We start from the raw sequence: 121,896 nt of genomic DNA, 5'->3' as shown, positions 1-121,896 counted from the left end.
AGATCAGAAATGCACTAAAAATCTTTTGTTACCCCTTTAGATCCATTAACATATTGGTATTTCTGGGTCTTGAATGTTTCTCTCCAAGATATGCAGCTGTCCTCTGTTGTTTGTTTCAATAGTGGTGTTTCTGCTTAGCATTTTATTCTTGCTGTATTTACTAGGAGAAAGGTAAATAAAGTACCAAATGCAACAAATTAAATATGTTTTTATGTTTAGGTGATGGTGTCCTGTTCTATTTTTACCCAACTAACAATGCTTATCTTCTCTTTCCACTACCTGTTTATATTGCTCCCATTTACCTGTGTAGATTCTTCATGCTCCTTAATGCCATCCTGTTTTTCTTAAAGAAAAGTAAGAACACATTACCTCAATTTTAAGTTGAAGTAAGAACATCCAGATCAGTGGTTCTTGTATGCATCTTGCTCACTACGATGTAGCCACTGTTGGTAGAGATAGCAGAAGTTGCAGGAGCAACAGATTTCAGTATTGGCCAGGACAATGTGTTTGACTACTCAGGAATTATTTAGGCAGCACTTTGCTATGGCACACATGTATTAGAATTTGGGAATCTCAGTCTAGGTCATCTTCAGTCCAGCATGGCTTCCAAGAGCATCTCTCCTTTTCTGAGCACTTCGGAAACCTGAATCCTGATCACAGCATTTCTTTCTTAGATTTAGTATTCCTGGCTGTCGCCTGTAAGGAAAGAAAACAATCTTTTGAATTAATTTTAATATATGTGCTTTAATACTTAGTGAATTCATTTTAATGTACCAGAAGAAAGTTTTTCATCTACATGGTGTGTTGAAGTAACTTGGTTTGATATACGTATACCTGTGGGGTTTTTTAACCTAAAGAATACAGAAGCAGTAGTCCTCATTATTTTATACATTTCTTTTTGAAATCTACTGTGAATTTAACTTTAGTATAGTAAAGAAAACTGTTCTTAGTTGATGCAGTTCTTTTAGAATATTCATGCATTTCTTGCAAACTATGAAGCAAAGAATCTTAAAAAATGATACTGAATTTTACCTTACTGACAGACCCAAGTATGAAAAAAGCCAGCATATCTATTTTTGCAACAAGTCCATTAACTATTATGCAATAATCATCCCCCACATTCTTTTAAAACTAACTTTGCAAAGAACAACTTAGTGATACACAGTGTTCCTATATAACAGCTAGAGAGAATACATTTTCTGGTACTGTGTCTCATAGTAAGCTCATGCTGAAGTTGTTACCATTCTGCAATAGAATTGTTGTAATAACAACTCACCTTCTTTTTTAGTTAGTCAATTTTTACTGAGCTTTTTTTTATTCCACATATGCTCTTCTGCTGGAAGCTTTTATACCAGAAAGCCTTTGAAGAGTGGGAGTTGCTCTTTAAATTTATCTGGAAGTAGTGTGGTTTCTTTTACCTTGGCTGTTACTGCTGCTCATATTCTTTTATTTCCAGGTCGTAAGTGCAATGAATTTGTCAGGTTTTCATGAAAAGGCAATACACATTATCCAGAAACTTGCAACATAGTATCAGTTTCTGTCCCATTCAAAATTTTCCTCCTTCTGTCTCTTCAAAAGTTAGAAAATGCAATTTATGTATCAATATCTTTTCTAGTATTTTTGGAAACTTTATTTGACCTAAGTATCAGAATCCCATTCACCTTGTAACAAGTTCTAAAGTTAGCTCTTTACCCAAAGACAGGTTCTTGTGTGTTCTCTTACCTTTTGAGACATATTGTTCACTCTACTGAAACATGACATTTTTCTGCTGAGTTCATTTCTCTCACAACTCATGACAGGAAAGCACGGAAGCTCCTTTTTTACTTTACATCTTACCCTTAGTTTATTGAAAAGGCACCCATTAGTTCCAAAGGCATGCATCTGAATTCCTCAGGTTTGGTAATCTGGGGTTTTTTTTTTCAGTTGCTCATTATTTTCTAGCATTTCTCTCGAAATATTCTGGACTCAGTTCTCTGGGACATGACCAATGATGATGAAAGAGTACACTAGCATAAAGACTGAAAACACAAAGAAATTACTTGAAGACACAGAACAGTTGAAGTTTAAGAGATCAATTACAAATGTATCGCTCTTTGTGACATTTAATTCTCAAAATAAAATGTAAAATTTTCCTCAGCATTCTAATCAGAACATCCACTCTCCCAAATAATGAAAGCTACTAATTCTGAGTTGCTGTGCAGAACTGAAGCGCACTCAGAGCAAACAATCCTTTCTTTTCTGATAGTTTTTGTAAAGTACAGCAAAGCAGGAACCATGCCACCTCTCGGGTTACCATAAAGACAGGGCACAGTTACAGGCTATATAGGCAGGCACATTAACCAACCCATGGGAACGCAGCACAAGCTACAGCGATCAAACATAACCCAAGGCACATTCTCCAGCTTTAAGCTGCTTCACCAAACCAGCATGACTGCTTTTAGCCATAAAGCCTAACAGCTCCATAGTGCGGCACAGCGTGCAGTGCTCCCAAGCTGCTGCCCAGTACAACAGGCGTGTTCCCACAGAGCGCGCACACAGAACGCGGCACTCCCACGCCTCCCTCCAGCTTCCTTTTAATGTTTAAATCTTCCCTGCTAATTTATGATCAGTTATCAAGTACTGCATTTCATGAGCAGAATGAGGATTGCAGTGCCTGTCATCCCACCCTTGATCTATGCTACTCCCATGCTGTTCATGATGGGATATCCCATGATCCCTAAGGTTGGCGCTCCCTGCAGGGTTGGTAACTACACCAGGGACATGGCTTGCTTAGCAGGTTCTGTAACAGAGTAGCACGAAGATGCAAATACTATAACAGGTGAAACTACTTTTTAAATTCCCTCTAAATGAATTAGCATGTTAATGGGTCGGATGTTGTGCTTTGCATTTTTACTCCCACGGGTCTTTGCAGATTTTAAAAAGCAATAGTTAATCCTTCAAAAAGGCATGAAATAAAAATATTAACTCAGTATTTTTTCGGTCATCCTCTGGAGTTAAATTGAAAGTTTAACAGCATTCATATCCTTACAACAGATATCTGTAGCATAGCATGCAAACTTGATGTGTAATCCTTCATTCAGTTCTTCGAGTTTCCAGTGCAATTTCTTCGGTTATTCTTCTGTAATGTTTCTACAAGGTGTGAGGAACAATTTTGCCAAGAAGTAAAATCTGCTGATTTAATTTGGTCAGGAGCCTCATTGCCCTTTTTAACTATATGCATAAACATACAAAACCATTAGGTTCTAATGCTGGTCCGGATGTCCTTCCCTTAGAACACCTGCTGCTTCACCTTCCCCTGCTTTGTGGGCCCCTCACACCACCTCCCTCACCTCTCAGGCTCCCGGATGACAGCGAGTCTCAAGATGTGAGGGAAGGCCTACGTTACCAGGCCTGCAGCAGGCTGCTGTTGATGGCCAGTAGACCTGCCGGAAACAGGAATGATGCTGGGAACATAGGAGAGTACCAGTGAGGGATGATTACGATACTGGAATGATATGGGCTGAGGATTCAGTTGTCCTGTAAATGAAATATACCATGGGGGGGAGGCAAAAAAAAAAGCAGGTAGGAACCAAAATGGTACGAGGTGGTGAACAAAATCTCCCAATAATGAAAGCTGTGGCAGATTCAGAGGACCACATTCAAGGAACTCACTCAGCAGAGGCCGTGCTACTGTCATCCTCACGGCTTGCTTTTTCCCACTGCCCACCAGGGCAGAAGGAATAGCAGCCACTGTGAGCTGGGGAATGCATGGAGGCTGTATGGGGTTGGGGTATCAGCCTGCGATACACAGAGGAAGCAAGAAAAAGAGAATCCAGGTAGGGTGTGGAAGCCTCCAGATCTTACCTGTGACTCACGTGAAAGTTGCCTTGATCTCCACTACAGAGACTGCTTCAAAGGATGAAAACCACTAGTTTAGAAGAAGGGAAATCTGGAAGGTCTTTTCACAGTGAAGACACCAGGGAGGGTTACCCCAGGAGGTAACTGATATCATGTGTTAATCAAAGCAATCTTCCAAAACATGGCCAAAGCATCTGATTATGCTGCACTGTAGAATAAATCCATCTTCTTACTAATACAACTAATCATATGTTACAGTGCTGGTTTTCTCTTTCTAATATGTATTAAATACAAAATCCACTGATAAGTACTGCTAGTGGTGACTCCTGCTCGACTCACAAGTAACCCTACATGACTGGAGTGCCTCCTCCATACAACTTTTTCAATAAAATATTCCCCAGTTATGGATTTAATGTTCAGTTCTTGGAGTATAATAGCTACTAGTTGATTTCCACTGAATTTGTTATCACATGACAGTAAATCTTCTGTTCTTTAAAAATTAATTATATTATTTCCTTTCCTCTTTTTTCACACACCCAGTCTTTCAGCAACTCTTTCACTAGGATACATGTTGCCTCCACACTCTGTTCACAGATGGGCTTTGTATTTTTCACTGGATATTTGCAAAGGGCTGAATTTCCTCACATGACTGGTAATCAGTCCTGTATGTGAAGTAAATGCAATAAAAAGTTTAAAAAAGGTAAATGTACTCTGGCAAGTGCTTGTTTCTCTTTAATGTCTGTTTTCTATCATGGGTTTTGTTTCTGAGGGCCAAAAATGCATCTAAAACTTACCATGTCTTCAGAAAAAGTTATTTATACATTGGGACTGGATGAATGCCCATTTCTTCATATCTTTCTGTCATCAATTCTTTTTCAGCAATAAACTAGTGTACAAATATGAATTACTGGTAAGCCTTAAAAATCTGAAACAAAACTATAATATAAGGCTGCAGAATATAGCTACTCACATTGCATAGTCAAGAAAAATTGCAATGTCCATTGCACTGAATGTGAACCCTGGGGTTTCTCCCTTGTTAAAAAAAAAAATCAAATGGATTAATATTAAAAAAAAATTAATCATTATCAAAGACTGACTCTGAAGTAGAGAAATAACTGATACCACTAACAATATTGTCAGGGGCTGAGATGAGTTCTTACAAAGGCAGTTCATACACAGTTCTGACACTAGAGCAAGAACTTGCTTATGGCACTGTTTGCCTTTGTAAAGCTCCACGATGGTAATACTTCCTTTCAAAAATATTTGGTTTATAAAAAAAATGAAACTATTAGCTTGGTTTGCTAAACAAACCCCCAAATGATGCAAATTTGACATTCATTTATCAGCATTAACCTGACTACTTTTTTCTGTCCTCGAGTGTGAAAATTAAAACACAGCCTCTAACACTACCTGTTCGTGCTGCTACCTCCATTGTGGAGTTTTGGGGGTTTTAATTCCGATAACAAATAATTTGTTATTTTAAACTTTTTTTAGCCTATTTTCTTTGAAACTATCATTGATAACATCATGGAAATCAGTAAGTATACTTAGGCAGAAACTTCTACCCAAACAACCTAACAAAAGAAAACACCCAAATCAAAACCAGTTTGGGGCATGCTTAATGCAGCCCACAAATAGGCACTTCCCTTTTGGCCAATAAAGTTTTACATCTTTTTGCCAGTGGTGAACTTTGTTTTCAATATACCATGTATTTCCCTGATGCTTTGCCTGAAAGCAAAACCTGCTGCAGTTTAACTACGTTATTTTGACTTTTGAAATAATGCAAGCATGGACACACATATATTACATTACCTTCTATCCTTCTTATCACAGTGGTAATGCAGAGGGAAGGAGGGAGTCTCTGTCTTTCCATTCTGCTCTTTGCTGCTGTTTCCATCTGCTCTAAGAGGCTGTGATCAACTGTTCCAGCTACTTTACTAAGAGTTTGCTTTAAACATTGGCTTGGATGTCTTCATTTTCTTACGTCAGCTGGTTTCCTTATGACTGTTTCACAAGAGAGTCTGTATATTGTTATCCGAAGTGCTTATTTTAAATAAGTCCAGCATTTCCTCCTGATTGTGAGAGTGGTAAGCTGCTAGTTGATGATTTTCTGGGGAGAAAATTTTGTTCCTCTGGGACTTCAAGCATATGGGAGACAGACGTTATATTACTGAAGTTCCAAGGATATGAAATAACACATAGCATGATGTAATAAAAGGATCAAATTAACAGAACATACACTGAAACATTACAATCAAAATGCATAGCAAAATCATCTTTTCCGCCCACTTATAAGATCTCTAGGAGAAGGTCATAGCTAGCCAGTACTTAAGACTCAGTCCTTCAAGTCTCTGTGGGTGCTCAATGCCACACTGAAATCTCGTAATCATTACAGACAGCGTGCTCTTAAAACTCTTGGTTATAATATGCCACTAAACACACTTTTTTCCAAAACCAAAGACCCAGATTATTCACTGGAACAAAGAAAGGAATGAAACTATATCAAGCAGTAGGAGCTTGTTAATTTTAAAATTATTTCTATAGCTTAGACTAGTAAAAATAAAAGATGTCTAAAAATGGATATTCCTTAAATCTTTGACTGCTTTTCCAAAAAGCTGTTCACTATTCTAAGCATTTTTTGTCTACTGAAATTTTTCAGTGACCTAAATATAAAAGAGCACATAGAAAAACATCTCAAAAACAGACTCAGTCATGGAAGTTACTTTTGCCAGCACTCACTTATGTAGTCCATTACATTTTCTTTCCCCATTAAATTTTATTAAGTCCTGGTATTTTTGTTGGTTTCTGGGTGTCATCAGTTTTAATTACTATTGCGCTTTTTTTTTTTTGCTGAGTTTGAATATTTTTAATCTATCCCTTTTATCTCCTCTTACCAAATAAAATGCAAAGAAAATAACTTAATTTTTGTCATAGTATATTTACCATACAATTCCAATCCTCTGTATAAATTAAAAGCAAATTAAAATGTATTTTAAATTGGATAGAAACATGTAGAAAAAGATAAAGCTGCAGACATTGAAGCAGGCTAATCATAAACAAAGCTAATAGCCTAATTACAAAGCTTACCATAAAAAAACCAAAACCCAAGAATAAACATAAAAATCTAAATGAAGGAAAAAAACCTATTCTCTTATTCAGACAGGCAGACAGTCACATTTAGACCCTTACACATTTCACCTTATCTGTACATGCAAATACAGATACTTGAGGCTGTTTGACCTTGGCTTGTTACTTGACCATTCCTAAGTGTCATATTTTAGGATGGGAGGCCTCAAAATTCTGCTCCTGAAATTAGTAACTTCATCGAAGAAGAAACTGTATCAACTAACTAAAGACCTTTTCTTTCCGGTGTGTGTGGGTGGGTGTGTGTGTGTGTGATGTGTGTGGGGGGGTACGGATGGACGCGGACTCTTTACAGTCCTTCTGCTTGGGTCAAATATTCAAGATCAGTATAAAGCACGTAATCTCACTCCAGATATTAGTGCTATTACTCTTTCATTCTATCCACATTGACAACATTATGTGACCAATGATCAGTAAACATAGTATCACTGATGATTGTTTAGAGAGGCCATAAGCTGCAAGGCATAAAGCATTGCTGGCAATGATAGTACTCCATAAAAGAACCTTAAGAGCTAGCACAAAGCAAGGTAAACTACTGCCAATAATGTTGAATAGCTTTTTAAAAATACTCAAAATATAGATAGGACCTAGGTCTATTCCACCAACTGTGTTTAAGGAAGTCATCTGTCTGTAATTTGCTTCTTGACCCTCCACATCGTATGAAGCAACGATACAGAAATTCTTTCAACAGCGACACATCTTTTAAGTTGTTGAATTGCTTACAGAACACTGGCAAAATCTTAAATTTTGTCCAAAATCAGAGGTTTGAACCTATGGTGGAAATTAGAGATTTATTTTAAATAATGTCTGTATTTAACAAATGCTAAGTTTTGACAAATACTGATAAGGTACATCAAATTCTTAACTGGTAGTATACTCCCAGTTCTAGCTTAAGCAACCAAAGGTAAGGAAATGGGGAACGTGAGCATGGAGAAGAGGACAGATATCCTGGTATCTCCCTGGAACACACTCTTCCCCCTTGGAGTTCCTTTGTTTTGGCTTGTTTTGTTTTGAGCTGCAAGAACTCTGCAAATGGGTGTTCCCAGTTTCTGGCAGCCATATGTGCTGCCTACCATCTGTTTTCATTCCACTGTGCTATGGAAACAAACATATTTTATTTTTAGTGTTTTACATCTCCTGATGTTGCACATAATAGGGATTATATCTCATGTGTAAGCCACTATATGTGAAAAATCTTCCATGGATAACTGATGAGTAAAAGCGACATTATCACACAGATCAGATGAGATAATTTTTATTACCTACTTCTCAGTGCAAGTATATAATTCACACACAAGTTTGCTTGATTCACGTATACCTGTGCTTTCTCTCTACACTGCCTGCAAGGGGTTTCCTTCATATGTTTTAAATATACATTCTCTCAGCAACTTCCTGGGGTGTAGGAAATTACTACTTCAATTTTGTGGGTTGCCACTAGTGGTTGGTATTCTGTATTCAGCATTCAGAGTCAAAACAGGGTATGAAGAAACGGACAGCTGTATGATCAACTGTAAAGAGATAACAGTGCAGTAAAACAAGTATTTGTCTGAAAGGAGGAATTCTGTGCACAGGCTCCCACATAGTTCTGTTGGAAACCATGCACTCCAGAATTAATTTGCAAGCATTAATTGGATAGTATAGTATTTATATAAAATTTGATTGAAAAGATTTCACTGTTTCATCTCAGTGCAACTTTGGCAAGCACCCACGGCACACTGGACAGCTGGTAATTCTGTAAAATGCAGCAGACAAAACTGAATTCTAGAAAACATTGCTGGTTTTACCTATATTGACATTAAGCCGTACATTTCTAGGCAACAGTATTTTTTTCTACCCCCATTTAACCTCCCCCTCCTCAAACTTCTAAGAAGCTGAGTAAGCACTGACTTTCAGATACTTATGCCCTGATCAACATCTCCTACAACTCAACCAGTATCACATCATTGCCAGCATAACTTAATATCCATACTTTTAGAACACACTGCAGCACAGATCTTTCCACTATATAATATTGCAAATTCAGGATACTCTAAGTTATTATTAAGCATCTGTTGATGAGGAATTACCTCTGGTTTCAAAAAATAATTAAAAATTTATTAAGAGTTGCACTGAAATAGAGACCAACAGAGAAAATTAGTGCCTTTAAAACAGCTTATGCAGGAAGAGATTAAAAATGTTCACTGTTTATAGGGTACTCTAAAAGACACCTAGAGGAGTTCCATTTAACTTTTTCAGATTAGTTCTATTCAGTTCAAGGTTTTTACTCATTAATTCTTTCCTAAAATAAGCACTTTTATTCACTGCATATGATCTTACAAATACAGAAGCACTTCTTGATAGATTAGATGGGCGAGGCATTTTTCAATCTTTTTAACTCATTCAAACATTTTAATAATGGTCTTTGACTACTCTACCATTTGAGTGGATGATTTTATTATGTTATCTGCAGCTATTACTCTTCCCCCACAGATTCTGACCAAAATTGTGAGAAAATTACTTTTATCTTACTACTTTTAAATTTATTCTGCCTTCTGCTTTCAAATTATCAAATGCAGTTAAGCTGTTCTGCAATTCCTCCTAGTCCTCTATTTTAAGAAATACAAGGCAAGAAATAATTTCTGTCTTAAAGCAGTATCTTTTTCAGCTATCAAAATTATGAAGCAGAAACATTTTTGTTCATTGGTGTCACTAAGTTGTCTTTTTTTGCCTTTTTTCTTCCAATGTAGTATACAGATTAGTCTAAAATACTTTTCTATTGGGTTCCCACTCAAAATCTCAGAACTAGCATTTAGCTGAAACTAAATACAGGATGAGTTTTGAATGGAAACTAGCAAATTCCCTTTGCATCAGTCAAGTGTCAATGAACACCCTTCCATACAGTTCCCTGTCACTGTGTTATTCTGTATTAAGGGAGTGAGACTATCTCTTTCTAATCCCCCTCATAAACTGTCGATTTACATTCTGAAGCAAAGTATATAATCCATCATACATCATTCTGTCACTCCCGAGCTGCCATCACATCAACTGCTACTTCTTAGGATGTCTGTGGCATAATTTTAATGCCTATGCTCAATGTGCATATGCAGTTTCCTAATAAAATCTGAATAGTCTTATATTTGCTTAGATTTGTTGAAAGGTCAGCAAACATTTCTTCCAATGTAAATTATTTTTGACAACCTTTTCAAATCAATACAGTGGTTGAAAGGGTCAGAAAAAGGAACAAAAGGCCTTAAAAACACCGATCTTAAGAATATAATCCCTAATTTTCACTTATTTTAAAATAAACTACAGTTTGAACTTTGCATTATAGTCCTATAATAGAAAACTTCTTGTACAATCCAGCCACAGCTTTCCTCAAATTCTCTAATAAAGACTATTTAATCTGAATATTCACTCCATACTTTATTCACAGCACTGCTACATCTGACACCTTCTGGGTAGCAGTTTTTATTATATTCAATGAAAATAAATTTAAACATTGCATTAATGAACAGAAAAATTGTATATACTTTTACATCAAATTTGGGAATAGTATTCAAGGCAACTCAAGACAATAGCTTAAAAAGTTATTTCAACCTACATGCTTAATAATTATCTTTTAAAAAAGTGGGCAAATCTAATTTATATAATTAAAAAGTATTTATAATGAATAATCTGGTTTTTCACAGAAAAAGTTCTGATGTTCTTACTCAATTTTAAGTCTAAATTTCATATCATATCATTCATAAATTTTCGGTACATAATGAACACTTCTTTCAAAATCAGTTTATTTTCCTAGCACACCATCATATTTCCAAACATTTCTAGGTATTAAACACAAGTTTAATACTTAGATATATAACAAGATAATTTCAAGATTGCTTCAAAATTTATCTTAATTTCAGCTCTTCTGGTTATTACACAAAATCATAATTTTCTTTTAAAATGTCTAAGTCTTCTATTATTATTTAAAATATTTTAAAATCATCACAAGCATCTGTTGTAATAGCAAAATGGAATTAAAACTGTTTTTCCAAGGAGTAGATTATTAAAAAAAAAACCAAACAGCAAGCCAACCCCAAAACTCCAAATCAAAATCAATTACAATTGCTCTGTGCTCTTATGATCATGTTTTGCTTCCTAAAAACTGTTCCCTTTTCATCATAAAGTTTAAGAAAAGGGTATTTAATGGTTCAATCACTTAATTTTGGTGTTTGTTTTTAAAGCAAAGAGGTTTTCATTGTGATGTTTACCTATTCATTACACGTGCAGTTTCAAGTTGGTTAAATGGAAGCAGTGAAACAGGAAATAAGCTCCCAGCAGTATGAACAGGAACTGCCAACGAAATCTTCATGTTGTATCCATGGTATAATGTCTTCAAGGAATCCAAAGAACATCTCTTCAGTTCAGGTTCTCAGAGGTCACTGAGTTTTATAATTATCTCCAAGGAAGTACCTTCACATCCTGTTAAGCTCTCTCTAAAAAGCTGTGTGTGTTGCCATGCAGCTTCACCATCCCCTCCATTTAGAATTGCTTCCAACATAACTTCAGTTGCACCAGAAAAATCTGAGTAGGAGCAAAGATTTTTATCTATTGGAGGAAAAGATAAACACAATTCAGTAAGCCACTGCTCCAGACTGCATTTAATGCTAGAATGCATGTTAAAAAGGGTAAGTTGTAATGAATGCTTAAGGATTTCAGCTGCAACTACTCAAAATTCATCTGTCAATCAGTGGCAGAAAAAAACAGCTGCAAATTTATGTGTTTTGTGCTCGTGCTCAGAGGACCTAGTCAAGTTTGAAGCCACCGCACACGTCTACCCTTCCTAGTAAAACACAAAAGTACCTTGTGTCCACTCTGTGTTCTTGCTAACCCTGCTCTGCTGCAGACAGGGCTGTGTATACTAATAGAACTGGGTTTTGAACCAGTTTTGTTTAAATGCACAGCATTTTCTTGACCTTGCTAAGAAAGATGGAGTTGGAAAAGTCAAAATGCCTTTGCATTTCATTTTAGTATTTGCATAGTGCTCTCTTTATATAAACTATTTATTTCCAGTTACACCTTTGCTGCATGATATAATCCATTATTTGAATTCCACACTTACCTCCTATCAGAGCAACTTCTGCTGTTGGAGAGCAAAGTATCCACTTTATTCTTCCACTCTGAAATGTCTGACTGCTTGTCCTAACTGAAATGGTATCTATTTTTAGACCGACTGACTTGCATTCAAACTTCCAGCTGATGGAAGCAGAGGATGACCCCTCTTTTCGGGCTAAATAAACCTAAATGGAAAGAGGACATAATCAGCATGTCAAAAACTGAGATGACCAACACACATTTAATTAAGCGTTGTAACAAGGACATAAAATCTTAAGATAATACACTTCCATTCTTTATCAAGCCTCTGAACCTTTAAAACTGCACATAGTACAATTTTGTATATAATCTCATTCTGAATCCTTAAGTCTATTCCACAGTTAGGTAATTGTACATGTTCATAGTCCTTCACCAGGGAACATTAATCTATTTCAACATACTTGGTGAAGTTTAAGCCACAAAAATACCTAAGTTTATTATTTTTTTTTTAAAAAGCAGACTTCTGTTTTTTATATAAATGCACAGGCCCAAATGCTTTGGTCGTTCATTTTGGTTTTTCAGTATTGCTGATGAAGAAAACCATATAACAAGTATTTTAGATTCTTCAGATGTGGCTGCTGGCTGCACACCACTTCTCCTAAGACGTGACATGTCTTCGTTAAAGCAAATCATACACACTAGCCGTATATAAATCCTGTAGTAACATTACTTGAACTGTTAGAGATTTGCATAATTAAATGCAGTCCCAATGCTGTTCTAAACTTCACCTGGCTGAACAGTGAAGCTCATCTGTTATCACTCATTAAAGTTACTATGATCCCTCATAAGAATTTTGTAATAAGCGTCTGATGGTCTTTTCAAGTCTAGCATCTATTATCAGCAAACCAAGTTAATGGACATTACAGATCAAAGAGTCAAAACTGCCATGATCCTTTCAGAATCCTTAGTTAAGAAAACTTATCAAAATTCTGTCATGTCCAGGCTCTAATTAATGTCATACTGAATGGACTTAGACAGCTCTTTAGTTTTTAATCTGGAAAGAACAACCCTGAATAAAATAATAATAAAACACATAAAGGTCCCACTCTAATACAGAAATGTCATTGACAGACTATAAAACAGAATTTTAGTGTTATGCACCAGGCATAAAAATGTTAATTCTCATGTTTAAGAAAGCTGAAAAACCCCAAATGTGTGAGGTGTTAAAATGAAGATCACCTATGAAAATGTAACAATTTAATCTGCTTTCATGTGAATATAATCTTACTGCTCATGAAAGTGCTGATCTCCACACAATCTTTTTAAGTACCTCACCTAGCTCTAGCAAGAGACTTCCCTTGATCAGATCCTACTGAATTGCCTTATTTGAGTAAGGAAGCCAAAACACTCCATTAATTACTACTTGGTTGAGTTGCACTAAACATAGGCTTTTAGGGATAAAAGCTAAAATATTAGCCTGTCTCATCTTCCATTATAATATCCAAGCATTTAATCAGAAAAACAGAAGTTGAAGTCTCCTTATATGTCTTTTTGACTGTCCTCTAACTTTCACACCTGGCTCCTCTTTTTCCAGTATTATTTTTAAAAAGACTGAATTTAGAGGGGAAAAAACCCCTCATTCAAATTCTTTTCCACTGGAGCAATTCTTCTGGAAAACAAGCTTATAGAAACCCATGGACCTCAGATCTACAAATTCTTACATTCTTATTCTTACCTACTGTGGTCTGCTTGTTTGAGCCCTGGATGCCAAGTTATCTCTGGGTAATCTAATTAAATTTGTGTTTTTTACCTGTTTGAGTTGTGTACCATGAAGGCAAGTGACACTGAATAGCAAGAGAATACACAAATATGATGAATGTGGCTACTATTGGACTGGCCAAGATGATCACCTATCTGAATCATTTTGATCAACAGCATTGCAAAGACAGAATACGTAACTGATGGTTCTTTTCTGTTACTCCTGGGCTAATACCTATTATAGTGGCCTTTACGGGGGCTTATTGTATTTAAATTTCTTTCCATTCATCACATACTAAATGATAAACAAAATATTTCTGTGAAGGCTTCTTTGGCTTGCTGAATTTCTTGGACATCTGCTGAATCAAACTCCAATCAGTACCTTGCAGATCTACCATAATCATTACAAAAAGAACATGCAAACCCCAACCAACCTTTCCCTCTGCTGTCTCCCATAATACAAACAACCCTCAATGGAAAGTCATTTTAGATTCATACACAGACTTTCTGCAGGATGGTGTTCCCACAGAACTAACATGCCTTACCCACAAGCCTAAGATATACCTGGATCTGTAGCTCTTAATTTTTCAAGGCCATCCTCTCATCCTTTATCTAGAAAAATTTAGGTGCTGTTGAATACAAGGGTAAAATCTTTCTGTCTGGTTCTATAGATTGGTCCTTCCCTGTTTTATCTGATTAGCAGACTTGTAATTGGTTTCAGTGCAAAGACAGTACGTTTCTTGCAAAAGTGAGGATAACTGATCATTGGAGACTTGAAGATATAATGTGCTATCAGATTTTTAGCAGATCCTAGGGAAGCAGAGAACAGTTGTCCCTCATTCTGAGTTTTTGTTACTTCTCTTTTCCTATTAGCCCACACTGTTGTAACATCTTTTGTATTGTCCTCCAGTTTCTTCCCTTATTCCTTCTCTTTTATGTAGAACAACCTCTCCAAGCTATTCCCCCATTGCATTTTGCAAGGCAGTTATGCATACACCCAGCATAGAAAACCTCAGAAGACTGTCATATATACTTAGCTCCATTTTTCATCAATGGATGCAAACCATTGCCTAAGCTAGAACACTTGGCCAGAGATCTTTCAGACTAGTAAACTGACAGGGGAACAAAGCAATAACATGCTATAGTCCCTGACAGGAATGCTCAGTTCCACAGTTGGTAGCTGTTGCAGGAAAAGACTTTTGCTAGTAAATGACCCCTTCCCATCTTACAGGCATCAGTTATCTTCTCAGATTTAGAGCATATGACTCTTCTGCTGCTCTGCGTCCTGACAGATGGGAAGGATTCTGGGCAGGGTATACAATAATCTGCATAACTGACAGGTTTTTGCCTTCTTGCAGATGGAACTGTAATACTTGGGATGACAACTTCTTCCTTTGGCTGTGTATCAAAGAGATATGGCACACCATAAAGCTATTCTCCAAAACAAAACAACATATATTTTTTTTGGAGAGATGTACTGCTTTTCAATAAAACATTATTGTACATTAGCCCAAAAGCATAAGGAGGAAGCCATTTTTTAAAAATTTGGTGCTTTAGCAAGGATTTTACCTACCTGCAGAGAATTTGGTCATCCTTTCTAAAAGAAAAGCTGAATTTATTTCTAATTTCTTAAATCATATGGCAATCTTACTTGAACCTTAACAGTAACATTTACTAACATCAGCTGAAGTCTATGTGCACCAAGAGAGGTTTTGACGCCAAACATTGGCAAGGGTTTTCTATTTTATTTGTGTTATCACACTTTTACAATAGATTCTATGCTTTTAATCATTGTTATCCTTACCATTTTCCAATCTGTTTCAACCTTTCTCCAAATAGACTCTGCCTTCCAAACACCTGCTTCCCAGCCACTTATTTTTTCATTATTATTGGAAATCCGTGTATAACTATCTTCTACTATATTGTAAATGAGGTGGAAAAGTTTAGATGTCTTCTCTTTTTCAGAGGGAATAAAAAGTACTTCTTTTCTTTTCTGAAAAAGACAAAAAATACAAGCACCTTCATTCCCCAATACATTTCAGTAAGACTATGTTACTTTTAAACAGCACGCCATGGTTTCCCAATTCAGTTTTGCTGTCAACTGAAAAAAAATGTAATTTTTAAGAGAGGTCATGGACAAAAGCATTTCTGCAAAACAGAAGTTTTAAACCAGTTACCTACAACAGACTTGTACATTTTCCAGAGAGGAGCAGTAAATTTAGTTTTTACATTTTCTTATGATTACTTTTAGAAGTAAATTGTTAACAAAATAACAAAAATTTGCAAATTTAAGTAAGAGATTAACATGTTAGGAATAAAAAATTTGTATGTTCAGTATATTTCTTGTACAATCAAAAGTAAATGGTTGTTCCAAATAGCAAACTTAATTCTGTGACTACCATACACAGGTGTTTGTATATGACAGTTTACAAATCAACTTCAAAAAACTTAAGATACAAACTTCATAACTTCACTTTTTTTTTTTTTAAAGATTCGTCATTGTTCTTACAAGTTTCAGCAAAGCATAAATTAAATCTTCTAAAATATGGAGAACTGAAATAAACTCTTAGTTTCTCAAATTTAGACAATCCTATGAAACTCATTAATTTCACCTAACTTGTTCTATTCAGGATTGTCAGGCATTCCACATGACAGGATCACTACAAGATTGATGTAATGAGTGATGGCGTAAGTCATACTTTTGCATGCTGGCTCAAGCTAAATATGGCTATAGTTCTGGGAAACTGTACTTTAGCATAAATAATTAAAAATAAAATCTTGCTTTCAGAAATAGTCAAAAACATTGATATGAAAATCGATTGAGATTATTATTTAAGAGATTGTTCCATTTACGCAATCCTAATTGCTCCCACATTGTTTTATCAACAAAAATAGTTGGTCAAAACTTACTTCCAGGCTTTAACCAAGAGTAACTAATAACACAAATAAACTTTTTTTTAAAGTTTTCCCAACTGTTTTCAACTACTTTAAACTTCCTAGTTCTGTCACACTGTAACTAACTAAAAGGAAAAGAACTATTTTTTATTAACTTGTAAGAGCAAACCACACTTTAGATCAAGGATTCCCAAACATTTTTAGAATCAACAGACCACCATCAATCCTCAAAAATTACTTGTGGACCTCTGCTGAATTCACATCACACTTGCACCTAATGTTTTTGCAAGTTTCACTGTTTGAACTAATCTGTAGGCTACCTACCATGAAGTGCTTTTCCTCTGCAGACCATAATCATAGAACCTCTATTTAGCTACCTCTAATGGTCACCAGTGCAAAAGTTAAATACCTCTGGACCAATTTCACCTCTGGCTACTCGCCAAGCCATTGAACCTGATGTCCTTCCACCATATTCTCTGGGGTTAGGTGTTTTGGGAGAAATAAATTCAACAAGCTCCACAATTGTTCTTTCCAAGAGCTCTCTTCTTCTGTTTTCTGACAAAGATCGTTGTCTCTGAAAATACATTTAAGAAGCAAAGTAAAAATTTTTTAAAAAATGGTATTTATAATTCTGCTCTACAGTGACACCAATAGGGAAAAAAGAATTGAAAAAATAGACTAACATTTAAAGTCTAGACTGACTGTTAGAAACATTAATCTTATACCACAGGTGCAAATATAAATCAGTCATAACTGATTTCCTTTAAAATAAGGTTTGTGCTATGTTTGCAATAGATTTGCTTTGATGGTAAAACACTTCCATAGCATATTTCATAGCTATTCATATGTATTCCATACCATAGCTGTTCTTGATACTATTTGGGGGAAAGAAAAAGCAAGCATAATTTTGGGGTCAAACTTTTCTTCTCTGAGGTGGAGTGATTTGGTTGGCAACTGCTTGGGTTTGTGATTAAGGCCAAAAAAAGATTCAGTTAGTCTCTGAAAGAGTTATTTCACAGTGACTGACTATCATAAACAATGACATTCATATTTTTGCAGATATCAGAAAACTGACAAAAGCATATCACCTACACTTCCAGGTAAGTTAGTGGAAAAGAGAAAGAATTACATAACACGATTTCTTTACATACATGAATAAAACTATGAGCATTTTTTGGGTACACAAAAAAAGTTCATTGTGAGAGGATGGGGTTCTGTCTCCATGATTTTCATGTCAAATACACATAGCTGATGTGTGAAGCCTTTTTCCTTAATTGTGGGTACACCCCCACAGGGTTGGAAAATTAAGTTCAACATTGAGTATGCAAATAATTACACATCATCTTTTTTTCCTACTTTGGCGATCGCCCAAGGCATGCACACTCAGCCCACTAGGACCTGAAACTTCAGGCTAATAAGTATGCCAATTACCTCAAAAGCAGTCCTGATCCCAGAAAGTTTTGCTATTAGGGATCAGAAAAAAGGCATTTGAAGGGTTTTTGTTCCAGACAACAATCTGGAACTGGATAAAGGAAAGTAGATACAGAGAAATGATGAGAAACAGCTCCAGCTGAACAAATTCCAGCTGCCAAATACCAGTTCTAACACAGCAAGGGGGCAATACACCTCTGCTTGTGTTGATGGATGTCAAGCAGGGACTCCAGCAGTTCCTCATGAAACACAAGGCCTTTCTGAATCTAACACTTGCCTGGGCACTTTGGATATCCATATACAGTACTACAGATCTCACTCCAGCTCAGAGGAAGTTTGATATGGCTTACCCCAAGTTAACAATACCAATCTACAATCTTCTTTGAGCCACTTTGATGTAGGGAAACCCACTGTCAGGGATCATCACCACTGAAATTAGTGATGCCACACTGAGAACTGGTTGCCCTTGTTCTGCAGCTATTGTAAGAGTATCTAAAAAAAAAAACTGTTAGAGAACAGTGCTTCAACACAAAAAGGGTGCTTCAGAAGACAGGCTCTTTTATGTATGCTACAAGAAATAAGTAAATTCCTCAAATGTTAAGGGTACAAGTATGTCAATTCTTGTAATCTCCACCCCACCCAGTAGACTCTTGCATATAAGTGCTAGCAGCACGCAAGATATGCATAATGCTAAGACTCCGCAGAGATCAACACTGCCTGTAACTACATTTCCTACAAATGACATTGTCATGAACAGCATCCATGTACTGAAATGGATTCCAAGAACTCCTATCAACTGCCATGGCTCAAACTTACTGCTTTTGTTTTTCCTTAAGGTATTGCCCTCTACATAAATGCTCAGGCCCCACCTTTCCTTGGCAGACAAAGGGAATAGGAAGGAGGAGGGATTGTGAACTGCAGTTCTAAAATCAGTTCTGCATCCTGTGCAAGTTATGCTGTTCATGCCTCCTGAAGGACTGTGATTTCAGGAGATCGATAACCTGTGTTAAGTGGACCCATTGCTGGCTAAGCAACAAGTAATTTGAGGATAGAAATTGAATTTTAAACCTTTAAACAAGGAATATTGGTTCATCTCATCTGGAGCACCTCTCCTATGAGGACAGGCTGAGAGAGCTGGGGTTGTTTAGCCTGGATAAGAGAAGGCTTCAGGAAGACCTTATAGCAGCCTTCCAGCACCTAAAGGGGGCCTACAAGAAAGCTGGAGAGGGACCTTTTACAGGGGCTGTTGTGACAGGACAAGGGGTAATGGCATTACACGGAAAGAAGGTAGATTTAGATTAGATGTAGGGAAGAAGTTCTTCACTATGAGAGTGGTGAAGCACTGGAACAAGTTGCCCAGAGAGGTTGTGGATGCCCCATCCCTAGAAGTGTTCAAGGCCAGGTTGGATGGGGCTTTGAGCAACCTGGTCTAGTGGAAGGTGTCCCTGCCCAATCCCTGCCCAAGGAAGGGTGGTTGGAACTAGATGATCTTTAAGGTCCCTTCTGACCCAAAACATTCTATAATTTTATGATCTCACGTCAATCACCATGAAATGGTTGCAATTCAGCCTAAATTATTAGTTCTCCTTTTAAGAGCTAACCTGGCTGTAGCTATAACCATTCACAATTGCTACCAAAAGATGAGGCCTGAAGCAAAAAAATAATTTGTTTCCCTGCCCCACCATCCAATTTCCAATGAAAGCAGTGGAAATTTCAGGGTCCTCTCCCCCCTTTCTATAGAGGTAACATACGATGGACTGGAATACAGCAGTGCCCATACAAAATAGGTGAAGAAAATTTGTAGGCAGGGTGTGATATGGTACTATAGAATGACAACAGATTGTTGGTAATCCGGAGGCTACACACCCATTTAGGAATGCCTAACCCAAATAAAATACACACCGTATTTCTGAGGAGTAAAATAGTGTACTGAATAGATTTAATTATCCTTGCCTCTTTTCCATTTAACCGCGAGTTGTTGAACTGTTGTGTCGTCTCTGCTTGGCCACTGAACAGACAGACAAGCAGAGAAATAATGGCCACAACCATGGCTCTTTATGGAGGAAATAACAATAACAATCTCTCAGATTCCACTTTCACTAACATTGCAGCATAGGTGATAATGTGTACTGTGCTTCTCTTTAGTTGTAAAGTAGAAGAATTGAGCTTGAAAGATGCAGTGCTGGAACTCTGCATCAAAAGATACCAAGATCATAATCCCTTTTAGTGTGGAACCAGCCTGTAGGAGATGATGGGAAAAGGGAAAGTTAGTGGAAGCCTCTGACTACATCAGTTATCTGCTGAACAGGTTGCAGTGAAGGAAACAGCGTACTAGCAGAAACAGAGACTTGTGACTGAGCAGAGTAATGACAACATGCTATAAGATGTCTTGATAGTTCCAGGAGTAAGCGGCCTTACGCCTCTACTGACACAGAAGCTGCTGAATACGACATGGAGATCCTCAGACAGCAACTTTTTAATGGCCCCTTGAGTCTCCCTGTATTGTCACATTAGTATGAACTTTGACTAGGACAAATGTAGGAAAAAAACCCTGTTCTTGTAGCAATCTGATGGCAAACTGCCTCTAAGCGCCTGAAATCCAATTCCAGCTATAACAGACAAGAGAAAAAAAAGGAGTAAGAGCAGTTACTTACAGGGATTAAATTTATTATTAATTTAATAAATCAATCAAACATTCTGAACAGCTACTGGGCAAAAGGAAGTGTGTGTGGGAGCAGGGGAGTGTGAGTATCATTCAGCTTCTAGAAAGGGAGAGTAAATTGTTCCTCAGAATAAGACACCATTAAAAAGACTGACAAAGGTGTTCTAATAAAATCACATGACAGCTTTAATAATACTGGAAAGCAGTAGGGAAAGTGTGCAGCATAGAGAAAAAAGGGCTGGGATTTTCCACCCGTAGAGAAACAAAATAGGAGAAATACAAGAGTGTCTTGGAAGCACGTGTATAGCTTTCTTTCCTGTACTCAGTTTTTAATGAAGTCTTCACTTAAGTCATGACCAGAATGCCTGTTCTTTCTATTTGAAAAGTGCTCATGTCAGCTCATGAGCTGCACAGTCTTATGAAGCAGGTGGAAATGAGTAAGAAACAGGCCAAGAGACAACATGCAGCACCATCTGTTGGAGATGGCAATGCATTTTTTTACTGGAGTTCTCTAAACTTCTGTAAGTGAAAGAGCATGATCCTACAATGACACCATTGAGATGAGAAGGAACTCAGGCAAGCCAGCCCATGAGTCAGTTGCATATACTTTCCTGATTCCATCAATATTGTCAAGAGTAATTTTTCAACTTACTAGTGCCCCATTTCCACTGTTCTTTCTCTACAGACAGCTGGTGGAGGAGTCTGGTGACTTGTTTCTATTGCCAGTAGATCAGAAGAAAGGCCCCTCAGATCAGTTTGTAGCCAGCAAGGGTTCAATGCTCGGAGAGGATGCCATTAAATTCCTGCAACCCTGCACAAAGGGCATGCATTCCTCAGCTTGAATTTCTGATCCTTTACCTCCTTTTATTTTGCTACTCTGGTCAGGTCAGCCTTCTCAATGCTCCACTCCACTACGTGACTCTAATTTTTCATTACTGATAAAACGATTTCAAGCCCTGGCCTCAAACACAAGTTCAGCTCAGTTCTTCACACTCAAGTCAGCAGGCCTCTGCAAAGGCACAATCTGTTTATTAAGCCATCAGCTATATAGTATCACTAGAACTAAAGTTCCTATGCACAGGAATTAGCCCTGGAAGGAAGTGGAGACGAAAATGGAACCTCATAGGTGGTTGAAGGTTTTGTTGTATTCTAGTATATTGAGTCAAGAAAAGTTCATCCTGTCCCAAGTAGAGAGATGCTGAGTGCACTCGGGTTCTGTGACTGTGACATGCAGGTGCTAGTGGCTCCATGTGTTCTGGGGACATTAGGCATGAATGGTGTATCAGGAGAGCTTTGGCTCAGAGCCACATGGTATCAATGCTTCTTGAAAGTCTTGGAAACAGCCTGTGAATTATTCCTCCCACTTCCCAGCACTTGTAAAAAAGTCATGGAAAACAAATTAGGCCTACATTTCTTATAACTATAAATACTATTGTTTTCAAGTTATAGCATTATTAATGTGGAAAATGCTCAGCTGCCCTCAAGGAGTCCACATAGTCACAAAGCAGTTGTAGTTTACCCCCAACATCTGTTGATGCACAAGTCTATTCCAAAGCCATCAAGAAAAAAATACATACACACAGTATCTATTTTATATACACACACACACATTTGACTATGTAAGAGATAATGATAATCCTCTTACATACCACTCTTCATCTTATTTCACATAAGTTCAGCACTGTGACTGACTCTTATGTATTCAGTGTAAAATGAGGTCTGTATAGTTAGCAGCATTTTATATTCCATAGCGCATGAACACTCCTATCAGGTTACTAAATGCATTCCTTTGTTCAAGGACTTCACACTCTGGAAAGACACTTAGGTTTCACTTAAAAAAATCAATTTAAGAAAAGCTACATACCGTTCTATTTAGTGTGTTAATTGTCTCACGTAGTGTAGCTTCACTGAGGGCTGTCCTTCTAGAGAGTACTTCTTCATGTTTACAGCTGTACCTCCAGGTGACATCAACAACCTCAAGCACAAGTTGAAGAAGAAAATAAAGCAACCAGAAATTCCCATATATCTTGCTTCATTTAAAGAGGCTAGCTAATCAAAGTATGGTTTTCTATAATTCTGGAAATCACACCAAGATGGAATATATCACTCACTTGCCTCAGGGCAAACTTGTTTATTATTAACATCATTACTCCTACCTCATCTTTGGAGAATGCAATTATGTAGGAGAGCTTCTTTCCCCACCCAGACTCATAAAGAAGAGGTTTATCACAGACATTTTCGCAGGGATCACAGTGAAGCCATCTTTTCTGAGATGAAGAATATACTTCAGTCCACACATGATCTATAAAACAAAGGTCAAGAATAAATAATGAATTATAAGGATAGATCCTCTCTTCTAATATTGTAGAATATTGTAACTTTTCCTGATTTATTAAATGAAGGAAAAGGTGAAAGAACACATTTTCTGTTCATCTACATTCAGGAAAGTTACCAGAGCTTTCTCTGTCTTAGGATCATAGTCCCTTAGATTCAACTAAAGGTTGTACCATTCTGAAGTCAATCATCTAACCTTACTTGCAGAACTATATTTCATCTCATTAGGCAAGACAGGAAATTGAATTTATATTGTCTTTGTTAGCTGAACTGCATAACTCTATATGCTGTCTGATGACTAATATAATCTAAGAACCATAAAACATGTAATCTCATTTTGCGTAGGTTTGTATTAACATTACAATATTCTAGAATACTGATACCTGTGCAGTCCCAGACGTATCTAGCCTCAAAACCTACAGCTCTGCAACACAGTGTAAAACAGTTAGCCCACTCGCCACAGCGTCCACGTCTGGTTTCCAGCAGTTTTTCGGGGTTGTTATACCTACAGTAGAAAAACAAAACAAAACCAGAATAATTGAAAATGCATTTCACCTTTCAAAATCTTTAGATCATGACTGTCTTGTCATGATTTGAACAGATTTCAGTGACATTCAGTCCACAGAAGATAATGGAAATGACTGCTGTACTGCACAAAACAAGGGCGAGTAGAACGCCACTTTTACTTTGACTCACGTGACTCCATCACATGTTTATAGCAGGACTAAAATGAACCTGGTTTTTATCAGTTTTCAAAATTAACTTAGACTTCTGCATTGGGTTTGCGTGGCAAGGTTTTGGTAGCTTCCCCTATGTCTGACAGAGCCAATGCCAGCCGGCTCTAAGACGGACCAGCCGCTGGCCAAGACCAAGCCCATCAGTGACAGTGGTACCACCTCTGGGAGAACATATTTAAGAAGGGGAAAAAAAAGTTGCTGTGGGCACAGAAAATGCAGCCAGAGACAGGAGTGAGAACATGCAAGAGAAACAACCCTGCAGACACCCAAGTTCAGTGAAGAAGGAAGGGGAGGAGATGCTCCAGGCGCCAGAGCAGAGATTCCCCTGCAGCCCCTGGTGGGGAAGACCCTGGTGAGGCAGGCTGTCCCCCTGCAGCCCATGGAGGTCCACAGTGGAGCAGATATCCACCTGCAGCCCATGGAGGGCCCCACGCCGGAGCAGGTGGGTGCCTGAAGGAGACTGTGACCCCGTGGGAAGCCCACACTGGAGAAGGTTCCTGGCAGGACCTGTGGACCCATGGAGAGAGGAGCCTACCCTGGAGCAGGTTTTCTGGCAGGACTTGCAACCCCGTGGGGGACCCACACTGGAGCAGTCTGTTCCTGAAGGACTGCACACCATGGAAGGGACACATGCTGGAGCAGTTCGTGAAGGACTGCAGCTCAGGGGAAGGACCCACGTTGGAGAAGTTCATGGAGGACTGTCTCCTGTGGGAGGGACCCCACACTGGAGCAGGGGAAGAGCCTGAGGAGTCCTCCCCCTGAGGAAGAAGGAGCGGCAGAGACAACGTGTAATGAAGTGACCACAACCCCCATTCCCCATCCCCCTGTGCTGCCAGAGGGGAGGAGGTAGACAATTCAGGAGTGAAGCTCTGCCCGGGAAGAAAGGAAGGGTGGGTGGAAGGTGTTTTAAGATTTGGTTTTATTTCTCATTACCCTACTCCAGTTTGACTGTCAATAGATTAAGTTAATTTTCCCCAAGTCAGGTCTGTTTTGCTGATGAGTCTCATGGATGATGGTAATTGGTTGAGTGATCTCTTCCTGTCCTTATCTCGACCCATGAGCCCTTTGGTGTATTTCCTCTCCCCAGTCCAGTTGAGGAGGGGAGTGATAGAACAGCTGTGTGGTGCTTAGTTGCTGGCTGGGGTTAAACCATGACAACTTCAACTTAAAATATGGGGTTTGTACATTGGTGCTTTTGATAGTTAGCAAAAATATCAAAAACCTCGATATTTTCTCTTTTGCTATAGACTTAGCAAAAGATGTAGATTACCCTTTGTGATTTCCCATAGAAGCTAACGTTTTCCCTGAAATAACAAAAACCTACCTACATACTATGCCAATATTAATGTATTTTATTTAGAAGTTGTACTTTACCAAATTAACAGTAAAAAAAAAAATTTAAGAAGAAAATCAGACAAGTATTCAGAACAAGGCCACATAAAAGAAAGCAATATATTGGTTTTAAAAATCTCTAATCTTATAGAGCAATTGCTGGTTCATCAACCATCCTATCATGTTACTTAAAATGGCTTCTCTAATCTTTCAACCAACAACTTATCACTTTTTCACAAAACGTACAAATGCAAAGCTGTTTCTTGAAAGACAAGAAAAGAAACAAGCAAATCTTTGTGTGCTCACCTTGGGAATCTATTACAGAACTGACACTGGTTGCAGTAATGGTTTTCCACTCGTCTGACATTCCACCTTAGATCATCATCAGTAGGCAATAAGTAGCCACTTTTAGGCTCTGTCTGCCCACCACACTTGCTGCAAGGAAGATTATTTACCCAATGAAAAAAGTCATTCTTAAACCAGTCCAACAGCTCCAACAATAAGAAATCCTCTTCAGTCACACTTGCACCTGTAAAATTTACACAACACACAATTAGGTCAAATGGAAAAATAATTTAGTTGAACTTTCCAGTATCTACATAAACCACCATCCCCAGGCCTTTATTGTATTTTAGAAGTCTCATTATAAAAAAGCTTCATATATTACTTAAGCACACACAAGAAAGAAAATCTAAATTCTCAAAACTGAATAACATCAAACTGTATATGCAAAGAACAAAAAACTGCACCCCTAAACACTACATCTAGAGCCAGAATAAGAAATTGGTCAGAAAAACAAGTTAGATATACAGTGAAGCCCCGTGAAGTTCCTCATGCCCCTCATATTCTTCCAGGGCTTCAGAAGAGAGTGTTAATTCTTTTTCTGCTCTTGTTTCCAACAGAGAAGAAACAGTCCAGGAGGTTCCCGGAGCATGTGGAAGATAACTTCCTGACACAGCTGCCTAGTGAGCCAACTAGGGAAGGTGCTCTGCTGGACCTGTTGTTTGCAAACAGAGAAGGGCTTGTGGGTGATGTGATGGTTGGGGACCGTCTTGGGCACAGTGATCACAAAATGATAGAGTTTTTGATTCTTGGAGAAGGAAGGAGTGGGAGTCAGCAGAACTGCTACCTCGGACTTCCAGAGGGCAGACTTTGGCCTGTTTAGGAGACTGGTTGACAGAGTCCCTGGGGAGGCAGTCCTGAAGCGCAAAGGAGTCCAGAAAGGCTGGACATTCTTCAAGAAGGAAATCTTAAAGGTGCAGGAGCAGGCCATCCCCGTGTGCCGAAAGATCAGCCAGCAGGGAGGAAGACCAGCTTGGCTGAACAGAGAGCTTCGGCTGGAACTCAGGAAAAAAAAGAAAAAAAAAAGGAGAGTTTATGACCTTTGGAAGAAGGGGCAGGCAACTCAGGAGGACTACAAGGATGTTATGAGGTTATGTAGGGAGAAAATTAGAAGGGCCAAAGCCCAACTAGAAGTTAATCTGCCTATTGCTGTAAAAGACAATAAAAAAAACTTTTCTATAAATACATTAGTAACAAAAGGAGGGCTAAGGAGAATCTCCATCCTTTATTGGATGCAGGGGGAAACACAGTGACAAAGGATGAGGAAAAGGCTGAGGTACTTAATGCCTTCTTTGCCTCAGTCTTTAATAGTAAGACCAGGTGTTCTCCAGGTACCCAGCCTCCGGAGCTCGAAGACAGGGACCGGGAGCAGAATGAAGCCCTTATAATCCAAGGGGAAATTTTTAGCAACCTACTATACCACTTAGACACACACAAGACTATGGAGCCAGATAGGATCCACCCAAGGGTACTGAAGGAGCAGGTGGAAGTGCTCACCAAGCTACTTACAATCATTCAGCAGCAATCCTGGCTAACTGGGGAGGTCCCAGTTGACTGAAGTTAGCAAATGTGATGCCCATCTACAAGAAGGGCTGGAAGGAGGATCCAGAAAACTACAGGCCTGTCAGTCTGACCTTGGTGCCAGGGAAGGTTATGGAGCAGATCATCTTGAGTGCCATCACGCAACACATCCAGGACAAGAAGGGGATTGGGCCCAGTCAGCAGGGTTTATGAAAGGCAGGTCCCGCTTGACTAACCTGATCTCCTTCTATGACAAGGTGACCTGCTTAGTGGATGAGGGAAAGGCTGTGGATGTTGTTTACATGGACTTCAGTAAAGCCTTTGACACCATTTCCCACAGCATGCTCCTGGAGAAACTGGCTACTCATGGCTTGGACAGGTGTGCTGTTCACTGGGTAAAACACTGGCTGGGTAGCCAGGCCCCAAGACTTGTGGTGAATGGAGTTAAATCCAGTTGGCGGCCGTCCACAAGTGGTGTTCCCCAGGGCTCAGTACTGGGGCCAGTTCTGGTTAATATCTTTATTAATGATCTGGACAAGGGGATCAGGGGCAGCCTCAGTAACTTTGCAGACACCACTAAGTTGGGTGGGAGTGTTGATCTTCTTGAGGGCAGAAAGCCTCTACAGAGGGATCTGGACAGGTTGGATTGATGGGCCAAGGCCAATTGTATGAGTTTCAACAACGCCAAGTGCCGGGTCCCACAGTTGGGTCACAACAGCCCCATGCAGAGCTACAGGCTTAGGGAGGAGTGGCTGGAAAACTGCCTTGCGGAAAAGGACCTGGGGGTATTGGTTGACAGATTCCTGAATGTGAGCCAGCAGTGTGCCCAGTGGCCAAGAAGGCCAATCGCATCCTAGCCTGTATCAGAAATAGCATAGCCAGCAGGACTAGGGAAGCGATTGTTGCCCTGTACTCGACACTGGTAAGGCTGCACTTCAAATACTGTGTTCAGTTTTGGGCCCCTCACTACAGGAAAGACATTGAGGTGCTGGAGCGGGTCCAAAGAAGGGCAATGAAGCTGGTGAGCAGCCTGGAGTGCAAGTCTTATGAAGAGCGGCTGAGGGAACTGGTGTTGTTTAGCCTGGAGAAGAGGAGGCTCAGGGGAGACCTTATCGCTCTCTACAGCGACCTGAAAGGAGGTTGTAGCGAGGTGGGTGCAGTTTCTTCTCCCAAGTAAGAAGCGATAGGACATGAGGAAATGGCCTCAAGTTGCAGCAGAGGAGGTTTAGATTGGATATTAGGAAAAATTTCTTCACCAAAAGGGTTGTCAAGCATTGGAAAAGGCTGCCCAGGGAAGTAGTTGAGTCATCATCCTTGGAGATATTTAAAAAGACATGTAGATGTGGCACTTCGGGACATACTTTACTGGTGGACTTGGCAGTCAGGTTTACATTTGGACTCAATGATCTTAAAGATCTTTTCCAACCTAAACAATTCGACGATTCTATAAATACTCTTTTCTTATTCTTAGCTATTAAACTAGGGATAATAATTGCTTTGATTTCATAATTGCAAAGAACCAGACACTGGTAGCAGTCTAGACAACCAGGTGTAATACGAACATACTTTCTACAAACACAGCTTAATTATGGTAGAACATACACATATTCCATGTGAACAAGTTGAGTTTGTTTATAAATTCAGCAAATGAACACCTTTGTCAGCTTACCCAAGATAGACATAGGATGTCTTTATTTTTCTACTCTAGCAGATTTCATCACTCTAGACCACCAGATTCTTCTGGCCCATATTTCTGTGTTCACAACAGGTGTCAGAATCTACTCGCACACTGTCACTGTTCCACCAACTGGAAATAACCCCACTTTACCTAAACAAAAAATTTCAAACCCCAGCCTTCCAAAAGACATCCACCCCTCCTAACTGCTTACAGTCTTTAAATATATAGTCTGCTCCAATGCCCAGAGACATACTCTTCCTTCTCAGATTCACAAACATTCAAATAAGTCCTCCTATTAACTCCATCACCTAGGCCACACTTCAATCATAGATATACCTGGTTATTTTATGTACTACAGTTTGCTTGTAGTCACAGTGCAGACAGGTCTAATGACTAGGAAGATACAAAAATAATTTATAAAAATGCAGTTTAAAGGAAATTGCACCAAATTTGTGCACCAGCTCCTTTTTCAGGATGGTGAAGAAAAGCTAGGTAAGATGTGTGTGTTACTTATTTAAGCTCAATTCACATCTTCCTCTGAAGCTGTAGTTGCCTTTGGTACAAAAGACTCTGTGGGGGCCCTAACTCTATTAAACAGATTGCTAAGACTATGAAGCATATGAGAAAAGATGATCTGTTAATCACTGCAAGAAAAACTGACTTTTAATTGCAGTAAAATTTCCATTTTTACTTATATGTGAAAAAACATTTGTACTGAAACAGTCAGACAAGGTGTTATTGCTTACAAAATGGATATGCTTGTATATTCAAACTTTCTGCTAAATACTGAACAAGATTTCAAGCACAAGCCATATTCTCTTTTCCTGGATGACAACATACAAACCAGAACCCATGCATGAAAATATGACTGCTATCATATAAATATTCTTGTCTTGGTTTGTAAAATGAATCCTTCATGAAAACACTGCATGGAAAGAATGGCAAAGATGATTTATTTGAACAGAAAACAGTTGGCTGTGACATGCAGCTATTTTTGACTGCACAATCCATCTTTCTAACAGAAAGTGGTAAAGGGCAACAGTAAAAAAAAAAGTCTACACTTCTGACCAAATTACTGTAATCTTCCCAGCCTTTATGAGCCAAAAATACCTATTATGCATTGTAAGGGAAGTCCTAAAAACAAGTGTCCCTCAGCACTAAGCAGTTACTTCCACAGGTGACAGTCTTAATACAGCAATACAGATAAACCAAATAAGCTGAAAGGGCCAATTACCTGTACATCTCATACACAGTCTATTCCCAAAGGAATGTTTCTATAAAGCTCTTTAAAAATGCTTTCAAACTATCACAATCCAAAACAGTGCAAATCCATCCCTTCCCCTTTATTGTATCTAAACTAAAGTCTGGAAGCCATTTTGAGTAGATCAGCTTGATGGCTTGGGAAGCACCACCTGGAAACACCACCACCCTCCTTCCTTCTCCTTTTTAATAATGTGCACAGCAGAATTAGAGCAGTCTCAGAGGTATATTGTCTTTATTTTCCTTTTTAAAGGAATTTAAATAGTTTTCATTTATTACTGCTAAGTCTCTTTTACCCATTGCACTGTCCTACGCTGCTGAATGAGAATGCTTTTGTACTTGTTTTCCTACTTCGCAGTATAGCTTTATAGAGAGAAAAACTACTAAGAAAATCCAGGGTCAAAAAGTTCCCTAATCCCAAAGGCACAATTTCATATTAGTGTATGGTTGTATAAGACATCACAAAGTCATTTATGAAAATTATGAGAAAAGCTTATTTTTGGTTTGCAAATTAAGAGCACTCCCATCAAGTTAGCAGAATTGCTTCAAACAGAGTCTTCTATCAAAAGATTCACAGTAAAAATGATTTTTTGTTTAAATACGGTCTTGGAAACATTTTTTTAATATTTATCTCATACAAGTAAGATTTCACTATATTGCTGAAACAAATCTAGAAATCTCACTTGAAAATAGAAATAGCCATTTTTAACTAACAAAGACTTTGTACATTCAAAACAAATTTGCATTTACAAAGAAAATATAAATTTTAGCCACTGATGCCACAAATATTTATGCCTGTATTTCACTTCTAGCTCCAAGAGGATGGCATGTGAACAACCCCATTTATTTAAGCATTAGCAAGAAAGGCGATTCTTTGTATCAAGTTGTGTCTTGCAAAGGTCTGGTGCAAAATCTCGCCAATAATATCACTTTAAAAAGAGAATGAGCATTTGAAATTTTAGTCTGAATTTTGCATTGTAGTACATATGGGAAAACTGCACTCTGACAATTTTAAAACAATGACTACTCAAACAAGAAGCTTGCCTCCTCTTGTTGTAGCTACTTCACTCTGGATGCAAGTAATATAACAGTATGTACTCAGCCCATTTGTTTCCCTAGCATTGTTTAGTACTAATTCAGAAATTAAGAGTTCAAAATTTCTATGTGAAAGCAGTAAAGGATGGATGACAAAACGAAATTAAAAAAAACAAAACAGAAATGAGGAGAGGAGTAGAAAATTTGAAAATTAGGAAGAAGGTAATTGTAATTTACAGACAGCATTTGGAACCCGCAGATATATGACCAAATCCACACACCCAGAGCATAGTAGATATATGAATCAACCCGATGTTTGAAAGAATAATTCTAGTTTCATACACATTATAACTTGGTAGCATTACCTTTGTCCAGTCTTGTAGCTTGTGCTAGCTTTTTCTGAGCCTTCCCTTTCAATTGCTGGAGGGGAATTGAAGCTAGCGCTTTCTGCTGAATAGAAGGATTCTCATACATCAACACAAGATGCTCAAATTTTGTCTGAATTGTTTTCAAGATATTTGCAGCCTGCAAAAGGATTTTCAGTCAAAAGATGATTTATGACACCTTAAACCAGAAGAACCAAGCTCTCCTATTTTAGCTTGTCAATCACAATTCTATACTTATTACATTATACATTTCTTTGTAGGTGAAATGTTTATTTCTAAAGATATCAATAAAAATTGCAGACACCACCACCCAAATTGTAAAGCCAGCCTTGTAATCTTGGAGCATTCTGAATGGTGACCTGAATGAAAAGCATACTGATTCAGGGAGAAGAGAAAACACGTCTCTGATGGCAAAGTTTTTGACTTACTTCTGCCCCCACTTCTTTTGAACACCTTTTACCTTAAATCCACAAAAGAACCTGTAATTCATTCCATTTCCTGGACACTGCTGCACCAATTCGCAGAACTCTATTATTGATGAACACTGCTTTCCTATTTCTTATTCATAAATGCTGCTTGTCTATTTCTACTTCCTTCTCTCACAGATCAGCTCTGATACAGATTTGAATACATAACCCTGTGACCATATACTGAGTAGTGTTATTTCACTAGAAATCAAACATAAGAACTAGGCTTCTTCAGTCAGTTATCCTAAGTGTCACTTAGTGGCAACTACATATTGCACCCAATGAAATACACCCGTATCTTCTAAAATAAATAGCTAAAGTTAATAGTAGTGGAGCTAGTAGCTCAGCAAACTACTCACTCCCATTTAAAGGGGGACATCATAGAAAGTGAAATGGGATAAGAGTCTGCCATATTTTGGGGGGAGGCCTGCAGTACTGCTGAACTACCTTTTCTCTACTGCTAGATCATGCTTCAGTCTTTAGCCTTGTTAACTACCATGTTTGTTTCATCAAAAATCCATACTTTCCTGAGATGCTAGCAGCAAACGCAACATAATACACAGATGCGAGAACTCTTTAGAAGATAACTTCTTTCAAAGGAGCATTTAAATTAGGAGCAATCATTTTGATGCTGGACAGTACTATAGGACCAGTCCTTACTTTTCATAATTGCTGAAACGGGACAGAACTGGTTTCACTCTTCCTGGAGCTCATCAGCTGTAGGTAACTGGTTTAACATCATAAATCCAGTTGTGTTCAGATTCACTTTAATGCAAGTTGAAAGAACTGAAATAAGGGAAGTTAGGGACTGCCAATGGCTTACAGATATTCATGTTCTGTCAGCTTCCAGAAAGAGTGTTCAGAGATATTGCTCAGCACAGCAGAAACTCTCCCAGATTCTTTGACAACTCAGTTTTCCCACTGCCAAACACCATCAGTGTTACAGAAGTGCTTAACTGGTTTCATGGAAGCCACTGTATACCAATGAAGTCTTATGCAAACATCTAGATGTGTGGTGAACCTCAGTGCAAATCTAACTTTGGATACCTCTTTCCTTCTATAATCACTATGTCATCCAGGAAGGGATCAGAATGCATGCACCAGAATAATGACTAGCCAGATCTTTCCTTTTTCTGAGTCTCAAGAACGCCTTACGATAAGAAACACACAAGAACCACAGATGAGGCAAAATAATGATGAGTTATGTCCCTAGAACAGTGCCATTTAGGAATATTCCTGTGTTGTCTCAAATAATCCACTTTTCCTTGTGCTTACTTGGACTCCCATGAACCACAGGTTAAACACATAGGCAAGAAATAAAAACACTAGCACTACAAAACCCACTCTAAATCTCTCTGACATCTGAGAGCTGCACATACAACAATAATACAACTATACCTCTGCAGTATACTCACTGAAAAACAAAACACCTACTGCTGTGCAAGCAAAATGGCCAAGTCATAGCCAGAAGGTATTTTATGGACTTCCTTCCAGACTATACAGACAAAATTCAATGGCTCAGAGAGCTATCAGTCTAATTCCCTGAAGAGATCAGCTGAAATAAAGCATTCTAATAGAGTGCCAACACTGCATTAGCAATGCTTCTAAATTGTAGTAAGTTTGGTCCCACCACCTATGTTGAATCTCATGAAGCATGGAAAAATAATAGTTGCAGAGAAATGGATCCACAACTCTGATGGCTAGCAGAAGACAGGGCCGAATAACTACAAATGAGAAAGATTAACCTCAGAATACATCAAGTGTCAATTTGAAATCTGCAACATTTTTCTCATTCAAGATCAACACAACTTTTAAAGCATCCAGTACTGACCAGTACTGCAGCAAGTCACTCTAGAGGTTTCCTAATTCACTTCCAACCACTATTGGCTGAAACCATAAAACCCAAGAAGCAGACCAAAAAAAATTATTTTTTTTTCCAAATAAACCCAGCCAGTACATTTTAAAGGCAACTACTGGCATACTAACATAATTAGATTAAATGGCTCAATATTCAAACAACTACAACAGTTCCTTTTCCAAGGGACAATTATGGGTGATGATGGGTCACCGTGTGCTCCCTTTCGCCAAAAGCTATCACTTCAATCTATGCTTTGCCATTTATCTTCCACTGATCTTGGGCAGGTATTGGGAAGAAATCTTATGTCATAGTTTGGCATCCAACAATATACTGATAATATAATTTAAAAGAGACAAACTCTATTTAGGGATGTATGAGAAGAAAGCTTTTAGAAGGCTTCATCTTACACCAGCTTTTAAGACTGAAGTGACACTGGTTCTAGGAGGAAAAACTCTTTAGAAAAAAGTTAAACCAAAGCATCCTTCAAACCTTATATCAAAAGGCATAACTTCCTTTTTCAAAGTTGTATGAGGTGTTAAGAGTCTTCTCCCATCAGGCCAGGTAATGTCACATGAAAGGACTCTGCCTCTCTGTCTTGATAGGGAATTTCACCTCAACTTCTTGGACAAAGGAAACACAGCCTATGTAACTACAGATTTGTCCTTGCCTGGCTAAATTCCTGTCTCTCACAAGTCACATGTGAAAAAAAGAAAGCCCTCACAGGCTACAGAGAGGTCATAATGCATGAACTGAGACACCAACGATTATAAACATTACAGTTATGCTCCTGTTCTTTTGATGGCTCTCAAATACCAAATACAGTATACAGTCCTAGTCTTAGCTTCCCCCACAATTTTGTTCCTCCACCTTGTTGTTCCCTTCCAATACAAATCAGCTTTTTTTTCCACAACACCCTGATCAATAAAACATTTATGGACATCTTCACAAAATCTCTTGCTAATATTCTATTTGTGGCATGTTTCATGTTGAAGTTGCATGGAGACACTCAAAAACTTCAGAAACAACTGGGGAAAAAAAAATTCCTCTAGTCCAACCTCCTGCTCAAAGCAGGGTTAGCTATGAGGTCAGACCAAGTTGCTCTGGGCTTTATCCAGTCAGGACTTGAAAACACCCACATTTGAAGACTACACAGACTCTCTGAGCAACCTGTCCCAACAGTTAACTCTTCTTCTATCTTTATATTCAAGATTAGTGTGCCTATGAAGTTTTCAGGTTATAATTACCATTTCAGGAGATTGCACAAGTGATGTTTCTGGTTGCTGATGGGAAGGGGCAAGAACAGAGTCAGCAGGTCTTGAAGGCTGATGTGCAACTGTCTCAGTGCTGGTCACGGTTTCAGAGGATCCTGATCTGTGGATTTCATTTGACTCATTCAGTTTGCTATTCCTCTCTCCAGCAATTAAGTCTCTGATTTTACATAGCTGCTCAATCGAAGCTTCCTTAGGGAAAACCAGATGAGTTTCTCCCTGAAATTTAGACAAATTAATTCAGCAGTTAATGCAGGTCTAAGCTAGTCAGCGGTTTGTATCTATTGCTAACAGCTATCTCATTTACTCGAAGTTAACACACTAAGGCTTGGCACGATTCAGCCTTCAGATTAGGTCCCTCACAGCAGAAGCTATTAGATCAAGAACCTACAGTCAGTCTAGAGAAAAAGGGCTCATAATAACATGTTTTTATTAGTAACTTATTTTGCAGAGACACACACGGACAATGCAATTATGGCTGGGCACAGAAAGCAACAACAGAAACCAACAACAAATGTTCAGTTCTCACAGCACAGAAGTGAAACGCTAGGCAACACAGGAGGATACCCAATGTTGGAGGAAGAAGCCCCTAGAATGGCATCTGCTGGTAATTCTCTTCTATACTGATATCCTTTAGGTTTTGTGAGTTTTCAGATGGGAAATATTCTTATTTAGACCTCTACCCACCTTGATTTCCGGGTTCCTATTTTTGATTGCAACATGATTGCTAGTAGCATAACAGAAGATCAGTAATGACGACAGAAGCAAAGTATCAGTGCACTTAACAGGAAGAAATAGGTTACCAAAAACATGAATATCCTGAGAAATTCATAGTTTAAGAGTTTCAGTTTCTACTGCTGCAGCACTTCTATTTATTAAACTGAGTAATTTGTTTATCCACAGTAACCTTAGGTCACCCTATCATTGCAGACGCAGTGCTTCTTTTTAACACTTACAATCACCACAAAACTAAATGGAACGTATCAACCCAGCAGTGTCCTCATTTTTTAATTGAAAAAGTTGGCTTACCAAGCAGAGACAAAAGGAACAATTTTAGTTATCGCAGTTGAAGAGAAGTTTGTGAGCTCCAGCCTCAGTTGACACAATAACCATAAGAGCATGTTGGCTCAGTCTTAAAGATCTGACAGAACTGGGAGTAGCTCTTTATAACATGTTTAAAATTACTATGTTATTACTGCTTGAGTGCTTCACTAGCTACCTTGACTACCTCTTGGCCAAAACACATCATTAGAAGTCATCTCCTGAGCACCACCATGAGAATAAATCTGTAGACCATTTCTTCCTCTGCAGTCACCATTTATTTCAGCATATTTTATTTTTTTTTAAATTAGGACAACTACACTAAATAACTTCACCAGAAGAGAAGGCAGAGGTCTCATGACAGCTGGACCTAAATAACATAATGTACGTACCCATACAGAAGTGTGGTATAACATAGCCAAATTAAAGCAAAGCTAGAGCAAGAGCTTTGCACCATTAAACAAGAATTGTTTCTTCACTCCAGCTCTCCTGTAATTACAAAGGCTGCTTCTAGCTTAACAAGCTTTGGCAGTTTAAGTTCCACCAAGACAGGGACCATTTCAGGACACAAATCTTCAAAATACATCTTTTTGACTGCAACAGAATCAAGATTCACTCAAAACTATTTTAGGATACAGTTTCATAACTGTTTTAAATGGGTAAAAGTCCCACCCTCCCACTACTTCAACAGTCTGTTGCCCTCCACTGCTGTCATGACAACACTAGTACTTGTGCAGCTGCACTGTGAATTGGCTGAAAATTATTTCTTTGGGTGGGTTAATTTTTAATCAGATCAGCTTACCTTATCTAACTGACTATGGGGCCACGTAAGCCCTAGTGACGGTAGGAATAAGCAGCAGAAGAGCAGGACTTTATTTCCCCCCCCCCCCCCTTCCAAATGACGGTTTCAACACACAGATTTACAGTATGGAAACTACTGTCTGATGGTGCAGTCTGGCATCCACCTAATAGTGGGCTGCTACTCAGAGAAGGGGTTTTCACCCCATTTCCCACCATTTCCTTTGTGCCAGCATAGATATGTATCTGACCATTAAGCAAACTAGTAGTGCACCTGAACAGCAGAAAGCCAGTCTTATCACAGATCAGGTTAGCTCTAGCTCCACCAGATTTCTGAATTAGCTTAATCTAAATTTTCCTGTTGGTTAACTGCAGGTATCTGCAAACCAGGACTGAAAGACAAGAGCAATTGGCTTAAAACCTAGTGCCTCCCAACTGGGAAAGCAGAAAAAAAATTCCAATTTTAAATTTTAGCATGTAAACTGATGAAGACACAAGAAATTACTAAATTATACTCACCTCTTGAAACCCCATCTCAAATAAACATTCAACGGCTCCTCTGACAGGCACCAGCCTCGTGGAAAATGCTGGATTTCCAATCCGAATTAATCTATATTTTTCTTCATAAGGATTCCTGAAGAAATTGGAAGTTTTAATTATGGTTGCAAATTAAGTGAACACTTAAAGTCTGGGTAACTGCACTAAGCAGCATTAGTCAGTCATGAGAGATTTTTTAAAAGTTTAGTTTCATTCACACCATGTAGGCAGAATGTGAAGCCTACCTAAAACTTTGACTTAATTCATGTCCTTCTGCATTTAACTTTGAGAATTACAAACTGGTTCTAAACTTTAGTTTGCAACCTAAGTCCATAAATACATGTTCTGTAGTCCTAGCCAGCAGGGCTTAGTCTGCAGTGACACTTATAGACAGCTTCACGTGCCCCTCCACCTGGCAGCATTCTAATTGAACTCCTCAGCTGGATGCCGGATGGTTTTACGCCCACTACAGAAGCTACCCTAAACTTCCTGGTACACGGGTGAAACTACTGTGGTGTCTTTATCTCTTGAAGGGCCACCCCTCAGTTCCCCTCTCGCCTCTTTCTTTAAAACGAGTCAGCCCAGGACCCACTGTTCTCTGTCGCACATCGCAGTTTCTGCAAGTGGTCGACAAACCAGACGTAGACAGGGAGGGGCTGCTCACACATCTTGAGTTGCCTGAAGACATCAAGGTCAATCGTGCATACTGGCGTGTATGTATACCCTACAGAGACACCTCGCAAAAATTCAACTATAATTAACTCTTGATACTGATCTTACCGAGTCAGAAGAGAAAGGCAATAGAAAAATCAAGTTACTATTTTAGCGTTACTTGTTATGCATCCGCTAATTTTCAGCTGCTTAAACGCTTGCAGAATCAGGGCCAATGCAGGCTTCTACGTTTAACACAAAAAACAAGCCCTCAAAACAAACCAACCAGCAATAAAGAAAGAAATAAAAACCCAAGCCACCACACGCCTACATGAAAAGTAATCTTATTTTTAAATAACGACAAAAAGGAGCGAGATGGTCTTCAACTTCACTGTTACGCAACAAAATTGAATCATACGGCTCGTCTCGGAGACGGTCCGTCCGCAAGCCCAGAAATAAACGGCCGCCTGCGAGAGTTTTGTGATAAATTGCTTCTGAAGCGGCATCAGTGACCCGACAGGAATGACCACGCTCACAAGCGCACTCTGTTTTCTTAAGGACGCGCCCGTCAACGCGCCGGGCGCGCCACGCCGCTGCCGCCCGGCCTTTGCCCGCCGTGCCCGCTGACCCCTTCGGCACCCACGCACGCTCGAGACCAGCGAGTCACGGCCGGGAACCGGGCGCTGACCGTACGGGGGCGGGGGGGGGGGGGGGCCGGCCGAGCCCCTCGAACCCCCTCCCCACCGCCCGCGGCGGGGGAGAGGCACCCGCCGCCGCCGCCGCTGCCGCCCTCAGGGCCGTTTTCGGGACACGGCGGCGAAAAGCCCCGCCGGCTGCTCCCCACGAGAGGGGCAGGCGAAGCGCGGACGCCACGGCGGCTGAAGCGGCAGGCCCCTCGCAGCCGCCGCGCGGAGGCGGGCGGGCGGGCGGGCGAGCGGCCGGGACGGCCAGTCGCCCTGCGGCAACGCCCGCCGCCCGGCCGGCCGCCGAGCCCGACCCGGCCGCGAAAGGGCGGCCACCCAGGGCGCCTCCCGCCGCGCCCCTCTCACCGGAGGATGTTGTCGGCGTAGGTGAGGAGCAGCCGCGAAGCCTCCAAGAAGACCTCCCGCCCGTTCTGGCAAAGCTCGTTCACGGCGGGGGAGCCCGCGGAGGAGGAGGAGGGGCCCACGGCGGACGCCATCGCGCCGCCCGGGCACGCGCCCTATGCCCCAGCCGGGGAGCGCCGCCCGCAGCCTGCGCTGCGCCGGCAGCGCGCAGCAGCACGCATGCGCAGTGGGAGTGGTGAGGTCATTGCCCTCAGCCCCCGCTCCCCCATCCGCCGGGCGGGGCGGCGGGGGTCGGGCGGCGGAGGCCCGCGGGGGGCCCGCCCCGCGCCGGCGGCCTGCCCCGCGGCGGCTGAAGTCGGCGATGTTACAGGAGCTGCTAAACTACTTTGTCCTGACGATTTGAAGGGCGTTGCACTCGATATCCTGGCCCGCTTGGGCAGGGCAGTGGGGCCTCCCGGTCACCCGGGTGCCTCGGGAGCCCCCGTGGTAGGCGGTGACGTTACCGAGGGGTATAAATCCCCTCTCGTACCATCCGAGCGTGCTTGCGGTCTCCGCTGGCGCCCCGCGTTCGGCCTCACCCGGGCTGCCGGGGTGGGAAGGCTGCTGCAGCTGCTCGCCCCCGGCCTTGGCACCTCGTCCAGCCCTACCCAAAGCCTGTCCACATGGAAGAAAAAAAACACCCTACTTTCTGTCTCTGCTTTGCCTAGTCGTCTGGTTTGTGCTACTAGTGGAAGAACTGTGATGAAGCATCTCAGACAAAAAGGTCTGTGGGACTTTGCTTTCTAAAGAACGTAAGATTTTAAAAGTTCTAAGTACAAGAGGTCTTCAAAATTCAGGCTGGCTTGTGGTTATTAGTTGACATTGCGCTCTAGCTCTGCTGTCTGCTTCTGACAGGTCACTCTGCTTAGCTTCCGTGATTTTTTAAGAAGGTGGTACTTAACCCTTGCAAAAGCTGAGATTTAACCCAAGGGAATTCACTTTTGCTGAGATCACAGTTGTTATTCCTGCTCACATAGTTTAAAAGTCACTAATTCAGCCCTCAAAATCATGGAATTGGTAGCAAAGTGATAAAATTTTAATTTAAGATGATGCCATGTTCCTTGGCTGCTGCTTCAGCTTTTAACTTCCTTCCCATGCTTTTCATAAAGGCATGTGACTGTTAATGTTGGCTGCCTTCTCAAATTTAAAGATTAACTATATTGCTGCACGTGTAACATAAGTACATGATGCATGTAAGTATAGCATTTGTAAATAATGCTTTGGAAGTGGTCACAGGAAAGGGGTGTGAAAAAATGAGAAAACCAAGTGTGAACTTCCAACAAATGACTAACACCTTAAATGTCCAAGGAATGTTATTTCTAAAGGGAAATTAAATACAGACTTTTCACTTTAAAACCAAAACAAACCAAAAAACAAACACCAAACTTAGACAAATGTTTATTTTTTTCTTTATTAAATATTGCATTTCCCTCCTTTTTGGCATCTGGGTTTTTTTTTCTTTTTTCTGCAGTAAGTGCTTCGAGTCTTTGTTGATGAGACTTTGGCACGTATTTTATGCTCTGCCATGATAGCTCTTGGACTTGATGTATTTTAGCTATGGTGCCACTGTCTTTCTTAAGTAAAAACTTAATTGTTTCTACATGTCATCTCAGGCATAGCTAGCAGCTTGGTCTCACTTCAGATCATGCACTACATCTGCAAGCAGCAGCCGCAACAAATGGTTTATTTTTGTGTATTGGTGCTGTTGGCATATTTATACATGTACTTTCAAGACACTCATGTAAAGTCAGTGATGAGCACACTTTCATAGAGTCACAGAATCATTTGGGCTGGAAAAGACCTTTAAGATCATCAAGTCTAACCGTTAATCTAGCACTGCCAAGGCCACCACTAAACCATGTCCCTAAGCACCACATCTTTTATATGTCTTTTAAACACCTCCAGGAACGGTGACTCAACCACTTCCCTGGGCAGCCTATTCCAATGCTTGACAACGCTTATTGGTGAAGAAATTTTTCCTAATATCCAACCTAAACCTCCCCTGCCACAACTAGAGGCCATTTCCTCTCACAATCACTTGTTACTTGGGAGAAAAGACCAACAACCACCTCGCTACAACCTCCTTTCAGGTCGCTGTAGAGAGAGCGATAAGGTCTACCCTGAGCCTCCTCTTCTCCAGGCTAAACAACCCCAGTTCCCTCAGCCGCTCTTCATAAGACCTGCACTCCAGGCTGCTCACCAGCTTCATTGCCCTTCTTTGGACCCGCTCCAGCACCTCAATGTCTTTCCTGTAGTGAGGGGCCCAAAACTGAACACAGTACTCGAGGTGCGGCCTCACCAGTGCTGAGTACAGGGAGACGATCACTTCCCTAGTCCTCCTGGCCACGCTATTTCTGATACAAGCCAGGATGCTTTTGACCTTCTTGGCCACCTGGACACACTGCTGGCTCCCATTCAGGCATCTGTTGACCAACATCCCCCAGGTCCTTTTCTTCCAGGAATGTGACAGCAAAGTTGGCAGCTGGTTAAGGATGGGGGATCTGACGGATGCAGACAGCAGAAGAGGGATCAGCTGAGGATTGGGACTAGAGCAAGGGAACAAAGTGTAGGCTGGAAAACTGCTAAGGAATTAGTTGTGGTGGAGTATAAAATGGTCCTGGAAGAGACTGCAAGGTCCTGAAGAGCTCCTCATGCTCGTCTGTGTGAGACCCTTGAATTACATGGTTATGCACCGTTTACCGCCGGAGTTTTCACAGTTCCTACCAGCTCGGTGCTGAAATGTGCTGCAGTATGCATGCAGCGTTCAGGAAACCGATGGGAAACAACAAGGTTGCCCTCACGACCTTAGCGTCACCCTCTTGCCTGTTACTCCACTAAGACCGTGGGTTCGCTTGGGGGTTTTTAGTCTTTTTTACTCTTCCTTTGCATGTTTTAAATGCGTGATTTGGGGGCTGCGGGGGTGTGTGTGTGATTTCCTTGACTTTTCCAGGTCTCAGGGATATTTACGCGGGGGCGCTCTGCGCTGGGCCGGGCCAGGCCGCGCCGCGCCGCGCCGCCGCCGCCCTCCTCCGCCCGCCGGGAGCAGGAAGCTCCGCCGGGCCGCGCAGTCCACCGCCGCGTTACCGATTCGCTCGCGCGGCTCCTCACCAATCGTGACATCGGGGATCGGCTACCAAGCCGTCGCGTGCCCGCCCGTCCGTCCCCCCCCGCGCCGACTCCCGAGTGGTGCGGCCCCGCGCCGTCGGAACGGGAGAGGCAGGCAGAGCCAACCATCCCGGAGCCGGGGGGTGGGGGGATCGCGGCCGGCGGAGGTACCGCTGAGGGCTAGGACGGAGGGGAGGCGGGGGCTTCGCCGGCCCCTGCCGGGAGCGGGAGGGCTCCCCCTCGCCGGCGGGGCGGCGGGAGAGGCTGCCCCTAGCGGAGCCGGGCGGGGTGGCAATGGCGGCGCCGGGCGGGGCCGAAAGCTGGGGTGGTGCAGGCGGGTCCCCTTTAGACACCCGGCGACGTCCGATAGCTCTTGTTCCCGGGGAGGAATTACCACCCCCCACCCCCCGCTTGTTCTTCTCTTCGGCACTCACAGTAGGTATGGTGGCAGTGCTTGGGTCGGACAAGGCCTCCTAATTATTTTACACCGGTTGACGGCATTTTATTAAAAGCTGTATGTGGCCGTTGGGCACGTGCTGCTTTAAAGACCTCTGCATTTGTTTTATATATATAGCCCTTTTCTATAAAATCCGAGCTAACTGGCTTAAGAAATTAAAATGACAAATCTGGGTCAGGATTTGAAGCAGTCTCCTTTAAAAAACCCGTCTGCATTAGTAAGCGCTATTTTTAGCTTTTTATTTTTTAATATCGCTGCTGTTGTGCTGCCACGGGAAGGAGCGGGTCCGTGTGTTTTAGCAGGAGTGCGTGAGCCTGGAGGCCCTGTGCGGTCCCCGTTCTGCTCCGTGAGCCTTACCAAAGGCTTGGCCATGCCACGGTGCCCTCCTTGTGAGGAAAAAAGCAGGTGACCGGTTGAAGCCTGGGTCGCAGGTGTTGACGGAGCTGTGCTGCAGCCTGCGCCGGCGTGCCGGGTGCGTGCTGTCAAACCAGCTCCCGACCCGGCAGTGGCCGAGGCGAGGCGAGGTAGAGGGGCACCGGCGCAGTTACTGCTTGGCATGGTCCTCTTGTCCTGCCTGAAGTACTTGTGCTCAGCAGCGGCCTTCCGCCATCACTTGACACGCCTCACGATACGTGGTGTCTGGCGGCGTTACCTTCAAGGGAGGTGGTGTTGCGGTATGTCTTGCTCAGATGCGCTTGAGGTACTGTCCTCTGACAGTCGAAACACCCCAAGGCTGATAAAGGGTAGGTGGAGGTAGAAGGATGAGGAGCCTTGTCCAAGATACGCAATTGCCTTGCTGGCAGAACCAGGAAGAGTTTCTTGACTCCTTCTGTTCTGAGTTTTGTACACCATTCTGCCTGACATAAAGGTCGAGATGATGACATCCTTAACATGATATTGGTAGGATGTACGCTTTCAGGTGAACACACGTTTTCTCCCTTACAAGAATGAAGCTCTTAATGCTTGTTGTTGATATCTCCAGCCAGCTGGTGGTTAAAGCCCTGAGGGGCTTTTTGCAGCAAAACCAGAGTCCCTCAAAACCTGAGAGTCCCTCGCAGTCCACAGTGGTACAAACTCATATTCATTAGCAGCTTAAGCTAGAAGAGCCCACTAGAGGCATTCACAAAGTGAATGTGTTTCTTATGCCCTGTCTGCCATAACACATGCTATTCCTGATTACAGACGCAGAAAATTGCAGGGTTGAAAATAGGCTTTCATGTAAAAAGCAGGTTATTAATTTAGGGTACTTGGAATGTTTTTCACGTTGGCAGCTTTACTGTTGTGTTTGTGTCTTCCCCCCCCCCCCCCCCCCCCTCTAGTTACAGGAATGTGCTTGAAGTGATTGATTTCCACCATGTTCTCCCAGTGCTCGCAGGATCTATTAACAATGGCAAATCTTCATCTCCGGAGTCTCAATTTAAATCTGCATTTACGAAACCACAGAAGAGCTTTCAGCAAGTCACTGCCTGCATGTCGAAGGAAAGTAGTTGTTACAGGTATTGGCTTAGTGTCCCCTCTTGGTGTGGGGACTCAGTTTGTGTGGAAGCGCCTTCTCCAAGGAGACAGTGGCATTGCATCGCTAGATGGGGAAGAATATGCAGGCGTCCCATGTAAAGTGGCTGCTTGTGTGCCAAGGGGAAACAAGGAAGGTCAGTTCAGTGAAGAAAGCTTTGTGTCAAAGTCAGAGATCAAATCCATGAGTTCTGCCACTGTGATGGCCATCGGTGCAGCAGAGCTAGCAATGAAGGACTCTGGCTGGTCTCCCCAGTCTGAACAGGATCGCTTAAGTGCTGGTGTGGCAATTGGGATGGGAATGGTTCCACTGGAAGAGATTTCTGATACAGCTGCTTTATTTAAAACAAAGGGTTATAACAAGGTCAGCCCGTTCTTTGTCCCAAAGATTTTAGTCAATATGGCAGCAGGCCAGATCAGCATTAAATACCAACTGAAAGGGCCGAATCATGCTGTGTCAACTGCTTGTACCACAGGCGCGCATGCTGTTGGAGACTCCTTTAGATTTATCGCCGCTGGTGATGCTGATGTCATGTTGGCTGGAGGGACTGAGGCTTGCATTAGTCCTTTGTCCTTGGCTGGATTTGCAAGAGCGCGAGCCCTCAGCACGAGTTTTAACTCAAGCCCTAAAATGGCATGTCGACCGTTTGATTCGCAGAGAGAAGGGTTTGTAATGGGAGAGGGTGCTGCTGTGCTGATCTTGGAAGAGTATGAACACGCTGTACAAAGAGGTGCTAGGATCTATGCAGAAGTTTTAGGTTATGGACTGTCTGGTGATGCTTGCCACATAACGGCACCTAATCCAGAGGGAGATGGTGCATTCAGGTAAGAACTCTATGTTGATTATGATGGCTACTTCATATGTTAATTATAGTGGGGGTATGTGTTTCTCTTACTGTATGCTTTTCCTAGAGAAATTCAGTTCAATCTTGAATTAATATTCCAAAAGCCTGAAAACTTAATCTGAAAAATGAAGGCAATTCTGGTAAGGTTTGCCCCAATTTTTTTTTTTAGTACCAAGGTGAAGGCCAGTTCTTGCTAGAATCAGCCTTTTTGCATAGTTATGAAAACTTTCTGTAGGTGAAAATATTTTTGCATTTGGTGCCTACAGCTGTTCACACAAATAAGTCTCCATGGAAACCTCTTTTTTAAGATTTTTGTGGTATGATAGAACCGTTTCACATTCTCCATCACCCTTTGTCCATAATGAAGAGAGACCCCACTGCAAAAGCAGCTCATGTCGTTTGTTGTGGTCTGAAAGGGGAATAGCATTCCTAAAGAAATCCCAAGTGATGAAAGCTGTAGAGCACTTGGAGGATCTGGTTTGTTAGAATAATTACTGTACATGTAATTAGCATTAATTGTGGCTATTCTTATTTAGAAAAGACTTCAGCTTTTCATAGGGAAAGTATTTAGATCAAATGCCGGTCCTACAATCATGTTTAAATACTTCATTCTGATGCAGCTAAGCGAGTTGGTGGAGGGGTGTAGCAGAAATCCACTTTAGTAATGTTTAGTGAGATGGTAAAGCTTCATCCTTGTTAATCTCATCAAAACCAGTTCACAAGTAGATGATATTCATCTAGTCTTTATGATTGACCTAATTAAATTGTCAGCTAAATTACATGTGTAAGTATATGTACTGTTTGTAAGCTTTTTGTAGGCTGAATACTATTGCTGACATTGGGATCTTTAGTAAAGATTTAGTTTGCATTATTCTGAATGTATGTGAATATTTAATAACAAAATTCAATATATCACTGCACAAATAGATCAAACTTCTGCATCGTATTGTAAAGCTGTGTTTGCATCTTTATTGGATTATCAGATTTTTCAAGAAGTATAATATATCAGATTTCCCTTCTATGCTATTGGACTCGTGTTTAATTGTTCTGCAGGCTTAGGTGTGAGTTATCAGGAGTGTCTTATCTCAGATTTTCAGACTTGTTTACTCTTGAGATGATATGGCAATATATTGTAACAGAATTTTTGTATATTTTATGATTGCAGTAGAATATAAATTGAATTTACAGTGGGAAGTAGTTGAACGTTAATCTTTGTATCTCAAAAATGTTGAGCCTTTCCACCCCTGAGATGAGATAATACATTTTAATACAGTCTTCAAACCAATATTTTGTTACTGCAGTGGTGTATGGATTAAATCTGACATGTATACGCTTCTCTTACTTTTCTGTAGGGATTTTATTTGCCATGTCAAAAAAATTCAGGGCAATATATTTTTTGTCATCTTCCAATAACTACTTTAGTTGGAGACTAAGACATAGGTTGGAATAAACCTGCAGGAAAGGAGAGGCAAGGCCAGGCTCAGAAGCATGGATATAAAGTGTGTTCTACACAATTAATCTGTTATCTCCTTAAGTAAATATGTTCCTTGCAGCTAACGTATTTAACTAAATTAATGTATCTGTTTACCTCACAGTTGATCAGTAATCTTTCTTGCCTCAGTGTTGGCTTACTACGTAGTGATAGTGAGCATCAGTGGCCTCCAACCTAAGCTGAGCTGGATGCTTCTGAGGGTAGAAGGCTGTACTGGAGATAGTTAAATTTGTCCAGCAGCCTGTGCTATCTTTTTTTTTGAGCTTCTTTTTTATTTACTTAGTTTTCATAAATTTCAGAAGAGTCAATGGTCCTTTGCTCTGAGATACTTCCTTAAGCTGTATGTATAAGGAGAGATGTCTAATTCATCCCCTTCTTTCTGTGGGAAATCTGTGAGAAAATCACAGTATGGAGTTGTATGGATCTTTCTGTGGTTTTCATAAAAGAGCATGTTTTATAGAGGCAGTCACAGTCCACAGGTAGTCAGGAGTCAGAATGGAACATACAGTGTCAGCGTAGAAGAGTGTGACTTTCAGTAAATTTCACTTTATATATAAGAATTTGTGCTATCTCCTTGCTGTTGCAGGGGCAAGGACAACTTCTAGCCTCTAAAAAGCATGCAAAAGAAGCTCATGAAGAGGTTGACTGCAGAATTTTTCTTTCATTTCCCAATATTTTTATTTGATAGAGCAATTTTTATTCCTAATTCCCTAATACTGTAAATATGAGGGGAAATAAAATTTAAAAACTAGGGAGTCTTCTTTTAATTTACAGTGGGAAGGGGATTTCTTCAACCTTTGTAGTGAATGTTACGTTAATGTGTCGCTACACTAGAGAAACGGAGGAAATCTAAATTTTTGTAATAATTTCAGGTAGTTATTTCTTTCTCAAATGTTTTCAAATTTTGCACTGAAAAGGGTCCTTGATATATTAATGTAGTCTGTAGAGGTTGTTTGTTATATCTTCTTTCTTTCTCTTTGTATTTTTCGCAGCTGTGGAATTTTTAGCAGCGAGTCTGATTTTATAGTGCGTCTCAGCACTACTGTCTTTCTTGAGTGGCTAAATGTAGATGCTATTGTGTCTAGTTAGATAAATCCATCTCTTGTCATTTCCATCTCTGGTAAAGTATGTCACGCAGATTTTCACATTTGATAAACACTTTAAAACACCCTGTACTTTTGCTTTTGGTTTGTACATGTGTGTTAGTGACAAAAATACAATGGGAAATTCAGCATTCTGCCTTTTTTTCCCCCCCCCTTAGGTGTATGTCTGCAGCGATAAAAGATTCTGGGATCAAACCTGAAGACATAACATATGTCAATGCACATGCAACTTCTACCCCTCTAGGAGATGCTGCTGAGAATCAAGCAATCAAGAGACTTTTTAAAGATCACTCATGTAATATTGCAGTTTCCTCAACAAAAGGAGCAACAGGACATCTCTTAGGGGCTGCAGGAGCTATTGAAGCAGCTTTCACAGCACTGTCCTGTTACCATGGGATTTTGCCACCTACTCTAAACTTAGAGAAAACAGAGGCAGAGTTTGATCTCAACTACGTTCCGTTAACAGCTCAGGAGTGGAAAACTGAAAAACGGCGTATAGCACTCACAAATTCATTTGGCTTTGGTGGTACTAATGCAACTTTGTGCTTTGCAAGTGTTTAACTTACACTGTGCATGTTATGAAAAAAGGCACTGACAATGATTTTCTGTACTGCCACCCTTGGTGTGTACTGTGATCTTTTCTCAGCTTTGAGAATTGCTCTCTTGATCTTCAAGAACTTTATTCACCCTAACATTTACATCAGTAATTCTTTTAGAAAGAGGGAACATCTTTTACTCATTTTAGTAAAAATAAATAAAAGACCTATCCTTTGTGTGGTAAAGATGTTTTTGTTCTTGACTAGAAGAGAAGACATTGATCATTCTGTGGTTTTACTTCATTAGAATAGATTTTTCACACCCATGCAGCACAGAAATTGCTTGGAAACATTTATGCAAAAGGAAGGCTGGCTAACAAGTTATGGCTCCATAGTCGTGACTTGATGACTTACTGTGTGATGATACAAGGTTTATGACTGAGCTTCCCTTTGTCACGCGTTCTGTTTATAATTCTGCCTTTTTCCTCATCATAAATTGTTTCAAATATCATAGACTTACGCACATTCTTCTACACGGATGACATTCAGGAGAAAATAGTATAGGAGTTCATAAGATTTCTGACAGTGGTTCATTTTCTTTTCAGCTTTATTAATTTCCATATATTGCATTACCTCATTAGCCATGGCATGGAGTGGTAACAGTGAAGTATATGTACAGCATGGCCTATACATCTTCCATGTGGCACAGGGATAGAATTAGTAGGTGATAACCTGTTTTGTTCTGAAATTTTGAATTTTGAAGAATAGCAAGATAGATATTCAAGTAAGGTATTGAGGATTTAAAAAATAGTTACACAGAAAGGAAAAAGACCCTTGAAACCCCTTGTTGTTCTGCCAAAATGGAAAAATAGAACTAGCCAAACTTGGAAAAACAAGGAATCTTTTGGGGGGGGCAGGGGGAAGCATATACAAGAAATAAATCTGGGTCTTATGTTGAGGATGAGAAAGGGGAAGAAAGAGAACAGGGAAATTATACCTAAAGCTGATGTATTGATAGTGGTTTAGGTTGTTTCTTGAAAAAGAATAAGTAAAGGGCTTTGGCTGTTTCTTCTGGCACCAGTCAGCATCTTAGCCAAGTAGTGCCTCAATCAATAGTGCAGATGTGAATGAAGTTGGACATCCCTGTTGGTGGGTTAGTTTATTAAAAGGCTTTTCACTGGTTTTCTTTTTGAAAATGTCAGTCTTAGCCTTTGACCTGTGTAAGTGGAGACAAAGTAACTCACTGGATTTAAAATAAAGGGCATAGAAAGTAGCTGTACTGTAAGTAAATTTCATTCTGGAAAGAGATTACTAATGGCCTATCACAAGGCTTAGCAGTACCCTAAAACTTCATTATTTATACAAATGGTCTGAATGCTGATATGGAACAGCATAATTTTTGCCTTTGCTGTCTTTACTGAATAGGAAGTTAAGAGAATGATGGGGAAAAATACAGTCGGAGAATGATTAAGACTCTTTCCAGAAGCTGAGCTCATACAGAACAATGCAGTCCTAAACAGATTGATGAATAATAAGCCTGGAAATAAAATAATATATTACCAAAGGGAAAATGTGAAAGTGTACAGACTAGAGAGAGTATAGGAATTTGCTGTTGGGAAGAATACTGACAAACCTCTTAGCTTGTGATAATTAATAGTAGCAGTACAATGAATGAGTAGCTGGGTTGCCTGCAACATAAAATGCAGAATAAAAAATTCAACATTACTCTGCAAATTATATGCAAAAAGGAATTGATTTAAGGAATTCGGCCTCCAGGAAAGAGCTAGCAGTAGGGTTGTGAATTTGGAGGAAATAATCCAGTGAGTTTCTTCTGGAGATAATATTGTTTCAGGTAGTTGCAATCCAAGGTGGAATATGGGAAGACTAGATAGTGCTGCATTATTGTGGAATGGAAGTACAGTCTAACTAAACTTACCCAATCTTGTTACGTAGCTGCAGACCTGTAATTAATACTGTGACAGAGAGATACACTTCCCTTTCCCTCTGATAGCAGAGTTTGTGGCCCCAGGGGTGTTGGATGGAGACTCTTGTGTACCAACCCTGAAAAGACAAATTATACTGTCACACAAAAATAAAACAGAAACTGAAATGATTAAAACATCTTTCTCCTTACTTCAGCTCACTGCAATTTAATCATCTGCTGCAGGTAACCTTTAAACCATGCAAGTTTTGTGACGATAGTTATTTTAGGTGTTTTGATTATGGATAATTTTAACAGGCCTAGATGCAGTAGTAAATAGTGTGCCCTGTAGGGAATTAAGATTTTTTAAAAAATGAGCAGAGCCAAAGTTCAACCCCTGTCTATTTGAATTTTGTTTGTATAGGTTTCATTTTTATGTACTTGTTTGGAGTCAGCTCTTTTTATCACATACCCCACTGAGCTGATCAGGGACTACTTACTGCTAATTACTGCTTTATTATGGTAGCTGCAAACATAAGAATAAAATAGATTTCTCTATGTTGCTAAACTATTAAGTGGGCAAATTGACCAACATTTTAAATCAAAGTGCTTTCCCTTAAAATGGTCCCTTCATCTTAATAATCGAGAGATGTAATGGTCCAGAGTTTGGATTAAAAAAGCTTAATGTTTAGACTCATAAGCTCTGATAAGCAAAGCCTGGAAATGCTGATAGTTTATTTTGAATCCTACTTCTGAAGTGGTGCAACACACTTGTGAGAGCCATATGCTCCAGGCAGGATCACAGAGTGGCCAAGGCTGGAAGGCACATCTGGAGGTCGCCTAGTCCAGCCCCCCTGCTCAAAGCAGGGCCAGCTAGAGCAGGTTACTCAGGGAGTGTCTCCAAGGATGGAGACTCCACAGCCTCTCTGGGCAATCTGTGCCAGTGCTTCCTCACCCTCACTATAAGAAGTTTCTTTCATTTAAATGGAATTTCCTGTACTTAAATTTGTGCCCACCACCTCTTAACTTGTCACTGGACACTACTGAGAAGAGTCTAGCTCCTTCATTCCCCTCATCAAGTATTTATACACATTGATAAGACCTGCCGGAGCCTTCTCTTCTGCAGGCTGAACAGTCCCAGGTCTCATCCTCTCCTCATATGTCAAATGCTCCAGTTCCTTCATCATCTTTGTGCCCCTTCACTGGACTCGCTCCAGGATGTCCATGTTTCTCATGTACTGGGGAGCCCAGAACTGGACCCGACAGTGCAGATGTGTCTCACCAGTGCCGAGTAGAGGGGAAGGATCATCTCCCATGACCTGCTACTGCTGCTCTTCCTAATGCAGCCCACGATGTTTTTGGCTGCCTTTGCTGCGAGGGCAGCTGTTCCAACAGGACCACAGGTCTTTTTCTGCCAAGCTGCTTTTCAGCTAGTTAGCCTGAGGAGGAATGGTGCATGGGGTTATCCATCCCCAGGTGCAGGACTTGGCATCTCCTTTGCTGAACTCCATGAAGTATCTGTCAGGACATTTCTCCAGCCTGTCCCGGTCCCTCTGGCTGGCAGCACATCCACCTGGTGTATCAGCTGCTCCTCCCAGTTTTGTATCATCAGCCAACTTGCTGAGGACTCTAGTTCACTGTCTTTGTCATTAATGAAGGTGTTAAACAGTACTGGTCCCAGAATACATCTCTGGGGTACTCCACTGAGGTCTGGCGTCCAGCTGGACTTCATGCCACTGTTGACAATCCTTTAAGCCCAGCAGTTCAGCCAGTTTGCAATCCACTATCTACTTATCTAGTCCATACTTCATCAGTTTGTCAATAAGAATGTTATGGGAGACTGTACCGAAAGCATTGAAACTGTGATGCTTTTTAGCAATCCAACTGATGTTAAAAGAAATATCTGTCTGAATATACATATCCCCTCATCAAAAAACTGCAGGCACTGATTCCTGGCTGCAACTGATAATCGTGTCAGGTTTTCTTGTTGAAATGTGCATCGAGACTAAGAACATGAATATAATTGGAGAAATCTCTCAGTCCCAGTTATTTAGTCGTTGGTGAGGTGGAAGCCAGGTAAAAATAGATTATTTAAAATCTTGTTCTGTTTTGAATCAAAGATTTTTACTTAAACTAGTCTTTTTAGAAATCAATACATTTGAAACAAAAATTGGAATTATGACATCGTACATGAACTCATTTATTGAAAGGAACCTAATAAAAAGTGGTGATATAAAAGAATGTAAGCAGCATATATTTGCTGAAATCTTACAAAAGTCACGCCACTGTTCAGGGTTAATTACTGTCTGTTTCTAGAAACAGTTTGTTAAAATGATAAACCTCATTTAATTTTGGACTTCTATAGCTTGTTTTGCAAGTGTAGAGAGAATATATTCCTCAATTTCAGTTTACTCAGGTTAGTTTAGTTCAGTGTGCATAACTTTTTTTCAGACATACAGCACATTTTTTTACTAATTAAAGAATTTAGAAAATGATGTCTTGCCAGTTCCTAAATTATTTCAAATTCACATCCAGTTAAAGCTTGAAAGAAGTACAGAGCAGAAAGTTTTCTTTTCAGTAAAAATATGATTCATAGTTTTCTACTATGATAATAAAAATTAAGAATAAGTGTATACTAAACTGTAATTACTTCAAGGCATATAGGGCATCCTTTTGAACAAAAAGCTAACTAGCAGAATGACTCTATTTAGTCGCAAGTCAGCATGTTTTCCTGCTTATCAGCTGTTGATGGTTTGCCTTTCTCTAGCATGGAATCTCTAGAGTGTACTTTGGATTGTATTTTATGATTTCTCAAGCCATGAGTGAGCCTGTAGTGAAGAGAAATGCATATTACAAAACCACGGGTGGCTGGTGATCAGCCTTGTCCCATCGCCCTTCTCACCCAACCTGACAGCTGGGGCCATGGATGGGACAGCCATGCTGTGGGGGGTCCGTGCCAAGTCCCTTGGGTCTGTCAAACGTTTGAGGTGGCCTCTTTGTGGGACCAGGCTTTTGAGTTTGGGGACCAGATGGGGCATGGGAAAACAGTTGGTACAAAAGGCTCCAGGAGGTTTGCTCCCAATTTTTTGTGAACTAATTTGTCTTTCCTTTTGTGTCTTCAAGTTTGTTTCCATTTTAATGAAGTCAAAAGCAGACTTGAAGGACAGTTGGATGGTTGAGTATGCTTGTTGAAATAAAGAGAAAAGTCTTTGTGATAAGAGATATAAGAAGCTCTACTGATTTTAAAACGTGAAGTGTTCTAGGACATGGATTTTTAGAAAGCAAAGCAGGGCAGTATTTCAGAGGTGAATGACTTTTCGGGTAGTGTGAAAAACAACTGGTGTAAGTTTGCAAAAAGATTATTTTTGCTATCTGTTGTTTAACACAGACTTTTTTACTTAGTAAAGCTTTATATTGATTGTTGACATCAGACAAAAATTTAAATATATTTATATTTGAAGCTATGCTTTTATTAGAAACAAGCCAGGGCCAAATCTGAATATAATTGGCAGAGGAGTCACTTTACTACTTTTTGAGCACTATATGGAACAGTTCTACCTTGGACAATTTCTGAGGAAAGGTTTCCAAATAGCTTTTTCTTCCACACTATAGGATTTGGTCCTTCAATGGTATATGCTTGTCTTACTCTGAAGTGAAAAATAGATGTTGCTGTAACAGAGAATGAAAAGAATGTATACGGAATTGCTAAATTTTTCTGCCCCAGCCCCCCTTTTTTTCCATTTTCACTCTCTTACCTCTCGTCCTAACTTGTGCAAATAATACATTACCACTAGATTTTACTATCTGAAAAAGAAAAAACCCACAACTTTGGCTATATTTTCTCAGTTTGAATCATGAAGGTGTGCATCATTTTAAAGCAATAAATACCCCAAACTTTGGAATGTATATAACCTTGCTTTATAAAATTGCAGATTTCGAAGAGAAGCCAAACCCTATGTGTTTCAAATGCAGCTGGAATAGTGGAGTATACTGCAGAATGGAAATAATTAGTGCTTTTAAAGGCATGTAGACGTCCTAATCACACTGATTCTCCTGGAGTGCCTTTGTTCAATGGCTTGTGAAAATATACAATTTCTTCAGTAGTGCTAAAAATGGACTAACGTGCTTGCATGGTACTTGAAATACCTAGACTACATCCTTTTTCTGTCAGAGGCTTTCTGTGCCACTTCAATCAAGTTACCAAGGTTCATGTTCAAGGTTTTAAATATGCACTTATAAATATTCTCATCTTCCTTTGTTTTCAATTTATAAATTATATTTCACCTGAAACAAAAAGACATTTGATCCTTTGTGAGTTTGGGCAAGTCTTCCAGGGCTTCTGCTCATCATCTGGGCACAATCAAATCTCCCTACCTCTTAGAATGTGGGGAGAGTCACTACTCTCAAGATTTAGATTCTACAGTAATGTTGGCCCAAACTCACTAGCTAGCTTTCACAAAATAGGAAATTGAAGCTGGAATTGGCATTTTCCACAGCTAAGACCATAGTGAAAATATTCCTTCCTTCTGGATATTTCTATCAGGATCATATAGGCTCTTCAGTTTAATCAGCACAGATTGGCTCATCTGAGTTAGAAATAATTCTCTATATATCACATTTTAGGAATATACCTTTAGTTCCCATTTTTTTGAGGGGAAGACAGACTCCCATTTGATTTCTAAAGCTAACACCTGTGACAGAAAAAACTAGGATGAAGGCAGTTTTATAACCTAAGTAAAATGTATAATAGTTTCTGCTTGGGCAGTAGATACCATTCCAACTTTTGTAACAACGATGATTAATTTTAACTTGGTAGAAAGCCAATTTTCTACCCGGAGTTATTGAACTGTAAAAGAATATGCCAGTATCAATTGCTTATAGTCGGTACCTCTGTGTAGGAGGCACAATAATTTTAGGATGACAGCTAATATAGACGAATACTGAACTGGTAGTATATAATGCTATTGCAGCCTAAGGTCTCTGGCAAAATATGTTAATAGGAGTGAAGTGAAATAAAATATTAATAAGAAGGATTGAAAAAGTACCTGTGTTCATAAAGAGCACCAGAAATGCAGAAGAGGAACTATAGCTGAAAAACAGAAGAATATTTTTTTAATGTGGGTCTTGTAATTCTCCTGGAGTGCTATAAAGCAGATCAGATGTTAAATAGCTGGACATCCATATGTTAGTTAATATCGTTTTGTAGTTTCCCTTTTTTGCCATCATCAGGATCTTGGTGTTAAATGTTATTGCTTTAAGCAGTGATCAGTTGTTGTTTCATGCCTAATAGACTGTTTCCTGGAGTTCAGAATGCCATCAAGTGTGCTCTGGACTGAAACAAGACATAAAAGTAATCCTAGGAGTTAATTTAGAAGTTAATTCTCATAAAGTTTTGAGTTTGCTGGAAGAAAGAAAGAAAAAAAGCAGATGGGTGGCTGACATTGGGCTTGATATAGAATGTTTGTAGACAATGAGTTCTGAAAGGGTTTCAGAAAAGAATAATTCTACCTGCTATTTAAATTTTTTTAAAAGGAGCCATTATAATTTCTGTTTTTTCCTGAGGACATTTTTCCAGGAATGGTGTCTATGGCCTAGGGAGACTTACATGCAACTTGGTATCATCTATCTATATTTAATGTGAAATTTTTTGAATGCTGTCTTGAATCACCTAGGAATGCTCAGGGAATTTCCTAGATCAATGATGGGAATTCTCTCAGCTCTTGGGAAAATTGGATGTCATTTGGGTAGCAGAACCAGCAGGTTCAACGACCGCCATAATTGTTTCTATCAGGAGCCAACCAACTTCTCTAAGCTTGGTGACCACCCTAAGGCCCTTGCATGTGTGCAGGAGGCCAGGCCAGCACAGCTGAGGTTGCACTTTGCTGGTCCTGATCTAATAAACCTTGATCTGCACCCAGGCCAGAGTGTATAAGGGGGAAACACTGTGGCAGCACTACACCAAAAACAAGCTCTGGAGCCAGGCTTGTCCTGGCGCCGCGCTTTAGCCATCCCTTGCTTATACATCAAAAAATGCCTACGCACTTAGATCGACTCAGTCATCCCAGCAACCGGTCTCGTCTCAGCTGTGTCTGTTGAAATATCAACAGACAGAATGACGCCTCTCTTGGATGGAAAGAAAAGGCCATAGCTGTGCTGGGACTGGGAGGCGGGGAGGACACTGAGTGACCATGAAGTCCCAGCTCATTCACCCAGCTGAGTGCATGGCAGTCACACACGCAAGCTTGTGTTGTTGGGGTGTGGGAGAGGGAGTCAAAGAAACGGGTCCCACCGATCACCTGGCGTGCGAAGGGAAGCGGGACCAAGTCTGGGCAGATGGGAGCATTGCCTCATGTGAGAGAGAAGAGGAATGAAGGGACACGTTAAAGCCTCTCACAGACAGAAAGACAGGGAGAGGGCTAGGAAGAGACACACAGTATCAGCTATAGGGATAGATGGTGGAGCCCAGAGGACCTGTCATAGGGAAGGACCTCCAGAAACAGAAGGAGATGAACAAGTGTAATTAGAAAAATTTGTTCTGGGGTTATTACCTGAATATGAAGTACATTGAAAGATATGAAATACATGTCTATCTGAACAAGATGGTGTCTGGGAGCAGCAAGTTTGCCAGCTATAGGAGAATTTCCATCCCTTTTTGGTGTATGAAGAATTAAAATCATATTGCTTTCTCCTCACAATCCCAGCTTAACATTATCTTCTCCATTGTATAGGGGTAAGGTTTGGGAATCAGTAAGAAATTGAAAGATCTGTCAGAGCTGGAAATACAATTCTGGAAGTACTGCTTTCTAGCTCATGTGAGTCCACTAGGGCTCACTGTCCGTTCCGTTGGCTTTTCTGAGCAGAAGCACATTACCTGTAAGTTGAAACTGGTTTATAAGGATATGCAATAAGTTTCTTAATCTGGATAAAACTGAGCCTGATCTACATCCCGTAAGTCAACCTTTGATTTTTTTTTTTTATTTTATTTTATTTTAAGCATACCTTTAACTGCTAGGTGGGGGATGTTACCCATTTTCACTCCTTGAATCGGAACATGAGGGGATCACCTCCATCCCCCTGTTTGGAAAAGGAGGAGAATGAGAACCTTTGTCATGGTTGCAAGTTAAATTTTGTCAGTGCTTTTTCCATATTAATGTAGGCAAATCACTCATAACATATGCCACCCTTAGCAGAGCACATGAGGGTGGAGTTTATAGAAACAGCTCACGCTGAATTTCTTTCAATAACAGAGAGAAAGGAAATTACCTTTACTTGAAGGATTCAGATGAATTTAGAAGTTGTTTAAAAAAAAAAAAAAAAAAAAAAAAAAAGATTTAAAAGCCAGAAGTGCCAAGAGAAGGAGATTCCTGAGACTGATAGCAAATTGTACAGGGAGTCTACCACTGCAACAAATTCAAGGAATATTAGTTTTTCTATTCACATCTAGTTTAGATATATTCTTTTTATAATTCAGCAATATATGGTGGAATGAGAATAGAGGACATCTTTGTTCTGTGTTAGGCAGCTCAAATGTCTGTGGAAGAGAATGTTCAGAATGACAGTCTCTGAAGCCCTTGAAAATAACAGAACATGCTCCCCCAGAGGCAACTGTAATATCCAACAAACCAGGTGAAGTTACTGCTGGATGCATTTCGGATTCTCTCCAATGTCATGCTTATAATGGGAGCGAATAATTTGGCCTTTATTCAATTAATTAGTCTTTGTTCCTCCTCTGACTGGCAATGAGTGTGCTGGTTGCAGTGGTTGTGTTTTGAATGTGACTGTCTGCCTGTTGGGAAATGGACTGACACAAAAAGATCTCACTCCCATGGGTCACCTTGCCTGAAATAATCATGCTTACTAAAGACTGTATTTATGGTTTAGATCCACAAATTTTACAGGGCCCCTAGGAAAACTTATGTCCCATGTCACTTGGGATTGTGCTGAATGAGTGGTTCCTGGTCTGCTGGCACTGTGGACCTCTTCTGAAACAGCTAAAAAAGAAAGCATTGTGGTTGACACTACATTTGTGAGCCCATGGTTCACTGGCTCACAGCCAGGTTCATTTGCCAGCATAGTGATCTGTATTGGGATGTTATGGATTCCAGTCCCGCAGTGGGCCCAATCAGTCTGCACCTCATGCGGGATGCTGTAGGATAGCTTTAGGAAGAGGTGTGCTTTAGGGTTTCTGGAGGGAAGTTTAATGTCTCTCCCACTGAACTCCAGTAGGGCTCCAGAGGAAACCTTAAAAATCCCTTATGTAAAGTGTGTGCACTTAGTTTTCTGGCCATGCTCAGTATAACAAACTCTGGAGGCATTTCCACTGCTAGTATATGCTCTTGAAGAGACGGGCTTACCAGGGTCTTTGTGTCTGTGATAGCTAGCGACCAAAGGACTGTGTCAGAACAGTTTCAGACCATCTAAAGCCTGTTCCCTGCACCATGTAGTGCCTGGTAAGCGGCTCCTACTGACGCCATTTTAAAACATTTCCAGTGATTTCCATTATGAATGGTATTAAACATTTAAACCCATCATCAATTGTCAATACTATGGGAGGAAATTGAAGAGACCTGCTTGAAGCTGCTTCTTTGCGAAGTAGCTGTTTCTGCTCTGAGTGCTACTGTTCGCCAATCTCTAATGGATGATGATGGGGAACCAGCGCAGAGCCGTGAGAAACCACAGAAGAGCATCTTCTGAAACTGGGCAAAACTGGTGAGCCTCTAGTTACTGAGCCACTAGCAGCCACTCCTCCTCTCCAAATACGCCTCAAACTCAGTTGGGCTTGACCGGTTAGCTTTAGGGTTGAGATTAGGGTTTGCCCGAGGGCGTGTCCGTGCGAGTAGCTTTGCATGAAGACCTTTTTCTCCGTCTCGGAAGAGGGACCCTTTTCCCTGGTGTCCCGCGATGGTTGCTCCCGGGCAGGGAAAACCGTGGGCGAAATCAGGGTGAGCACACGGTGGCAGCAAAATCTCAGTTATCTGAGGAGCTCGGGCACCCATCGTCAGCTCAATGATTGATTGCCCTTAGTCATCGCTTTCCTTTTCAAACCACCACCCAGCCATTGCTTACAGAGAAATTGAGCAGGGAAAGGAAGAAAGACTCTAAACACACTTCATCCGGCCTTTGGTTTTTTTCTTTCATGAAGCTCATGTGAGTTCCTCTGTGTGAATAAAAAATCAAGTTTGGACTGACTTGCTAAAGACTTTGGAGGGGTCAGCAGCTCTGTAAAGCTATGATGTTACAGCATCAGGCAGAAGAAGCACAGGCAGAGCTGCGAAGAGGGGAAATTATTCTGTGTTTCCTAAGCAGCATATCCATACATACTTGCTGGAAGGAAGGCATCACGAGATTAAAGAAAAAGAAATTGGTTTAAGATGCTTTCGTACCTGGATCTCTTTGCTGAGGTGGAGAAGGCAGGAGAGGTCCCTGTCAGCTCTAGCCCTGAAGGGACCATAAAGTTTGAAAATAGAAATATGTTGGGGACAGCTCAATATTTGTTGTGACTCAGCTTTCTTGTTTTGGATCTTCTTCATAAGTGTCTTAGGATTACTTATTTCCTACAGTAAATTGCAAATGAATCGAGGTGGCTTAAGAATCCCTCTGCTTAACCAGATATTGAATGTGACTCAGCTGTTGTTTCTGTTCTTGTTCCTTTCCTCCTCTGCCTCCAGCTCCCTGCACCTCTGTTCTGCATGGAGTGGCCTACAAGGCTGAAAGAAAGGGTCTCCTGGGAACTGTTTCAAAAGAAATTCCTAAATTGCATTCATAGGCAAATGATAGCATTTATTGATAATGTTTGTTTAGAGGAAATAGGAAAGAGAGGGAAAGATTAAAAAACCAAACAGAACAGTCATTGCTCCTGCTCATGCTTGTTATTAATGGACCAAGTAAAATATACCTCAAAAAATTCAGGAACTTGGCCCCAAAGATACTTTAGGTGTTTGAGACTGAATCCCAGAGCTGCTCTGATGGCAGACGGAAATACTTTCTTCCGTGGTTTCTTTAATGCAAGTGCCAGGCCCCGAGAGCAGTCCCCTCCTGGCTGCAGGGTCTCAGGGCCGGCTCTGAGCCAGTGTATTGGGGGCTGCCCCATCCCACTATGGGGAGAGGCTCCAGGATGGACCCCTGCCTGGGGGAGCTGCTTTTGGCTGAGACCATAGTGCTTGACCCTGCTAAAGCTGCAGCTCCGCCATGTGGCAGCCAGGCTTGGGCCTGACCATGGCCCCTGAGGTCTTGACCCAGAGCCTGGATTGCCTGACCCAGAGATGCCACCTCTCAAAGTGCTGCAGCACCCTGAGGGAGTTCCTTCTCCCAGAGAGGCCATAGACGATGGCAGTCCCCATTCATGAAGCATGCATCACACATGGGAGCATATTTAAGTGGATGCATATCCCTGGGTTGACTCACACTTGCCTAAGTTGGTGCCGTTTGAACAGCCACTGCTGCTCGACACCTGCACACTAGGGATGCTAGGGAGATCAACCTAGGAAGGCTTTCAGGTCCTTTCCTGACTTCCTTGGTCAAACCCTGCCTTCACTAAATTGGAAAACTACCACTGCCTTAGGGGGAATAAGGCTGTCAGTCTGCTCAAGAACTCCAGCGCTCCCAGAAACCTGCCTGTTGCTGCAGGTGTGTTTGTACAGTGACTTGCAGTTCTCAGAGAAAAAAAAAAAAAAAAAAAAAAAAAAAAGGCAGTCAGCTGAGAGATCAAAGTTGTTGTGTTTTTCTTTTTTTTTCCTCCCAGATTTCTGGAGCACATAACCAAACCACTCCCCTCTGTGCTAACAGAAGAAACAACACATCCAGGACACAAGGATGGCTGTTTATTGACTCTAAGCTCTGACCAACGCTTTTGACCTGTATGGATATGCTTATGTATGTGTTAGGGCCCTGTGGGCACCTGTAGGCTGTGATTGCCCCGAGTGCCCCCAGCTGGGACCCCCACCCAGTTCTGCCCACTGCCCAGAAGCCCATTTGAGCTCAGACACAGCACACAGGCTTGGCTTGAACTATGTGATGTGAGTATGTATGTGTCTCTCTCTATTCCAGTCCCCAGCACTTTCTGAGATGCTGTCTGTACATCCTGCATTGGTAGTAGACCCCTGGCTTGTTTCCTGGCCTTTGGCTAATGAACACTAGATGTTTGATGGGACCTGTTGCTGATGATAAAAAATGGCAGATGTAATGAGAGAGACAAGCGTGTTCTTGCCAAGAAGAGGCTGGCTTCACTGTACAGGTAGATAAGGTCAGTTACAATAATGCAACAGTTTCATGTTATTTGCAGTTTTGAAAAATCCTGGTAAACATGAGAAGAGCTGGTCTTAGCCTGAACCTGTGCTCAGTTATTCTCTTGAGGTCTTTGATGGGTAGACCATATCTAAGGAAAATGTTAGCAGTTGCATCAGTTTCTGCATTTCATTAAGAATGTAATTTATTTTGGAATAGCACTAAAAGACCCAGAAGGAGGTCAGGACTGCTGTGCTAGGTGCTGAACACATATTCCTTTTTCCAAGATCTAAGTAACTGGTACTGATCAAGGAGCATTCCAGAAGATGAGATGGCAATTGACCCTAAGTGTGCTATTGACTCTTCAAAGTAATTAACTCTCCAACTCTCCAAAGAAAACATCAACAGGACCTTCAAATTTTCTGTATTCTGCTCTGGAGGGTTAGAATGAAATTTAAAATGCTGGATGTTCCTCACCAAGTGCACTTTGGGCTACTTGATTCGTTGGTTTTTAGGCTCTAAAGTTATAGACAACTTGGAAATATGCATTGTATTGTGTCTCTGGGATTAGAGTTACTCATCTGTAGGTTTTTCCGTCATTATGAAATGCACAGGGTTTGGGTTAGCAAGTAAACAGGAAAATAAATAGTTCATTTCCAGTATTTGTTTAAACAGAAACACACTAGCTATAACAGACTGAGGGTTCCAAGATTATGTTAGTGATAGATTCTCTTCTCTTTGCTTATTAGTGAGCAGTTAAATACATTATTTGCTAGATACGCAAGTCAGGAATACTTGCTGAAGGAAACTGTGTTAACTTGCCTGCTCTGATTCAGGAGTCCAGGCAAACAAAGTGGAGGAGATTGAGATGCATGGACCAGGACAAAGTACTGATTAAATAGAGATCCTAATAGTAGTATCTGAGGAATTTTTAATTCATTTAAACTGCTTTTTGTTTATAATAGATTTTTGTCTTCAATACATTTTCTTAAAATCAAGTAATTCTGTGCTTTGTGGTAGCTGGGCTGTTACTGAGAGAAAACACAATAGGAGGTACTGAACAAAGGCTGAAAGCTGCATGGACAGTCACAGAAGGATGCAAGTAGAATGAGCCTTTAAGATTTGGTCTTGAAGCAATTCCACCAGTCTATACCACTCAGCCCTCCAGGTAATATAAGAGACTACTGCAACATGACACTAGTTTTCTCATCTTTCAGAGAAGTGGGTTTTTTAATGCTTAAAACTAATCTTGTAGCTTAATACTCCTAGTTAGAACAAATATGGGATCAGCTAAACAATAAGACAGCTAGACATGTCTACCCATTTTAAAAATATATTTGTCCAAATTTATCTGTGACTTTAAAACTGCTCTACCAATTCCAAATAAAAAATAATTCTACTAAATTCAATAGTTAATATAAACCTGTACTGCTCTTTTCCTGTGTTTATCCTTCCTCTTGGATCAGCCACATTCCTTTAGAATGCCAAGACTTAAGAAAGTAATGCTTCAATAGATCCATCTCCACATAATCCATACAAAATTGAGGCATATATTGGTCAAGAGTAAGACCTTTTGCACCTACCCCCAAAATGTTTTCCTTCTGATGTTACATATTGAATGGTTAAAGAATTTGAAATGGAATCTCTGACTCTCTGGCTCCACTCAATTTGTCTGAATTTGGTACCAATAAGTTGATTTCTAAACAGCATGTTCTCCTAAGGTAGAACTTTGGAGGTCTTGTTTGGTTGAGCACTTTCAAGACCTCTGATGGGATATGTCAGGGAGGGAAAGAACAACACCAGTTGCAAAGGGTCAATAATGCTATTTGTTATCTTGTGCACTGAAATGTACAATTCTGAGAAGCATATACAAAATAGTTGTTAATCCCCAGGAGTATCCCTGCCCAGATCTCACTGTTTCAGAGCATGGTATGTTGTCATGAAGGCACTGCACACTTTCACTAGTGCAACAACTCTTATTCTGTAGTGCTAGTGCTTTCTCCTCTTCTCTTGTTACCTGAGGATTTTTCCTTATTTCCCTGAGCATTTCTTCCTATAGAAATGATAGTCACAAATATTTCATGTGGAAGAGAACCTAAGCTATTAGAACCATCTAATGGAGTGCTATAAAAAGCATTAAGTGAATTAGAGGCATATAAAATATACACCAGATACTCGCAAATTGTAGTTACTTAGTAGAATAATCCAACCTCAATGCCTGTGATTATTGCATTAGATCAACAGTGTTTACTATCCTGGTCTCTGGTCATAGCCCTTGTACTCTATCATTATTGTTATCCTATCCCCATCTAATATTAATATAGCTCAGCAGTAGGCATGAAGTACTAGTTATTTCATTCTACAGACAGCGTAGCATAGATAAGACTCGGGGGTAGGAACAGCAGATGACAAAGTAAGAATTCCTTGACTTGCATTTGTGACATTTCCACTATTTTGCTGTGTGTTTCTTGTTTTCATAAGCACTTGTTTCATGAGATTAAGGGATTTTTCACCGCCTTCTGGAAGGTGTGTTTTAACAAGGGACTTGTTGAAAGAGAATTTTTCTTGACTGACCTATTTAAAAGGTGGGTCACACAGATGGAAGAACACCAACAGGCAAGTCAAGTATCTTGGGCAAAGCAAAGGGAGCTAGTGAAGAAAAGTATTAGCAGAGAATAACTTGAATGCTGTATTGTGCCAGGCCTTGAGAACAAGAACTGAAATATTTTGCAAAAGGCAAAGAGTTGATTTTGCTTCTGTCCAGGCAGCTTATGGAATCCTTACTCTGATGAAGAATGTTGGCAGTATATTAATTACCCCTGCAGCCTCTCTGGAGGCATCATGTTAATCTCAAGCCACCTCAGTGGGTGCCTAAGTGGATTTTCTACACCTGGACCGCAGCTGTGTGGTCTTTTTTTAGGTCTTCTCTACATGGGACAATGGCACCAATTCACATGTTTCCTAGCATAGTTATTTCTGAGGTTGCCAAAGTTGCATTTGGCAGCTGATTAGATAAACAAGGGGCTGATACACCTTGGTTTGCCTGCTTCCCTGCAAAGCTGTGGCCCAAACAGCTGGCAGATGTTTATTCTTGGGATCCAACTAAGCCCATGGCTAAACTGTGTTGCTATGCACTTGCAGAAATTGCCTTTGGTCAGAATTTCTTGTTCAGTAGTATGGGTACAGTAATCATGGCAAGGGTGTAATGGTATGCAAGACATAAAACCTAGAAATATTTATATAATGCTGGAAAAACACCAACGTTTCAGGTGAATCCCCCGCCAGTGCTTAGTTCTTGCTTGGAACTATCCACAATATTTCAAATTGTCTCTTATCCTTCCTTCTCTCTGGTTATTTTAATCTTGATCCAGTCACCACTTATGTTGCTGCAGACTTAATTCTTTGAGGTTTTCCTGTCAACCTCGCCTCTGGTTTGAAGTAATAACAACAACAAAGAACGATCACCAGAATTTTCCAAGTGCTTTTTCATGTTTTTAAAAATACTCATATTTCTTCTCTGTTTTGTTTTTTGGTTTTTTTTTCCTGCTGTTGAAATACTGAACTTATTTGGATCAATTTTGTTTGAAAGTTTTCAGGTTCTGTTTTTCCTTGAAAAGAAATATTAAACTTGACCATTTTACTTGGTGATTCTGTGTTAAGTTTAATCCAGGCAGACTCAGGTAGTACCAAAAAGCCAAGTAATAGACCACTAATTCCAAACTGATATAATCTAAAGTTCAGAGGGCTTAATAGCCTTGCATCAGCATCAAACCTCACTGAAATGTGGTGAATAGTTCAGAGCATGGGAAGAATTTTCTCGTATCTTAGACCATGTCACACTGGTGGTACTAATAAATGCTTTGATGTAGTCACCAGGGCTCTTTTCTATTAGCACAGACTAGGGATGCTTTCCAGTGAGTTGTTTCCATAGGGCTGGGATACCTGATAAAAAGTGAGAATAAATATCCTGTGCAGTGGACTTGCTGATATGCTGACTTGACAGAGCAAAAGGAAATATGTATTTGTCCGAAAGTGAAAATCAGGAGGCTAAATTTTGAAGTATGTATTCTGTAGAAAATGGTTTGTGTGTAGCATAATATGTGGATGGGGGCCCTGGAATATTTTTGTGTGCATTAAAAGGATGTCTTGGCTGCTAATATTAAATGCATTTTGATGGCTCAAGTTCAAGATGATAAAGGAACATGAACAATGACCTTGGAATCAGGCTATAGGTTAGGAACCATCTCATCTCCAGTGAATTACTCCAGAAAAGGTTTGTTGATAATGGTTAGATGACAAAAAAACCCTTGCAAAATGACAAAATACCCTCAAACCAACAAACCCCCCAAACGTTGGCAATAGTGTTTTAGCCATTCTCCTTTCTTATCTATTGAGATTTCCAGAAGTTTTCAGTTTAGAATATGCGCTAGAGATGAAGATCAAAGAAATGGAACTTCACCAAACCTTATTTTGTGTTCTTTGTAATGACTGGTAACAAAAATTGGCTACAACATCCATCTAGGATTAAGGTGATATTTTAAGTTTCTGAAAAGATGTAGATAATATACACAATGTCTACCTGTGCTGTATTTTCTTGCATTCAGGTCCAGACGAGAAGTAAAAATGCTGAATTACAAGAAAGGTTTTCCACAGTCTTCAAGATCAAGCAGGAAAGGAGATCTTTTCTTATAGGTATCATTAAAAAAAAAAAAAAAAGATAAGTTTTTCTAGTTTTTAGTTTAGGAGGGAAAAGCAGGCCTCAGAGTTCCTCAGAATCACTTCAGGGCAGTGTGCCCCCAGAGCTAGGACTGAAACGACAGCTTAATAGAATCAAAAAGCAAGTCTTTCTCATCCTGTTTTTACAGTTTTAATGTCAGTGGTGCTTTGTACCACTGTGGTAGGTGAGTGAAATATATGTTCAGTGAAGTGATTGCAAGAATGGATAGCTTTAGTAAAGGGAGTCATCAATGCTTTTATTCCATGTGGTAAAACCCAAAATCATTTAAACCCTCCTTTTTAGTCTGCATGCATATTAACTTCCCTTGAACTTTAGATATTCTTAGCCGTGTTACATGCATAACAATGAATCTGCATATTATGCAACAGGTTTAAATTTAGCATGGCATGTTGGGAGGCATAAATTTCCCACAGACCCGTGCAGCTTTGTATCTGCCAAACTGACACTAATAGCTGCCAATTATTGTACAAAGATGTTGCTTGTTCAAAAAGGAAAAAAAAAAACCCAAAACACATTCATTGTAAAAAATTTTGAGTGAGATCATAGACCCACTGATATCAGTGGGAGTTTTGCTGCTGAGATTTTCAAAAGCTGATGCTACCTTTCTATCAATTTTGAACAGATAATTAAATAGAGACAATGTTTATCTACCAAGATTTAATGTCAAATGCTTAATGTTATGCTTTTTCTCTGTGCAGTAGATGAAGTATTTTCTACTTTTAACAGGCTTACCTGAAAAAATAAAGCAAAATCTGTTTTATATTAAATGTGTTCACTTTCCATAACTTAAAAAGAAAAAGGAGAGAAAGAACAGAGAAAATCAATATAAGGCCACAGAAGCTCAAAAGCTAGCATTATAAAAATGACACAGAATCAGATGTATTGTTACCCCTATCTCCAATAGTGCCTTTTCCCTTCTTATTTTTTTTAATGTGTTTTATTTGATTTTTCAAACTGTGGATAAAATCCTGATAATACTGCTAAAATTCTCACTACATTCAAATCCGCCGGCATTACCATACTGTTATTTGTAACATTGCACTTGCCTTATTATGCACTAACTGGAACCATTGGGTTAATTAAAACCGGTAAGTATATGCTAATATTGGTGAAAGATTGTAAATTTGAGTGCCTGGCATTTGGTTTCTACAAAACTAAAATATTCAATAGAAAAATGTTGGTAGGACGAAACATCGATTTTTCACTGAGAAAATATTTTGAATCCATTTGTCAGTCTGTCTGCCTGAAATGCTGTAGTACACTATGTAAAGTCATGTCCCTCCTCTGCTGTAGTCTGGCCTGTCTCTCTCTCTGTACAAAACAAGCCAGTGCTTTGTCCTGCGTTCAGGTGCTATATTCAGCAAGGGAGTGTCATGACCGCAGCAGTCACAAGGAAATACAGTCCGGCTGGAAGCTCCAGGCTGTGAGGGATGCCAGATTCATCTCACCAGAGGTTTTATGTGCAACAGAAGCATTTTAGGCTTGAGCTCTGACAACATGTTTTGACACCTTGAGACTTGGAGGGAGGGAGGAGACAACTTCACGTTCAGTAAAAATTGGAAGTACTTCAGCATCTTATTCTGCCTTGAGATGGAAACAAATGCTCATGGATCAGAATTTCCTAATGGAAGAGAAATTCCAATTTCTAATTAAGTCAGTATTTTATAATGTTCTCGAGCAAAAGAATTTTATTTTGGAAATAAAACTAAGGCATGATGTCTGATCCTACAATGTACCCCATACTAATGAATTGATATTTGTGTATTTCCAGTTAGGTTTTATGTAAGCCACATGAATGTAATATCGAGTTACTTTGGTACGTTTTGGGGCTAAGCATTGGTCAAAGAATTGCAGAAAATCTGTCCCCTTATCCTTTCCGATTGCCATTCCTTAGAAACTGACTATATCTGCACCTGACCTTAGATCTCTCTTGCTCAATGGATGCTGCTTTGACCTTGTTGCATGACTGCCATCCCACTCTGTCTTGTCTTGCCTAGCAACCTCTTGTCATACTTTGTTCAAAATTTACTAGCAAGCTCTCTGTGCTTTTATGAGAGATTTCTTCTGATTCACAAACAAACATTAAAAAAGATACTTAATCAAAGATTTCTCATGGTTCTGGGCTGGCTGGATGCTTGCAAGTCCTGGTATGTGTCTAGCCTTGCTGGCCTCTTCAAAATTTTGAGCTATGAGTCTTACTGTCACTTTGTTAGTTGTCTGTCCTCATTCTTCTGGTTTCTGTTATGTTAGGGTGAAACGAGCAGCCTTCCTGCATATATCTACAGAAAATCCTGAGTATTTCAGTTCAGCCTCTCCACTGGCACACTCATGCTTTTTTGGTCAGCCAGATTACCTTCTTCCTTGATGTAGGCTGGTATTTTTTACAGGCTTTTTTATAGAGCTGTTTAAGGATCTGGGTGAAGAATGTGCTTTTTTTATAGAACCTGGAAATTTTCATGAAGTCGTAACAACTTTGGCAATGTATTTTTGGGTGGAGGTGAATGGTGGAGGAGCAAATGTCACTTATTTTCCATTTTTCTAGAAAGTATGGTGCTTGCAGCACTGAAATTTGGAGATGCAGTTAATGTTCCAGCTCTAAACTGGACTTAATCCCTTGCTTCTCCAAAAGTTTGCTTTGAATCGGGCCGTGCAGAAACCTGACTACATCTCCCATACCTCAGACTATGACCCTCACCTGCAGGGTGCTCACAAAAATTCCTTATCCTAATCCAGACAAGTTTGGTATGAATTTTGAGGTTCAGTCTGTTTTAAGGTTCAGTTTTGGTTTTGACTCGGGCAGAACAGAAATATGTCTCTAAATCTTGAAAGTTGTTGTAAGGGGAACTTGGCTGCTCCCCATGCTCCCGTTTTCATGTGGAATGTAAAGATGAACTTACTAGCCCTGAACAGCATTATTTCTAATGTTTTCAGCAGATAGATCTGAAGTGTATTTAGCAGTGGGCTTATTCACATGGAATTAAATCCATTGGTTCGTATCTGATAGATAAATTTTGCTGGGCATGTGCATTAGTTTCATTTTCAGGGAAAGGTTAATCTCTGGAGTATAACCTAGAAATAGAGTGCATGTCTGTGTGAATCTTAAATAACCAACGACTGAAAATTTTTGGCTCATGAACAGTGATTGGAAAATGTACTGCCTCTTTCAATTTTTTTTCTATTTTTGGAAAGCTGTGAAGTATCAGACTTGTACATCACGTCAGCTTTATCAACTTCACACTGTGCTGTTCAGTTTTATTTCCAATAGGAATGTAGCTATGTCTTGCAAACCACTGGAGTTGGAGATTAAGGATCTGGTTTTCTGTCAGTGGGGGTCTGACTGCATTTTAATGCTCATTTCACTCAAGGTAGACACAACTGTTTTCACAAGTTTGGCAATTTCCAGTTAGAGGAGCTCCAAACAAACTAGTTTGCAGATTACATAGGAACTGAAGCATCTCAGAATGCCGTAATCCCAGGCTTTTGAGCGTCTGCTTGTTCTCTGGGTAACTGGTGACTAAATGCCACAATCCATTGCTTTTCAATATCATGGAAGCCCTGAAGCAGTGTGTTCAGTGCAAAGAATTAATTGAGATTGGATAACCAAAACTTTGTTCTCCATTATTTTTCTATGCTTTGAGATAATCAACCTTATTTCTTTTTGTCTGAGGCTTTTGTAACTCCTCTTGTCTCAAGGTTAGCTTTCTCTGGGTGTTAAACCTGGATCAGAGCCTGGGTTTGAGCTGGTTTCCAGCTGGTAAAACTCCGTGCCAAGGCCTGAGTATGCTTCGCTTAGCCTCCCAGATCTTTGAAGGTCTGGACAAATAAGATGACACTAAGTGAGAGCGGTGCAAAGGGAAATGGGTGTTTGTCTGGGAGCCCTACCTCAGATACATGCGCAGTGTTAGCAGCTTCTTGGAAATGAGTAGGAGTGGGTTTTTCCCATAAGTAGTCTCACTCAGTATATACTGCTGCTTCCTCCCAGGAATGGGAATCTCCACTTGCTCTCAGTGTTTCTTCTGCTTTCCATCCCTTGGGAAGGGGAGAAAGCGGATGGGTTTGGGAAGCTCCTGCCCTCTTTTTCCCCAGAGGAAAGCATAGGGATCTGTTGAGAGGGAGGATCTGAGAAACTTCCTTCCCCACTGTTGCCAAAAGGAAAGCTTTGGTATCTGCTTAGTGGTGGCAGCTGATTAACTCCACCGCTTGGCTGTTTAAGGGGGTTTGTTCTGAAGAAATGGAGGGCAGTAGGACAACTTTGCAGTCATACTCCAAGATGCAGGTCAAGCATGATGGCAGTGTGGTTAACTACCCCCTCCTCTCCTCCTACTGCCCCCCTGCCACTGATGGGTAAACCTAAGAGCAGCCCCTCAGGTCGGTGTTTCAGACAAGCTCCTTTTCTACTGGAGCATCCCTGTTTGCTTCTGATGAGTGGGTAGGCTACCAAGTAAAGCAGCAGTTGTGTGTGAGTCTGCTCCCTGGAGCTATAACCGCTTATTCAGAGTCAGTGTGATTCAGGTGCTGAAACTGATATATTTCACTGTATTACAGAGCAGTCACACTTTCTCAGAAGGGTGATAGAGATGTCTGTTTTGCCAGAGATTTGCCTCAATTATTTCTTTGTAGTTAAGGGCAGACATTGCATAGTCTAACCCTACCTGGAGTATCATTTTCCTGGCCGAACTGTTAACTAAAAATCTGCTTTTGTTTGGATATGATATGGAATGACTTTTTTAGTTTTCTTTGGCAAACTGAAGTATCTGAGGGTGGATGAATCATCTTATTTGCCTGAGAAGAAACAGGTTTTATTGTAGGACACTAACATGTCATTTTTTAAGGAAAACACGAATATTCAGAAAGCTGAAGAGAAGGGAGTAATTCTGCTTTCATCTTTCTCCCAGTGCTTAGAGATGGCTATTCAAAGCAGAGCCTTTCCTGAACTTGAATCTTCCCTCTACTGTTTTATAACTTGATTCCAAAGTATTGTGAGGAAGTATTCTCATCCCATCTTACAGTGGCTGTTCTAGTTTGTATTAATCAACTGAACATCCTTTGGGCAAAAGCAAGAGCGACTTCTGCTTCCTTATAGCAGAGTCTATGGTGAGGATCTATCAGGTACTGGGGTTTGCTTTTGTGAATCTGCAATATTTACAAGGACAGCATTTGGCCACTAGAACATGAAAATCTCTTCGTGTAGCATGAAAGGAAGTGGAAGGAAAATGAAATATGCATGAAGTAAGATTCTCTTCTGCCATGTAGAAAGTGTGAGGGAATTTGAGTTGGTGAAACACACAAAAAGTATGGAAGCAATATTTGAGAGTAACTTTTGGAGCCTTCCTTCTAATTTTCTTTTTATTAGAAAGCTTCTTTGCAAATAAAGCAAAGAAGATGAGCATGATTTTTTTGGGGTAATGTTTTGTTTTTCACAGCTTCCATCACTAATTCAGACTGCTGAGCTGAAATCTTTATGGGCTTTTAGAAGGTAATTCACAGGGTCTTGCCTTGACTGGAGGATTTATCTAGTTTTAAACACTGGGTTGTTTTTGTATTTCCAATTGATTAGCATGCAAATGCACTTGCACACTCTATTAGAAGACCCACAGTAGGGTCTGCAAAATCAGTCTTGAAAATCTGGAAAAGCTCCAGAATTAAACTATGCATTAGAAGTGCCCTTTGCACGAACATCATAAAATAATCTTAAATTACAAGGACATGTACTGTTTTTGTTGTTGTTGTGGGTTTTTTTGGTGGGTTGTTTTCTTTTTTTTTTTAATCCTTTAGGGCACAGGATAAACGGTGCTCATTTAGGACAGATTCATTTCACCTCAATTTAGCTGCCTACCAATTAGGCATGTAGCTGAAGCCAGATGTCTAATTATCCTCTAAAGTCACAGAAGAAATAGAAGGAGCTATGGATGGTTATTCTTCCTGCTCATCTCAGAAGACTCTCTTGGGACAGGATGAATTGCCCCGGAGATGTCCGCATCTCTTCAGTGAGAACTGAGTCTACATGACTACATTAGAGTGGGCCTTTTACACAGCTAAATTTAGGTGAGATACATCCTGCCTTTAATGGGCAGCTATTCAATGTTGTTTTGCTGCCTCAGTGTTCAGTATGCAGCGCTGGTCTTTATTGCCATGTTGGGTAACATCCTGTTCAAACCCAACTCTGAAGACAGAATTATTCATTTTCTCTGACCTTATCTACAGCAATTGTCAGTATTTTTATCCGAGTGCTTGACAAACATGAGTTATGCTTATAGCCACCTTGGGAGATAAGGAGATACTATTGCCCCCATTTTATAGGCAGCCTTTATTTTTGGCATTTCCTTGGATTTTCAACATCTGACTTTGCAACTTGAAAAATGTACCTTATGTAACTTTCTGGTGTTTTTGTGGGTTTTGTTTTGTTTGTTTGTGGGTTTTTGTTTGTTTGTTTTTAAATCAAAACAAGTAAGAAAAAAACAGCCATGACAATTTGGTGATAATGTAGAGTCATATCTTAGTTTCCCCACTCCCTTTCAGAGGGTCTCTGCGTGGCAGGCAAAATTTCTCAAAACTGCCACTTACTGATAGTAGCCCTGAAATAGATCCTTGCAGTTTGGTGGGAGAAATATCCTAACTCACACAGCCCGGGTTGCTGGTGTCCCTGAGAAGCTGAGTAATAGTACCTCTTCTCAGTTTTATCCAGTTTCTCTTTAATCAGCAAGCTTCAGGGTAAAAGGTATTATTCTAGTAAGGAAAAGAGTTGAGTACTGGTAACAAAGTTAGAAGCACACATCTGATGCTGAACTTTCCTAGCTCTCATGGAGAAGTCCTGAAGCGCAGAAGTGAAGGGAATTGCAGCTGCCAGCCTGCAATTGCCTTGCTAATTTAGGGGGATTTACTATGCTGTGAGTTTGGTCAGCCTGCAGGGTCAAATTAAGTTAGATGGGAATGATCTCTACATGTAAATTGTTCTTACTCAGAACGAATAAAATTGCCACACAATTGGATCTTCTCCCCTGTCTGTAAAATTTTGCAAATTCTGTATTCTCAAAAGTTACCCATTTTGCAGAGACTTAATGTTCTGGCTTTTTCCAGGCCTCTCACAGGTATACTCCTGAAGCAGATGCTGGAAGGGAAGCACAGAACTTAGAAAGCAGTTCCTTCGGCATGAAGACTCTGTCAGCTTTAGGGATCATTCTGGCTAACTTAGGAAAGTTGAAACAACTTAAAATCACGTATGTTAATGGATACAGGTAATAAGGGGATTATCTCTGAGATCTGACTCACCTCAAGACCCTGCTTCAAACAGTGAAAAAAGAGTACTAGGGTTTTTTTAAGCTGAAAAACAGTAGCATCTTCCCGCAAGAAGTTTCAAGTCTGGTCCAAAATTTCTTGAAAACACCCATGTTGAGGAAGGTAGAGTGGGAGAACTTTATCCTGAGTGGTGGAAGCCATAAGCAACTGAAAAGGGGGTCTTAGGAAATATTGGCCAAATGTTATGTCAGACAGTGCCTGCAGTAGCACTTTTTGTTCACTAAGAATTCTTTGTAATATAAAAAGTGAGTTTTCCAGTGCACATGTTGCAATGTAAAATGGTGCTCATGGTACCATTTCTTCAGAATTCTCACTCACTATAAAAAAAAAAAAAAAGCTGAACTTGTGACCATATTAAATAGGAATTTTAATACTGACTGCATGTTGGCTCCCAAAATGAAATTATCATTGCACTGGGTCACAGTGAAAAGCTCCTGTGAGAACTCTTGCTGGAGTCAGGATTTTACCTTTGGGACTGATCGTAGAGCATATACTTGAAAATTACATTCAATATGCTATTCTACTTGTCGTTCTAAGTGAAAGAGAAAGTTATGTGTGAGACCTTCCTTTTACGGCAGGAAATGTTCTGTTTTGTATTTGATGCATACAGCTGTTAACTTGATTTGACTTATATATTTTGCAATTCAGAAATGAAGAAAGTATTCTCTTGCTTCCAAGATATGAGTTTGGGATGTCTTCAACTGTGTTTGAGGGAACCGGAGGTTACTGAAATAACCCAGAGCACTTTTCTTGCATTCATTAATTTCTGGTTTCAGTTTTCCATGTGTGATTTTAATTTGTCCCCCAAACATCTGTAATTATGGCTTACAGATTTCACTGGTGTTGATAAAAGTATCTTGTATGATGTTTCCACACCTTGTGATGTTTAGAATTTTCTCTTAAAATTAAGTGTTCTTTAACACTATGAACTATCATTATTTGAGGTCCTACGAATTGCAAAGAGATCTGAAGAACTGCATGATAAAAAGATGCCTGCATTTCAATTCAAGTATCATTAATATCTTTAATCTTGATGAGAATGCAAATATTCTTTCTAAAAATCAAAAGATGTACTTATTGACCTGTACAACCTTTGATTGTCAGGAAATGGATCAAGTCTTATTAATGATACACACGAACTCATTTTAAGTCTGCTAAGTCAGATATATTCTTCAGAAATTCACACTGGAAATCAAACTGCTGTGAACATCATGATTCTTTTAAAGTGTTATTGGACATGCCTGCATGTGTGAAAACATTTATCTTTACGGCATCCCTAGAAAGCCTATATTGCTGATGGCCCAGCAGTCTCAAAATTCAAAGATTGATCTTTTCCCCTGTATCTTCTTTATAATGAACGGACAGCATCCCTAGAAAGCCTATATTGCTGATGGCCCAGCAGTCTCAAAATGCAGACGAAGATTGATCTTTTCCCCTGTATCTTCTTTATAATGAATAGAATCCTTAGCGAGGGCTACAGAGCTTTGTATTGTAAGGTTGTATAAACCCGGCTGTGGATTCCATTGCTGAGGACATCAAAAGGAATCAGTTTTGCACCTACCTTTTCTCTGAACTTAAACTTTTGATATGGATTGGCGAAGCTGCTTGCTTTCTTCTGCGTTCCTGTTTTCCTGCAATAATCCACATAACTTTTCCTTTATGGACTGAAGATGCTCTGAGTGAGGTCAGAGCAATATAATGCTGTTACCTCTGCCAGGATGCAGTGTAACATGTCCTTGCCTCTGGAGGATGTAGTGAGGTTTACGGTTTGTAAAATGCGCTGGTAAATTTAGTCAGAAAGAACATGGTTACAATGGACCAGAAATCGAAGGGCAAGACCAGGAATCTTTCAAAACGTGCTGTATATTTAAAGATGAGAGCCCAAGACCTTTATTTTACACTCTCTCAACAGGTCTGGACAGAGTCTGTATGTAAGTGCCTACCACTTTTGGAGAAAACCTGGTTGTTTTCATTACCCAAATTCACTCCAGGTAGTCATACTTCGAGCTGGCATAATCACAGCTGATTTGTGTTGTCACCTGTTTGCATGCCTGGAAGACTTAGGTAGTTAACACAGGAAATCAGTTGAAAGAATAAGCATGGCTACTTTCTCATGTAAAGAGACACAGCTCTTTCATATGTAATAATTTTTCTTTTCTGTTATCTACTACATACCCATTTTATGTGAACTGATAATCATTCATTAAATATGTATTAATTCTTCTGGTTTAGTTTCATATAATTTTAAGTACATTTGAATGCATAGGATTTGAAAATCTCTTCTGCCAAATCACAACACAGATTTTTTTTTTTTTTTTTTTTTTTTTTGAGTAAGAAACATAGCCATTATGGTGGACTGTGGCTGTTAAATAAAATACAAGGAACTGCTGTTCGAGATAAGATTGGTAGTCTCTCAAGTGGCCAGTATGAGTTGCTTTGGAATAGTTAAGACACCAAGGGTGGAGAATTAGGCAGTATCTTGCTTAAGGATCCAGCTATCTTGAAGGACATTGCTGTCTTCTGCTTTAAAAAGAGGGAAAATTTCTCCTGTTTTCTTTGGAAAAACACTTTCCCTCCTTTTTCTTTACCAGTTTAATTCTTTTACAGGAGGACACTAAATGGGTATGTAGCAAATTTGGTGATGCAGATGACAGGAAAGGAATGTATCACATTCAGTCTTTGAGGACAGCTGGGTTTTGGCTTATTGCAAACTTTTCAAGGACATGTTTAAATGGGAAACTGGACAAAGTGATGGGAGGAAGTGGTGTCTTTTCCCTTACCCTTGTAAATTCTTTTCCTCTTTGTCATGAAACTATTTAAACTTATAGGATGGGTAGAACAAAACACTTCAGTGTTTTATGTGTAACAGCTTAGTTTTGAGATTATCAAAATGTTATTCCAACTGCCAGATTTTGGACAAACAGAATTCTATCAATGGCCTTTTTTCTAAGAAAGTGCTTACAATATGAACAATTTCTGGAGCTTAAACATCATGACTGCACACTTCCTGTGCCTGTAATATTATTGAATACAGATAAAAATCCAATGGAAGACCTATTGTTGAACTGAATTCCTATTAATCCAGCCATGTAGAAGAATCTGGCAGGATAGGCTGCTCTGATAAAGTAAAGATGGATCCATCATGGCCCTAATATTTTTGTTAGTTGGAGGTGCTCACCTGTACAATACAGAAATATATATTTGGGATACAGTCACTGAGGGATATATTAGGATCAAGTTCAATGGGAATTTGCCTATGGAGAAGACCAGTCAGAAATGATTTCTTAATATATTTTTAATATATTTTTATTCCTTTATATTGGTTTATTTATAGCACCATATAATTAGTGTCCTGGAAGGTTTGTAGCATGGAAGTTTTTTGGGACGGGCACATTAAGATCATGACACAATGGCTGTGATTGGCAATTCCATGCAAATAATACTATGGTAATCTAAAGCATGTGAGGAATTTAAACATCCTCCAGACTGGCAAGAAAATCTGCATAAAGAATTGGATGTATAAGTAGATCTTAGTTGAATATTAACCTCAAAAACAGGAGATGAGTTTATCTGGGTTTGTATAAACCCTATCTAAGAAGTTTCTTCCAAAGACATGGGAAAAAGACATGGAGTGGGTCACCCAGTCATGGTCACCATTAGAAAAGTTTGGCAAAACAGTGACAGTTTGGTATGTATTCAGGCTGCACTTCTGGGAAGCTTTATTTTTTTTAAGGCAAGTTGTAGCTGTGAATGATGGGAACTAATCCTACTGACGAGGATAGGAACTGAATGAAACTTTTGAGAGGTGTGTTTAGTGAAGATTCTTGTAGATCTCCTGGTCAGAAAAGAGACTAATGCTCTTTTTTAGAAGTTTCACTTGAGAAAAGCTGATTCTGTTGTCAGGAATAAGTAAGTGCAGAATTATACACATTGGTGATCATCAGGTGCAAAGACAGAAATTTCTAAAGACACTAGTTATTGAAGAAATGGTGGTGGGTCACTGTATTAGAAGATAAATGGTTATGCTAGAGGCATTATTGAAGGACAAAAACCTCTTGTCAGAAATACATAACCCCAAGGAATTTTTGAAACATTAGGGCTATTTGGGATTATTTTGGAAATAACCTTGAAAATAAATGCAGAAGAAAGGGCAGTAGGTCATAGCTTCCTATAGCACATGAATGGGAGGTCTGGTGTTTGAAGCTCACAATAAGGAATGAGAATCATATGTTGTCAAGAATATTTAGACATGAATAAATAGTTGGTTGTGGGTGTTGGGTTTTTTTATTATTTTTTTTATGTACATTTGCTCTTGGTTTTAAGATGGTTATCCTGTTCTGTAGAAAGAAACTAACACAAATGATGAAGTCTCAGACGGATAAAACGTTAGCTTTGAGTTACGGTTGCTATACTACATATCCCGCCAAGACAAGCCTTAGGAATTAAAAATAAGCGATGCAGTCTGTTAGCTTCTCCTTTATACTCTATTAATATGTTAGCATTTGCTTTCCACAATCCAGTATCTCCAACACTCAGAATAGGCATTATTATTCACCTATGCCTATCGCAGAGATACTTGCCTTTAACAAATATGTAGTATTTAACTGCCAGTCTGAAATATGCACAGATGTAATGTGATGTGTGTTGATAATTATGGGCCATAAGAAAATGTTGGGTATTCTCAGAGTGGGTGGAGATGTATGTCCTGAAGAAGGGAGGTTATTGTTGTTGAGATGTATATAGTGGTGGGTGGAATGCAGATGAATATTTTTCTGCACCACTCTGCTCTGATGAGCTCTGTTGAGGAAATAATTTTGTATCTGGATTTTCTGTCTTTTTAAGAACTTTGTGTAAAACCCAGCACTTATTCATGTAGCCCAACTGTTACTAGGCAGTAATAGTAGCATGTTTCCTTGAAGAGTCCTCTTTTTCCCAAAGCTCTCTCACAGGCTAGTATCTTTCCTTCTTGAAGCTCCCTATAGGCATGCTCTGTTCTGACACCACTGTAGGCAAACTCAGCTGCTTCTCTGATTTTTCTCACAGTTCTTCTCCGTAACAAGTCCTTCTCTCTCTCCACCTTGCTCCATTATAAGTTACTTTTGTCAGTGTTATAGCAGTCTCTGCTTTTTCTACAATGATTTTGAAAGTGGTCACCAATCAACATAGTACCTTAGATGCATAAACGTTTTAGACTTCAGAGCATAATTCACTGTGCTCTTGTGACTAAGCTTGCATGGCTTAAGAAGTTACTACCTCTCAGTTTCTATCTAATATTCCCCCCTGCCAAGCTCTAGCACTGTAACAGTTTGGTCTTTTCAGAGACTGCACTGGACTGACCAATCTGTTGTGTGTTCTCTATACACCTATCGCAATACAAAGCCTAGTGATGCTGCATCTCTTTCTCACATTTCAGTTGTTTTTAATATCATTACTCCTGACATATTACTGAATATCATAATTGGGGTTTTAACCCAAAGACCATTAAATATTGTGGTTTAATCTTGTATGAATTCTCAACTGAATTTCTGAATGAAGAAAAATTCCTGAAAATGTTTTGGAAAACTGCACTGCATCAGCCACTTATTTTTGCTTTTCAGCTTTCCTTGTAATGCTATTTAGAACTTTTTGGCTGAATTTCTCTCTTTATGCAAATGACCACCATAATTACAGTTGAGTAAAAAGCATCTCTTTGACTTCTGTTTTTCAAGATTCCTTCAAAGCCATGGAGTATTGGATACTAATGTTACTTTGCATTTTAATGATTTCAGGACTTCATACAACTTGTGATATAACTTCTGTAAAAAAACTTGTCAGCATTAGCCTACTCAAATGCAGTCACCTTTCCTTCATAAGTATCAATTTAGACAATATATTGTATTTCAGTACAGATTGCTTTAGCATTACTGCCTGTCCATTTAGGGGATTAGCATTTATGCAATGTAGCAGAACTATGGCATTCTGTCTACTAAAGTTACAGAGAGGCATTATTTACAATAGTATGGCCTCTTTGAGTAACAAACTGCTCAATTGTGGCTTTCGCTTCTCTCCCACTGATTGCTTGTAATCGTCAACTGCACCAAAATTTTATTGCAGCTTTTGTTTATGAATGTTCTTTTTAGATCTCAAATCATGGTGATAGTTCCAAAATTAACTAGTCAAACAAGTGCTCATTAGTAGGGGACACCATTTTAACAAGTAATATGATCCATATCCTGGTTCAGCACTAGGGCCAAAATCTTCAAAGTCTAATAATTTTGGGTGTTTCTGCTTTTTGATGTCTAACTTTAGTGGTTATTCACCCTAATTTGTTTGTTTGTGCTCAGATTGTGTGCCAAGAGGTTACATGGCTTCCCGAATGGACCTGTCTGTGGTCATTTTGAGTCTTGGCAGAGAAACTGAGTGCCTGCTGCCTACAGATGTACCCTTAGAAGCGAGTGGGGCAAGAACCATTGCATCCATCAGAAATGTTCAATGGATTTTTAGAGGGCTACTCAGAAGCAGCTCTGTCAGGTACAGCTTGTGCTCCTCCCTTCCCTTCTTCCTCCCTCCCTCCCTTCTTCCTTGCCTTTACTCAGGGACACGTAAATCAACAGCCAGTGCGTGGCACCAAAAGAGATGGTGCTGGATTTCCAAAGCTAAATGGATTGCTGCCATTATATAAAAGCATTGCATAGCAACTTTCTTAAATTGCGTGGGGTATCAATTACTTTTCTCAAGGGGCTAATTGAATCTGATGACAAAGCAAGCAATTTTTTGAAACACTGCCTTAAGACCTATATTATCTAAAAGACGCATTAGATGGATGCAGCAGTCAACTCTTTTGTCAATGGCTGTTATGGATGCACGGCTAACCAAATCCAACAGGTGTTAAAACTCAGATTTATTCTTCAGTAAAAGTTAGAAGTCCAGTAACATTTTATAAAACCATAGGCTCAATGACGTAAAGAGAATTAATACTACACGGCCGACTTAAGAATCCCCAAGATTTAAAGTGATGGCTCAAAATGCGCATATCACTCCCCTAAAAGCTGAGGGCTCTCTCCCTCGAGGAGCTACCTCTGCCCGAGATGGAGTCCCCGACTGCAGACCCGCTGCTCCGAAGAGGACTGCCAACGTGTCCGTTTGTACCCCTGTCGAATCTGACCTGTGGTCATTGAATCCTATTAGCCAGGAGGGTCACCTCAGTGTACCTGGTGTGTCTCGATTGGCCAGTTCAAATTTCAACCTGCAGCCTCCAGGGTTTCCTTCCCCTTCTCCCTGCCTGGAGAAGTTTCATCTCTGGCTGGTGGAATGGCAGGGGGGGAATGTACTGCCACAATGGCTCAAAGAATTGAGAATGTCCTTAAATGCTGTTTCTTAAAATGCCATCAATTTGTGTTTCTGTGAAAAAAGGATATGCTAGGTAAAAAAAATAATACTTTCTTCTTCATTTTCCTTAACTGTAACTTCCTTAACAATTTACCTTTCAAAAATAGCCTATGCTTACTAACATTTGAAGAAAGCTCATCTGGAAATGCATGTAAAGTCAGGACTCCTGATTTAGCAATTGCATGTTACACCTGTGCTTAAGGCTAAGAATATTTCTGAATGTTCTGTTGTATATGTCCAGAAAAAATTGCTGTGTGCTAGATGTAATATCTGATTTGAAAATATGCCAACTGTCTAAACTCCTGAAGGAAGTTTTGGCACCAGGTGTACTAACAGAGTAAAAAGCCCTCTTTTATAAATGCGAAACTGAGCACTGAACCCTCTCTGAGTAGGTTCCTGAGCTCTTCTGTAGCCTGCAGGGAGGGTTTGGAGCTGGCTTGCAAAAATGACAACGGTACCTCTTTCACTCCCTCCCGCTCTTCATTCTGGCCACACTCACAAAGGCCCCTTTGGCAGGAAGCCTGCAGGGCCGCCATTGTTCAACCTGTCCCTGCCACAGGAGCAGTGTCATCCCCTCAGCTCAAGGGGTGCTCCCAGGGCACGTTTCACGTTCAACCTCTCAGCCTGTGTTACTTGCTAATTAGGGACAGAGCTTTTCCCAGTACTGGAAAGACAATTTGGCCTGCCAATTACTGCAGGCTTTGACAGCCTGTTATGTTAAGCAACAGAGTTTCTGCTCTGGGTCCAGTTGTTTTGAAGACTTAGTGACCAATTCTTGTTCTTGAAGGCTACTGTAAAAACCCAATGTAATAGGCATATTTGCAAAGGGATCCGCAGGGCTTTAGCTACACAGTGCCCATTAATTTCAGCAGAACACTTGAGACCTTATCTTCTTACTGTATTATGTCTCATTGTCATGGTTTAACCCCAGCCAGCAGCTAAGCACCACTTAGCCACTCACTCGCTTCCCCACGCGCTGGGATGGGGAAGAGAATCGGAAAGAAAAAGGTAAAACTCGTGGGCTGAGATAAGAACAGTTTAATAGAACAGAAAGGAAAAAACTAATAAAGATAATAATAATAAAATGACGATAATAATAAAAGCATAGGAATATACAAAGTAGGTGATGCACAATGCAATTGCTCACCACCCACTGACCGATGCCCAGTCAGTTCCTGAGCAGCGATCTCCCCCAGGCCAACTCCCCCCAGTTTATATACTGGGCATGATGTTACATGGTATGGAATACCCTGTTGGCCAGTTTGGGTCAGCTGCCCTGGCTGCGTCCCCTCCCAACTTCTTGTGCCCCTCCAGCCTTCTTGCTGGCTGGGCATGAGAAAGTGAAAAATTCTTGACTTATTATAAACTTAGTATAAACACTACTTGACTTAGTCTAAACACGACTTGGCAACAACTGAAAAGTCCAGTGTGTTCTCAACATTATTCTCATACTAAACGCAAAACATAGCACTGTACCAGCTACTAGAAAGTAAGTTAACTCTACCCCAGCTGAAACCAGGACACTCTTTTAAGGTACATTTAGAAGCATTGACTTTTTTTAGATTTCTGCATTATGTATTTACTTCCTGTAACATCCTGTTACCTTGTCTGTGAATGCATCACAGGGATAAAATTGGAACATGAGCTTGCTTAATAAGGTACTTTGTTATCATCTTGAGTAAACATTCATAAACAGTCTTGAAACATTTATAAATTACAGCAATCTGAATTGAAAGTAATCTTGTTTCAAAGGTAACCTCTCCAAATCTGACTGTTGTCCTTTCTCATGGCTGTGGAGCCTAAAGCAAGGCTTATTTGAGCTCCTTCACCGACAGTGTACAGGGAAGATTTGCAAGTATTCGACTGTTGTCTCATTTGCATCTTTAAGCTACTTCTTCAGAGCAAGAAAAATAATTTAAAAATTACCTAGCTGTACAGAACATACCCTCTGTCTGATTTAGTGGCTCTTTTACTGTTGTGATTCATGGCTAATTCATACAAAAGAGATTAGGTTATATATTACTATTAGGAGATTAACATTTCATGAATTTAATAAATGCTCTCATGGCTACTTCAAAATCTAATTCCCTGGCCTAAAATGTCACGAATGTCTGCTTGTTTTAGGTAAACCAATTTATTTCAGTTCAGTAGTGCTGGGGCAATAGCTGAGATTCATTTTGAGTGAGAGTCATCACCATTTTCTTTCACTCTGTTCCTTCCTGTCCATAAATCTGAAATGCTATAATGTTAGAATGATGCAGGAAAAAAAATGTTAGTTGACCTCATGCAGGAGAGAATGACATACTAGTTTACATCATCAGGAATGGAAATGTCAGGTTCTTAAGAATAAGCTTATTGGATATACATAGAAAACTTAATTTATGTTATTATGTATAGCAGTGCCCATATTCTAATATCTTGAGTATAAGATCATTGTACTGCTCTCCAAGGCATAATATGGTTTTCTTAAAGGCCCTCAGCAATGTTCAATGTAGACTTAGAATGGGTAATATTAGAGGCTTTATTCAATTGTGGTAAATATAAATATATATTATTTTCTCTCTAACTCAGATTCATATTTACTCATTTTATGGATAAAACAATGATGTCTTTCTGCATTTGAATATAAAGCTGGTTCTTTTTTTCTTCTTGCACCAGCAGCAGAAGGATTCTGCAATCTTTGCTCAATCTGAACTAAGATCTACCCTGCACCCTTGCCCCACAGCCTCCCCCTAGAAAATTTGCACAGTAAAATTTTATGGGCTTCTTCATGCCAAAGTTCTGCTCCTGCCCCTGCCCAGCAGCGTTTTGGTCTTGGCATCTCAGAGCAGCTGAAGCCATAGCCAAACTGGGATCAGAAATGGAGAGTTTCTCCTGTCGGGAGCATTGGATGCCTGTTCTAGGGATGCCTGATGCATCGTTCCTACAGACTCGGCAGCTGCTGCTTCCACCAAAAGGCAGTGGTAGTAAACGCAACCCTGTGGATCATTTTCTCTTTCTTCTGTCTCTGGCACAGTTAATTTCCCCACCCCACCCCCACCCCCCTTCAGAATGGAATGGTGGGAACAAGGAGGAGAGAGAGGGCCTAGATCAGAAATCTTCTAATTGCTGAACTGTTGCTTAAAAGAAGATTAGAGTCAATTATGGGGTTTTAATTAAAAAAAGAGGGAAACCCTCACTTGTCTCTTGAAATAAATGGCTTGACTACCAAATGTCAGGAAATAGCCAACGGAACTCTGAAGGGAATCCAAAGCCCTGAAGAAAATTGGCCATATTTAAGCTGCTCGTTGTGGTCAAACTTGAAGGCCTGGCCAAGCCCCAGTGTGTTGACCTTTTAAAACTGCTTTAAAACTGTTGGCTGTGGGCGATGGTGCCAAGTCACAGTCCAGCTCTTTCGCTTTGCCGTGTCTGAAGGGGGCCGGGTTAGTGCTTCCCAGCTTGCCCCATGCTGCTGTGTCCCGGAGCGCCTCACCGCTCACCAGCTCCAGCACCAGAGGTTGTCCCTCTGTGCCTCGCTTCCCCGATGGCGCTGCGGGCCTGCGAGGAGAGGCAGGATCAGTCCCTGAAACAGCCTGACCCTGACTGGGAGATCATAAATCCGTATAAGTTGCTTTCTGGTCTGCGTTTACAAAGATGATCTTCTCGAGTTAATAAAAAAGAGAGCGTGCTTTCTTCTTTTGAAAGGAAGATCTTTCTGTGACAATTCCTTCCACAAAGACCTTTCATCCTTTAAGGTGGTGTACATTTCCCTTACCTAAGTTTTCTGTGGTAGTTGTATGTCAGAAATCCCTTCCCAAGTGGATTTACATCTCTAAATGATCTTCAAGCTACCACCTCATCCACTCTCAAAATACATTCTCTGAACTATCTTTATTACAGTGCCTAAAAGACATATAAAATGCATTGCTAATTGGCAGTTGGGGATCACTTATTGTTATTGATTTACTTTTAAATTACTTTGATGAGATGAGGAACAATAACCTCAGCATGTAACTCACTTTCATAATGGTATATTATTGCTGTTATTCTCATGTCTATACACTTCAAATCTGCAGTTTGCCTAAAATCACCAGCTTGTTTTTGTTTTGAAACAGACGATTGTCTGAAGCAAAGGCAGTGCTTTTCTGTGTCATTTGACAGCAAATATAATTGTCCTCTGATGCACCTTAGGGCAATGGAAAGACTCTACAGAAAAGATTTCATATTCTTACTGAGGTTTAGTTTACAATATTTTGGACTGATCTGCCAAGATGGAACTTCAGGTGATAAGTTTTTTTGACCTATGGTTCTCTTTGAAATGAAAGCTTGTGTTCTAAAAAGGGAATGTTCCTGCTAAACTGTCACAAGTTTTCATGTTTACTTTTAGTGTTTTTCATGGCATAGAGGTTTGTGATTGATTACTTGTTGCTAAGGATGTCTTTAAAAAAAAAAATAATTACTTTTTCCTAGTAATATATAGAAAATGTAACTTGAAAATATTTATTAATGTAATTATGCCAATCCTGAATTATATCCAGAGGTAATTTAGAAAATTTTAAAAGCTGTAAGCTTTCAGTCTTTGTGTTTTCTAACATTACATGAATTTTAAAAATGCTCAAATAATTTTTTTTCCATAATTGAGCTGATGGCATAATCTGTACAGGACTTACCATGATGCATGCCTGTGAACTGACCTATTTGTCTAAAGATCTTAAAGGGAAGCTTTGCGAGGCTCAACAAAACTCAAAGGGTATAAAAGCAAAGGCTAGAAGTAAGGGAAGTTTGCAGGGAAAGTAAACACTCTTCCAAAAATCCTCATCCAGGCCATCCTGGAGAGAAGAAGCAAAAATATGAACAGGCAGTTTGTGACCAATCTTGCAGTGTCCCAGCTCTGTGTCACCACCATGAGTACTTTGCTCCCTGATGCTGCCCCAGCGCTTACTGTGCCAGTGGCCAGAAGACTCCAAGAGCCCATGCATTTATGAATCCCTGATAATCTTAAACATAATTTTCCGTCTTAATTTCATATTTATCATTTGTATTTTATTAGGGTGAGAGAGATCTCAGCTTTAATTTTAGGTAGTCGGTGCTTTTGCATGCATATGGGTCTTTGTGAGCTCCTGTAAAAAACTTATTGGTAAAAGAATAGAAAAGAAAAGTTGCACAAATGAAAATAGTTCTGAAAGCATAGCCTCAGAAACCTTAACATTTGGGCTTTATATTGGAAATTCTAAAGCCCTTGGAACTGTACAGTGTAAACTAGTGCTTACCAAAGAGCAGCCTTCCCAGAAGGAAGCTTAAGTGGCCTGAGATTGCAGTTCAGATAACGGGTAACTGCTTCACTGCTGAGTGAATGTACTTTAAATCACTCTAGCTTCAGCTGGGGATTCAGTAAAATTGATTGTTACTTTCTAGAATTTACGGACAGACTATTTCTTGAAGTAAATGTGTTGATTTAACTCTTTCTGTAACTGACTCAATTCTTTGAGTTTAGACCCTTGGTTTGATTTTAACTTTGGCAGGACCATTGGTTTATTCTTAATTTAAGTTTAGGTTAGTCATAATTAAACTATGGTAGCACTCTCCTATTTTTCTTGATTTTTTTTTTTTGTTTTTTGTTTTATTTTGGTTTCAATAATTTCAATAGCATTCACATGAGGAAATAAAGTCAGATTTCTCTCAGCAAGTTATGTGGATCTTAAATCCTCTAAGACTAGCTCGACTTTGTTAGTCCTTGATTCATAGGCTAAGCCACAGGATGATATAATTGCTAGGTTTATATTAACTTTAAGTTTGATATTTTAGCCATACATGTAAGGATTCAGGCATACTGTTTCAGCTGAACTACAGTGTATGGGGGGGAATACAAGCACTACACTGGTGATGTAATCATACAATAGATTCATACAGGCCGCACTTGGCAGCAGGTGAAAGCATTCCTTCTACTTCAATTCTTCTGCCCCTATTTTAAGCTAGTTCAGATGTTATTAACTGATTCACATCCATCCTTTTTATGTACCGTTAAATACGAGCATCCGAGTAGCAGTTGCATCCCAGTGGTAGGAACATTTTAATATTCACATTTAAAAAACTATAATTATTGTGTTATTTTGCTTTTGGTGGGGCAGATGGGATTTAATAACTGGCTTCTGTTCCAAAACCAGTATGGAGGGGTGGAAAGGTGCTGCTGAGTAGGCTGACAGAGAAGGCCTCCTTTCTATTGCAGTTTGCAGTAGATGAACTAAATAAATATTATTCCTCACATAATTTTGTCCCAGCTTTTGATAAGGAGAACAAAAGCTGAGAAAATCTTGTTGGGGGAGGGGCAGATGATTGCTGTTTTTGGAGCAGAGCCTTTGTTCTCAGTTTGGGGAGAGATCTCAGCTCTATGCCAGTAGTAGTACTGGTTTTGGACATAGCTTAGGACCGGGCTCCACAGAGGATTTGTACCTCATCATTAACTTTCTTAGTTCTTGTATCCTCCCTGGCCTTAGACAGGCTTGCTTTGCAGAAATCAAATTGCAGCTATGGACAAATTAATGGTTTGGAAGGGGCTTGCTTCATTTTGTGCTTGCATTTTCGGAGGCTTTTCCTCATGAGATGGTAGGCATGACACAATGACCCTAGCTTTCTGTACACATATCTTGGTTTTTAATAATAATTTTAGATGGATAAAAACAGCGTGGAAAAGCTCCCGGGTCTTATCCTCTATATTTCATCTGTTTCAGGGGAGTATCAATATCAGAAAAACCAACACCATGAAGCAGTTCAAGCTGCTTAGTGGTGTAGGTTATTAGAGAAGATGTGGACTGTGACTGTGATCTTGCAGTGTTTATTCTTTTTTTTCTGTGTAAGTACCTTTTTGGTTTCAGCTATGGCATTGAATAAATCATTTTACAGTATTAAATACCTCTTCTGCATTTCAATATTTTGATATTGTTTTAATTCTTCCTCCATCGCTAGTAGTGATATGTTTTCATGACTCTTTTGGTCTGTCACTCCACTCCACTGGCAGGATGTCATGACTCTTACTCAAAAGTGAGAAACATCTTGCACATCCTGATGATTTTAAACAAAACATATTTAGTCTATTCCAGGCAAGATGATGCCTGGCTGCTTTTAGAAAAAAACTCACTTTCTCTTTGTAATCCATTCAGAGTTCTTGTCTGAATGAAGTTAGAGTTTGCTGTGTGCTTTTTGGACAGAATATCCACTTTTCCAAACTAGGCTTAATATTATTGCATATTCAAAGATATATTTATCTTCCAGCTGGCAAGAGATTTTGTCCTTTTGACCAGAAATCTTGAAATTTGCAGAAAGTCTGGTGCAAAAGCTGGGAAGGAGAAAACAAAATTATCTTTAAAAACCCACCCTGTTAATTATTTTTCTGGAGCATATTTAAGACTACAGCTTATTCTGTCTCAGATTTAACAGTTTGGGCAATCTTTTCATTAAGCAACCCCAGGAGACTCTGAATTCTTTCTAAAACTGCACAACCATGGAAGAAAGATTTGTCTGTAACCCTGATTGATCTGCAGTGCTGTTCAGTTATTATATGCCTCTGCTGAACGTGTGCAGTTCAAGGCAGGGTTACTCCCTGATAAGAAAGAAATTCAGGCACCACTGTGTTTGTATGAATATTTATGTCTGCAGTTTCTTTACACATGCTGCTTAAGATTGACTGTGGTTCAAAAAAAGGGTGACATCTGCAATATCTGTTTTTTGCAATAGGGCATGTTTATAAATGTGCTAATTTCTAACTCCTCAAAACATTCTAGCCTTTGCCACTGTCTTTTGGCAGCTTCTTACTCTGTTTCTTAAAAAATTATCTCTGTTAATGTTTTATTGTCTGCTTCTTTATAATTTTCTGTACTGAAAGTAATACTTGCAGCATTACCTATTCTGTCTTCTTTCAGTTGGCATTCAAGCTGTTGTTTCTAAGTGACTGCAGGTTAGTCACCCCTTAATTTCTTTCCTTACAGCCGAGTCAGCATCTCAGGTTTTTGTCTTGTTTGAACCAGATCAGATGATGGTTGTTAGGGCTGAGAAACCATGGACTCCTGGAAGAGAGTTTTTTGCTGCTGTTCTGCCACCCCATATCTAGTTTTTATAATTTTTTTTTCTTGTATAATATTTTGGCTACTGATTGCATCTTTCTCCAACAGCCAAAAACTTCACAAGACGTACTGGAGATAGGGTGGGAGGATTTTCTGCATGGCTGTTACATACACAGGCTGTTTACTATTCCTGGCAGTGTCTGTGCACTGCCTGGGCACCCTGTTTCATGGGATGCTTCTGGCTGCCCTGGATCTGCAGGCTCCCATGGACCTCACTTCACTCTGAGGAATCTCCTTCATGCAATGACTACCACTGGTAGCTCCTGCGTATTTCCAGTCCACCCGGTTCTGGCATCAGCCCCGCGGTGCCTTGCTCAGGCTCAGGGGCTCAGCAGAGCATTTCTAACCTGGGTGATGTGTTGGGTCAGAGATGCAAGGCTGTGTGCCTGGGACCAAGCAGCCCACCCCTGGCCTCACCAGACAGGAGCCCAGACGTACCAAATCTGGCACTGTGGTTCTTCTTTATAAACATTGGATCAGGCCCTCAGACACTGTCTCCTCAGCCTCCTCTCAGTGATTATCTTCCCTAATGTGTCCATCATGATGTTTTAAATTGGTTAATTAACTTATCCACTAAGCATGAACTCAGACTCCTGCAGCTGGCAGCATCAGGCATTCTCTAGATGTGATGCAACTTTAAATGCTGTCTCTGATTATTTTCCTCTTACGGTAGCAGAGTTACATTGTGTAGCCCTTGTTAGACCTTTGATGAACTACGGGTGTCTATTAGCCTGCTATCTAGCTACTTATCAGTTATAGTCTCAGGTTCCCCATTGCTTCTGCGGCACAGCTAGTAAAATTAGATGTCATGTTTTTTCAGGTCTGCAGTACTTTAACTCTACGTAGCTAAGCAAAAATGGCTTAAAAATCTTCAAGAGATTTTTTTTTTCAGAATTCCTTTTGTAAGGGACCTTGCATAGTCATTGATTCATTCAGTTAATTAACTAAATTCAATAGTTAATTAATTTTCAATAAAGATGGAATATTACTACCTTTTTTTTAGGGAATTGAGAGCATTTTACAGCTGTGGAACAACTCCAAAGAAATCTGCACACTCACCTTTTCTTTTCTGCTGTTATGAGATGAAGAGCCTGGGAGAAAAATAGTTTTGTTGCTCTGATACATAAAATTGTCCGAAGCCACCCCCAGAACAAGCCACCCAAAAGAAAAAGCTAAACAGAAACATGAGATTTTGAGTTCTTTTTTCAGCTCATGTACATATATATCTATACATACATGCTGGGGTCTGTGCATTATATATATAGATACATAATGTTATATTGACCTTGAATAAAGTTTTATCGGCATGGTATATTTTATTCTATGAAGTGAATACAGGCAAAAATGTGTATCTGAGGTCTTTTTCTAGAGAGGCATGTGTGGTCCGGTGGCATAAACTGCTCTGATCTCAGTGCAGGTTAGTCTCTCGTGCTGGGTGGGATTCCCTTTGCTGCATGCTGCCTGGAGAGAGCAATTGCTAAGAAGGGCAGGCAGCTTCTGGGCTGGGTGCTCGAGGTCTCAGCATCTTTCTTTGCTGCTGACCTGAGAAGGATGCGTGTTTTTAAAAGACGAATCATTTCCCCATTTCTCACCTTAAATTATGCTTTATTCATTCACATTGCTTTGATATACTTTGCTGGATTTTATATACATTGTTCTTTTTGTATTCTGAACTTTTCTTTCTTCATAGTCCTAAATTTTTCAAATATGAATAGTGTGCACTGGTGCATTAAACTCCTTATTTCTGTGGTTTCTTGGTTTTCTAGTTTAGAGGATTCTAGCTGACTTCTTTTTGTCTGGCTTTCAAAATACAGTTAGGAATGGACTTTTTTTTTCCTGAAGAAACAGCTGAGCTATAAGTTAAAATAACTTACATGCACTGTGATACCCAGGAACTACAATAATACAGCAAACTCCAGGAGCTTTAGAAGTGCATGGATTTCTGAGTACTCAGACATTTCATAGTTTCACTATAGTCAAAAGGAAATGTGCAAGCTATAAAAAAAAAAAATGCAGAAAGACTATGTTAACATAAATTAGAAAAGCAGTGAACTGTAGCTAATTAAGGCTAGCCTGGATACTGCGACTCTGAAAGCAGTGTGAATATATAACAACTCAAATTTATTAGTGAGCACAGTTGAACCTAAGCTATTTTGAAAACATTTTATATCTTGCAGTAATGAAACTGTTGAACCTAAGACCTCCTTTGCAAATGAATCCATTCACTGCGTTGCATTGGCTGCGCAAAATTCCATTGCCAGGACACAGTGCTACCAGAACTTATTTCCTTCAGAACTGATATTTTAACATCTGAGACCATGATCCTGTCACAAGATGTGTTCAGCTGGTGCCTGTGCCTGTGCCAGAGTGCTGTGGTCACTACTGGATCTCTAAGTTAATGCTTGCTTCCGTATACCAGAGAGCAGAAGGGGCCTCTGTTTCTTTCTCCCCTACGCTGAAATGTCGCTACTGTTTTTTCAGTTGCAGTTTTCCTTGTAGCAGTGTGCAAGAATGTAAATGAAGTTAGAAAACTTATTTTTACTGAAAAACTGTGAACAAAATATTATTAAACATTTGCCCAAAATATGTTTGGCTTTTCCTAAGTGATGATACTGGTGGGTGTGCTCAGGGGCTGAAATCACAAGAAAGGAAGGAAAAGAAGTTAGGACACAGGTATTTGGATTTTTTTCTATGGATGAGAATTTAACCCTAGAACATGTCAAAAATAATTTGAGGGGAAAATTAAATAGTAAAAAAACCCCCCAAAACTTGAGAGAGAAAAAATTCTCTCTTTGATGAAAAATTGGATGAAAAGACCTTTTTTTTAGGGCTTAATCCTAATGCTCTGCTGGAAGCCAGACAGAGCCTTTTACTTGGCCTGGTACAGCTACTTAGTATACTTACAACTAAAACTTTTCTATGTGTTTAGCTCCCAGGACGACAGGTTCCCACATGCAGTCTCTTTGGTCATGATGAAAAGTAACGTTAATTTTTTTTTTTCTTTTGCATATCTGAATAGTGAGTCTTTTTGAGAGTTGTGATGGGAGGCATGAACATACAGCTACAAAAACTTAGGAGCAAGCTTTGGTTTAGACACAGCTAAGTGACCCCTCGAGGCTCCCTGGTGTTCAGAAAGGGAAAGGCAGAGAAGTGTTAGAAGTTCAGAGTATGATACGTGTATTTCAGGCTGCTGGAGAGAGGTGTCAGTATTTGATATTGCATGTTATTTTAGTGTAATCAAAGATGTTTGCATGGGGCATGGGTAGCTTAGAAATGATTTGAACAGGACAAACCTGAAAGGAAACTTTATTCCTGTTGGGTTGCAGAATGATGTCAGCTGCCTTTTGGAGATGATCCCACCGCCTGGACTGCCTTCCAGGGGCAAACCTCGATGCCAGCTCGGCACGTCGCAGATACTGTATAGTTAAGGGTGGTCAGCTGAGCAGACTCGTGCTTACGTACAACGTGCGTTTAAATGGCAGTGGTTTAGGCAGAGTCCACTGTAAGGGCTGACTTTCCCAGCTTGGGCCTCCTTCTTCGGCGGAATGACACCACCCTTGCGCGAGACAAATTGTATCCCTTAAAGTTAAGTGCTGCTGCTGGGCTTGACTTGTGACCTTCAGCTGCTGGGCAAAATGGGTGCAGCATTTGTCTGTAGCTAATATTGCTTAGGGTTTTTTTTATTTTTTTTAATGTAATAGGAACTTTTTTGAGCTGATGGAGGTTCCACTTATCTAGGACATGGCTTCATGCTGCAATATCTGGCAATAAATGTCTGTAAATTTTTGTTTGTTTGTTTTTTAATTCACAAGACAAGAATTACTTTTCCTTTGCAAAAATGTCATAAGGCAGCTTTGTAAAACTCTGTATTATAATATTTATAAGGGAGGAACAAAACATAATTTGATGCTATTCCAATAAATCATGTAATGGGTATTGGACTCTTCATTATGTGCACCAGACATCTTCTGAGAACTCATGGAAAGGATTTGGCTCTGTGTTTCTAACCAGCTAGTGTATATTTTAGGAATATTTTTATTGAATTTAAACCCCGGGGTATAAGATACCATTCTGAGTTTTCTGTATATGAAATAGTCATACATAAAGCGAAACTGTCTGTCTCCTGGGCAGAGAAACTAAGCAGTAAACATGCATCTGCAAGTCATAGAAACAAAATGAGCTTGAAGGGCCCTTAATGCGTGTTTTGTCTTTTGACTTTATTCTGTTTCAGTTCCCAGGCTTCTGGTTTTGCAATAGCGGAGGCTGGAAGTATTGTTAGGTGGGCACAAGATGAATGCCATCATCTTCATCCTGGGGCACTTTTTCACAAAAACATGAATTGCATTAAGTACTATCACTAGTTTAAAATAAATTTATTGACTTCATGGACTACTGCACAAGTAAAATCTGGTGAGACCACACCATACTGGCCATGTCTCTTGGCACTTAGAGCAGGGTCACCTCCACTTTTTAAATGTTTTTGAAAGCTTATTTATCATGTGTTGTCCACAGATTCATTTCTGTCTTTGCTATTTTGAGTCAAATATTTTGCACTAGCTGTTAATTTGAACCTGTATGTTAAAGTCTGGGGATTCCTTTGGGAATGCTTTTTGGAGCAGATTCAGTAGCACCTTAAGATGGGCTGATTAAACTGTGAAATCACAGGCTAATCTGAAAGCCAGAAGACTTTGAATTTGTTTTGTTCCCTTGCAGTGGGACTGTTTGATTTTATTTTTAAACACATGCATCTGAAGCTCTGGGCTTATGAACAAAAATTTTTAAAAGGATTAGGACTGCAGCTTGGATACCATAGTGATAAGGGTGGTACGACTGTGTGCAGGGACAGATCCACCCACCCACAATAAGACGTGCTCATTTTCCATTAGACCTCAGTCAGTTTTGCAGAGAAGGCTTGGGAAAAACTTTGCAAGACTGGAAAGCCAGTGCACAAGGTCTTGCCTGGGACTGTAGGATATAAAGGTTGCAGAGAGAAGGATTTGCTGAAAGGATGCCCTGTCCTACCCCAGCTCGAGTACTCTGCTGGGTCATCAGCTGTGCACTATTGCCCATGACAAGAAGCAGCCTACCCAGTGACTGGAGCTGGAGTGGAGTAACCCAGTTTTCTGAGTGCCACTGGCAGTTTTGGTCTCTCCTGAGGCCACCTGCAGCTCTCTTCTCAGCAGCTATGTGATGCCAAGCCAGCACCTTCTGGGCTAAGTGCAGAAGCCTATGCAGGTTGTGGGCTTTGAGAACGATCGTGTGTCCTACCCCTACCCTCCTTTTGCTTTCCTCATTGAAAATTGCTTACAGGAGCAACTTAATTTAGAATTAGGCCACATATCTTAGGCTTATGATATTGGGAAGGTTTTAGGTGGAGGAGGTTGAGAGGAATTGTCCTGTGAGCCACCAGCTGGACTTCTGAAGGTCTGATTTTTGCAGCACAGGGACTGGAAGTTTTTTTGACTTTCAAAATTAAGACTCTGCACTTTATCCTGTATTAATTATGTCATTGCAGACTGTCTTATCGGAAAAGATGTGAGGCCAGCACCAAAACCTGCTAAATCAAAGTGAATATTCATGTTGAAGTATAGTGCAGGCTGTAACATAAACCCAGGATTTTGCCAGACCAGGTAAGGTAATTTGCCATGCATATGTTCCATATTAACTCTTCATGGCTGAAAGCCTTGCCATTTGCCTGAAAGCCCACATATTGTGCAGCATTTGGGCTCTGTGGGGAAGAGAGAAGGAAGGAAGGGAATGATGGAGAGTGTATGGATGGGTGGACTGGTTAGTTATCCACTCACTCTCACATTGCCGTTTTGGTCTGAAATGGTGATTTCAGTTAGTACTTTTTTCATCTCTCACCCCCCTTCTTTTCTTCTGCCCCCTTCCCCTCCCCCCCCCCCCCCCCCCTTTTTTTTTTTTAACCCAGAGATTTTATTTTCCTATCTGTGTATGCTCAGCTGTTTCTTTTGGACCCTCATTTAAAAAACAGGGCAAAGCTGAACAGGTTTCCTATTAGGGGGTAAGGCTTAATTGAATGGTTGCCCAGGTGATGTGGCTGAGAGATTCACACAAAGAAAGGTGCCTTGGATTTTGGAGATCTGGGCAAAAAATCTGAAGTCTCCTTTCAAAATCTCCACCTTTATGCTGACCTTTGTAGAGCTATCCAAGTAGTGGATCAGCTTGTGCAACTATAAAAAAAAAAAATCAACTGAAGAATTTGTATTTATATGGCACTAATGCAAAATTAGATCTCCTTTCTTTCTAGTTTGTACTGTTCTTAAAAAGAAATAATAAGACATATAAAGAGATGTGCTTTGAAGCTGCATGTCAGATGTCTGTTTACAGAGTCCCAGCTGCCTGAGGGAGCACATTTGGGCTAGGAATCACAGGAAGAAAAGCTGTCAAGAGCTTTCCCATAGATAACCACAGGGTGCCTCACTGTGTTTTGATGGCTCCAGCAAAAGATTCCCTAAAGAGACAGAAACAATTTTGTCAAATGATTTTGAATCTCCAAGGCCTGGTTTGGGTTGTCAAAGGAGATCCTTACTGAAACCACAGTGGTGCATTCCCACCTTGAAAAATGTACCCCCCTTCTGCCAAATTTCAATAGGGTCACAGGAGTCATCATCCTCCAGGTGAAGGTTATAGGAACATTACTAGGCTTTTACCCCAAGCAGCAAGACTAGCACAGCTGGGCTGAAACAAAATTCAGATACCTGCAGTGCCTTCCCAGGTTTGCTAGATTCCCAGGAAGACATGCTGTCGTCCATTCAGGCAGAACATAAACAGGCTTAATTAGTACAGAACTGGCAAGAGCCCGTATTTCTTTTCAGCATGACCTCAGTTTATGAACAGCCACCTGAGTACTTTTCAAAAGCCATTTATCCATAAGAAATCTTGGAGAGAATACAAGTGAACTTTCTGGAAGCTGGCCTTTTGCTATTAAGTTATTAATAACATTTGCTTCCTGGGTTGCTATTTCTCTTCCATAGTCAGTAGGTGTCTTGAGCCACCTTGTTCACTGCAACTGCAAGAAATTCTGGGTCAAAATCGCTCTGTTCCCTGGGCTTTGGTGTTCCTGCCTCTCACTGGAAAGATGGCAGAGTTCACCTTTTGCCTTCCCTCCTGCCTCAGCAAAGGCTGCTTCTCCTGTGGAGTGAAGGAATAAACACTGGGTGGCAAAACTCCACCTTAACAGACAGTTTAATGGGCTGTAAATCAACTGTCACCCCAGAAAGGACCTAGACGTCTGTGCTGGTTTTGGCTAGGATAGAGTTAACTTTCTTCACAGTAGCTAGTATGGGACCGTGTTTTGGATTTGTGCTGAAAACAGTGTTGATAACACAGGGATGTTTTCGTTGCTGCTGAGCAGGGCTCACACAGAGCCAAGGCCTTTTCTGCTCCTCACCCCACCCCACCAGCGAGGGGGCTGGGGGGGGCACAAGGAGTTGGGAGGGGACACAGCCGGGACAGCTGACCCCAACTGACCACAGGGGTATTGCGGACCATACGGCGTCATGCTCAGCATAGAAAGCTGGGGGAAGAAGAAGGAAGGCGGCGACGTTCAGAGTGATGGCCTTTGTCTTCCCAAGTCACCGTTAGGCGTGATGGAGCCCTGATTTTCTGGAGATGGCTGAACACCTGCCTGCCCATGGGAAGTAGTGAATGGATTCTTTGTTTTGTTTTGCTTGTGCGTGTGGCTTTTGCTTTACCTATTAAACTGTCTTTATCTCAAACCATGAGTTTCTTCACTTTTACTCTTCCAATTCTCTCCCCCATCCCACTGGGGGGGAATGAACAAGGGGCTGTGTGTTGCTTAGCTGCTGGCTGGGGTTAAACCACGACAACATCTCTACAGAGAGCTCAAGGTGTCAGTACAATGAATAAAATGTTAGGAAGCCCATTGTATAAGACACTGAGCAATAAAGATGTGTTCCCACACTTAAAGGAATCAGTGGAGGGATCAGATCTAGCTTGTTCTGGATGGCACTAGCCACTCTACCTCCACAGGATGTTTAAGAAGCGGAGTGTGTTCAGGAAATGATCTGAAGCTTGGAACAAAGGGGTTGAATTTTAAAGGTTCTTTTGATTTCAGTTCAGCTCAATGGTCCTTTACAGTCCTGGTATCTCCATGTCTGGTTGTGAGCTTAAAGTTGCTTCCTTTCTAAAGAAAAGAAAGGATGGCCATGATAATGCACAGTAAAGAGGAAGACTGGGCACATCTGTTCTCTCTCCACTATTAGGAGACCAAAGGGACAACCACCGAAACTTAAAGAGAAGAGGCTAAAAAATAATTTTAAAACTTTTTTTTTTTTTTAAATTTTATTCCATTCAAATTACTATGAAGCCTCAAGGGGAGGGGGTGTGTACCAGACTAAACACAAGCAGTAAAATATTATACCAAACAAAAGCAATAGGGATGATTTTCCCTTTAATAATTAAGAAGTAATCCATCCATATCAATACAGCATAACGGATAGCTCTATTCCAAATGATTCAACCTGCACAGCCAGGTTGTTACACAAGCCTGTACATTTTCAAGTTATGTCCTAAAACTGGCTCTACATTGCTCTCAAAAGTCCATTTGCTTAGCGACCAGTAGCTGACCATTTGTGGTTTGTGTTCACACCCTTGAGGTCTCCTGTAGTTTCGGCTTCTGTCATCTTTTACTCTCAGGGGTCCCTGCTGCCCTTCTCTGTTCTCCCTCTGCAGCCTTTAACAGGTCACTTCTGGATAACACAACTATTGTTTTGTTAGTGTAGCCTAGTCCCTCTACAAAAATAATGGTCCGTTATGAGATACAAATACAGGGCAATATCATCGCTGTGCTAAATGAAATTGTTTTACAATAGCCACATTAGTCTGTCACAGGATACCGCTACTGCCAAGAATAAGCAAAGAAAAGACATCAGACATCTATATGAAGATTGAGACTATCTAGAGATTTCAGTAATAACAACTATAACTTTGGAAGGGCTGTCAAGCAATACTGAAGGATAATTAACCTCAGTGGTTAAGTCAGGTTGGGAAATGACCTAATGTTAGAATGGGCAGTGTACCATGTTCTTTGAAGCACATGATAGCAGCCCTGAAAGGTACCCTGTACCACTTTCTGGATGTAATTCAAATCTGGCTCCTTGGGGCAACTGCTGCTGTGCCCCGATGGTGTCTGCTGGAGCAGCTTGGCTGGGGCTTCCTGCCAGGGTCTCCCATTGCTTTGAGGTAGGAGAGGGAAGAGGAGCCAGCCTGGGGAGAACACCTGGGTTTAGTAAAAAAGGGAGAGCAACAAGGAGGGTTAACCTGTCTGTAAGCAGCTATATGGAAAATGGAGGCTTGGCGATACTTCCCAGTCTAGCAGACCGAGGTATAAAAAAATCCCTCAGCTGGGCAGCGATGCTAGACACAATCAAATCAAAAAAGGCAAAACACTTTAAAAGTGGCAGCAGCCAGTCATTGGAGCAGTTTGTGAAATGGCAGATTCTCCATCCTTGCATAGAGATTGGAAGTTTTTTCCTTTAAAAGATATTTCGATTCACCCAGCCACTGACTGAGGATCTTGATTTATGTAGTTTAGAGCAAGCAATCCCAGTGGTCCCTTTCAGGACTGGGACCTCTACCTGCTGCTTTGACTCTCTGACTTCTCAGTAAAACTCAGGCAGGCAGAGAATCTGACTTTTCTGAGTTACCTTTCATTTCTCCTCTCCAGGAAGCAGGTTTCACTGACCTGTGGTGCTGGCCAGACACTGAAGAATTTAAACTTGAGAAGAGAAAGGTCTTTGAGCTTTCCTCCATGCTCTTGCAGGGTCAGGCTCTCTGCACTTGCTATTTTACTTGCTCCTCTGTAAAGACAGAACAGATACATAAAGCTTTAAGCTTATGGCTAGTTCTGCCCTCTTCCATCATAGGGAAACAAAGGTGTAGCTCCATGTGTTTGTCGTAGAAACTGCTCCGTACAGAAAGTCCAGTGGAAATCCTGCTCGCATGGTGGGGAAGAAGGCTTGGCTTGGGTAAAGGATTTGCCCTGCTCCTGCTGTCTGTCCATCCACACCAAAAGGAATTTGCACGAGCTGTGTGATGTTGCAGTGAAAATTTTATTAGGGACATGTATTTGCTGCTGACTTCTGCTGCTTGATGTGTCTGTGCTGAGCTGCAGGAGGGAGGAGGCAGCCTGTAGCACCTTGGGGACAAAAAAAAAGGTATGAAGTTGGAAGTGGGCTCATGAGGGAACCGTTTCTTTTGCTGGCACGGGTCTGTGAAGGAAAGTTGGATGTAGAATAGAAACAGCATGTGGGGACTGCTATACATAGTGGCCAGCCTAGGAGTGTTTTCTCTCCCGGTTTGCAGGGCTGGCAGATAATGCTGTCAGACCACGGGGGGGCAATATTTAGACTCATTGTGCAGAAGTTAGCCATTTGAGGGAGGCATGGTGTGCTCAGTATGCGGAGGAGAGAGAAACAAAATGACTTCAGTTACTGTCCCAGTTAATACTTCATGTTCTTTGTCGCATTTCACACAAGGCTATCACTCCCCCTCTGATGAAAACAGCAGTATGTCCAAGGATGCAAGTTGTATCCTTTCTGGCCTTCTTTCTCCTAAGAAACGCCTATACCTGTGCTTGTGTATCATATACTGTGTCTTTCCCACAAAGAAAACCAGCCACCTTTGGGTGAAAGTATCTGTGTTCTGGTTCCTATGAAAAAATAATCTTCGATAGCAGAAGCAAAACTTCTTGATGGAGTTAAAAATCTTTGTGGCTTAAAATGTACTGTATTTTTCCTATGTGATGCCAGAGCTACAAGGAGAAACTAGTACCAATGATAAAAAACACGTTATGTTTTTGGTAATCATACCTTTTGACGGTAAATAGGAGCAGGACAGGAAATAGAGTGCTGCCTTTCCTTAAATTACCTTTAAGAGTATGGATCAAAATCTAAACTCTTTCATGTTAACCTTTGATTTTGCAAACTAAAGTCCATTGCTTAATTTTGTTGATGTAGAAAAAATAAGGGTGCAAATAGATTTAAGCCCTGCTTAGTTTTGCTATCTGTCCTACATACACACTGTTATCACCTGGATGGAGAGAGGGTGTCAATAGCTATAAGTACCCTGACAGCTTTATTTCCATCCTGAAACATGTGAATGTTTGCCTGTGCTTACATACCTGAGGGAAGAACTTAGTGTTGCTTAATAAAGGCCAAAAGTTTTATTAGCTATTCAGGCTTCAAACAGTCTTTCATGCAGTGGAGAGTAAAATAAATATTCTACTGAGCTAAACAGTAGAGAAGTTATTGTGGATGGTGACAGAGTTGAACTGCGCTGTAAAAAAAGCACTATATAAACAGAGGCTCATATATCTTTCTTTATGTGCTTGGTCTTTGTTCCCTTAGTGAGAACCCACCACAGATCAAGGGTTTCACCTGAGGATGAAAGGTCAGCTCTCAGCTGGCCGGCTACCTCAGGCATCCCTGAATGTTCAGCATCTTGTGAGAATTTAGCACAGTTACTGAATTGGAAAGATGACCCGTTTCTTAAAGCTGTAGGTTTGTAACTGAGAGCTGGTGAGCTAGCTGTGTTTCACTCGAAATCTGCTGTCTAATTGTGGCTGGCATTGTGGGGTAGTTAATTGTTCTTTTTGTCTCTTGTGAGTTTCTATAAAATGCCTGCTGCTTTAGAGAAACATTGTGTGTAATGAAGTAATAAAAGGTTTTGATATTTACATAGAACAGGCTACTTCACAGAAGCATGCCATTTTTAATATGGAAGAGTTGGAACAGTGGGGCATAAATGCAGCTCGACATAATAAAGGAGAAGTATGGGCTAGTGAGGAATTACTTGGGATCTCTCATCTTCTATTTAAAATGACCAGCATAGCATTTCTTCAGCAGCCATTATCCTGACAAGGACTAATATGCTGTGTTTCCACTGGAATTTATTATGTGGATTTACAGAAGAACAGTTCTTGCCCTCTCTATGCAATTTGACTTAAAACTTTACACTACCATGGTTTCGCTGGCTTGCTATTGAACTAGCAGAGCAAGAATTTAATAAAAGAGGCTTTCAAGCTGAACTCTAAAGGTACAATGAAAACTGAATTAAGCCTTGCAGTGAGGACACTCATTAGCTAGGGTATAAGGGCATTCAGCAGGTAATGTTAACTTAATTTGATATAATATGAAACTCTCTCAAGGTCCCTATTATCTAGACATCCATGGAAGACCTTGTGCCAGTAGCTCTGGTGTGGAGTGCACACTGCTCTGGGGATGTGCTCTGGCTGTCCAACCAGAGGCACCAGTGCTGTGGAGGGTGACTTCTGCTCAAGGGGGACTCCAGTGGCAGAGGGGAAATATGGATTTTACTGTGTCAGAGCTCTTGCACTTGGCACAGGGAACACCTTCATTTATCAACGTTATAGGGTCAGCTGTGGTTCAAACACAAAATGGATGCCTTTGACCAATGTCAACTGTTGTTAGGGAGATGCTGCTCAAATCATCCAGCAGTGGGGAGATCAAGTGGCTCCATCCAGAGAGAGATGCAAAACTGATCACATTAACATGACAGGCCCAGCTGTGCTTGCCACCTGCAAACTCTTTGGTCTGGGAGCCTCTGACAGCAGCTGACTGGGGACTCAGAAATGACTTCTTCAGAAGTAAGAGATCGTTATTCACTCAGAGGTACCTGGTGTGCAGAGATGGGAGGATGTAGATGCTAAAGGGGAGCCAAAGTGTCTGCACACGTTTTGTAGGTTGGACCTGAAGGAACATCTCCACAGATCCTTTCACTTTAATGCCAGTGTTTCATTGTATGCCTTGGTAATATCATCTCAGCTGAGTTATTGGCATCTCTTGCTGGGAGAGAGAGCTGTCTGCTGCTCTTTCACCCCTGCTGCATCTTGGCCATCCTCTTCCAGCTGAAGACTACTCCCTTTCCTAATTTCTGTATTATTTTTATCCTTTTGTGCTGTTTCTGATTGCTGTGCCTTTGACAATCTGATCCCTTGCAGTGCACCGTTGTGCAGCTCCTAGCACAAAGAAGCTCCTCGTCACACAGCTCAGCTTTTTTAATGTGTGTCTCCAGAAGCCCTTTACTTCAGGTATCTTATTTCTATTATTGTTTTGTTTCCTGTTTACAAGCAGATAAAACTTCAGTCATAAAAGCAAATGGTACAGCCAGTTTCATTTGCTCCCTGTGCTGCTACAATCTTCCTCCACATCGATTTCCAGCTACTGTTCTGGTCCTGTGAGGCAGTGCCTGAACAGGTCAGCCTGCTCTAATTTATGTAGACAGGCTTGCCCACTCTGTCTCCAGTATGGGAAGAATACAAAAGTGAGCTTCTAGACAGTACTGTAGTCTCTTTGTAACTGGCCCCAAGTCCCGCTGGGACTGGCTGTCAGTGGATTGAAAAGTGCCCTTTGCAGTGTTGGAATAAAAAGTAAGTCTGTGTTTCTTTGTTGCTGGGTATCCCCTTGGATCCTACTTAGCAGGGGTATTCAGTTTCTATTTCCAACTTTCATGTTCGTTTGGCACAATGGCTTTAAGGAGTCCAGGGTGATTTGTATTTAAAGAGCACCCTTGTTTTATTTACATATAAAACTGCTAAAGTAAAAAATGCATTAGACAGATCTGAACAAACTTGGACCCCTAGAGAATTTCTCTTCATCTGCAATTTTACTCTCCTTTTCCATCATCTGCAAAGAAAGTGTGTAGTCACAGCAGAAAAACCAGCAGCAGTATTCAGATTCAGACAAGTAGTCCACAAAGGTACATGGCAGAACTGCCAGTTGCTTGGTTTCCCCAGATGTGCTGAGCTTCCCCAAAGGATTTCTTTGCTGCTGATGGAGGTGGCCTCCGGAGAAGTCAGTACATCTGTATTTTGTGCCTAGCAAGAGAGAAAGGAGTGAATTACAAATTCAACAGATGGTTCCTAGAGAATTTCTTTTTTTTTTCACCTTGTAGCTTGCCCATACTTTCAGTCATGTTGATACTGGCAAGTTGTTACCAGATAGTTCCATGGAGTTTCCATATATCAAAGTAAAGATGCCAAAACCTGCTGGGAACATGAGCGCTTTGAGAAAGGGACTATATCATGTTCAGCTTCCAGCACAACTGGGTTCTCTCCATGACCAGGAACCAATGTAAGAGATCTGACAACCAAATAACAAAAAATCTTTGAACAAGGAACCACCTCATTGCTTATGTTGCCGCCAATACCAAAGTAGTGCCTGGCAGTTAAAACAATCCTGTATTTAGCTGAATCTCTACTACCAAGGAAAAGAACTTTTAAGCAAGTTTCCATGCTCTGCTGAGCACTACCGAGTAACCACTGTGCTGAGCAGATCCTCCAGTGCTTTTCAAGAGTGTGTGCACTTTATGTAGCCCAAGTGCTCATTGGTGCAGAGATTGGTCTTCTGAAAAGGAAATGCTTCCTTTCATCTGATATCCCGTTAGTTAGGCAGCTCAGATCTCTCAGTACCAAATCCTTCCTCCATCAGTGATGATTTAAATTCTCATTTATCCCTTTCAGTAGAAGGTAGCAACCAAGACTGGTTTGTCTGCTATTCCTTTTCCGACTGACATGGATGTTGCACTTTGCCTACCACAATCAAGTGCATTTACCTTACGGATTTTCAATTTTCTTCTGTAGTTATGAAGACTAAAACTGTAAAATATGAAGTGCAAACTGATGTACTATTGTTTCAATAATACATAAGACGGAAACCAGTTCAAACTCTTGCCTCAGATTATCTCTCTACTTTGATTAAGTCTAGAAAGCAAAAATAGTGCCAAGCAGATGTGAAATGAAGGAACTTCAGCTTTATGCAAAGAGAGAGAGGGAGTTACTGAGCTGAACAGAATACGTGAATGACAGTGAAAGATATATGGGACACCATTTCTGAATGTTTTATGGACTGAAGCCACGTTTGTGGTGTTTGGTCACAGTTAGGTAGAGAAGTAGAGTTTGAAATGCATAATGTATCTTTTTATCAATATTTTCTATATCTGTCTTTGCCACAGCTTTTGAACAATCCTTAATGCTCATGGCTAGGAAGCTTCCTCCCTGATTAGAGGGAATATTGCTCTCATGGTGAAGTTCTGCCATATCTTTTTGTAATTCCCTTTTTCTCCCAGCTGTAAGAGAAATAATAGTGATAAAATATCTGATGCAACTTTTGATGAGATAATTAAGCCTTTTGTCCTTACCATGAGTATTTAAAACCTGTTTATGTTCTCTGTGAAAGCAAGAGAGATCATTGCTGGAATTTGACTTGAGTTTTTTAGACATTGGAAAGTGGGAAGGGAGAATATCATTGGTAGTGAAAAATGTGTTGATTTCAACATGCATTCTGGAATAGTGCAGTGTTTGCACAGTTTACAGCAAACACAGAGCTATCTGATGCTGAACTGTGATATATAATAATTTCCCCTCCTGTTACACGGAAATTTACACTTGGATTCTATCATGACTCATCAAGGTATCTTGAAATAACAATTTTTGGAGACTAGGCCAACCTAACTTTGTATATAAAACAGGAGAAGCTCTCCCAGTTCTGAAGCGGTTGGACTTGTATCAGCCAGGGACTTCAAAGAGCTTGGATCTTCTTTCATGGAGTCCCCCAGGGAATCCTTAGAGATTATTTGAAGTGAAATGGGTTTGCAGGAATGTATGCTGAAAAAAAGCATCATATAAGGTGAGATCAAGAAACCATCCTTGAAATGCTGTATAAATTGGGTACGAAATACACTCCTCAGGTACTCAGTCCTTTTTATGTTCTCCAGATGTAAAATGAGAGGTGTAACTTTTATTCATGGTTGTTTATTTCTCTTCGTCTTCTGTAGCTTTGAGCATTGTTAGATATGATATATAATATGCTGTATTTTGATATTATGTTAAAAGTTGCAAGTCTGCTGAGAAAGATCACATAAACCTAGTAAAAATATTGTCACCCTCTGAAGTAAACAGTAGAAGAGAATAAGGCACATTCACAAATCAATGTAGAATATAGTTTCTGTACCACTAGAAAGATGCCACTCTCTTCCCTAATGGAAAGATATGATAATCTGGCTCTCATGTCACTTGCATTCCATAAAGCATTGCTTTCATAACTTGTAATTCCATTTTAGCTTAAAGGAAGAGCTGACCTGCATTGTTTTATTTTTATTTTTTCCCTCCTGAATTACCAGAAGACTGTTTTTTTTGCAGGGAAGAAGTGCAATAACGGCCAAGTCAACTGTTATAGTAAAACTTCAGTAATATACTTCAATTGCTTTGTCTGTTGGCTGAAGTCAGGAACGTTGCTGTCTATAAAAGAGCATAAATTACTTTTCTGTATAATAGCCAAACCAGACAGGAATTCTCAGTCTTCATTTCAGTGCAATACTGATGCCAGAAATAAATACTGTGTTACAAAACAACTCTTAAACAATATTATGATTATGCAATGCCTCTGGTATATACTCTTTTAATAACTTGCCGTTCAGATTTTCTTAAAATTACCACAGGAATGAATTAATTCTAGAAATATTAACAAACCAGCTGCCCCTACTAGCTACTTGCTAAGTTAGTTTCTTAAAATCACGGGAAAATTTCTCTTGCTAGCAAGAAGTATCATGCTGGTAATTGTGAGGTCTGTCTGTAGTTCCTCATTTTTTCACAGAAAAGGTGAATTTTGGGACCCTGGTGCTTTGTTTGTGCCATGTTCGCTTCACACCATACCCTACAGAGTACTGTCCTTCTGAAACTAGGGCTCCACAATCACCAGCTCTAGTGTCTGGGGTGCAGCAGGATACATTTGACTCAATTGTGGGCACATGATTGCATTTCTTTTGAATTAGTTAAGCTACATGATAGTGCTGACTTTAAGGATTTTATATCTGCCTTGTAGTGGCTGCCAGAGCCACTCTCAGCCATAAAGCATCCTGTAAAAAACCCTTAGCCTATGAAAGACTTTGAATGCATTTGAATGAATAAGGATGTGTCCTTAGTGGATTTCTGCTTTGCCTCATGTGGCTGGTGTACTTCTCATCTTGCATGGGCAGCTTTAAAGCCCAATTTGCTGTTTGCTGAATCATGACATATCCTTGCAAGTAGACCTATTAGTCAGGTGGGCAATGTCCATTCTCAGGTAGACTTCAGCCTCTCTCAGCCACTGTCAATGAAATCCATTGGTCCTTGACGATTACCTGGCCCACAAACCTTCATACCAAAGTTACCCTATGATAATGTTTATATCAGCATTTTTCATTTTATTAGGAAAGTACTAGAAATTACTGAGATGTAAATTGTTCCCTTCTCTTCTTTGCATCAAGAAGCCCTTCCTGCTACCTACTACAAAATTTCTGTATCTTTAAAATGAAGGGTGGGCTGCAAGTGACTGAAGTAAATCCCAGCAGCTGTATGATCCACTGTCTGCCTTTGAGCGAGCAGGCTGCTCTTTTCCTACAGGACAACATCTTTGTAGTTTAAAGCTACTGTATTGGCTATGTAATATTATGATACATAAAGGTGTATATGGATATTTTCTAACTTTATAAGAACCAAGAGTTATTTTAAACTTTTCACTTGTTTTAAACCTGCCTGTCTACGTATAAACAATTCTGCAAGTAGGATTCACATTTGGTCTGTCTGTCAAAATACAATAGTAATATTTTAAGTTTTCTGCCTAAACTATTATTTTGGACAGACATAATCCAGAAGAGGCAGTCATAGACTGGAATCTTATTGTATTCTATAGAAAAGAGCAAAAGGTGTTTCCCTCTGCACACCAGAAACTCACAGGGCAACTGTTGAAAACCATCAGGCCCAGATGGGGAAGATGGGTGAAGAGGTGAGAGATTCTGGAACAACTTGGAATCTCTTTTTTGTGAAATTTTGGAAAATATTCAGCACTAATAACGTCTCAGACATGCCTGGGATGGATAGAGTCCAAAGGTCAAAAGGCAGATCAAAATACATTGCTAAATATAATCATGCACTTATAAATACAGAATTAATCTAATCTGGGGGGAGGGTTACCCATGTATCCTGGTTTTGGCTGGGATGGAGTTAATTCTCTTCCTAGTAGCTGGTATAGTACTATGTTTTGAGTTTGGTATGAGAAGGATGTTCACAACACTGATGTTTTCAGTTGTTGCTAAGTAATGCTTAATCTAAAGTCAAGGATTAAAGACTGCCTTAAAATATATAAAATCCAAATACAGCATGAGAGACAACATATATCCACAAAGAAATATGGGTAGAGCTCAAAGAGGTATCTTCTGACTGTGTAATACACAGTGATCACAGCAATATGAAATAATTCTCCAAAATCCAGGCAGGAGTATGATCTTTAATATGGCTGCATGGATGTAAGTGCAAGAGGACTACGCAAAATTTTTTATTCTCACTTTAAATGTAGATTTAGGAAAAAAAAATTGGCATTTGAATGCTTTTTGTTGGGGTTCAGCATTTGATCAAACACTAATAACCATTCAGTATAAGTATTTAATATTCAATATTTGAAATTAAAACTGTGTAAATATAGGGTGCAAACTTTCATATTATTATATCTGAACACTGATTGGACATTTGCATAAATAATGTTTTTATCTCCCACTTAGGTGAGAATACACCTTTTTTTTATTTTAAGACTGCAAAGACAGGAACTTCACCATTTTTCTATGTGTTACCAGGGTAGCAGATTACTAATTCAGCTAAGGAAAAAAAAATTGAATAGTATGTGAAAATAAACCTTAACTGATCTATATATAGACTTACAGTCTATGTAGCTTAATATGTGACAGTTAGTAAAACAGATAGTAGGATCAAAAGAAATCAATGATGTATTCCCATGAGCAGTTGACTTTATTTGGCTCAATTATTAAGGTACTTGTTATTTAACAGGTTAGGTAACGTGGATATATTAACCTGCTCTTAATTTTGTTCATGTACATTGACTATCATAGGCAATTCAAGAAACAGTCTTGTGGTTATGAAGGTCAACCTCTTCAGTTTTAACTATTACTTTGCAATAGAAAACTTGTTTATAACTGTGCTTTAATAGTTCTGCAACATACTTGTTCTTGAGATGATGCCCTGACAATGCTCTGATTTCCTGTGATTTGATGTCTCCCATGGGTGTGCTACTGGGTTTGCTGTGTGCAGTTACTCAGCTCTGCTGCAGTTGCTCTCTGAATGCAGAAAGTATAGAATCTGAGACTATTCAGTATTATAGTCCACAAAATAAACCATTTTTTTTCATGGAGTATCCTAAAATAACAGAATAGGTTTACAGTAGAAACTAAACTGCAAAGACCGTCTTACTGCTTTCTTATGCCAAAATGTCCACAGCTTATTAATATAACAACCTGTAAGCTATGTTCTAATTTACTTTCACATTTACTTGTAAAATATTTGACACATTTCCACCACAGGTTTCCCTGTTCTTTATCAGCTAGTATTACATTTTATAGTTTATAGAAATTGTTATAATATTTATTAGTAGAATGTAAAATATTACTAGGAACTGTAAAAATAACCATGATATCAACCTGCAAGATTCTTTCAGCTACTCCCACTATGTTGTGGATTCTCTGATAGTGTTCCTACAGTAAAATATTATGTTTCTGTTTGTGGATATTGGATGGCAAATTGCTTCTTTATCAACTGACAGGCATTCAGGTTGTACTTTTGTCATATTTTGTGTGTAATTCCACAGTTACTTTTCAGTCTGATGTACTCCTTTAGTGTTCACACAGAAAATGCAGGCCTCTCTAATACCATGTCTTTCATGATGAATCTAGTTTTATAAAATTAAGCATGGTTCCTAACATTTTATTCAAAGAAAAGCACCAGAAAACTAAATGGAAAACAGTATCTTTGGAAATCTACAGACCAGGCTAAACAGGTAACTGTTAAAGCTTGGCTGCTTAAATTAACAAGTAACTGCTAAAACTCTTCATGATCGTCAGAAAATCTGGGTCCTTAAAGCAATCTGCATTTATTACCAAAAATGAGATAGAGAATTCCTTCCGGCATGTAGGTTTTAATAAAGCTGCTCCATTATTTGAATGCTGCAAGTTTCAACATGCACAAAAGAATCTAAATGTTTTATAATATGACTAAAATATTTGATTGTTTTCTGTGAGTACCTTGCGAAAGCATAATCTAGTTTTTCAAACTCTCATTAAATATATATGTATACATAAACACATCAAATAAAAAAAACAACAACATTGTCCTTACCATCAACCTGTCCCACTGAAATAAATGTATCATGTAACACAGATGCATCTTGGTTTTATTTCCACTAGAACTGAGCTGTGTCAGGTAACTGCTGAATGACTGAGTATATTATGAAGCATACGAGTGGTTGAGCTGTACTGAACTCATAGTCAAAAAGGGCTCTGGCTGTATAACAAAACCAGAAAAGGCTGGACAGAGGCCATGATTAAATTCTTGCTATGGGATCAGTGCCTGCTTCACTTGCTGACTGTCCTCAGCAGTCAGAGAAATACAGGGGAGAAGGGAGAAAGGCAGTGGCTCTCTCCCACTCTCCATTTGGACCCGGTGCAGCTCCATAGGCTTCTGCCCGCCGTACTCTCGCTATGGTACCCAGGCTTTTCCAGCCCTGGGAATTGACTCCCCCTCGCTGGAAATAGGAAAAGCTTCTCTGACTTTCATTGGGTTCTTCTGCCTGCCATTTCAGGAACCTTTCTAAATTTTATTTCTCACGTTCAGTTTGTTTCAAGTGTTGGCTACCTCCCCTCACATCCAAAGGAAGATCACTCCATCCCTGAATACAGCCTGCTGCAGGGTAATTTTTCCTGCTGCTTGAGCTAACTCTTCCTGCAGCTCTGCTGGATCCCTGCTCTGCAGACCCCCAGCAAGCAGCCCTTCGCACAGCTCTTCCGCAGCTGATGATTGTGTGCATTTTTCATACTGGGGTGGTCCAAAATGAATTTACACAAGTGACATCTATCCATAATTTGTGCATAATTTGGCCTTATATGTGCATATGTAAACACTCATGTAAATATTTGCATAGCTTGCATATATCCATAATTCTGAGGCAGCTAAAGAAAGCATTTTAAAACCAGAAATGTGGCATTAAGGGACCCACAGCCAGCTCTGCAGGACGTGGCATAATCTACTTCAGTTATCACTAAGTTGCACTTCTGTCTTACAACAAGTTGTTGGGCTGGAGAAAAGATAGTGTGTCAGTTGGTCCTAGGTATTTGGAGCGCCTTTCTCAATTAGCAGTATCTGAGAGCAGAGACCTGAAAACAGCAGAAACCTCATTTTCTGCATCTGGGCAGCCCCACAGTATGGGCATATCTTACAGCTGTGCAGGCGCTGTGATAATACAATTAGAGACTGCATTGCGTGGTGTTTTTCCTGATGGGTTGTTGAGGTGACTACCATTGCCAGGAGGCCCCAAAAGCCAAGGAAGTACTTATAAATGGATGTGCCAGCTGTGGTCAGCGCCTGAGGTGAGTGTGTGCAACCTGGCAGCTTTGGGCAGGGGGGGGATGCAAGTCCACTGGAACGCATGGTGCTGCCTCCGCCTTCTGAATCTCACCCGCTTTCCTTCTGTTCAGCTGCTGCCACACACCAGGGTGGAAAACGGCTTTTTTTACCCCGGAGAAAGGTGTGCACCATCAAAGCAAAATGGGGCCAGGCTCTGCTAGGGACCTGAATAGCTTCAGGCAAGTGGAGTTGCTTCTCAGTGCTTCCCAGTCCCTGTGTCTCTTCTCTCCATCCCATCTACTTATTGTAAAGCCTTTGAGGTGGGATATTACCTCTGGTGTTTGGAAGTGCTCAGCACAGCAGGCCTCAGATTTTGATCAGGGTTTCTGGGGCAGTGATTTTTAACCTGTGGTTCACTGACCCTGGATGGTTCAAAAATTGCTTCTAAGAGAGTGATGGAAAGTACAGAAGAAAACCAAACCTATTTCAGAAAGGCTGAACCCAAATTTCTGGGGGTGGCACCTCCACTGCAAGTTTTGCAGAGGTTCACATAAGCAAGGTTGAAGCCCCATTTTATAGGGTCTAGTGAATACAAATTGATGACAGAAATAAAGAATTTGGTTTACTTTACAATATGTTGTTATCTAGTATTTACAGGCTATGCATCTATGTATGGTGTGTTTTATTTATAAACTCAAGCAGAAATACATGTGTATTTGTTTTCTATTGGTCTATTATGAAACTTTCTAACATGAAAGAGTGCCTGCTACTGTCATGAGCCCAGTTTGCACCACACGTGTTTTCTAGGGGCAGATCACCCTCCACATTTTTTTTCTTCTTTTTCCCAGCATTTTTGTCAAACCTTGAAGAGCAGCACCAGAGAACGTGCCTTTACCAGGCAGGTGCCCCAGAGCTGCCATCCTCAGGCATCTGCCATGGCTGCAGCACCAGGGACCAGCTTTGCTGCTTTGTTGCACTCACTGCTGCTTCTACTCTGTGCTCCCGACTGGGGATCCTTTCAAGAGAGCTGTCTTTGATTACTTGATGTAGAGACAGTTTTAAAAGCTGTTTTGTTTTTTGTTTTTGTTTTTTTTTTTTTTTTTCTCCCTTTCTCTGAACTCCCTCTCCTGGCTGACAATGGAAGATATGTGTATGCTGACTCAGTCTTTCTGTGCCCTCAGGGATTAGGCGGCTGATGTGGAGGATGCTTTACAGCTGGCTCACAATAACTCTTGCACAGCAGAGTGGTGATGCTTGCAGGGGAAGCACAGCTGGCTTCAAAAAGGTTCCCAGCCTTTTTTTCCAGCCAATGCACTGGTGAAAATAGGAATTATTCCTTACTTCATTGGACTGAACTACCTTCCCTCCCACCCTTACCTGCCTAACAGCTGCCTTCCTCACGCCAGATGTGAGGTCAAATGCAGAGCAGTAATTTCTGGACTGACCTTGCTGATGCAGATCTGACAGAGGCTTTCTGCTGGGCTTCTGGGCTTACTTGTAAAGCGTTTGAGCCTGCCTGCTTGACATTGCTGTAAATTACTAATTTTTATTTGCTAGTTTGAAAATAATATGAAAGATGACATTCAAAATAAAAGACAGTACTCATGTAAGCCAGCTGATGGGTATGGACAGACAGTTGCAAGCTGTTTGACTACTTGTCAGCTGAGCCTCACCTACCACAACGTTAAGTGATACCTCTTCTGACCCTGAAGATGGTTTAAGTCTCAAGGTTTTGTGGCTCTGCAGAAAGCTAGGAGTGACCAGTTGGATGGTTAGTACAGCTCAGCTGACAAATGGCAACCCATGGAGCAGTATAGCCTGGCTGCAGCTGTCTATAGCTGAAATGTGTGGAAGAAGGAGCTGTGAGATATGAGGAAAGATGAGTTGAGATGTGGGAGAGAAAGCTTTGACCTTGGAGAGTTCAGTGGTCTCCAGGGCAGGTGCACAGTTCAAAAGCTGTAGGGCTATGGGGACTTCAGAGTCATCACTGGGTGAACTTTGATCTGAACATTTCTCAAGCCCCCCTAACTAGGGATAAAGGAAACCATCAAATGCTTTCAGTGGAACTTCTTCGGCCTGACAAATAGTTCCAAGCCACTAAAAGGCATAAAAATTTCAGTTCCTTTGTACGCCCATACCTCTGTGCTCTGCAGGATCCTGTGGGTCTTTCTCTGCATACTCAGGCATGTCCCCTAGCTGCTGAAAGGCAGCCAAGCATTCAAGCTAGCCCAGCGCCTGTCCTGGCATACCTTCTGTAAGCTCCAGGCATTGCTGCTGCCTTCTCCTGTGCCCTGCTGTACTCTCCTGTCCTATGGAGCTCCTGAGTTCAGTTCTGTCCTCCAGCAAGATGTTGAGGAAAAGCTCCTCACCTGGCAAGCCTGAAGAAACTGTCTGGTTTCCTGTGTTGGAATAAAAATTTCCATCATAAACACTGAGTAGTCACCTCAAGGAAATGAGGGAGGAGACTGTTTCAAAAGTGATTTTGTCAAAAGTGCCATATTTGGTTGGCTGTGATAAAAGAAGGCACGAGCCATCTGTAAGACTCTCCTTACCAACCTTGGCCAGACAGAAAGGTCATGTCTGCCTCCTAACACTGCATGGGACTTCTGACAGGGCAGAATCAACGGGTGGGTTACAGCTAAATCTTGGGAAGCATAACCAGCAGAAAAAGCACCATACGCAGGTCAACCTAATGTTTTTATGCCTCTTTCGGTGTACACAGTAATACTCAAACCCCTCTTAACAGCAGATAATAGGTACTCAATGGCAACATGGAGCAATTTGGGTTTTTGAGTTCTCCCTTTGCAATCACTGACACGCTGTAACAAAAGGCAGCCGATGGCTACCTTGCCTTTCTAATCAGGTAACGGATTACTGCGTCTCACAGCGGCAATCGGCTGCGCTGCAGACTGCTCGCTCTAGCTATCATCACAATTAGATACACCATTTTCTTCAGAAGCCTCTTTCTTCTGTATAAACTAACTTTTCTGTATAACTTAAGTGATCACAGTCTAAAATATGTTTGAGTATTAACATAACCGTTCCCAGACATACCTTCAAGGGATACTTTATCTAAATCTCCTGCACGGCAGTCACTGCCATTTGTGGCTCTGAAGTGTGTATTAAGTGAATTTATTCTCCCATTCCATGGAGTTGGCTACTCAACATTAGTCCATCTCAGAAGATGAGAGCTAAGGGAGATGGATCAGGATTCTGATCTGGTAAATGGATTAAGAGGTCTGAACTGGTATTTGGTCACATGTAGACATCTAAATCCAGGCCTCAAAAAAATCAGGCTCACTTGTCACTGGGACTCCAGGGGATTTTCTCCCTGTTGTATCTATCAGGTTTGCTGTACCTTAAAGTGTTTCTACAGCCATATTAAGGATTGTTTCCCTGTTTTGAAGGCCTTAGAGCTTGATGTCCAGCCCAGTGCAACACCCAGCCAGCTTGCAGGAAGGGGTTTGCCTGGAGGTGTCTCTCGGGGGACCTGACCTGGTGGGACACTGCTTGAGGAGAACACTTCCTTCCATGAGGCCCTTGGCTGCTCATGCGTTTCATGTCATGGGACAGAAATTAGAAAAAAAATATTCACTGCTATAATCAAACTCAGTTCTTTGACACAGTATTTCAGGAGGCTTTCTATACTGTATTAAAACCTAGGCTGTCTTCTTCATGGGTAATGTTTACCGTTTCTCCCCACCCACTCTATTATACCTGTTTTAACGTACATTGCTGGCCGGGCAAGTATCGCTGATTGCTACAAGTCACAATGTTTACAAAAAATCAATACAAAAAGAAACAGCAACTGAAATGGAAATGGAGCAGTCTTGACAAAGAAGTTCCTTCTTAGCTAAAATAAACTCAAAAAAGAATTGCTTCTTGGATAGGAATGTCTTTTGTTTAGTCTTTTTTTTTTTAATTTATTCTTTACCCACAGTAGTCAGAAAGGTGTAAGATTACTGAGGGAGGATGAGAAGTTAGCACTTCTGCCCTGCCTGACTCTGGAGCCCTCTAAGCGTGGGTGGGATGGAGATAACACAGGTGCACGATGAGCCATGAAGCAGAGTCCCCACCCCAAGAGAAGCAGGAGAGTCAGTCTCACCATTCATGAGCAGGGAATAGCATGTGTTTGACTTATAAAAATAGGAAGAAGAAGAGAAGAAAAAAAGATGTTATCATTTGTAATATATAACTTCTCTTCCCTCATGTTGGGATGGTTAGTGAATGATTACATTTGTCTCCCACTCAATCTGCATTTATTTCTGCTGGACTGTTCCTTACATGAGATACAGTGAGGAAATATACTGGACCCAAGTTTTTCTTCAAGCACTCTACGTAATTTACAACAGCTTTTAAAGACTTGCAAATTCCTTGATTTACAAAACCACAGTTTGAACTTCACCTGGAAGTATAGCCAACACAAGCTCTGAGCACAAAAGCATTTTAGAGAATTAACATTTTCTTTTCTTTTTTAGGCAAGAACTGCTATTTACACCAAATGTGACTTGGAAAACACAACTGAACAGGAATATATACAGTCTTACATACAATCAGTTATCTGCAGGTCAAATAGAGAATTAGAGAAAAATAGACTTGTGTACCACAAAACATGGTAAAAAACCCCCACCCCTGTAAACCATCTCGATCTTTACATTTTGATCAGCTGCAATAACAAAAGTCCAGGAAAAAATGTTTCCACGTAATGTGACTTGTGGTCCATTGTCTGTTGCGTTAAATGGTAAAGAAGTTTGACAGAAAATATATCCCCTTGCATTCCTGCTTGTCCTCAGATATCAGAGAGGCTGGGGGTGTCAAGGCTTAGATTCTGAGTGATGCCCAATTCAATGCTGGAAGTCCAGTAGCATTTGATATATATTGAACTATCATGATTACGGATGCACTAAGAGCATAATATACTTTCAATCTACTTGTGTTCAACGAACTATCATAGCCAGATTTAAGGAGTGTGGTCATGTTCAATGAACTATCATGACTAGATTTTAATGAATAGTACAGTTTATTAAAGCAATAGAAGTGCCGGTTCTTTTGGATTGCTGGTGATATACACACTGTCTGCAAAGCACATGCAAATACCAAGAATATGAATAATACAGTTGACTACAAACATGTTAAATTATGGAAAAACTCTAGAGATTTCTAATTTTCCCAGGGAACCACTTGGTATAACCAAGGGTTTGAATGTCACCCAACAAGCTTCCCTATGGGGAAGAAGAGAGGTTCAGCCTGTCGACTGATCCCAGAAGTCGGCAATGTCCTTCTGACTTGTCTGTGATGGTGTCTTCCCTAGCATTCCTCCTCTCTTAAGCCCTTTTATGTTTTCTTATTTTTAGGTGGAGCTTAAGTGACTCTAGTCATACATACCTTTATTATGATTGGTGTAAAAATCTCCTCGCTTTACTTTCAAAGGTATATGCTAAAGAAAATTCAGAGTGCATGCTCAGTGAGGGGTTGTTGCATCTTGGAGGTGGGTAGCTTTTGGGATGGAGGTGTATTTTGGTATTATAATGAGATTCTAATGAGCAAAGTTCACCCGGAGGACATGATTTATCATGTCACTACTCCAGAACTGGGCACTTACGGTATAAATCAGAAGCAAGACTATAGTGTTGACAGAACCCCATTGTTTCACCTCCTTCTTTCAGTGGACTCAATGCAGGGACCTTCCATTCTTGTTCCGGTAGTTCCAGTTCCCCATCCCTGTGGTGATAACACAGAGTGTTGTGGTTTAACCCCAGCTAGCAACAGCACCATGCAGCTCACTCACTCTCCCCCCTCATCCAGTGGGATGGGGGAGAGAATCAGAAAAAACCTAAAACTTGCGGGTTGAGATAAGAACAGTTTAATAGACCAGAAAGGAAGGAACTACTACTACTACTACTACTACTACAATAATAATAATCTTATTATAATATTATATAATATTATTATTATAACAATAATAACAAAAATGGAATATAGAAAACAAGTGATGCACAATGCAATTGCTCACCACCTGCCAAACAATGCCCAGTCAGTTCCTGAGTGGTGATCCCTCCCAGCCCTACTCCCTCCAGTTTATATACTGGACGTGATGTCACATAGTATGGAATACCCCTTCGGTCAGTCTGGGTCAGCTGCCCTGGCTGTGTCCCCTCCCAACTTCTTGTGCCCCTCCAGCCTTCTTGTTGGCTGGGCATGAGAAGCTGAAAAATCCTTTGCTTGGTCTAAGCACTACTTAGCAACAACTGAAAACATCGGTGTGTTCTCAACATTCTTCTAGTACGGAACCCAAACCATAAGACTATACCAGCTGCTAGGAAGAAAATTAACTCTATCCCAGCTGAAACCAGGACACAGGGCCTGGCTGTGGTGTTTCTACTCTGCTCCACACTCCGTGTTGTTTCTCTCAGAGTCAGTATACCAAGCTCCCCTGGTGTTGCTAACATCTAAGGTTGCAGGTTATGTTGCTTAGGGAATTATTATGGAACAGATTTCATGTATATCCTCCTCATTCCACCCTGGAGGTTTATCTTCCCTTAAGAGCGGGGGGACATGACATATCAATAAGTCACCTCCAGCAATCATTCCACAGTCATCTAAACATCTGCATCTGAACTATTTGGCTGAGGCTGTTCCTGGCACTAACTCCACAGATGTAACCAAACATTAGACACAGACCAGGTCTCAGCACAACCCTGCAGTGCTGTAGAAGAAGAGAAGCAGCCCTTCCCAGCTATCCTTATCTTGCGCCTTCCTAGTGAAGGAGATGGACACAATAAAGTGCTTTGCCATTTCATTTCTCCTCCCTGAGAGCAATCCCCCACACGGTAATGAGAGTCAAGCAAAGCTGGATGAGATTTGACTGCTCTGGCAAGTCCCAGTAGCTGCTTTTGGCAGCAGTGGCCTGAGGAGAAGCCTAATGGAAGGACCAGGGGAAGGCAGATCAGCAAACGTGAAGTGCTTGAGGCTGATGCACACCTATCCAAGGCATGGCGAGGCTTTTCACTGGCGGCACTGACGCTTGTCCACAAAAAACCTTTGCCTAACTGTTGCCCACTGGGTTCTTCATTTCAACAGAGATGGAAACCTCTCAAAATAGCAAGTGCCAGAAAATTCACTGCTGTGTTTGTGCCATTGTCATGTTGTTAAGGAAACTGCTGAAGGTCCTTCATTCTCCCATGATTTATTTGGCAGTTAGATCAACCTTGTGAAATCTGTTTATATCCACTAAGAACACTATAGAGAAGAAAATCCAATAATTTATTAAAGACAAAACTGAGCTGAGCAAATAAATATCTGGTGAACCCAACCTCTTTCTGTTTACAAGTTGTCTGCAAACAGATTACAAACCTGACATGTTCTCTGCCCGAAATTAATTTCCAGGTAATTTATATGGATAATATTAGGTTTATACTGTATGTATGTGTATACATCTATATATGTCCAGCATTTTATGAATATACCATACTCTAGAGCTCAGATGTTCTGTCTGGGTCTGTACATCAGACAGCATGCTTCAGTTTCCTGGTTGGGTGAGAATCAGGCTTTTGGGGAGGATTTATGTGAATGATAAATTATAGACCTTTCAGAAGAAGCCAGTGAACATTCCTGTCAGTATCTTAGCTTGCTAGAGTATTTATGGCACATTTGATTACATAAGCATTATGGGCTTATTTTAAGTGAACATTAAATAAAACAAGTCACCACTCAGTATGAATATTTTCCCACTTTCTATAGTAGAGAACTAATAATTTTGGAATACATTCTTAACCTGCCTTGGCACATGTATGGGTTTTTTGTGCTTCTCTCTGGGATCATGAGGACCAGAGTTCTGTGATAAATGCTGAGATTTCCAAATAATGGGATGATTCCAGAAGCACTGATTAAAACCACCACATAGCCTCAGACTGGAAATAAAATCACAAGAATTGACAACACCAAGCTGGTGCAGGTGTTCAGCTCCTTGGGCAATGAACATGGCATGAATATGCAGATAGGGCCTGATGTTCAGAGATGCTGAACACCTGCTGCTCCTGCTGATTTGTATATGGGCTGTGGGTGTTTGCTAAAAATTGATCCCTAATGTTTCTCCTAAGCTAAGGAGGGTAGGGGGAATGGAGATATAGGGAAAGTGAAAACATTAGTAACCGCACATATCTGAACATAAAATGTTGTTTGACTGGGGAGGAGGAAGAAGAGCAAGAAGAAGCATGGCCTGAAATGGTAATGATTAAGGGGAAATAGACATTACAAGTAATACAAATCATGCTGCTAAAGACCTGAAAAAATCGTGGTTTTGCAAGGACAAAACAAAAGAAAGACTGGAATATGACACAACATCCTGGACATATTAAAGGTATCACAGCCACTCTGTGACTGTCTTCTGATGCTGTGTGGAGCTGAGGAAAACCCCAGATTTAATCTTGTAACTGCTGCAGTGACCAAAGCAGGGAAATGGCCAAACAAAACAAAACCAACAACCCCCACCAAATCCCTCAAACCACCCAATGAAAAAGAAAATTAAGCACAGTGGAAGAATGAAGGAACATGAATTTTAAAGTTCCCAAAGCAGCAGGAAGAGACAAAATCCCTTTCTAGGTTTGTGCAAAGTCTATACAAGTTGGATACCTAAAAATACAGTCAAATATTCCTTTGACAAATCAGCCATAGGTGATTGGTACATCCTAGCTGTAAAGCTTTGTAAATAATGAAGTTTTCAATGTGCTTTTAAAAGTCTCCAAAGATGCTGCAGACCTATTGGTTGTCAAAATAGCATTTCCCAGCTTGTGCACAGCATAAACAAATGTTCTTGCACCTGCCAAATTCAGTTGCACAAGAGGAACCACCAGCTGACCAGAATGAAATGAAAGGAGGAAGAAGATCTGCAAAAAAGGGTAAGCATGTCTGTGAGATACAGATCCACACTGTGGGGAGATGGGAAATGTAGCTTAAAAAAAGCCAAAACAAAAAAACCCACAACCCTGACCTTCTTCCATAGGGACAATCCTCTTGACTTCAGTGCATTTGTATTATCTGGTGCTATCTCCTGGCATTGTAGGAATGAAGAGGTTTAAATACTAAATTTTTCTTAGACTGGTATTGGTGGGATGGAATAAATGAAAATCATCAATACTATTGGTGGACTAGTACAGTTGAGTTCAATCCCAGATTCAAAATCCCAAATATCAAGAGCTGCTCAAAGTTGATATTTTCATTAGGGCTCTCATACGTGCCATTATGTCAGGCAGCACGGTAGGATTTTTCAAAGCCTGGAGCAAATGCACGTTCACTTACACTCTGAGAGAAGGGGAATGAACAGGTAGATGTGAATGCACAGAATAGACCAATTTGGCCATCATCTGCTTCTTAGATAATAGGAATGCAAAATATAGTCTAAGTTGCAGTAGGGAAAAGAAGTTCACATGAGTAATTTTTGCTGCTAGTTTTACAAACACCTTTTGGGAACACTGCACAACATGCATGGCACCTTTGGCAAGGCCTGGACTAGTGAAATTTTACACGGGCTCCTTTTGTTTGCACTGTGTGATCGCACATAGATTTTACATAGGTGATATTAGAACAGACAAAGTATCTGCTTTTCAAAAGTATTCTTGGATGTCTCACCTTTTCCAAGGCTTCAGCTAGGTAAATCTGATTTTTGGCAATGATCTTGAGAACTATTGAGCACCTGGACTCTTTCAAAACCAAAGAGTGTTCTGCGTATTTGGTATTTCAAAACAGGCCATACATTTATAGACAAATGCTGAAGCAGTGTTACTATCCAAACCTGCCTTCACCTCCAGTTGGGTTATTTCCCTTTACCTGCAATCTGCATGTTTCCAGAGAGACAAGGAAAAAAAGATAACACAGGTTAGCTGGCCCTAAGGAGGATCCTTGCTAAGGATCAGCACAAGCATGACTAATGCTAAAGACAAACTTCCTGGAGGTGCCACAGGCATCAGTGTAAATACACGGTGGCTTTGCATTTGAGTTGGGCAACTGCAGTTCAAAGCTACTAGATTTTCACATATTGAATTTTTCTGCCTAGTAAGTCATGTCTTTTGCAAGAACCACGTTGGGTGATTGATTTCAAAATAAGGGTGCTATGATCCATCCTAGAGAAACCAGGTACAAATGCTCCATCAGGGCAGGTGTGAGGCAAGAACTCTTAGCTTGCAAAAAAGTGTGTAAACTGTTACACTACGCAAAAAACCCTTGTAGTTGTAGTTGGTAAGAGCATGTTAAGAGTGAGTGAGTGGAAAAGAGATTAAATTAGAACAGAATGCCATATACTGCACTTATATGTTAATAGAGTACAATAGTTCATACTTGACATATCAGTGACCTCAAAAGCCCTATTTTATTCTTAAAAGCTTAGTCTTGAATTGGCTGCTCTCTGGAAACACAAGTCATTCACTCAGCTCCTAATAATTCAGGGAAAAGAGCAAGTTTTTACTACACAGATTGGTATTACTGCAGAGCCTAGACGTTAGGCTTCTGTTGTGCAAGGTGAGAGGAGAGCACATAAAATGAGACAGCTGCTGTCCAAATGATCTGGCTTTCTGAGCAGATGCACAGAAATGAAGAAAATGGGGACACAAAGAGAAAAATGAACATAACCATGGTCAGTGGTAAAACCCATGGTCTGCTGAGATTCAATCTGGAGTACTTTCACTTGGACCACACTGTGTGTCTAAAAGAGAACTCAGAGCATTACTCAAATATTATTCATCCAAATAAATCCACTGTAGAAAGACTGATTAGTGGATATGCGGTGGGAACACTAGATTATTGCTAAATAAGGAGAAAAAGATCTCGCTGAGAAAATGCACCACTGAATCTGTAATTGCCCCTTTTTTTTTTTTTTTTTAAGATTTTTTAAATTTTATTGAGGGAGATGCTTTTTGGGCTAACCCTGTTGGCTACCAAGCTATAGGTTTAGGTATTTCTCTGAAGCTACATATTCATTAGGCATGGATATTTGCCAGATGATTTATCAAGTTCAGTTCAGCAGTACTTCATTCACATGGCAGGTGATCCTTCCAAAGCCTAGAACTGCTGAAATGTAGCTTAATTTATGTATCTGCCAGCCTACAGAGAGTCTGAATCAACTTCTTTGCCTCCTGGCTTTACTGATACTAAGCAGCAGCAGCCTTGAACTAAAACCTTTAGCTACTCAAGCTACAAGTGTAAATGATGAAAAAGCCCAGACCTAATAAAGGGAGGGGAAAGGTTTGTGTTACCTTCAGATGAACATTATTTGAATACAGGGGAATTATTCTGGAATTTGTTTGCTGGCTTTGAGCAATTTGTATTTCATCCCACCTCTATATATGAATGAATATAAATACGAATGAGGAGCTGCAGGCACCTAGTAGGCTATTAGATTTGGGGATGTTTAAATAATTTAGCTTCTTAAGTAGCATGAAAACCATGTGTAGCTTATAATGTTTGATCAATTTGAGTGAGCTGCCTTATGCAACAAAGGAACATTTTGATCCATTATTTTCGGGCTGCCAATATTGATTATAGTGTGTTAATACAGTGTAGGATGAAATACATGGCCTCGAAGAATAACCTTAATTTTTCATATGTAAAACAATGCTGTAATTCTATCATTCTTAAAAGCCAGTTACAAGGT

At 40.4% G+C, this 121,896-nt stretch overlaps 3 protein-coding genes across 8 annotated transcripts; 2 read left to right on the top strand and 1 right to left on the bottom strand.

Moving 5' to 3' along the window:
* Positions 1 to 9,252: 9,252 nt before the first annotated feature.
* On the bottom strand, positions 9,253 to 39,265 carry NGLY1 (N-glycanase 1). 2 transcript variants are annotated; one of them, XM_049798655.1, is made up of 12 exons: positions 39,077 to 39,265; positions 37,359 to 37,473; positions 34,977 to 35,219; positions 31,387 to 31,546; positions 25,492 to 25,714; positions 23,500 to 23,621; positions 22,939 to 23,084; positions 22,647 to 22,757; positions 17,099 to 17,263; positions 15,599 to 15,787; positions 12,065 to 12,242; positions 9,253 to 11,550 (listed from the first exon to the last, which is right to left on the bottom strand). In XM_049798655.1, exons 1-12 carry the CDS (start codon positions 39,205 to 39,207, stop codon positions 11,375 to 11,377), a joined length of 1,959 nt encoding a protein of 652 aa, XP_049654612.1. In that variant the 5' UTR covers positions 39,208 to 39,265; the 3' UTR covers positions 9,253 to 11,374. The 2 variants fall into 2 exon arrangements, with proteins under 2 accessions (XP_049654612.1, XP_049654613.1); XM_049798656.1 differs by lacking the exon at positions 39,077 to 39,265 and adding an exon at positions 37,969 to 38,587.
* Positions 39,266 to 39,292: 27 nt separating this feature from the next.
* Positions 39,293 to 87,468, top strand: LOC126037937 (uncharacterized). Its single transcript, XM_049798908.1, has 3 exons — positions 39,293 to 39,836; positions 79,664 to 79,779; positions 87,355 to 87,468. Exons 1-3 carry the CDS (start codon positions 39,293 to 39,295, stop codon positions 87,466 to 87,468), a joined length of 774 nt encoding a protein of 257 aa, XP_049654865.1.
* On the top strand, positions 42,283 to 48,408 carry OXSM (3-oxoacyl-ACP synthase, mitochondrial). Of its 5 annotated transcripts, none has more exons than XM_049798670.1 (3): positions 42,283 to 42,384; positions 43,994 to 45,011; positions 47,785 to 48,408. In XM_049798670.1, the coding sequence occupies exons 2-3, from the start codon at positions 44,029 to 44,031 to the stop codon at positions 48,185 to 48,187; spliced, it is 1,386 nt and encodes a 461-aa protein (XP_049654627.1). In that variant the 5' UTR covers positions 42,283 to 42,384; positions 43,994 to 44,028; the 3' UTR covers positions 48,188 to 48,408. The 5 variants fall into 5 exon arrangements, with proteins under 5 accessions (XP_049654627.1, XP_049654628.1, XP_049654624.1 ...); XM_049798671.1 differs by having other exon boundaries at positions 42,283 to 42,652; XM_049798667.1 differs by having other exon boundaries at positions 42,283 to 42,656.
* Positions 87,469 to 121,896: the final 34,428 nt, after the last annotated feature.

Source organism: Accipiter gentilis, chromosome 4, assembly GCF_929443795.1.
Source record: "Accipiter gentilis chromosome 4, bAccGen1.1, whole genome shotgun sequence".
Taxonomy (NCBI): domain Eukaryota; kingdom Metazoa; phylum Chordata; class Aves; order Accipitriformes; family Accipitridae; genus Astur; species Astur gentilis.
This window is presented reverse-complemented; position numbering and strand designations above follow the sequence as displayed.

What these genes read in the sequence shown, in the direction of transcription:
- NGLY1 (XM_049798655.1), bottom strand. Translation starts at nt 39,207, where the DNA reads ATGGCGTCCGCCGTGGGCCCCTCCTCCTCCTCCGCGGGCTCCCCCGCC. An exon ending in TACGCCGACAACATCCTCCG is followed by an intron (nt 37,474 to 39,076) that starts GTGAGAGGGGCG and finishes CAATTTCTTCAG; the next exon opens with GAATCCTTATGAAGAAAAAT. An exon ending in TTGTGCAATCTCCTGAAATG is followed by an intron (nt 31,547 to 34,976) that starts GTAATTATAACC and finishes ATCCTTTTGCAG; the next exon opens with GCTGCAAATATCTTGAAAAC.
- LOC126037937 (XM_049798908.1), top strand. Translation starts at nt 39,293, where the DNA reads ATGCGCAGTGGGAGTGGTGAGGTCATTGCCCTCAGCCCCCGCTCCCCC. An exon ending in GAAGCATCTCAGACAAAAAG is followed by an intron (nt 39,837 to 79,663) that starts GTCTGTGGGACT and finishes GTTTGTGCTCAG; the next exon opens with ATTGTGTGCCAAGAGGTTAC. An exon ending in TACCCTTAGAAGCGAGTGGG is followed by an intron (nt 79,780 to 87,354) that starts GCAAGAACCATT and finishes TAATAATTTTAG; the next exon opens with ATGGATAAAAACAGCGTGGA.
- OXSM (XM_049798672.1), top strand. Translation starts at nt 43,231, where the DNA reads ATGGTCCTCTTGTCCTGCCTGAAGTACTTGTGCTCAGCAGCGGCCTTC. An exon ending in CTTGCTCAGATGCGCTTGAG is followed by an intron (nt 43,375 to 44,040) that starts GTACTGTCCTCT and finishes ATGTTCTCCCAG; the next exon opens with TGCTCGCAGGATCTATTAAC. An exon ending in GAGGGAGATGGTGCATTCAG is followed by an intron (nt 45,012 to 47,784) that starts GTAAGAACTCTA and finishes CCCCCCCCTTAG; the next exon opens with GTGTATGTCTGCAGCGATAA.